Source organism: Sebastes umbrosus, chromosome 16, assembly GCF_015220745.1.
Source record: "Sebastes umbrosus isolate fSebUmb1 chromosome 16, fSebUmb1.pri, whole genome shotgun sequence".
NCBI lineage: Eukaryota > Metazoa > Chordata > Actinopteri > Perciformes > Sebastidae > Sebastes > Sebastes umbrosus.
The window spans coordinates 10,135,462-10,279,640 of record NC_051284.1 but is presented as its reverse complement, the minus strand read 5'-3'; the positions used below and the strand labels follow the sequence as shown (position 1 = coordinate 10,279,640).

Sequence of the window (144,179 nt, the reverse complement as noted above, 5' to 3'; positions counted from 1 at the left end):
GAGCTAAACAAAGTGTAACACAAATATGAACCATTTAAATAGAAGGAAGTATAAAATAGGAGCAGTATATACAGTATTGATAATAAACTGACTATTAACACAATTGCACAAGTGGAAAATGATATTGCATAGTGAGAATTATTAGGTTTTACTTGATATTTCCATATGATGCATGGCAAAAATGAGAGGCTGTGCAAAGGAGTGGTTGCAGAGACTTAAATCTTTACAGAGGGGAGACTATAGTTCATCCTAGTGCCAAGCTCGAATTAGGGGTTTATAAGATAAGATAAGATAAGATAAGATAAGATATTCCTTTTATTAGTCCAGCAAAGGGGATAGTGCAACAAGATGCATCAGCTAACACAGTAAAAAAAATAGCTAAACAAAGTGTAACACGAATATGAACCATTTAAATAGAAGGAAGTATAAAAATAGGAGCAGTATATACAGTATTGATAATAAACTGACTATTAACACAATTGCACAAAATGATATTGCACAGTGAGAATTATTATTAGGTTTTACTTGGTATTTCCATATGATGCATGGCAAAAATGAGAGGCTGTGCAAAGGAGTGGTTGCAGAGACTACATCTTTACAGGGGTGCCTATAGTTCATCCCAGTGCCAAGCTCGAATTAGGGGTTTATAAGATAAGATAAGATATTCCTTTTTTAGTCCCGCAGTGGGGAAATTTGCAGTGTACAGCAGCAAAGGGGATAGTGCAAAAAACAAGATGCATCAGCTAACACAGTAAAAAAAAAAGAGCTAAACAAAGTGTAACAAAATATGAACCATTTAAATAGAAGGAGGTATAAAAATAGGAGCAGTATATACAATATTGACAATAAACAGACTATTAACAAAATTGCACAAAATTATATTGCACAGTGAGATTTATTATTAGGTTTTTACTTGGTATTTTGACATATGATGCATGGCTTCAACTGCTGTTACTGCTTTTTACCCTCCAATGATCATGATCACACTGCTAGCATGGCTGTCACATGCAGTTCTGAGCTGCCCTTTTATGTTTGCTTACACAAAGGGGGTCCCCTACCCCCCCCTTTTTATTTCATAGACAATGGAGCAGTTGGCAGCAAGATGTCACACGTGCCAGACAGTGCAATCGATTCTTTGTTTTGGTCCACTGGTGGGTGTGTGGGGGGGGGGCTGATGCACGATGCACAATCAGCATGGTCCATCCACATCTGTCCAGGGCTAACAACCAATCAGTCCCTATACTGCTGGAAGCTCAGGCTGATGTTTGCCACGACTCTACATTCACATCTGTGGCACAATCTCCCCTCCTGTGACTGTCAACCATTTAATATCACATAATTTCTTCACCAGGGATGCACCGACCCGGCTTTTTCAGTCCCGATACTGATAGCGATACCTGGGCTTTGGGTGTCAGCCGATACCGAGTATCGATCCAATACCAGAGTTTAATTGATTAGGTGTTTTCCTTACTGTGTGAAAGTGACTAGGATCATTGTTTTATGTGTAAAGCTGGGGACACACCAAGCCGCTGTCAAAGAACTAGTGGCGAGGAAGGCCACCCGTTGAGTCGCCTCAAGTCGCCTTTGTCTTGGCCAAAAAGTTGCACTCGAACACACTGCAAAGACGACAGGCGACGGCCAACTACCACGTACGTTTTGCGCTCACGTGGGAGGAAATAACTCTCCACACCAGCAGGTGGCGGTAGTCCGTATTCGTCATTCAAAAAGGGAAACCGGAAGACCGAGGGCGGCAGATATAAAAGCCGTTGTTATGATACGTACATGAAATAAAGCGGCGTTTGTCGACCATTTTCACACCACTCTCACTCTCCACTTAGCTTCATTCCAGAAGGCCATGTTGTTGTGAAAATAGGAACGATCAGATGAGATGAAGATGAAAAATGAGAAGAGCCTTGACTTTACTTGTTTTCTTGCTTTCCTCACTTCCGTTTCTCTTCTCATACACTGAAGCTGAATCGCCAATCAGAGTGAGATTCTCTCACTGACGAGCTCTGCCGGCTCCACCCCCGGCGGGAAAACTTCCAACACGGGCAGACTAGAGCCGGCGGTGCGGGACACACCGAAAAAACTCGGCCGACGGACGCTCACCAACGGCCCCAAACTGGCCGACCGCCGGCTTGGTGTGTCAGGGCCTTTAGGCGTCATCAGGCTTGACTTAAACACTTTCCTAACTTTGTAAACCAAAATGTAATAAATACAAATTTACTGAATTGTTATTTATTATTCAAATAATAAATCATGCACCAGCAACTTGGTAAAAAAATCTTCAACATGCAGGTGTAAACCTTTTCAATACAGCAACAAATTGGCCAAAACTTAAACAGGAATTCAAATACTTGATATAAAGTATATGGTATATAAACATATAGATCGGCCCCATTGTCACCGGTACCTGATCCGTTATTTGAGTCAGTATCAGTGCTTCCCCATTCTTCACCCATATTGCTTATTCATCAGAGCTTCCTGTTTTGTGTCTGTGATCAAGTAACTGTTCGTCTTCCTTTTTTTTTCTGTCTGTTGGGATAATTACAAGTTTAACCGCGTTTCAGTTGGCACCAGTGAACTGCAGAGTCACGAAGAAGAGAGCAACATGTCTCATCTTGTTGTGTTTCTGATTTTCTGTCTTCTCAGCATGAGATGTGTGCAGATGCCATTGTAATTTACACCACGGTATACAAATTCTAGTAATTCTTTTTAATAGCGTTCCTTCTGGCTTGGGTTGTATTTTCTAGATTTAGACAGGTCCATAATTTGAGGCAAAGTTTTGCCACATGTCTCCAGTAAGATTGTCTCCCTGCTTCCTGTGGTTGGTCAAAGCAGCCAGACTTCTCTTTGGCATCCATCAGCACTGCATTCCTTTTTTTCTCCCACTTGCATTGTTTTCACAAAACTGGCTCGTGTCTCTGTAATGATCGCTGCATGTCAACATTTAAAGTAGGCTAACATTAGCACCTGTTTCCCTTGAGTCTGCACGGGCAAGAATGTGTCCTCTATGTCATTTCCTGCATGGTTTCTAAACAGCTCAGTTGCTTGTTGGCAGTCTGCTGAGCTGACAAAATGTTCTTCTGCGCTGAATACATTCAAATAGTTCCCATTTTAAGGAGGGGAGAAATGGTATGTAACATCAACCGTATTTTTAGATCATGAAGGCCCTGTTTTTTTTGTTGCCAATCTGACAAGTGTGGGAGGCAGAAAATCCCTGTCTGCTTTGAAGAGAGACAGTTCCCTCCCACGTGCCTGGTCAAGGAGCTGTCTTCTGTGGCGTTGTCAATATTGAAGCAGCTATACATATCACATATCAGGATGTCAGTGGACACATGCAGATGGCTAATGGGGTGCATATTATTTTTAAACCATTTGGGCTGCATCATTATAACACCCAGATGTGTGATCCAAAGTTGTTGATACTGCGAACGTAGATGGTAGTTGGTGTAGCCGTTGACTAATTTGCATATAGTACATTATTCAGATAGCGTCACCGCAGTGACAGAAGTCTGGGTTGGTGTTAAATTATACATCTGTAGCTATAATTTAAATGGCATAATAGTTAATGACAGACACAGTAGGCCTTTAATTGCCTTTTTACCTGAAGACGGTGTGTGTGGTCCCACTTGGCCGGTTGGTGCTCTGTCCCCTGCACAAAGTCACCCAAAGGGTGCCGGAAATGGTGTAATGGAGATTGCTTCCTGCTGGATTCCTTTATGGAGTTGTAAAGCCCTTGCTGATTTATAGCCCTGTTTAGATCTTCTGTATCTGTAAGCCTCTGTGTGTGTGTGTGTGTGGAGTCACGTATGAATAGTGTGGATAGGAGTGCACAATCATGCTTTCTTTGTCACTGTTTCTCCTAGAGGATAATATTTAATCCTGCTGGGAAATGGATGTTTGACTTTCTCCGCTGACACAGCAGGAAAAATAGGATACTTAAAACATCACAATTGTTATTATCACACCAGTAACTGGCACAGGCTAAGTTGAGCAGTAAATTGCAGTATGATGAATTTGTGAGGCAGTCTATTTTCATCTGTTATTCTCCGCGCTATATTGCATTCAGTTGCCCGTGATTAGAAAAATGCACATCTATTCCCATGTGTTATTATTACAGAGTAAACACTATCTCCCTTTCTGTGTAAACTGCAGAAATCGCTCCAAAAGAGATCTTATAATTAAAAAGAAACACATTTATGGCAGACACAAAATTAGAAGTCTCACTAAGATTGTTTTTTTTTTTTTTTTATTATTATTCAAGGAAATAGACAGAACATCTCTTATTTGACCCATTTCTTTGAAAGACTATGCCATTCTGTGAAGCCAGAAGGGAAGTCTGGGCAGGAAGCACTGTGACTAACCAGTTCACCTTCCTGGTAAGAAATAATTGATGTAATCTCCTTCAGCCATATGTGGAGACATATGGTCAGTGTGCTAGTTCACAGAACTTTAGCTTCATTGTCAGTAAGAGATCTTGGTGACTAAATAAACGCCATCTGAGACTTTTACAGCAAGGGGAAAGCCCACAAATCCCACTAACCATTATGTTATTGGTCATCCAGTGTCCACAGCAATTATAAGTCCTTCCCTTTTTAACATGTTCTGAGCAAGTGGGTTAATAATACTAGATATTACTACAGGCATGGTAAGACCATGACTTCACTGCTCCTAAACCATGAGCAAGACATTGTTGGGCACCTCCAGCAGTAGCCTTCTGTTTCTCTAATTTGTCAGTCAAGCTGTGGAGGTTTATGGATGTCTTTTGGGTGTTTGGTCAAGCTTCCCCTTCCTCCACTCTTGGTGAGCATGTAATTCAGGTAAGACATGCTCTTTTTAAGCACCAAACTCCCCAAAAAAATCTCTTTTGTTCTGCCAGTGGTAGTGAAATCTTATGAAACCTGACATGGGGGGTATTTTTTTTTTGAACGGAATATTCCTTTACCGCTCATCGACCTGTCTTTCTCGCCTCCACCTGTATGTCTGCCACTGCTGCCAAGATTCCAATTTGAAACACGTCTCTGCAATCGAAGCACATACAAAATATTGGAGTAAGGATGCCGAGAAGAGATTTGCGGTGGAGCTGACCTGCACTCACCTCCGAAATCTCAGGGACTCATTACGCAAATCTGCGGGTCCTTTGTGTCAAACTGGTTCAACAAGAAGGATACTCATCAGCCCTTGGGGCGATGTGTGACTAATGGCACGTTTCCACCAGTTCAGTTCGTTACACATTGTAACGGTTATTTTTGCGTTTCCATTAGCAAAAGTTGTGGATGGTACCAATAGAACTACTCCATTTTTGGTACCAAAAAGTTTCAGAGACTTTGTTTCCTGCATTCTGTTGACTTTTAAAGAATGAAAATAACAAAATAATAAGTACACTGCAACAGCATTTTTTGTTAAATAGGCCTACTTTTCATTCTCAGGAAAGAAAACTGAATAATTCACCCCTCTGGTTTAAACTTGTGTGAATCTCTGGTATAAACTAGGCTAATATTCATCAGTTTCCATTCATTCATTCATTTTTTTGGGCCCTGCTTTAGTATTTCTTTCTCTCAGTACTCCATTTCTTTCTCCTTCTCTCACTCACTGAAGGCCCTTTCAGACACAACGTGACAACGGCACCACTGCGCTCTGAAACCTGTTATTTCCAGTGGTTTGCACCACGCCACGACGGCTTTGCTGTGAAGTGCGGCGAGCGCAGCTCAAACCACACCAAGGTGTCGCAAGCAGTTCTCCTCCGCTGGTAAAAGACACGTATTGTCGTCCGGGTGGAAACAGTAGGGCTTATACACGCTGTACAGCGCCAGAAACGGGTCAAGATAACAAAACGGGAAAAAAAAAGGTGTGAAAATTTGGCATTAACGGGAGAAATGTGTGAAAATTGTGACCCTGGGAGGAAACAGGAGAGGGCAATGAAAAAAGGTAAAATTGGGAGCGTTGGCAAGTATGCCAAAAGTGAGTCGAGTCGAGCACATACATATACATATACATATACATATACATATATATATATATACCATTCCCCAGTTTACACTCGCATCCTTATTTGCCATTATCATTTGAGTTGCAGTAGAAAGTAGCTCCTCCTGGTTAGCGTGTCTGTGCACAGGGTGCTTTAAGGATCAGTTTCATAACCCTGCTTCTTGTTGAGAGTACATTCTGGCCTCAGCTGGTCATCATCAGCTGTAATCCCTGACTGGCATGACCACTCACTTCTCCTCCCTCTCCCTCTCCTCCCTTTCCTTCTTTGAGTGGATTTAGCCAATACTGAAAGACACGTGTCTCAATGTTATGACTATAAGTCTCTTATCCTCTGCAAATCCTCTCCGTCACCCAACTGGAATTGTTTTGTACTGTCATCAAATTGATAGCTACACAGTCATGCAACATTTCCTTTATATTATTGGGAATGATAGATATTAAAGAATATCATACGCCTGCTGGTGTAGACAATGAAATAAGAGGAGCGCCCAAGGACGCAGAGAAAAGAGGTCACAGGCTGCTGGACATAAAGGATCCCCTCACTGACTGTTCATCTTACTTACTGTATCGATTACTCCTTTAGTGAACCGGCCCTCTAGTTTATGTCTCTGTGGTCATTTGCATGTAATGTTGTTGGTGTATTTGTGTACGTCACGCAGAGAGGCTTTGACCTGGGTTTCCGATAGTATGTAAAACATTTCCTCTATCCTTTCCACACGAGCTGAAGAACAATAGTACTGGATCAGTCTTTGTACCAGGCGGGGACAGACAATGACAATCGCCCCATGTGTAGTAACACACTTTTTTCCCTTTGACTAACACTCCGTCTTTTCTCTTCTTAACAATGCTCTATCTCAGCCTTTTACCCGTAATGGCGGTGTGTCTTTTTAAGAAGTGGTGATGATGGTGCTTATCTCTGACCTACACTGACATCAGCAGCCCGAACAGAACACAGTGTTACATATACATTCAGTACATAACACAGCTACATGAGCCACAGGAGATAGTCTGCAATAGAGATGTAGGACTTAACTATTTTTTGTGGCATAGTTAGAGGTTGTCCAAGGCTCTCTCTCAACAAGCTCTGTGCTTTGTCTCTGTGTATCCCTGCAGGCATCTTTCCTCATCTGAGTCGGCAGTTTCTAAATTAGCCCAAAGAGTCCTGATGAGAATCTAATAATGCTGGAATAAGTCTTTTTTTTTTTTTGCACGTGTCTTGTTGCTGTGAGATAAGAGGAGGTCATCGCACCACAGGCCCAGGTCAGCTGAGGGCTGAAGATACATGAGCAAAATGTTGCTTTGGTGACTGGTTGCAGTTACACCATATTGGGAACTATTAATCTTTTAGATACTCCTTTTGTTTTCAAAAGGCTGTTAGTGATTTGTCTTATAGCACAAGTGGTAATATTTTGTCAACAAAGTCCATGAAAAGACCAAAACAAACGATGGATCCTACCTGATATATATCTTCTTTCTCTGTGCCATAGACTTTTATATTGTTGTCCAAAAACTATTACAAATACAACAGTGAGTCTTTGCACTGGGTGACATTTTCCTTCATTATGATGAACACAATAGAGTGGTGCAGGGATGATGTATTTTTGAAGGCCAGCCCGGAAGTTAGAATTGCACAGGTTCCCTCAACAAAAGGCCAATGGGATTTTTTCATTAGTTTTTGGATTATTGCAGAAAATAAGCTCTGTGGCAAATAAACGTTTTGTTCCGTAAAATAATCTCCACAAAAGAACACCACTTTTGTGATTTTTGAGGCGTAAATGCAAAGTTGGCATGATTATGTTAAGTAGTTTAATTTAGCCACTTGTTAGCAACCAACTTTTTTAAAACACATAAAGGCTTCAAAATTCACGAGTAGGACATTTACTGACATATTTTATATCGTAGAACAAAACGTTCAGCTTGTGTTAACCAGACTAAATAAAAACATTACATTTTTTCATTTAGGACTCATTCCTGTGCCACTCTATAGTTTATTTTGTGTCAATTCCAAATACACCGTCCTGCTGCTGGAAATACTAGCTCACCAGAAATGTGTATCAATCCGCTGCTGAAAATAGTCCATGACAAATGCACTGTTTGCATGTTTGCTAAAAACTACAGTGCCCAGCTGTCTATGGAAATTCTTAAGACTTTCAGAGATTGTTGGTCTGCTGTCTGCACCGGACCATGACGAGCTTGTCTTTTACATCACATGGTTCCCTCCCATTCCAGTTTAGTTGGGTTGAGAATTGCACATGATTTGCACATGGACACACAAAGCAGCTCCGGAGAGCAGATAACGTTACCTCTGTCCATAGTTAAACACTGATCCTCTGAGAGGACCACATAAGGCAGCCAGAGTACACACCTTTTCCCAATATCCCAGGGTGACGCACATCTCCAACCAAAGCAAGAACTGAGACCCTGTTGTTTGCCAGGTTTCGGTGTTTGTTTCCCTGTGCAAATGTGTTTAAGAACAGAAGCCCCAGTGGAGATGTATTCATTAATCTTGTTGTGAAGTGAAGGTATGCAGATCTGCAGGACTGTGTCCAGCCCAGTGGGCTTCCTCCGGTGTCTGAGAAGTGAACCCAATGTGGAAGTGCCTTAAACTTGCGTTCTTTCTAACAGCCAGCAAGAGGCGACTCCTCTGGTTGCAAAAAGAAGTCTGCTTGTAGAGAAGTCTAGGAGAAAATGAGCCTACTTCTCACTTGATTTATTACCTCAGTAAATATTGTAAACATGAGTTTATGGTCTCAATCGCTAGTTTCAAGTCTTCTTCAATACAGCATGATGTTCATTTAGTAAATTATGGTCCCATTTAGAGTTAAATAGACCATAAAGCAGGAGATGCTTTAGGGCGTGGCGACCTTGTGATTGACAGGTTGCTACCACGGTGTTGTCTGTGCGTTTCATTAGTATTTATTTATTTTTGTGGGCACCCGTAGTTATATAGGTAGGTAGGCAGGTAGGACCAGCATGCACCTGGATGGGCTTATGTTTTTTTTACCAGAACAAGAGAGGCAGCGACATCCTTGTTTTCTTTGTACGTCGTTTGCTTGCTTTTTTGGATAAATAAATCATTAGAAACACAAACATTTTGCACGGACAGTGGACTCTTTTGCCTGCGTAAACCACATGGTGTGTCAGTGGCCCTTTTGGTTTTGGATTTTAACGACAAATTGCCACTACAGAGTGTTTTCAGTTCATGAAAATTAATTATAACATTTTTTTGTCGCCTGAAAATGTCTTATTCAGCGTTTGGTTGTACTCAGCTCCACCCTCACTTCTGGTTGCAAATAACCAAGATGTCGACGGCCAAAAACCCAAACTCAAAACCAATGGGTGACGTCACAGTGGACTACATCCACTTCTTATGTACAGTCTATGGTCCAGCCAGACACAGCCATTCGCAGTTTGGGATCCAGAAGGCTCAGATGATTCTCTCCTCTCATTCTTTCACTGATGCAAATGCAACCCCAACACAGAGAGCTCTCAATGCTCAGAAGCTCTTTTTCAAAGCTCAACAAAGGGGAAAGTGTTGATGCAGCAGCAGGCTCGACTCGTGGAGCCTGCTAGAGCTGTGGAGTGGCGACGGTGCTTTGACTGTTGACCTGAAAGTATTTATTTGTGTTTGTATGTTAAACCAGGCTGGGTCACACTGCTGCTAGTTCCCCTTTTCCCCTTCCCTAGAATCCCCAAATAATCATTCATGACAGTCTCGGCTGAATATATAACTGCTGCAACCTTTCAACACTTACTCATGTACTCACAGCTTCACTGGTATCACTTGTAGGATGATGTCAGTAACAAGGATGTGGAAGGATTTTCCCAGATACTGCTAGAACATTAACTCCTACTGTTGTGATAGTTTATCACCGTGTAGGTCTGACTCACCAGACTCATGTCACCTGCTCAGCTGCCAGGTTTTGGTTGAGAAATGTGTCACTGATTTCGAGGAAGAGTGGGCATTTTCATCTTTAATTTGCCTCCGACTGGGCTTGTATTTAGAGATGCATTTTCAAGCTGAGAAACACCATTAAATGTTGGCTGGATGCAAGCTAGTTCACAGTGATAAAACGACTAAGTTGTCTGGATGGCTCTGTGGTGATTTGTGTTTTTTATGCCAGTATCGCTGCATGCACATCTCCCTCTCTGCCAGCCCCAGAGTATTAACTTCATTATTTAGCCTGCATTCACAGCATAGCGGAGCGCTCCTACTGTTTCCACGGTGATTAAACCGCTGCATCTCCCTAATTGTCCGTTACATTTGTTGTGCGTACTTACGTATGCGAATTTATGATGGGAATGTCGACTGCCTTCATTTGCATATTACTGGTTTTTGACTTTACTTCATGATTATCTCACTTCCCTTTTCTCTTTTATCTGCAGTTTCTTCATTTATGAATGTCTCGCTGCCTCCGCCTGTCTCGTCTCCCTCCCTCCCCCCTCTGACTGTCCGTCTGTCGTCTTCCCTTCTTAAAGCGGAGGCAAGGCCAGGAAGAGCAGATCCTCTCTCCTCATTACTGTCACTGTTCCTGGCTGTTGACAGGGAGAGCGATTGTGATCCTGTCTGACCCTCCCCTGTCCAAATCGCCTGCTTCACTTCCTCCGTTGGCTTTGACCAAAACACCCACCACCACCACATCCACCACCCGTTCTCATGCTCTAATGCTGCACAGGCTCAGCCCTCAAATCCCTTTTGATTATAATTCCCAAGACCTCGGTGCTGTCTTGCCTCTCCAGATCTCTTGTTGCATCAAAAGGGCCCAACTGCCTCTGTAGTTTTAGCTTCATTAAAACTTCATGCAAAGTCCCGGCTTACCCATAGACTCAAATGATCGGATCTTAAAGAAGAAGCTAAGACCTTTTCAAGAGCGTTTTCTGCCACTACAGTCTTGTGTAACCACCAGAGGAGTCTGATGGCCGCGGCCTGGTGTGACACTCGGAGCTCACGCGACAACAGATCTGTCTGGATTTCTGCTCACAGGTTCATTGAACCACACAGCTCCAATGACCTGCCTGCATTTTGGGCACTGTTGGTAGTACACAGTACAGCCTGCAGTAACTGTTAAATACTGGTGTCCTTTTCCACATCAGAGAAATGTCTAGCAAAACATACATACTGTATATGGCGAAGGCCCAGTCTTTAATAATACATCCACCAAGGAGGTTATGTTTTCGGATTGGTTCATTGTTTGTCTATTTTAGGACTACAACTATAATGATTATTTTCATTCTCGAGTTATCTGTTGATTATTTTCTTGATTAATCAAATTAGTTGTTTGGTCTATAAATGTCAGAAAATGGTGAAAAAATATCTATCAGTGTTTCCCAAACAGCCCGAGATGACGTCCTCAAATGTCTTGATTCTTCCATAAGAGGAGTAAAGAAACTAGAAAATCAGAGAATTTTGCCTTTTTCTTTTCTTTAAAAGTTACTCAAACTGATTAATGGATTATCAAAATAGTTGGAGATTAATTTAATAGTTGACAACTAATTGATTTTATTGATTAATCTATGAAGCTCTCGTCTGTTTGTCAGCAGGATTAGGGAAAAACTACTGGCGCGATTTTCAAGAACATTGGTGGAAGAGGCCAAGGAACAACATATAACATTTTGGAAAGGGTCCGAATCACGGGGCGACTGCACAAATAATTTTTCGCTTTCGTCAACATTGCGAGATAGGGCTTGGCCTTGGCGGAGGTCTGCGCTCTGAGTACCCTTCTAGTTCTTTACGTTTTTGCGATTTTTTTTTTATTTTTCATTTTTTTTATTGGTGGTTACAATATTTAAATACCACAGATTTGAAGAACTTGAAATGTGTGTTAAACCTATTGTGGTTACAACATTTAAATACCACAGATTTGAAGAACTTGAAATATGTCTTAAACCTATTGTGACATTCTCATGCAATCTAAAATGCCATCAGACACATTGTCTGCGAAGAAGAAGAAGAAGAAATTGCTTTAATAACCTAGCTCTTATTACAATCGATTACAGTAACATTTGATCCAGAAGTCTGATGTTGGTATATTATTAAACCTTTCTGCTTAAAACACTCTGCTCAGTTGACAGTGTGATATAGATATGTTAAAGGTTTGTAGACTTGCACTACAGTTTAGATGAAGTGAACTGCTGAGCGAGAAAGTAGCTCCATGTATTTTCTTTGTTCCACTCGTCTCCTCCTGACCGAGCCTTGTCGGTGGAGTGTTGAGACTTGTCTGAGGCGTTAGGAGACAGAGGGGATGGGAGCAGGTTTCCATCTGACAGGCAGAGTGGACTTCACTCTGGCTGTGTGATTACAGGCTGATTATGCTTCAATGAGTGGCTGCCAATGGGTTTTGTGTCAATGGTTATGAGTATGACACACAGCTACCCTAACCAGAGCGGTTTATTAATAAACACAGACGAGGAAAATAACTTTTGGAGACTTCCTGATAGTTGCGGACTTCTTGTCTTGGACAGATAGAATTTCTTATGTTTAGAGTGGTTAACATGAAACATAACTTAGGGTTACTATTTTCCCATCTGAGAGCTAAGAAATATAAATCTTAATTTGACCTTCAGACAAACTAATTTGGCAGCAACAAATATTATATTTCGATTCTGAGAGACCAACATCTGTCTTACAAAAGTTATTATGTCTTATGTACCAAATAGGTACGTCACGTGAGGAAATTTTCCCCACCGCCTGATAAACTTGTGACAACACCGGTGTTACCGATTACACCAGACATTTTACAAGAAAAGAAGTGGTCACAACCGGCGCAGTTGTGACCACTTTGTCCTCCGCACGGCATTTCCTCATTAACATAATGGTTCTCTTATAGCATTGGATTTAAATCCGAAATATTGCCAAATAGGTGCTTTTGCTTTTCGCTTTGACACTAAATCCTCCGCCATCGTCTCGTTTGTCAACTCTCTCTCATGAGTGTGAAATCTGACTCCTGCTACTGTGTGCCCTAGACTCCGTACGGAGCCGACACTATCATGTCCTATGTAAGAAAACACTTCCGAGACATTGGTACCACCAGTAAAACACCGAACTGTTTTCTGTTACAAGACCTGTCTCCTAGGGATGATGATGAACCGGCCGATCAACTTGGAAGTGGCTTGCTTGCTGCTGAAAACACATTGTTACAACTTCCAACCAGTCAGCCTTCATCTTCATCATCTACATCATTTTTAAATCTCCCAGCGTGCAGTGTGAATATTATACATATTCATTGTTACCCTGTATGTCCAAGCTTATCTGATGAACTTGTATATGAAGTTTATTTTCTGGTTTTCCCTTAGGCCCGAGTGTTTTTGTTTCACACTAAAGCCCAACAACAGAGCGAAAGCGATTGTCACTGTTCTGTTCGAGGGCTATGATGTAACAAATTCTTTATTTAGACCAGTGTTTCCCTGATGAGATTAGTCTCATCTGAGACTTAATCCAAGGTTGACAGATGCCGTGAGTGGTAAATTCTTATTTGTCAATCCCCCATCATTTGGCGGTCAACCAGCAGATATTTGTTTTGTTCCTGTTCACTGAGTCTTCTTCCATAACACATATTTCTCTCGTCTGGCACGAGCATCTCTGTTGTAGTGTGGTTAATATTTATGTGTTGGTTTTCTGTGTTTTAGAGGTGGTGAGCTGGGCAGCTGTAAAAGGTTTTTACAGAGAATCTGGGTGCAGGCACCAGAACCAGAACAACACCGAATGAACCCCACCGGTTCATTATACACATATACCGTGAAGATAATTGGCTAAACAAACCCTCGCTTGTCTTACACTCACTGATGCAGTTGCTGCCCTCTACCTGCCTCTCCAAAATCCTATCCCCTTCCGCTCAGCAAACATCAGCGCTCCCTCGCCGGCTCTCTCCGGCTTATTTACAGGCAGCGTCACCCAGGCGAGCAGCGCTCACTGACCGGCCACAGCTCCAGCGTAGCCGAGAAGCCTTTTGAAGTTTGCTCTAATCAGCACCGCAGCTGCAGAGAGCTGCTGTGGTGGGGGCTGATGCTGGAGGTGGTGTTGGGTGGGGGGTTGGTTGTGTGAATGCAAATGTGACCAATATGAAAATGGATTATTATTCCATTCAAAGCAGCACTCTGGGTATGTGCACCAGCCTAAAAATAGCTCTGGTTCATCAGTTTTTGAAGAAAGCAAGCTGTTGTTTCATTGCTTTTAAAATGTCACTGTTTTTTTTTGCATAATATTCATAAAGTATTTCAGTCAGGCTGGAGATTCCCCATCACCTGCGTCGTCTAGTCCTACAGTAGCTTCCTCTGGATCTCTTGGGATGGGGGAGGCATTAGTATGGGCAGTTGCTTGCATCTAAGGCTCGCTTCTGATATCTCCGCTGGACCAGCGCAAGCCTGCAGCTGAGTGTGTTATGTGAATGACATCCCTCCTAAGCCTTGAATCATTCAGAGCATTTTCAAAGCGCTTCTTACAGATTGTTGAAATTCAGCGAAGCCTTGCCTTTTGTAAACACTGAAAAATCTATGGACTCTGGTTCACCGTTGCTTTTACAAACCTGAGCTAGCAGCACTAAAGGTTAGAAATGTCACGCCAGCTGAGGTTGAGCTGAGGTTTATCCCCGTCATGTTTGTGTAACTGTCTGCAAATGTCCTAAGTGGCTACGCCTCATAATGGACACTCATAGGACCACTTGGTAACTTGATTTAGGTCGTGAACAGGAGCTAATGATTCCTCGCCGCGGGTTATATTACAGTGAGGGTGTTACTTATCCAGGCACTAATGTAACCGCAGGATCAGCAGAGATCGACAGCCTGATGTGTTCCCCACACTTAGGAGCTCAAAGACCTTGACCTTGGAGTGGGTGTTCACTTCAGACTCACCCATTACTTAAGTATGGGTTCGGTTAGAGCTGCATTTAGACAATTATAAACCCTTCTCTATAACCACTCACAGTTGGCTTGGTTTGGCTGGCGAAGAAAGGAATATTATAGGTTGGCCTCTGCCACAGTTTCCAAGTGGTTCTCTAAAACCATATGGGTTCTTAAGCCAAGTGATAGTGTTCACAAGTTATAAAGGCCTTTAAATAACTTTCACTTACTGGGCTGACTGCTGGCCAGATGAATAGTATCGTGTAGTTCTAACATCTGGAAGTTAGTCTTTTATTTTACATTTGTTTGGTACATTTTTTTAAATGGAAGATAATGTAAACTGGAAATGCTAATCAATAACTATTTCATCATTAAAAGGTAAAGCTATTGAGCGCTAGCAGATTAATACATTTTCATTATCAACTAGAGCTGCAACGATTAATCGATTAGTTGTCAACTATTAAAGTAATCACCAACTATTTTGACAATCAGTTAATCGGTTTGAGTATTTTAACAAAAAGTTAAAATTCTCTTATTCCGGCTTCTTACATGTGAATATGTTCTGGTGTCTTTACTCCTATATGACAGTAAACTGAATATCTTTGAGTTGTGGACAAAACAAGACTTGTGAGGATGTCATGTTTGGCTTTGGAAAACAACATTTTTCACAATTTTATGACATTTTATAGACCAACAACTATTCGATTAATCAAGAAAATAATCGACAGTGAAAATAATTGTTAGTTGCAGCCCAATTATCAATTAATCTGCCGATTGTTTTCAATTGGTATATAAATTATCAGAAAATAGACAAAAATGTCTCTATCACAATTTCTCAGTGTTGGGCACTGGTGTTGACACATTTAAATGTCTTGTTTGGTCTGTCCAAAAAGCCAAAACCCAAAAGTATTCAGTTTACTATCATCTAAGACCAACAAAAACAGCAACTTTCACATTTGAGAAGCTGGAACTGGTGGATTTATTTTTGCATTTTTGCTTAAAAAATTGTGGCCAGTAATTTTCTGTCTATCTCCATAGAAAACTTATTTTTTGGGTTAGCCCAACCCATGACAGAATTATAAAGCACATGAGCAGGACCTTTTTACCATTCATAGCTGCCTGCCTGCACATCTCCTTGGACAAAAACATGGTGGCAGAGACCACGGGATTCTATTTAGATCACCCTGAAGATACTGGGTGACATTAAGACCACCCAGAGTGAGGGCGTGATGTTGTTCATTGTGTTTTCTGATGGAGCTTTTAGAGGAGACAATTGAATCTCTCTTCCCCCTCTCACTGTCACACACACACCTCGTAGTGGCAAGTCCATAAACCCTTTATGAGCTTCAAGGAGAAGTTAGCATGTTTATTGGTGGAGCAAATGGCTGAATACTGAAGAAGCATTTTGTTGTGTGCTTGTGTGAACTTTGACTCTGTTTTCCGCAATTTGAAAGCTGCTGATCTAGTGTGGACTGTCAGCATAATTCTAGCATGGGTTTTAATGATTCGGTGTTGTTTGGAAGGCAGGTCAGTTCACACAAGTTGTTCCTTCCTCTTTCACCGCTCCATCTCTGGAGTGTAGTCCTGTGACCTGGCACCCCCCGGCTATCTTCACACTGATATAATATGAAGAGAAGTACATTGCCTTGAGCAGCTCACCCAGCGATTCCTCTAATAAAAGAAATAAAAAAAAACACAACCTCAGAGTTTCATTCTACAGACAAAATTTACAATATTGAGTCCTGAATAAGTGTCATTGTCTCGTATGCTGGAGGAGATTATCTTTTATGAATGACTTCGCCAGTAGTAGTTGGCAGGATTGTTAATGAGTTCTGGCAAACAGCCAGTCACGAGGGAGCAGTTTTATCTCTTGAACCTGTATTTGACACCTAGTTTAAAACCATGAACATGTGTTTATTCCAAACACCACCACAGATGTCTGATTTTTAGGTTAAATTGCAGATAAGCACCTGTATCCTTTAACCTAACCAAGTCAGCTGTGAAACCGCTGTCAAAAAAGCTGTGAAAAACTCATGTAGCATCAGTGACTATAGCTTCCTCTAAACACTTCCTGCGTCACAATAACTGCCTCTTCTCTTGACTTTAATTGTGAAGCAGCTGCAGCAAGTGTTTTGTACTTAGCCTCAGAGTCCTCAAAGGCCTCTGACCATATGTTTGCTGATTAAAAAGCATCTCTTGCTCATTGTGGGTCAGAATAGCCAGAAAAGCATGCTGACTTGCATACTGCAAAATGGAACCGGATGTAGTAGGACATCCTGGTATCTTTGGCATACTGCATTTGACATACTTTGTATTGGGACATACTTAATCTTTTTCTGGCACACTAAATAGTATGGTAGTATGCGTATCGGAACGTACAGTCTGTTACCGAACCTAAACAAGGATTGCATCTGGAAATAACTTATATCCTTTTTCACTTTTTACATCACAAAACCACTTATTTGATTTACAGTATTAGAAGTTATATTTGTCTCTATTGATGTTATTTTTCATTATTTAACTTTTTCATACATGATAACAAATCTAGATTTTTCTAGAGCTTGATCTGTGCTAACATTGTACACGGCCCTCACATGCTAGTCTACCAGCAAGAGGGTCGCAGGTTAGACCCCGGCTGTGTGGAGTTAACATGTTCTCCCCGTGATAGCGTGGGTTTTATCCGGCTTCCTCCCACAGTCCAAAGACATGCAGGTTAGGTTAATTGTTAACTCTAAATTGCCCGTAGGTGTGAATGTGAACTTGAATGGTTATCTGTTTCTATGTGTAAACCCTGTGATAGTCTCCAGCCCCCCCCGCGGCCCAGAATAGGGTTACAGATAAAGGGTGGGTGGATGGATAGGTTTAGTTGATGACAACTCAAAACGTTTTAGTCCAGTTTTAGTCACCAAAAAGTCATTCGATTTTAGTCAACATATTTTCTCTCTTAGTTTTGTCAGCTATTTTTTTTATATTTAATCTTAGTCCTGTTTAGTCATCACGTTTTATTGAACATTTCTGTCATTTTAGTCAAACTTATTTCACATAAAATTGTATCTAATCATTATCTGATGAAAAACACAGGTTGGATGATTAAGAATGCAGCTTTGCAGTTAGTTTGAATCCTCCTGACTGCGCTCATTAATGATGCGCTGTTCACTTGCACCCACCGGTCCGTTATGAGAGCCAAACCGCCCACCCAACATTTAAAAATATACGTTACTCAACCACCCTAACCCGACCTGACCTGACCCGACCCGCAAACCACCAAATTTATGCATTATAGTAGCACAATTGTCAGGATTGAGGTGTGAGACAAGAAGGACAGAGACGGACTGTGCGCCGCAGCGGTGTGTGTGTGTGTGTGTGTGTGTGTGTGTGTGTGTGTGTTTGAGACAGAGAGAGAGACGGGAAGAGAAGGTGGAAGGTGATGAAAATAAGGAGATTTTGGTAAAGTTTTTATGTTTTTAAACTACATTTTAGTCTCCCCTTTTTTCGTCAAAGATATTGCAAGTTTGATATCGTCTCCGTTTGTGTTTAATGACGTTGGTTTCGTCTCGTCATCTTAGTCATGGAAAAAAAGGTTGTTGACAGAATTAACACTGGAATTAACACAGAGCTACAACTTAGAAGGCTAAATAGATCACCATTTGAACTAACAGTATGCTAACATATTTCTACTGTATTTTAGCCAGTGGAATATACATTCCATTAGAGCCTTCTGCCTAGAGGAATAGCATAAGCATGTGCTCATTACTCACACCCATAATGAGGACATGGTTTGGCTGCTGTTGTACCTAATACAGCTGAGACAATGCTGTGCTGTACTGACACATGTCTGACACAGTATCTCTCAGAGTATCTCTCAGCCTGCCTTACAGAACAAAGCAGCGGGGTTGTTGATGAGCACTGATGCATGTCTCTCATCTGCAGAGCTTCCAGAGAACTGGACGGACACGAGGGAGACCCTCCTTGAGGGCATGGCGTTCCAGCTCAAGTACCTGGGGGTCACGATGGTCGAGCAGCCCAAAGGAGAGGAGCTGTCTGCGGCTGCTGTCAAGAGGATAGTGGCCACGGTGAGAGACAGCACACACCTACACTGTTGCAGCAGGCAAGACACACACACATAACTGGAATAGCTTAAACACTCCAAGTGTTCCAAAATCTCTCGTCAACGCACTCCTGTTCAGAAAACTATTCCAGGAAAATGAGTTTCTCTCAAGCACACATCATATCATCCACACCTCACCACCTCCACCACGTGGAAATCATAATCATCCAGTATTTTTCTGCTGTTTATGACCTGACGGTGAGAAGTGACGGGTTGGCTGCCTACTCTTCCCCCCAAGGCCCGGGCTGACATTTAGAGGAGGATGCAATTAGTTTGGACACTGTTGCTCAGTATATGGCTCAGCCAGCTTTATCATGGTGGAAAGGGCTTAATGTTATTGGATCTGGCAGCTCAGCGGATAATGAAGTTAGCGGCGGCAGAATGGTGGGACTCGGGACACGGTGATGTATGGAGAGGAAGGCAGAGGCTCTGATTGGTCCTAATCTGTTGGCTGCCCTTGGTGCCCCTCTTAAAAGGATGTCAGGCTGCTGAATGGGATGTTTTTTTACGCTTGTCATATTGTGTACTATAAGTGCACTTGGGATGAAGTAATATTTTGTCAGGCCATAGTTGTAAAAGATTAAATTTTCTCTGGATTGGATGTCTATTTTTCTTAAGAATCTTTATTCAAATGTGTTTGTGTGTTTGCTTTGACGATTTCTTTGTTAATTGGCTTATTGCATATACATATTTTCCTACTGTTAATCATGCCAGCAGCTCTGCAATATATGGTTTGAATGTCTCATATCTCTAATGATTTCACATTGATTGGCATCTTTTGACCTACAGTCTGGAATCCATGAAGACTTGATTGGCTCGTCTGATCACAAATTAGCAGCATTTGCATGAATACAAGGTTGACACTTAACTAGATTGATTTTCCTTCCTTATCTCGGTCTCACTTGCATATCCTCTTTTTGTCTTTGTGACCTCTGCCATTTCTTTCTACTTCTCCCCTTCCTTCCAGGCCAAAGCCAGTGGGAAAAAACTCCAGAAAGTCACATTAACGATCTCCCCGCGAGGAATCATCCTTTACGACAGTGCCTCCAACCAGCTGATAGAAAACATCTCCATATACAGGTCAGTCCTCTTCTTTCGACTGTTTGACTCTTTCTACTATTCCTGACTCACAGCACAGTTAATCGAATATTAATCGCGATCACAATTTTGGCTTCCCGCAGTTATATCAACGCGATGAACTGCGATATTGACATCTAAAAATGCGTGCTACGCTCATGGAAAACTCCATAAACCATGCTTCGTGCGTAATAATAAATAATCGTTATCTCAGTATTGATCAAAATAATTGTGACTTATCATTTCGGCCATAATCGTGCAGCCCTACTCAGTCGGGCGAGCCCAGTTATGAAATACTTTCACCCTAAGCTTGTCCTTATCACCCACAATAAAACAATAGTTGGTATTTGCTCTCATCCATCACGGGATGGATGTAAGTGTAAGAGCAGGTGTGATGCTCCAAGGCAGTGTAATGTGTTTCTGTATGTGTGTGTGAGAGAGAAGAGAGTACTCAGTCTCATCCATCTCAACTCTCTTGGGAGCAGTACAACAGCTGTATGTCTGATCTTGACACACACACACACACATACACACACACACCTTCTCTCTAGTAAATGCCTACAGATCTCACTTGCCTGCCACAGCCTGCGCGCTTAAATCTGCCTAACCTCCATTGGCCTCGAGCTTATGATCCAAGCTTGAATCACTTTTCTGAAATTCCACATTTATGAGTCTACATATCAAGGAGAGATGGGACTTTCCATCATTCTTTGCGAGCATGAATAGGCTTATGTTGAATCAGTTCTCCTAAAAGCTGGCAGATTGAGGACAAATTTCAAATGTTGACATTTTTCTAAAGCTGTCTACACTGACCATGTTTCTGGATTTCTAGTGTCACCTTTGGGGATTTTATTTATTTATATATTAGAGAACAGTTTCATTTCTCTTACCTGCTCAATTTTGCATCACTCTTCGTAGAACAACTGCTTCCTGGCCGTGCATCTTAGAATAATCAGGATGGAGTTCATTTCTCAGGCATACAGGATTTATCTATATTAAAAATCTGGGGCTCTACATCGCTGGGCTGTTTTTTTCAAATTTAACCTGTGCAACATTGCACACAAAAATCCATCGAAGGAGGCGGGGAGAGACACAAATGTCTTACACTTGGATACATTTTAAGTAACCCTCTGAGACCCGACATTACTATCTTTCAGAGGCTGTAGCGGGCTCAGTTTTAGAGCTGGAGTGTAGTGACCTCCAGGATAATCACAGCCTCATGAAACTTTACAGCCACTAGAGACCTGGGGCATTTAGAGGATGTATGAATTTCCTAGTTATACTGACAATAAGAGGGTTTCTGAGCAGTTTCCACAACAGAAGTGCTCGCCATCCAATCGGCGAAAAATTATTTTTTTGCAGAAATCTCCAAATGTCAAAAGTTTTTGATACCAAATTACAGCATGGCTTTTTCTATGGTGTTCTTCAAGCTCTTGGTGTCTTAATTTGGTATTTTAGAGGGATTTTGGATCATTTTGATAATTTCTCGAGGGTTAAAAAAGGGTTAAATTTAGCACCAAATCTGTGTAACAAATGGTATCAACCCAAACATTGCTGCAACAATTTATGAGACATATGTCGTGTGAGCCACCAGAACCAAACAGCGCTTCCTTCGTCTGTTTTAGGTTAATGTGTGTATGTTGCTGTAAGCTTTAGTGCATCCAAACACACCGAGATCAAACTGAACAGACATGGTCAACATTAATTTTGATTCACTGACAGTTCGAGCTAACAATTAATCTCATGATAGTTGTTCTGATTCATCGTTTGGTCTATAAAATGTCAGAAAATATGGAAAAACAGTCCCTTTAAATCTTTGTTCAAAAAAGTTTTGTCTTTACCAATAGTCCAGTAGCTGATCCAGTAGATAATCCTCCCATTTTAGAAGGCTGGAACCAGATAATGTTTGGCATTTTTGCTTGAAAAAATTACTTGAATGATTAATTGATCATCAACGTTGCTGATTAATTCTCATTCTGTTGATTAATTGGGCTGATCCAGGGGCCTTCAAATTCTGACAATGTCTCACAGTTAGTTAGCTACATCCTCAGAGATATTATAAAATACGTGTATCCTGTCTGTGTTGATAGATTTGACTGAGTTTCGACTGTGAAAATGTACCTTAACTGCCTCCAAGACCCGTGTCACAGCTGCTGTCGATGCTCCAGCTGCAGCTATGCACCTGTATCTTTCACCTCATGCAACCCCCCAATTTTTTTTTTTGCAAAGCATCTCCAGTAAAACGCTGCACTGATGATGGATTCTCTCATTTGAAGAATATGAGTTAAATACTAAAGCAATTAAAAGGCTGGCCGCGTGAGGTGAGTCCAGCTGTGACCTCAGAATGGAGTGAAGACATAAAGCAGCTGGTTGTGTCTCACACCCCACTGGAGCCTTCCTCCCCGGACATCTGCTGAGAAGATGGATGACCAATAAAAGAAATGAATTTGCCTAGACACCCAATTTCCCTGACGCCCTCCCTCCCAAACATTTGCCCGTAAATTTTGTGTTGTGCAGACTGCAGCTGTGATTCTTAAACTTTTCCTCCCTCGCTTTTATTTATTTATTTATTTATTTATTTATTACATCCACATCTTCTATTCCTTAGTCATTAGTTAACCGAGTGTGTGGCTGTCACACAGTGAAGTTTGAGCAGCTCGAAGGGGAAAGGAAGGACAGATGGCAGACAGTCATTATAGCCCTCCTCCATCGTTTTGGGTCTCCCTCCCCAACTGGCCAGTGTACCCGTCACTTCGGTATTAGGGGGATAACACGATGATCAAATAGTGGAGAAAAGCTATTTGTGGAGCATTACAGCTTAATTTAAATCCCTGCTCTGCACCTGAGACTGACAAGCAAGACTGATACGTCTCTCACATGCGACACAGAAAAACACCTCAGTGCAGTAGATGACCTCCTACACCAGAACGACACAGGAAACCTCTGTCTGCGTGAGTCTTTTCATGCACCTTACAGGAGCCAGGCCCAATCTAAAAGCTGTAATTTAAAGCAGTGTGTCGTGATTGTTAAGCAGGTAGACACAGTGGGAGTGTGATGTAGTAACTTGAAAGAAAGCAGAAAGGAACGTCATCCCTCTGGCGAAACGGCACAGATGTCCTCCGCGCACGTGTTCCATTCAAACACATGACATTGTTCAGCTCGGTACCTGCACACAGCTGGGGTGTGTTGTTTGATCATGTGCAGTGAGATTGTGAGTGCAGCTGGCTTCAAGAATGGCAGGGATTTTTTTTTTTTTTATACAGCAGTTTAGAGAAATGCTAGATTGAACAGTTAGAATCAGATTGCTGGACTAGCTTAAGGGCTTAGTGCAGATGAAGTTGCACGACGGCCCCACTTGATCTGAGATGAGTTTTTATTAAAGCGTGTGCATCTGTGTGTGTTTTTCTTTTCTTCCGCAGAATATCATATTGCACGGCGGACAAGATGCATGACAAAGTGTTCGCCTACATCGTCCAGAGCCAACACAATGAGACTCTGGAGTGTCACGCCTTCCTCTGCACTAAGAGAAAAATGGTATGTAACTGAGTTTGTGCAACTACATGTTCCAATACTGTGAGCCACTGTATGAAAAAGAAAGTTTCACATACTCCCCTTCTGCAAATGGACACAAAGAGTTTGCAACTAACTGAATCCACAATACTACATATAAAGTTTACTGCTCTTTCCATTTGTTATTCCTAAATACAGGAATAATTGAACATTATAGGAAAGGCGCTTATTTGCTTTCTTGCCAAGTGTAGGATGAGAAGATTCATACCACTCACATGTCTGTTACAGCTGCTACAGCCAGCAGTAGGTTAGCTTAGCATACAGACTGGAAACAAGGGGAAAGAGAGTAGACTGGACTCTGTCTGAAGTAAAACAAAAAAATCTGCATGTTTAAAGCTCACTAATTAATTATTCAGAAAGTCACTGCACCTGGCTAAAGAAATATTCTCGCACATAACCCCTTCATAAAACCAGAAGTTGTTGTGTTTACGTGTCATTTTTTATGAACAGAATAAACAGATATAACATGTTGATTAGTATGCTTCGGAGACTCTGATAGGTGGTTTCTCATTTAAAATAAATAGCCATGCTATCTGTTTTAGGGATGTCACAATACCAGAAATTTAGTAGTCGATACCAATACCAGTGAAATTCCAGGATTTCCGATACCCAATTTGATACCATGGTAAAGAACTAAAAGAAAACAATAAATGTCATGTAATTCAACATACACTCTAATTACTAATAACAATTAATTTATTATTAATCCCTGATGATCCGCTTCAAGTTTCTTGCCAAACACTACATTTTTACAAGATTACATTTGAACACATCATGATAATGTTATAATTTACCTTCGCCCAGTAGTCATTTTTACTGAATATAGCCTGAATGTATCATTATATAACGCATTGCAACCTCCGTACGGTAGCTGTTAGCTCCATTATTTAGCCAAGCAGGGCTGTGCTGCCCACCGGCTGCTAACAGCTAATGTTAACAAGCTCTCCTCTTGCTAACACAGATTTGTTGTTCATAGTGTAGCCATATCAGGGACATTTTCTATTGTCTCTGGGACAATGAGACACCGCTAGTCACCTGAGCCCTGATCCCCAGTGCCTACGGTACCAGCGGTACTGTAGAAAAACAAGTACCATCACGTTTTCAGAATTTTGGTATGGACTTGTTACCAAAGTATCAGTTCTCATATTGAGCATATACTCTAGACGTGAAAGTGGTATTGATATTTCCAAGTAATTCTCAGCAAGAAAGCAAATAATCTTGAACTTTTCCTTTAATGCCATTGGTTACATATAAATAGTGAAATAAGGCTGCAGGCTGCAGCTACAAATGTAGGCGACAGATTCTTTAAGGTGCAGGATTCTGCATTCAGGTATTCAGCTGTTGCTCCCGGCAAACCTGTGTAAAGCACTTTATGCAGATGTTGTAAAGAGTCCTCAGAACAACTGCACCGCTACTAGGAGTCAAAGCTTTACTTGTATGCATGCAAATGCCCGAGTATTAAGTCGTGTGAAAGACGAGGAGTGAGAACATGAAGGGCGGGGAGGCTGTCGTCCCTCTCTCTGGCATTCCCTCCATCCCTGGAGGTTTGCAGAACGAGTGAGCCACACCCTCCTTTTCCTTCCTCTTACTAATTTAGTTCTGGCCAAAAGGCCACGTATCCTCCCAGTTATATAAACAACATGTCATGAAGCCCACGGGTTTCTCTTCCTCCTGCTCAAGTAGCCTCTTCTGTTGGTTGTCACTTCCTGTTTTTATCACGGTCATCATAGCTCCTCGAGCTTCCTTGAGTTTCCTGCACGTGGATGAGATGCATAATATAAGCGTTACTCATCTTCCTTTTATTCTCTCACATTATCCCCTCTGTCTCACTCTTGGTCTCTGTGCTTCCCTCCCGACAGGCCCAGGCGGTAACCCTAACGGTGGCTCAGGCTTTCAGAGTGGCGTTTGAATTCTGGCAGGTTGCCAAGGAAGGTACGCATGGTCGCCCCCGACAACTATAGGAGTGTGACGGATGAGTTAAAACATTCCTCTCCTCCCCCACTGTTGTTATTCTCTCTGTTTACTGTATACACACTTTCATCTTCCCTCTTTCCTGCACAATGTGGAAACATAAATTTTCCTGTGTCTCCCTGGTCTTGGCCTTGACACCCTCTAAAGGGGTCATCATGTGAAATAGTGGAGAGCTGCTCGGCTGCTCCTGCCAGTCAATGTTGTCCTTCGCTCACACACACACACACTCGCATACAGCAGAGGAATGTCCTCATTGATTGAACCCCACAGCGGTTAAATCATCGACCAGAGAGACCTGTTTTAGTTTAGCAGCGCCTCTTTATTACAGACAACTCCGTCATGGTTAAAGACTCATTTAGGTATCGACGCGGGGAGGAGGTGTAGAGGAGTTAAGGTTAGCCCGGGGCAGAGGTGGGCCGACTGGAGGTAAATCTTTTCCTTTTACGGGGAGAACAGGACTCAGATGTGTGCGAGCTGGGATTTTCCCTGGATAGATTTGATCTTTTACTGCAAAAATTTTCCTTTTTCTCCTCATTTTTTGTTTTTTCCGTTTTATGTCAAACTTGAAAAGCATTCTTTAAAGGGACTATATGTTAAGTTTTTACAGGTATAAACATTTTTAATGTGTGAACAGGTTGTAACCTAACCTAGAAAATTAGACTTTTTTTCCGGGAAAAGTTAACGGATGCGACGTCATGCGCGCTCGGTAGTGCCTTTACTCTCTTAAGCTCCACCTCAGGGCAAACAGTGTGCAACCATAGCTAACGTTTAGGTTACAAATGGAGTCTGCTAACGCCAACAAACGATCAGTCACGTTCCGTCTCGTGTGTCGCCTCATTGTTTTGACCGATGCTCGCTTGCGTCTACGTAGTGCGAGCACAAGCTTCGAGCAACGGGACGCTGACTGTTGTTGACTTAACGGCCACAAGTGTCCCTGTTAATAAGCAATTTCTGATTCTCACATCCCTTTTAAATAGGCACCTTTTAAATAGTAGACTTCACTGAGGCAGACAGTGCGTGTTCAGGCACCACCGTGGACACAGCGGGCAATCAAAGTGCTGTATAAGGACGGTGTCGCACATTCTTTTGTACAGCTCAGCAAGAACATGCATGTAATTTACTGCATGCATGACTCCAGCGTAAATGAGCAGCTCTTGCCACATAATAGTGGTTGCTGCACCACAACCCCCCCTTCAATCTTCACCATCTTTAACATGTGTTTCCTCGTAGGCGTCCTTTGAATTTTGTGATTCTCCTTTTGTCTGTATTGTTTTGCACCTGGCACCTTGACCCCCCCTGTCGAGTTATTTTCTTTTCCCTCTCCTCCCCCCCGTCACAGCACGCGTCTCTGCTTATTATAAAGGAGGGAGACGGGTGAAGAAGAGGGGGATGGGGGATGAGGAGAGAGAGGGCAAGAGAGCATGAAAGGCGGGGCACAAGGGGGCTGTCGGGGTGGGGAGTGTGTAAAAAGAGAAAGGAAAATGATTGTACGCGCGTGTCAGTGGGAGCTCAACCCCCTGACAGATTCAATGTCAGTGCCATTGATCCTGTCTCAGAGCTTATTTATTCAGTCCTTTAGAGACACACTTGCACTGTATGAGAATTCCAGCAGCCTCTTTTATTTACTCCACATTTCTCCCTCTTCTTCCACTACTGTGGTGTGTGGGAATGCTTTAACGTGGGCACGTTTCCATACCGCGGAGGGATTATTTTTCCCAACATCAAGGCCACGGGTTCCTCGCCTCACGCCTCTTTTATTTGGTTGTTTGTAACTTTGAATATTAAGTCTGCTGCCTCCTCACTGCTACTTTTAATCCCCCACATTTCTTTTTTTAAATTATGTCTTGCTTGCTCTTTTCCTCCTCTCGCCATTCTTCACCTCTCCTCATCTTCTTTTTTCAAATCGGGCCCAATAAGCTGCTAATTTGCCGAGCTGTTTTCTTCTAGTTCAGCACGGTGTCACTGATGATTCAAGGAGAACTGATGCTGAGCTGGTTGGTGGGGTTATGGATGGGAAAGGAAGCATATTTTTTTCAGAAAGAAGTTTTGGTTTTCTCTTGTGGTTGAAAAGAAGAAGAAAGGGAGATAGAGAGATGGGGGAAAAATCCTTTCGAGTCTGTTTCATTAAAGTTACAAGACCCCGGAGGATCAAGGCAGGGAGAAGGGGTATCTGCTGCATGTCTGTCTAGTTTGCTGCCTCTGTTTCTCACAAATTCTCCTCCACCACCCACAGTGGTTCTCCGCAGCCCACCACACATTCCTGACCCACATTCCTCTGTATATTACTGCTCCCGTCTCTGTTCATAAATCTGTGTTCATAGAATATGCACTGTAAACACCACAGCTAGCTTTGAACTCGCATATCTTTAAAGTTGCTTCCTTGTTTAGCATGCTGAAAACGAATGCACTGGAGAGGCAATAGGGGAAGACAGGTGCCCTGGGGAGAGTTTTGTAGCACTGCTATCACTAAGCTACCTGGGCTCATGGGAAATGGGATGGTTTTTTTTTTAGATGATGATGATGAAATCAAAAACACCTCATTGCTATAAGCGCATCTTTGTCAGAGAGAAATGGACATTTAATCTGTAGCCACAGTATGGAAAGCTTGAGTTACAGTGGGTCAGTATCTTGGCCCCCTCGGGGAGTTCACACTTGTTCAGAAGGTCTTGTGTTTTCCTGTTTCAGTTCTTGATTTGTATGAGCATCCGCCTAACTTTCACATCATGGGACATGGTGATATTTTAGTTAGTAGGCAGAGATTGGTCTTTATATGCATTTGAGGGTGGACCGGGCCCGTGTTTATCAAGCGTCTCAGAGCAGGAGATCACTCTTAACTGGCCAAAAATTCACACGGTGGCACATTTTTGTAGGGCTGTCCTCGACCAAAGAAATTCTTAATCGACTAACACTCATACAATTTTTGTCGACTAATCGATTTGTTGATAGACAGACTGAGTTTCTCCACAAAGGATCACACAAAAGCACCGCTTTAAATCTTGTGTTTACCAGAGATGTGTTCATAAGTTTCTTGGAAATAAGTCATTCAGCATGAAAAGACATTAAAAAGGACTAATCAACTAAAGAAATCTTAGTCGACTAAGACCAAAACGACCGATTAATTGACTAAGAGGGGGCAGCTCTACATTTTTGGGTCCTACTTTTAGGACCAGGAGTAAAAGTATTTGATCAATGTTCTTAAAGGAACAGTGTGTAGAATCTGGCGATATCTAGCGGTGAGGTTGCAGATTACAACTTCTCCAACGTGCCAAGCGTGTAGGATTGCTACAGTGGCCGACACGAAAACGCGAATGGCCTTCTCTAGAGTCAGTTGTTGTAAGTTTGGAGTGCTTAGAGTGTGTGTACATGGGCAGTGAGTGGTGAAGTAAGAGAGAGAGAGAGAGCGGCAGCGATGGGAGCAAGTAACGTTATCGACTCCGACCCAAGCAGGAGAAGTTAACAGCGTTTGGTTTGTCCGTTCTGGGCTACTGTAGAAACATGGTGGACTCTGTGGAGAGGACCCGCTACCTATGTAGATATAAATGGCTCATTCTAAGCTAATGAAAACACAACAACTAAAGAATATATACTTTATATTATATTCCATTTCTGCCAATAGATCCCCCAAATTGTTACACACTGGTCCTTTAACTTAGGAAATCACACCTATTTCTGCGCCAGAGGAGTCCTAGCCTGCTAGACGTTGTCGGGAGATGCCATTCTGACAGAGATATTCTGTGAGAGGAGAGATGTTTTGGGAGTGATTGACTGATTGAAAGATTGCTTTGTCAAAAACAGAATAATATTTGAGACTGACTTTGTGGGGGATGCAGAGGAACAAACATGCCGTCCCTGCAGAAACTGATGTCCTCACAATGTTCCTCTTTATCGTAACGAGGAAAATGCAGCCGCACAACAGTGATTATTCTGTCAGAGCCAACAATTTCAGAAGTAGTGAATCAAACTTTGATGGTGCTTATGCACCTCGTAATGCGCACGACAGAGGTGAGAGCTGACTTAACTTAATTACAACAGGTGAAATATTTTTATAGGATCTTATATCATTTTTAGGAAGGCTGTTTCAAATGATAGTGGGGCTATAATATTTGAAAGAAGGGGATCCACCATAACACTGTGATATTGTTACAGTGCATTTCCAAAGACTGTGACATTAAAGAAATAAATGTAGGACGCATAAGTTGACAAGTGTTGTAGTTGAAAAGTGAATTGTACAATAGAAGAGAATATTTCATGTTTTTGTGGAGAGGCTGTATAGATTAGTCTCAAGTGTAGGGATGCACCGACTTTTTCAATCCTGATACCGATAGCGATACCTGGGCTTTGGGTATCGGCCGATACTGAGTACCGATCTGATACCAGTGTTTATAAGCTGTATGCCTCACTGTGTGGAAGAGACTGGGATCATTCTTTTATGTGTAAGACAACATGAGGCTTGACTTAAACATCACTTTCCTAACTTTGTAAAACAAAATGTAACAAATAGAGTGCTCCAAGGATGATGTTTTTTTTTGTAGGCCAACCACGAAGTTAGCATCGCCCTGGTTCCTTTGACAAAAAGCCAATGGGATTTTTCCACTGGGTTTTGGACTTTGCAGAAAATAAGCTCTGTGGTAAACAAACTTTTATGATAATTACACGTTCTCAACAAATGAACACCACTTTTATGATTTTTGACGTGTACATGCAATCGGCAGAATTAAAAAGCTAACGTTAGGCTAGGGGAGTGGGATATTTACTGATATATTTTATATGGTAGAACAAAACATAAAATATCTTCGGCTTGTGTTAACCACAGACCTTATTTCAGCCATTTAACTAAAAACCCATTGACTTTGAGACGAGGGAACTGGAAGTGCTAAAATGCTAACTCATTTCTGGGTTTTAGGACTCATTCCTGTAGCACTCTATAAATATATAGATAACATAACATCAATTTAGTGAATTGTTCTTTATTATTAAAATAATAAATTGAACACCAACAAAAAAAATCTTCAAAGTTAACATGAATTACAATTCAGGTGTAAACCGTTTTAATGCAGCAACAAATTGGTCAAAACCTAAACAGGAATTAAAATTCCAGTCTGTAATGTATAGTATATAAACATAGAATTGAATTTAGTAGATCAACCCCATTGTCACTGATATCCAATGCAGCTGTTTGAGTCAGCATCGGCCCGATATCTGATCCGGTATCGGTGCATCCCTACTCAAGTGTGTTTAGTCCGAGGTTAACTTTCAGTGCAAAGGAGTGATCTAAAATGCTTGAGAAATGAGGGGGCCTGTAAATACTCTAGACTTAGTTTAAGAGAGCAGGAAATGCAATGAAAGGTGTTATCAGCTGCACTTTGTGGAAAAGCTTCTTCCTAGCAGGTGAGAATGTTTGGAGAGAGAGCAGAGCCTGTTATCCATCTGACCCAGATGCCATGCCCACACGATTTAAATGCTGCAGTTACCGTATTAACTGCTGTATGAAGTATGTGTGCTGCAATCTTTGAAGCCCAGGCCCTCTAGGTTTCAGCTGGCAGATGGCTTGAGTAATGGCCTTAACCTTATCTTCCAATTTACTGCTGCTGATTTGTTTACACTCATTATATGCTTGGTTAGCAGCTAGAAAAGTAAACAGTTCCCTTAGTAACTCACCCTGTGGTTACAAGCGCCTGAATCATAGTTCGCTCGTCTTTCACTGACTGCTCTTTTTCTCTTCTTTTTTTTTGTCCTCCTCCTCCACCCTGCACAGAGAAAGAAAAGCGAGTGAAGTCGGGTTCAGACGGAGAAGGAGCCAGCAACTCCCAGTCGGACAGCTCGGCCAGCCTGGGCAGCCTGAAGGGAGGAGGTGAGTCATGTCACCCATCATCACGTCTCTCTTTCTCTCTCTCCCTCGCCCTCTCTGTCACAGTAATCGTAGCCTCCGGGGGGGGGGAAGGAAGAGTATTCAGCCACTTGTCAAAAGGTTGGCTTACATGGAGGCTGCGGGTCAGCTGAAAACAATCTGCAGTTATTCTTTCTCGCTAGCGTCATTACAATGAACAGCAGATGACATTTTGAGGTGATTATGTATGATGATAATTACAATGATGATGGTCGTTTTTAATTTGAAATCCCCTTCGCCGTGTTGTAGCTCCATTAAAAAACAAGTCTCGGTTTACCGATCCCCACGACATTTCATGATAACAGAGCTATATTGTGTCTCACGCTGGAAGCACAATTACAGTCCTGTTTGTACAAAGAGCATGAAAGAGGCTTACATTTTATGTGACCTCTATTGTTCGAAGATTCCAGGACTTGAGACGAGGGTCATGCCTTCTAAACATGATGTTGACATCCAGTGAGCAAGACAACCTTAAGGCATTATTAGTTCCATATATTGTCCACAGCCAAGATACAATGAGATGAGGAGCATCCTGTTGCCTGAGGCACAATGGCTGTTCACTTATTCCCCATAATGCTTTCTCTGCGTTCGTCTGTTTTGTGCGTGCCTTTTTCCTGTCACACTTTATAAGTGGCAGCTGTATTGATCCTCTTGGTACTGGAGGTTTCAGTTCGGGAGAGGCAGACATTTTTTAGCAGGCAGCTCCAACAACATCTGAAAACGTCAGCTTTGTACTGAGCTTGCTTCTCTTGCCACTGCTGGCTCTAGCCCTTTTGGCGCCCTAGGCGAAAATCAGATTTTTAAATTTTCATAAATAACTGTATTTATTATAATATAAATAAACAATTGGTCCCTGATATTGTTGGCTTAAAAGTGTTTAGTCAGTTTCACTACAGCGAGAGTTACAGAGGTGAAAAATGTATTTATTTATTTATTTATTTATTTGTTCATTTGTTACCTCAATGCAGAAAATGAGGAAGGGTGCCAACCAGCCCCCCCCCAGAAGGTGGCGCCCTAGGCGACCACCTATATGGCATATATGGCCTATGGCTTAACCCCCCCGGCCTCTTGCCCAGCCAGATGGCCTCCAGCCAGAGAGAGATCTCTCTTAATCTGCTCACACTTTATTTGGGGCTGTGGGCCTGAATGTGTTTGGCCAACACAGGTTTAAAGGCTGATCCCTTGTGAGAAGACTCAACAAAGTAGGACTTGGAATCCGATTCTGGCAACACAGAGGCTTGGTGTACATTTTGGACTAAAGATTATCCCGCTGACCATTCAGTGGGTCATTTGGCTGCCAGCGGACTGTATTTCTGTAAAGCAAATTGCCGTAATTGCACAGCAGAGTGATGCACGGTAGAAGCTTCTGAGTGCCTTTTAAAACCGGCCGAGCGTTTCCGTCCTGCCAGAGGTTTTCAGCGCCAGCCCTAAAGCAGTGATTGGGGACAGCGGGGCTTTAGAGCTATGAGAAGGTTACATTTATGTACCCTTCACTTTGGCTGATCAAATGGCACGGCACTGTGTCAGAGAGACTCTCGGGATCAGTGCCGTTGTCAGAGGTGAGTCAGCTTTATTTATGAGACATGATACCCTCTGCTCTCTCCCGGCGCCAGGCCCTTTTACAGTGGCTACACAACACAAATGCCACTTCTTCCTGTGTCACCCTGATTGTTCGGGGATTTAGCCTGCTTGATACTGATCATTGTTTCTCAGTCTTCTCCTCTTCTCGGGGTTAAATGTAGGACTAATCTGCTGGTTATTTTCTCAATTAATTGATTAGTCATTTAGTCTATAAAATAAAAAAAAATAGTGAAAAATGCTCTCCATAATTTGCCCGAGTCCAAAGTGACATCTTCACATTGTTTTGTCCGACCAACAGTCCAAAAGTGAAAGATATTTCATTTACTTTCATATAAGGCAACTGATCAAAGTTCAATTTCAATCATGATTTTGGCTTTCAACGATATGTAAACAAGATAATCAACATAAAACGATTATTGTGCTGCATTCGGTTTCGCAATTACACTCTTGTTTTGTCTCGTGTTGTAAATCCAACACTCCGCTATCCTTTACAGCGGTGCACTTTCGCCTGGACCCCATCTCGTTTACCATGCCTAGTGGGTGTGACTTTTTTGCCGTGTCATCCCCATTCATATATATACTGTACAATGTGTTTATGTTTAAATGTTTACTAGAACACAAAATCTTCATAGATCTGGCCCCTTCATTTTGCTCTCAAAGTGCACAAGATTGATGCATTTAACTTGAAACTTAAAATGTAGGCTACAAAATGTACAAAATTTTCTTTCTAAATGTATGATGTTTTCATAGTCAGTGAGTAAAATATGGCAAATATTTGGCATTTTTGCTTGAAAAATTACAGAAACACTTATAACCGGTTATCAAAATAGTTTGGCTGATTCTTTTTTTTTTTATTGATTAATCAACCAATCGTTGTAGCTCTAGTTAAAGGTTCTCTATACAATATCCAGAGCAATATTTTAACATAGCAGCAAACAACTATTCACTGTATAAAGATTTAGAGGAATAATGTCTACCTGAGCAGAGAATGAAGTCACTCTCCCTGTGTGTGCATTGTAATCCGAGCTCCTTTGTGCTTTGTTGACTTGCCAGCGCGTGCATTTTAGTGCATGTGAGCGTGCCCCACTAGCCAGCTCACGTCCGCCACTCTGCACTGTTCTCATACGGCGGTTACAGCTGATACAGGTTAGGTTACAGGTTAACACTGTTAGCTCCGTCAGCACTGTTGCCGTAGTTTTCACTGTTAGCGTCGTTAGCACCGTTAGCTACGATCGGCCAGCTCATCTGTTTCCATGTTGAGAGCCGTAGATATAGATATGCTCCCAATTTCGCATTTAGCACCTTTAATAAATGTCTAAGCTGTTCACTTTGGGATATTACCACCAGATGAGTCTTGATCTCCCCCTCTCTTTCCCCATGAATGACAGCCAATAACTCCTTCTTCATAACAGCAGAATACCCTCAATGCCTTTTGAGCCAGTGTTGACAGAGAGGACAAGTCGAAGGGAATTGCTATTATGCGCTGACTCACTTGTATGTGAGCCTCTCTTTTGAGGGAACATAGAAAATAGGGAAACGGTCATTTGAGGGTTTTAAGTTTCAGCCTAGAAGAGTTGAGTTGTGCTGGCATTAGAAGTGTCATTGAGCTTTCACTGTTCTCTAGGGGACAACATTAGACTAGACAGAAATTAGTGTTGACACACATTATTGACACACATTAATCATCAGGCAAGGCCATTAGAAGCCAATCCCATTACACATCAGTGGTGTCACCATGGTCAGGCGTGCAAGTCAGGGGGTTACTCCATGCTCACTTATCATATGTGACAATCCACAGATGGCTGCATCAGTGAGATACATTAGAGGCTTAATAAGAAAAAATGGACCATAACCAATAGCGAGGCGTCTTAGACTTTGTGCATGCTGTGTACAGTATTATAATCACAGGATCCTATCAAATGGTTAATGGGGAACGCTACGCTCATTTTCAAAATTGGTACATCTTATTCCTATGGTCTAAAACGGTCCAAAATGTTTAGAAACATGAACGACTCTCTCCCAAATCCAAAAGCGAGAGTGCTAAAACTCAAACTTGTGAAGTCATCGGGTATAAAATATGGAGCTGTTCCATAGACAATGAATGGGAGGGATGTTCTAGATGACACTGAGAGCACCCAGGGGAAGGATCTGAGTATATGGCTACATTTTCTGTTTCACTACTGACAACACTACAATAGAATAAAACTCATTTGGGTACAGAATCAGTCCCCCATTCATTGTCTAAGCAGCTCCAGACTTTATACCCGATGACATCACAAGTTACTTACTTCTCTGGTTTCTGGCTTTTAGAGATAGAAGCTCATTTTTCACACATTATTAATTGAACTTTCCTCAGCAGTGGAAATAACATATTGGAATTCTTAATTTGGGCGGTGTTCCCCCTGAGGTTGACGCACAGAAACGTCCTGAACACAGCAAAATAATAAATTCCAGACAGAGGGCAGGGTCACTGCAGATACAGACATCAACACACACTTCTAGTGGGTCATAAGTGATGTTTGAGAGGGAATATTTTATATTTTTTTACATGGTTTTTTAAGGGAAATCCTCCTCATTCTGCCTTTTTAATTTATCAAACGTGTTTGTTTTGTATTACAGAGGTAGCCACAGCAAAACTTCTGGATTTGGCAGAGGGAGCCAACGTGGCGCTGGTCCACTCAGGAACAAAGCAGACCGACTCGGATCCCTTTATGGCGCATAATCGCGCCTCAGAGAACAACAATACTGTATGGGTAAGGACAAGAATCAGGCTGGTCCGTAAGTTTCAGCTGTTCAGGCTTGATAAGAGAAGAGTGAAGAGAAGAATGCCATGCTGGAAAAACTGATTAATTAGTTCCCAGTGATGTACTCTACCTGTTTTATTCAAAGAAGTGGATTCTACAGTTGTACAGCTGCTACACAGAGTCAGACAATAGCCTATTGAACAGAAGGGGGCCTTATCAAATGGCCACATAGCTGGAGAGGGTGTGGGCTGCGAGTAGCCTAGTTTAACCTCCCAAGACCACGTGAGAAAAGTGGCGAGAGGTGACTGTGTACATGTGTGGGCGAATGCATTAACATCTCATGAATAAACACTGTTACTTATCATCTCTTAAGACATTTTATAACCAATGTGTGTATGTTCTGTGTGGCAGGAGTTGGAGGACGGTCTGGACGAAGCTTTCTCAAGGTGAGAACCAGTGTGGATTTGGGTTTTCCCTCAAGGCCCGGCGCTCTGCCAAACAGCCACGCAGGCTGCCGTGCTAGAAATAGCTACCTGCGGTTTGGGCTGCTCTAGCAATAATCGCTGCCTCTCCCTCTGCTCGGTTCACCCCGGTGCGCTCCCACGGGCAGGAGACGGGCTCAGTTTACAGTCCCTGACGCAGCCGCCACCCGCCCTGAGTCGTGCTGCTTTTGTAGGCTCCGTTTACCATCATCTCAGGCCCACATACTGATTTCACATGAGCTCAAAAAAGCCTGTGATTACAGTTGAGTGCGGCTAAGGGACACATTGCTCGGTATTTATATCACAAACCCACAGGAAAGTAACTTATTGTGCGGGGTATTTCTCTTTTGAGTGAGGATAAAGGTCAGGTCTCATAATTTGCAGGTTCATGGTTGACAGGAAATTCCATTGTCTATGCTCTATTGGAATTGCTTAAACTCTTCCTATGCTGTCATCAAACTTATCTGAATGGAGTCCACTGTGATTAACGTTTCAATTTAGTCTGAATCAGCAGCACACTCCGATAAGCCGTGGTGGTCTGCTCTCAGGTCGCACGCCGCAACCGTTTACAGACATTTGTTTCGGACTCATTCAACACTTTATTAGTGCATTTATTTCCTTCGGCCCTGCCTTTCATTCCCTCTGCTAATTGAACAGCGGGCTTCCGATTCTCTCGCTTTCATTTAGTGAAAGGCAGAATGGGCTCCGCGGTCCCTGTAATCAAGCGCTAAGAGGCCATTTTAGCTGCGTTATCAGATGATTATTTGTCTGCACACACTGTAATTACACCCTGACGCCGTTTATCTCCCGCGCTGTGATTTAATGAGGATGCTCCCGGCGTAAGCACAGATGCATCCACGTGTAGATTTCTGTAATTGAAGGAAAGTCAGCGGGCCCGAGGACCACGTTGACGTCCTTGTCCGTCAGAAGAAGCTGATTTTACTGGGTGACGTTGGGGTCAGAGAGGAGGCAATTCAGGACTCTGTGAATGAGAATATTACAGAATGATGGTACCTGATAGTTAGCGTGTGGCACATACAATTTTGCGTGAGGATTGAAATAAGCTCCAGACTAATTGATAGTTGTGGAACATAAACGTGCCTCGAGTAAGCTCCTCCACAATACTGTTTCAGATAAAAAAAACAACAGAGATCTGCGGTCAGAGAGTGTAAGTTATATTAAACTTTAGAAACACATGCATCATATACGGCTACTTTGAAACTGGGAGGGATTGTTTTTTTTTATTCTTTACGCCTACTGACAGATTATGCACTCATAAATTTTTATCAAAGTACTCATTATGTAAACATCACAGGCACCAGGGCCTCCTCTCCCTCCCAATAAAATAGAGATCATGTAACAGGCATCATAAAAAGCAACTGCTCCTTTACTGCAACAACAAAGTTTTAATTCTGAGGTTCAACGAGGCCGTTCTTCACTTTAATTCCTGTTTATTTTTGATGAGCGGTGTTTAAATTCTCTTAGATGAGATGTTTTCTTTCTGTACTTTTGGCTACGAGTTGCAGATAAATTCATGTGTTGAAATCATTTTTATTGCTATTTGAGAGACTGCACTGCCATCTGCTGGCTGTGGAGTGTTGGTCACTGTTAAAGTTAAATGTTAAAGCCTCTCAAAGGGGACATATCATATAAAACTCACCTTTTCAGTGCTTTCCCACATACATTTGGGTATCTGGATCGTCTACCAACCCACAAACTGTGAAATTAATAATAATTAAACCAGGCAGTTTTTTTGTGGGCTGCCTGGATCAGAAATAATGTGATTCAACAAGCCATTCAGATTTGGCTCGCCTTCCCATGTCACATACAGGCACGTTAGAATATATCACCCACAGCTTGAGAACTACCTTTGCAAAGGTGCATCATATTTTTCTCGCAAGCCAGTCAGAACAGACTGGGCTTTTTGGGAGGGTGACTTAAAGGGAAAGGCACTAAAACGGAGCGTTTCAGACAGAGGGTGAATACGGGTATATTCAGACAGACAGTATGAGAAAAATAATGTGGTTTATTTTACTTTTAAAGCATGTGAACATAGTAAAAACCAGTGGGCAACCTCTGGGTCTGAAAAGTGAAGCCAATGTGGAAGTGCCTTAAACTTTCTACTCTTGACTCTTTTAGAGTCAAATAGACCATAAAGCAGGGTACGCTTTAGGGCGGGGCTACCTTGTGATTGACAGGTTGCTACCACGATTTGTCCGTGTTTTCGTCTTACAACTTTAACCCTTTCACAGTTTGTTCTTGAAAGCTAATTATAACCTTTAGGGTCGCCTAAAAATGTCTTATTCAGTGTTTGGTTTACGTCTACTTCTTATATACAGTCTATGGTTTCAGACAGAGGGTGAATACAGGTATATTCAGTCAGACAGTATGACGAAAAAGTATGTGTTTTTTGAACATTAAAACATGTAAACATGTTCTAGTAGAAACCCAAAATACAAGTATGAACCTGGAAATGAGCATTATATGTCCCCTTTAAGTGTCTGTTAATCATAGAGAGGAAAAAGTCAGTTTGATGTGCATGTGTTTTCAGTCTGGCAGTGATTGAGGCAAAACGGTCCCGTTTTCTAATTCCGGTTAACCCCAATGTTATGGCCTCGTGTTAAAGCATAAACAATCGGGCATAAAGTCACACTGTGGCCACATAAATGTATCCACTCACTTTATTATGAGGCTGTTCAGAATAGTTTCATTGTTGGCTGACTTGTGATGTTTCCTTTGCACCCCCAGCCGCAGTCTGGATAGCTTTGAAACCTACTCAGGTAACGATGTCATTCACTGGATCTAGTGATCCTCCACCTCATTCTCCCCCTAGTCAACCCACTATTCAAGCCCGCTCATCTTCCTGGATATCAGTGTTCATCCAGATCGATTAAGACTCATGTAGTTTCACGCTTTCTTTTACCATTAACAAGTCTTGTATGATTATAATTAGAGATACATCAAGGGGGGAAAACTCCTCATTGTCACTCCACAGTTTGATCCATCCCTGAGCTTCATGAGACACGTTTCACTGCCACAGAACCTGATGTAGTGTGTCCACGTCTTCATCACAAGTGTGTTATGTGTCTCCGTCTCACATCCATCAGCTTTTGCTTTGCTCTGTTAGTGCCATGACACCCAATGAGAAATGTCGAGGTGAATGAAAAACACTGCGTGTTCACATGGAGGTCTAACATGTTTGTGTTTAAATAGGCATTTTAGGGTCGGTCTCATATTGGGTTGTCATGATTAGTTCACAAAAGGGGAATTTTATTATTATTTTTATTTTTAAAATCATGATTCTTTTAATTACAAATAGGTTTGCCACTATGTTTATTAGTCATGTTTGTGTCCATACTTTCTGTACACACTGTACTTACCATTGTTCACAAGTTGTTCACAAGCTTTTTAAATGTAATGAATTGTCAATAGTAATAATTAGGGCTGTCAATCGATTATAATATTTAATCGTGATTAATTGCATGATTGTCCATAGTTAAATGGGATTGATCGCAAATTAATCGCACATTTTTTTATCTGTTCAAAATGTACCTTAAAGGGAGATTTGTCATGAATTTAATACTCTTATCAACATGGGAGTGGACAGACATGCTTGCTTAATGCAAATGTATGTATATATTTATTATTGGAAATCAATTAACAACATAAAACAATAACAAATATTGTCCAGAAACCCTCACAGGTACTGCATTTAGCATAAAAACAATATGCTCAAATCATAACATGGCAAACTCAAGCCCAACAGGCAGCAATAGCTGTCAGTGTTTCAGTGTGCTGACTTGGCTGTGACTTTTCCCCAAACTGCATGTGATTATCATAAAGTGTATTGTCTGTAAAAGGGAGACTTTTGGGTACCCATAGAACCCATTTTCATTCACATATCTTGAGGTCAGAGGTCAAGGGACCCCTTTGAGAATGGACATGCCAGTTTTTCCTCGCCAATATTTAGTTTAAGTTTGGAGCGTTATTTAGCCTCCTTCGGAACAAGCTCATATCTAGTACATATTCCTTAGGTTTTTCTAGTTTCATATGATGCGAGTACCTTCACTCTACCTTTAAAACTGAGCTAAAACCTCTGAAAGATCAATTGCGTTAAAGAAATTAGTGGCGTTAAAACGGATATGCGTCAACTTTGACAGCCCTAGTTTGGTCACTTCTCAGGTTTCATCATGACAGTTTCTAATAAGATGTCTGTTTTCCTCTGTTCCTCCAGACTCGCTGAGTCTCGCACTAACCCCCAGGTCCTGGACATTGGGGTAAACCCTCAGGACTTCAACACTGAAGAGTGCCTGTCCTCTGGCAAATGGGACCAAGAGGACACAGACTTCCCCACACAATAAGACACTTTCTAAAGTGAAGCCTCCACCAGGAAGGGAAATAAATGAGGAGAGATGGTGGTTGGAAACTGAAGAAGTGAGGAAAACAAGACATTTGTGACATCCGTAAGGTTTTTCCTCATCTTCTCCCTGCTGCCAAGTCCTCTCCGTGGTTCAGTCTAGTGGCTCTCGGATGCTTCTGCATCCACACGACCAGAGGAGGACAACACGAGCAGGCTGCTCACAGAACAGGCCAAAGCAATACAAACACATTTATCCCTTTTCTATGGAAAAACATGCAGTCATTTAACGTTTGTTACAGTCAGTGTATTATTTCCTTTTTGTGTCTGTTTACCCATTCACTGTTAGTAATGTGTTTGTGGTATGTGCTTGTATACATTGCGTTAAAGAAAGTGTGTGTGAGTGTGTGGGTGTACAGTATATACATGTACAAAGTGAGAGGTATGATATGTTTTGAACGGGTCGTTTACGTGAGGTAAAGGTCAACAAGGGTTCTGTCACATATGTTATTTACATAGAGATGGAGAACTGTAACTGGATTAGAGGGAAAAGTCACTGGTTGAAGGCCACCAGTTCCAGTATTGGACAAAACAATAGAGTTACTACCTATGTGGATTCAACTTTTTGTTGGGTAACAAAAGCTTTAAAAAAATGTGTGTATGCTTTGGTCAAAGAGTGTTTGTGTGAAAAATGGATGAGAACAAAATGACAATCTTATTTTTTTTTTTCTAATGCAAAATCTATTTTTGCACTCAGCATTCATCCACATTCAAAAGCACATATTTAATGTAAGGGAATTTAACGTCAATAAGCATCATTATTCAGGCTTATATGCAGTGCCTCTATTCACTCTTTTCAGTGTTTCATTGTTTTATAACTTTCAATCACAGTGGATTAATTCTTTTAATGGCACCAAGTTTCAAACTAAAGCCAGTCATAATTCTTACTCTGGCTCATGGACAGGACTGGGATGGGAAAGTGGAAGCAAGTCAGAATTGTTTTGTTTTCACTTTAACATGAGTCTTTTTTTAATATTAATCAACCGTGATTCATAGTTGAAAAAGTAAAACATGAAGTCCACGGAGGGTGAATGTGTTTATAGGCACTCTACCACTGTATGTTAAATTATATTGTTGCATTGACTAGTTTACTATATTTTCCGGGAAGGGTTCCCAGTGTTATTTTTGGCATTTGTTTATGTATGAATTTAATTTAATTCATTAATTTACATAAAATTCAATAAAAAAAACAAAAAACAGTGTATGTGTGATATTTATTCCAAAATCTAATTGGTTTTATAAGGCATTATGTCTGTCCATCTGTATGTCCGTAGGTATGTTCCATTCTCATGAAGAGCCTAACTAACAACATTAAACAACAACAAAGCAGTAGACCTTCACTTTAGTGATGTGTGGGTCGCAAACTTTTAAGTGGTTTCTTTTTCTTCTTTAATTAATTCAGGCAGAATGATAGGACGATCCTCTGCGCGCCATGCACACTCCATGCACTGACTGACTGAATGTTGTGTTAATGACGTCAGTGCGAACAATCAGGTGATGAGAGACAAGGATGTACCATCAGGCAGGGAGGGGCGCTGACGATCTACAGGTACAGAACAGGAGGGAGCAGATGAGAAAAAAGAGAGAGAGGAGTGCTGTGCGCGAATAGCAGAAAAGATGAGTGACAGTCGGTGAAGCAGCATGTAAAATTATGGTATTCTGGAAATTATAAGGTTTAGTATAATTATATTGAATAATTTAAGTGATATATGTGCACACACACTAATCATAGGTCAAAACAGCTTAAGCTAAATTTGGCTGAATTATGAAAAGGAAGAAGAGGTAAAATGAAGAGTCGTTTGGGAGCCGAAAGAGCCGACTCTTAGTGAGCTGAGCCAAATGATCTGGCTCACTAAAAAGAGCCGGAACTCCCATCACTAGTACACTTCAGATCAAAGAGTGAACTTGATCAGTGACCTCTATTTAACCAGGTGTGCACGTTCCAGTAGCTAGTACCTGTGCACGTGGCCGAGAGACTGCAGGTGTGTTAGCAGCAGCAGGTAGCTGGTCGGTGTGTTTCTAGAGGTGAGTCTGTTCTAGTGCTGTCACATGTTGGTAGACCAGTAATGATGAATACAGTTGATGCTGGTATCAGTGTAGTTAACTCAAGTTACCGTTTAACTTTTAGTCCTCCCAAGTTATTAGTAATGCTAACGAAGCTAGCTATTAGCATTATCATTAGTGTCTTCAAGCTCTCCTCCCTTCAGGAGTCTCCTTCAATGTTCACTAACAGCTTTTATAAACTGTATCATTATCTGGTTAAGCTACATTTAAAGTGACGTTTATAAACTTCCATCTTCACTAAGAGCAACTTGTTTGTTTCCATCAAAGCGTGTTAGCTTAGCTACATGTTGCTGCTTTAGCTAACGTTAGCTAACTATGAAGTTCATGCTAAGCTAAGGGGGAGCTAGCCTAATGTAGCCGTCTCTGAAATGATTAACTTTGTTCTATAAATAACAACAGTGTCTCTGAATTTAACATTAACTAGTGAGGAAAATACACATTGTGTCCAACTTTTAACATTAGTATTAACTTAACATTAGTAATATAACTGTTAACATTAGTGATATAACTGTTAACATTAGTAATATAACTGTTAACATTAGTGATATAACTGTTAACATTAGTGACAATATATAACTGTTAACATTAGTGATATAACTGTTAACATTAGTAATATAACTGTTAACATTAGTGATAATATATAACTGTTAACATTAGTAATATAACTGTTAACATTAGTGATATAACTGTTAACATTAGTGACAATATATAACTGTTAACATTAGTGATATAACTGTTAACATTAGTGATATAACTGTTAACATTAGTGACAATATATAACTGTTAACATTAGTGATATAACTGTTAACATTAGTAATATAACTGTTAACATTAGTAATGTAACTGTTAACATTAGTGATATAACTGTTAACATTAGTAACATTAGTAATATAACTGTTAACATTAGTGATATAACTGTTAACATTAGTGATATAACTGTTAACATTAGTAACGTTAGTAATATAACTGTTAACATTAGTGATATAACTGTTAACATTAGTAACGTTAGTAATATAACTGTTAACATTAGTGATATAACTGTTAACATTAGTAACGTTAGTAATATAACTGTTAACATTAGTGATATAACTGTTAACATTAGTAACATTAGTAATATAACTGTTAACATTAGTGATATAACTGTTAACATTAGTGATATAACTGTTAACATTAGTGATCATACTGTTAACATTAGTGATATATGTAACATTAGTATATAACTGTTAACATTGTAATAATATATAACTGTTAACATTAGTGATAATATATATAACTGTTAACATTAGTGATATAACTGTTAACATTAGTGATATAAACGGTTAACATTAGTAATATAACTGTTAACATTAGTGATAATATATAACTGTTAACATTAGTATAATATATAACTGTTAACATTAGTGATAACTGTTAACATTAGTATAAACTGTTAACATTAGTGGATATAACTGTTACCATTAGTAATAATATATAACTGTTAACATTAGTAATAATATATAACTGTTAACATTAGTAATAATATATAACTGTTAACATTAGTATAATATATAACTGTTAACATTAGTGATAATATATAACTGTTAACATTAGTGATAATATATAACTGTTAACATTAGTAATAATATATAACTGTTAACATTAGTGATAATATATAACTGTTAACATTAGTGATAATATATAACTGTTAACATTAGTATAATATATAACTGTTAACATAGTAATATATAACTGTTTAACATTAGTGAATAATATATAACTGTTAACATTAGTAATAATATATAACTGTTAACATTAGTTAATATATAACTGTTAACATTAGTAATAATATATACTGTTAACATTAGTGATAATATATAACTGTTAACATTAGTGATAATATATAACTGTTAACATTAGTATAATATAACTGTTAACATTAGTATAATATATAACTGTTAACATTAGTGATATAACTGTTAACATTAGTGATATAACTGTTACATTAGTAATATAACTGTTAACATTAGTATAATTAAACTGTTAACATTAGTATAAATATAACTGTTAACATTAGTGATATAACTGTTAACATTAGTATAATATATAACTGTTAACATTAGTAATAATAACTGTTAACATAGTGATAATAAATATAACTGTTAACATTAGTGATATAACTGTTAACATTAGTGATATAACTGTTAACATTAGTAATATAACTGTTAACATTAGTGATATAACTGTTAACATAGTAATATATATAACTGTTAACATTAGTGATATAACTGTTAACATTAGTATATAACTGTTAACATTAGTGAATATAACTGTTAACATTAGTAATATATATAACTGTTAACATTAGTGATATAACTGTTAACATTAGTGATATAACTGTTAAATTAGTAATAAACTGTTAACATTAGTGATAATATATACTGTTAACATTAGTAATATAACTGTTAACATTAGTGATATAACTTTTAACATTAGTGATATAACTGTAACATTAGTGATATAACTGTTAACATTAGTAATATAACTGTTAACATTAGTAATAAATATGTTAACATTAGTGATATATATATAACTGTTAACATTAGTGATATAACTGTTAACATTATGAATAACTGTTAACATTAGTAATATAACTGTTAACATTAGTGATATAACTGTTAACATTAGTATAATATATAACTGTTAACATTAGTGATATAAACTGTTAACATTAGTAATATAACTGTTAACATTAGTGATATAAACTGTTAACATTAGTAATAATATATAACTGTTAACATTAGTAATAATATATAACTGTTAACATTAGTGATAATATATAACTGTTAACATTAGTAATATATATAACTGTAACATTAGTGATAATATATAAACTGTTAACATTAGTGATAATATATAACTGTTAACATTAGTAATAATATATAACTGTTAACATTAGTGATAATATATAACTGTTAACATTAGTGATAATATATAACTGTTAACATTAGTGATATATATAACTGTTAACATTAGTAATAATATATAACTGTTAACATTAGTAATAATATATACTGTTAACATTAGTATATATATAACTGTTAACATTAGTATAATATATAACTGTTAACATTAGTAATAATATATAACTGTTAACATTAGTAATAATATATAACTGTTAACATTAGTAATAATATATACTGTTAACATTAGTGATATAACTGTTAACATTAGTAATATAACTGTTAACATTAGTGATATAACTGTTAACATTAGTAATATAACTGTTAACATTAGTGATATAACGTTACATTAGTATATAACTAGTAAACATAGTTACATTAGTTAGTAATAACTGTTAACATAGTGATATAACTGTTAACATTAGTAACATAGTTAATATAACTGTTAACATTAGTGATATAACTGTTAACATTGTAGATATAACTGTTAATTAGTAACAGGTTAGTAATATAAACTGGTTAACATTAGTGATATAACTGTTAACATTAGTGATATAACGTGTTAACATTAGTAACGTTAGTAATATACTTTAACTTAGTGATATAACTTATTAGTAGCATTAAGTATATAACTGTTTAACATTAGTGATATAAACTGTTAACATTAGTGAATATATAACTGTTAACATTAGTGATATAACTGTTAACATTAGTATATAACTGTTAAATTAGTGAATATAACTGTTAACATTAGTAATAATATATAACTGTTAACATTAGTAATAATATATACTGTTAACATTAGTGATATAACTGTTAACATTAGTAATATAACTGTTAACATTCATATAACTGTTAACATTAGTAATATATATAACTGTTAACATTAGTATAATATATATAACTGTTAACATTAGTGATAATATATAACTGTTAACATTAGTGATAATATATATAACTGTTAACATTAGTGATATAACTGTTAACATTAGTAATATAACTGTTAACATTAGTAATATAACTGTTAACATTAGTAATATAACTGTTAACATTAGTGATATACTGTTAACATTAGTGATATAACTGTTAACATTAGTAATATAACTGTTAACATTAGTAATATATATAACTGTTAACATTAGTAATATAACTGTTAACATTAGTGATATACTGTTACATTAGTATATAACTGTTAACATTAGTGATATAAACTGTTAAGCATACGTGATCTCAACTGTTAACATTAGTGATATAACTGTTACATTAGTAATAATATATACTGTTAACATTAGTAATAATGTATACCTGTTACATTAGTAATATAACTGTTAACATTAGTAATATAAACTGTTTAACCTATTAGTGATATAACTGGTTGAACATTAGTGATATAACTGTTAACATTAGTGCATATAACTGTTTAACATTAGTAATAATATATATAACTGTTACACATTAGTAAATATAACTGTTAACATAGTGATATAACGTTAACATTAGTGATATAACTGTTAACATTAGTGATAGAACTGTAACCAATCTTAGTAATATAACTGTTGAACATTAGTAATAATATATAACCTGTTAAACATTAGTGATAATATATATACCCTGTTAACATTCGCTGGATAAACTGTTAACATTAGTGATATTCACTGTTAACATTAGTTAATGATAAACTGTTAAATATTGAATTAACTGTTAACATTAGTAATAATATATAACTGTTAACATAGTGATATAACTGTTAACATTAGTAATATAACTGTTAACATTAGTGATATAACTGTTAACATTAGTAATAATATATAACTGTTAACATTAGTATATATATAACTGTTAACATTAGTGATAATATTATAACTGTTAACATAGTATAATATATAACTGTTAACATTAGTGATAATATATAACTGTTAACATTAGTGATAATATATAACTGTTAACATTAGTAATAATATATAACTGTTAACATTAGTGATAATATATAACTGTTAACATTAGTGATAATATATAACTGTTAACATTAGTGATAATATATAACTGTAACATTAGTAATAATATATAACTGTTAACATTAGTAATAATATATAACTGTTAACATTAGTGATAATATATAACTGTTAACATTAGTAAATAATATAACTGTTAACATTAGTAATAATATATAACTGTTAACATTAGTAATAATATATAACTGTTAACATAGTAATAATATATAACTGTAACATTAGTGATAATATATAACTGTTAACATTAGTAATAATATATAACTGTTAACATTAGTAATATATATAACTGTTAACATTAGTGATATAACTGTTAACATTAGTAATATAACTGTTAACATTAGTGATAATATATAACTGTTAACATTAGTGATATAACTGTTAACATTAGTAATAATATAACTGTTAACATTAGTAATAATAACTGTTAACATTAGTGATAATATATATAACTGTTAACATTAGTGATATAACTGTTAACATTAGTAATATAACTGTTAACATTAGTGATATAACTGTTAACATTAGTAATAATATATAACTGTTAACATTAGTGATATAACTGTTAACATTAGTAATATAACTGTTAACATTAGTGATATAACTGTTAACATTAGTAATAATATATAACTGTTAACATTAGTAATAATATATAACTGTTAACATTAGTAATATAACTGTTAACATTAGTGATATAACTGTTAACATTAGTGATATAACTGTTAACATTAGTAACGTTAGTAATATAACTGTTAACATTAGTGATAATATATAACTGTTAACATTAGTGATATAACTGTTAACATTAGTAATATAACTGTTAACATTAGTGATATAACTGTTAACATTAGTAATATAACTGTTAACATTAGTAATAATATATAACTGTTAACATTAGTAATATAACTGTTAACATTAGTAATAATATATAACTGTTAACATTAGTGATATAACTGTTAACATTAGTAATAATATATAACTGTTAACATATAATAATATATAACTGTTAACATTAGTGATATAACTGTTAACATTAGTAATAATATATAACTGTTAACATTAGTGATATAACTGTTAACATTAGTAAGAATATATAACTTAACATTAGTGATAATATATATAACTGTTAACATTAGTGATATAACTGTTAACATTATGATATAACTGTTAACATTAGTAATAACTGTTAACATTAGTGATATAGCTGTTAACATTAGTAATAATATATAACTGTTAACATTAGTGATATAACTGTTAACATTAGTGATATAACTGTTAACATTAGTGATATAACTGTTAACATTAGTAATATAAACTGTTAACATAGTAATAATATATAACTGTTAACATTAGTAATAATATATAACTGTTAACATTAGTGATGTACTGTTAACATTAGTGATATAACTGTTAACATTAGTATAATAATCTGTTAACATTAGTAATAATATATAACTGTTAACATTAGTGATATAACTGTTAACATTAGTAATAACTGTTAACATTAGTGATATAACTGTTAACATTAGTACAATATATAACTGTTAACATTAGTGATATAACTGTTAACATTAGTGATATAACTGTTAACATTAGTGATATAAACTGTTAACATTAGTAATATAACTGTTAACATTAGTAATATATATAACTGTTAACATTAGTAATATAACTGTTAACATTAGTAATAATATATAACTGTTAACATTAGTGATATAACTGTTAACATTAGTGATATAACTGTTAACATTAGTAATATATATCTGTTAACATTAGTAATAATATATAACTGTTAACATTAGTGATATAACTGTTAACATTAACAATATAACTGTTAACATTAGTAATAATATATAACTGTTAACATTAGTGATATAACTGTTAACATTAGTGATATAACTGTAACATTAGTAATATAACACTAACTGTTAGTAATGTTAGATAACATTGGAGCACCTGATGCTGCAGGGAATGCAAATAAATGCAAACGCAGTCCTCAAAAAATTAAGTATTAAAGAAAAAAAATAACGCTCGCCTTAGTTGATTTTTTTTTCGTTTTCTTTTGCCTAAAAGTTACTCTGAAGGTATTTTAACTGATGATCTGATAGTATGTGTTTTTTTCTCTTTTTTCAATAGACCAACAGATATGGATATAAATAGTGATTTCCTCCACAAAAACTATTTTCAGTAGGCCTTCAGCCAACTGCTTGAAACCCCTTTCTGTCCAAAAAAGAAAATCTGAGGATTGCAGTGAGGGGTGTGAGACTCCAGCAAAAAAGCCTTGTAGTCCAAAGGATGTGTCCCCGAACCTTGGGTGTGTCATGGACTACTGCAGCCCCCCCTGCACAAGAGGACTCCGTGTCCCCTTTTGCCATCTCCATGCCTGCTTTGTTAGATGAGGCACAAGCACTTTCTAAAGACACTTTAGACACTTCCTATGAGTCTACATTACCCCTTGATGTAAAGGTAAGCTGTTTCACCAGGAGGTACTGACGGTGTGGTCATGCACACATGCTGTCATGTTTGTTTGCTGAGCTCATTTTGTACAATATAGTGTGCATACTATATTTTCCCACACACAACTTGTGTGCTTTTTCAATCAGCACACCATCAAAGGCGAAACAGAAGCCCCTCCTCTGCCAGAGAAGACTAAACCCACCAAGCCGAGGCCAGATGAGAAAAGAGGTTCTGAGACCGTCATCAGTGTCAGGAGTCAAAGGTACTGTAGTAGTCTGTCACCTCTAGAGGGAGCAGTATGACCATATAAAACACAAGGTGGAAGTTTTTAGACCATGGCTTAATGGTTGTAAGGGCAGCTGTAGCCTGTTCAAGGCGGGACTGTTGTTGCGCTGTTATTTTAACCTCGCTGTTTTTTATGAAAGGTATGAAGACAGAATGGAGGTTCAGAGTGGGGCCTTGTGTTTATCCTTGATAATAGTTTTGCCTTTCTGTGTCATAATTTTCTATGGGCCCATATTTATTGAGCATGGGATTTTTTTCACTGCACTTATAGTTTACTGTGTGAAGTATGAGATGTCATGTATGCCTGAATTTGGTTAAGTATGCTTGTATTGAGATATTGTCTTTTTCAGGCCGGTGATCAAGGACTGTGAGCGTGAGAAGCGGCTCTATGTCAGTTCTGTCACCAGACACATGAAGGAGAATGGAGCAAATCAAGGTAGACTTCCTACTATGGATATTTTCGTAGCAATGCAGTGCTTTGATGCACCACTAATGCAAGATTATATTTACATAAATAAAAAGCACATTTGTGTTTCCTGAAGGGGTCATGACTGAGCTGCAGAACCTAATGACGCATGTGGCTGACCAGTCACACGGCGCTGATGGCAGACAGTGGCAGCATCCCTCTGATTTCACTCGCAGGTACATCATTCTCACTGTGTTTCTTTATAGCGATGAAGAGGTGTGGATTTAAAGTAATCCTGAGGAAGACCTGTTTCAGCTCTGGATCTGTGCTTACTTTTAGGATTTATCAAAGACGGTTTGGGAATGGAAGAAGAATGACCCTCAATCAGTGGCAGTCCAAGAACACAACATACAAGCGCTTTGCCTGGGTATGAAAATGTTTTGAAAGGAGTCTGTTTCCTTAAGATAATAAGAATTCAACATGCTTTGTCCTACTAGCCCTAGTAATAACAGCAATTTTGGTCACTACTCAGGTTTCATCATGACAGTTGTTAATAAGATGTCTGTTTTCCTCTGTTCCTCCAGACTCACTGAGTTTCGAACTAACCCCCAGGTCCTGGACATTGAGGTAAACCCTCAGGACTTCAACACTGAAGAGTGCCTGTCCCCCGGCAAATGGGACCAAGAGGACACAGACTTCCTCACACAATAAGACACTTTCTAAAGTGAAGCCTCCACCAGGAAGGGAAATAAATGAGGAGAGATGGTGGTTCAAAATCTGAGAATTCACAAAACAAGACATTTGTGACAGCCGTAAGGTTTTTCTCATCTTCTCCCTGCGCCCAAGTCCTCTCCGTGGTTCAGTCTAGTGGTTCTCTGATGCTTCTGCATCCACTCGACCAGAGGAGGACAACACGAGCAGGCTGCTCACAGAACAGGCCAAAGCAATACAAACACATTTATCCCTTTTCTATGGAAAAACATGCAGTCATTTAACGTTTGTTACAGTCAGTGTATTACTTCCTTTTTTTGTCTGTTTACCCATTCACTGTTAGTAATGTGTTTGTGGTATGTGCTTATGTACGTTGCGTTAAAGAAAGTGTGTTTGAGTGTGTGGATGTACAGTATATACATGTACCACGAGGCTGTAATTCTAGTTCTTTGTGAACTCTGATGAACTTCTAATCCTAAGTACTTCATGGTACTGTTATCTTTTTTATGTTCTTGCACAAACTTGGAAACAATATTTTAGCAGTCAATGTTTTAGGGAAGTTTGAGTTTGTGTCAATCTGCCAAAAAGCTAAGGTTGCTAGCATTGTGCTGGTGGTGCATCACCATGTGAAAAGTTCATTTTATGGCACATATACATTCAGCATGTTGCATGTGCAAATATCACACAGAAGTCGGTCTGACTGAAAATATTTTAACATTTTACTGTTAATGTTACGTTTTTTGACTTTGTAACAGCACGCACAATCAAGTGTACTCAAACAACCGATAATCAATAGGCCCTTTTCACAGAAGCCATTTCGACATGTCATTGCAGGATAAACACAGGTGTAGTCAATAACATTAATTTTGGCCCTCTTCCATACAGGTGGACCAGGGCCCTGGTATTGTGAATGCTGACTCACTGCAAGGGCTGTGACACTGAATAGAATGGAACCATAATTAATTTGATCAGTTACATCTGTGTTTACCCTCCTATGACATGTCTGAATAGCTGCTGTGAAAAGGACCTATAGATCAAGAAAGTCATTTTTCAAGTAAAATGTGAAATATTCTCTTTTCCATTCTCCAATGTGAGGATTTGCTGTTTTTTCTGTATGATATTTAAAGTTTATACCTTTTGCTTTTGCACTGTAATTGGCAGATTAATTGATAACGTTATAATTGTTAGTAGATCTAGTTGAGCGGATTCATACCTGCATAATGTGTTGCCTAAAGGCAGTGACTATTACAGCGTTTTCTGTTTCAGCTGCCTCAATGGAAATATTTCTTCATCAGTGAAAAAAAAAACTTTTTGGTTTCACTAAACAAAATTAAAACATACTGTGTTCTTCTTTTTATTGTCTGCTATTGAGAGAATATCTGAAATCTTCAGCTCCGTTTGTGCTGGAAGAGCAGCAGCCCTCTAAAGCAGTCCAGCAGGTTTCCCACCACATCTGATCCAGGGCACTCATTGGTTGTTGGTGATCGCAGTGAGGTTTTAAACACATTTTTATATTGATATTTCAATGCTTCGCACAGGGACGAAGGCAACGCAGAGCTTAAGTTGTATTCTTAAACTTCAAATGTGCTGAATTGCTGATATGCTTTTAAACACAAACACAGACAAAACCAACAATACACCAACACAGTGGCCACAAGAACTAAACATCAGACTTGGATCCCTAACACATACATACTAACACATACATATACATAGCACACAATACACTCAAAGAGATGATTGTACACAATCACATACACCGATCAGCCATGACATTAGGAGATGCATTAGGAGGCCAGTGTAATGTACTTTGCCGTCGTCTGCTGGGGGAGCAGCACTGGATCCGGTGACACCAACACACTTAATAAACTGATTAAGAAGGCCGACTCCGTGATTGGCTGCAAACCAGACACTTTTGACATTGTGTTGGAGAGGACGACACTGAATATCCTTATTATCAATCATGGATAATCCTGACCACCCTCTCCACCACCTACTTACTTGACAGACAGCGGAGAGCTTTCTCTGACAGACTGATTCAGCAAGGACTGATACAGTAAATCTTTCCTGCCTAAAGCAATGACTCTCTAAAACCTCACCTCACCTCACCTCACCTCTGTCTAACAGAGAACTCTCAGCTTTATAGTTTCTGTCTCAACCAGACTCCACTCTGTTTTAGTCCTGTAATAATGCACATGTGGAATTTGTACATTGGTTTCACTACCTCATTTAATTTCATATTATAGGAAAAATTGTAACTTGCACACTTTTCTAATTCTAAGTATGTCATTGCACACTTTGCTATTGCATACACCGATCAGCCATAACATTAAGACCACTGAGAGGTGATGTTAATAACATTGACTATCTCGTTACAATGGCACCTGGCAGTGGGCGGGATATATTAGGCAGCAAGTGAACATTTTGAACTTTGAACTTTGTGTTGGAAGCAGAAAATAATGGGGAAGCATAAGGATGTGAGTGACTTTGAAAAGGGCCAAATAGTGATGGCTAGACGACTGGGTTAGAGCATCTCCAACACTGCAGCTCTTGTGGGATGTTCGCAGTCTGCAGTGGTCAGGACCTACCAGAAGTAGTCCAAGGAAGGAAAACCACTCGACCTGCGACAGGGTCAGACCCACGGCTCATTGATGCACTTTGGGGAGTGAAGGCTGGCCCGTGTTGTCTGTATTCCAATAGAAGAGCTACTGTAGTTCAAACTGCTGAAGAAGTTCATGCTGGTTCCGATAGAAAGGTGTCAGAACTCACAGTTCATCGCAGTTTGTTGCATATGGTCAGGGTGCCCATGCTGTCCTAATGTTATGGCTGATCAGTGTATAGTATGTTATTCTATGTTCATTATTTTATATTTTCCAAGCTAGTTGCAGTAGTCTGATATATCCATAGTGTATTCTAATATATTCTTTATATTGTGTACACTATAGATATAATCTCTAGTGTTGATATGTATATTTATTGTATTTTTACTGTTCCTGTACATTGTCTGGAAAACCTGCTGGTGTAACACAAGAATGAATGTGAACACATGGTGAATGAAAAAAGCACATCAAGTTTACAGAAGTAGGCTAAAGCAGTCTCCTGTTTAATTTTCAAAAATAAAAGCAGACAGCCGTACACAAACGTTCATAATAGTTCACTATGGGAGAGAGTGGAAATGAAGTAAAGACCTACTAGATATTAACAGGATAAATGATCCAGTGGGCTGTAGTCGTGCTATCAAATGACACTCACTTTAAACCTATAATTTAGCCCCTTTTATTTCTGCTTGGCACAGGCTATAGACTAATAAGAGAATTAGAAAATTACTTTAAAATTGCCAAACATAATTACTAAAACTGCTCTGTACGTATCAGTGATTTAGACACTGGTTGTGGCCGTTTATAAATTCAGCATGCTCCTGTAGAGGTACGCCTGTGCTTTAACTCTGATTTTTGATGCACGCTGTAGCTTATGTTTGCATTTGAAGAACTGTTCATTCAGTTACGCGTTGCCTGCTGATAAAGTCATTCTCTGCATGCTGGAAGACTTGAATTAGAGAAATCTAAGCCTGTATGTGTAATGTTCAAAAAGATATACACACATATATAGTATACTATATACCCAATTTTAGGACTGTCAATTGAATAAAATATTCAATTGCGATAGATCGCATGATTGTCCGCGATTAATCGCAAATTAATTGCACTTTTTTATCATTTCAAAATGTACCTTAAAGGGAGATTTGTCAAGTATTTAATACTCTTATCAAAATGGGAGTGGGCAAATATGCTTGCCTTATCCAAATGCATGTATATATTTATTATTAGAAATCAATTAACAACACAAAACAATGACAAATATTGTCCAGAAACCCTCACAGGTACTGTATTTAGCATAACAAAATGCTCAAATCATAACATGGCAAACTGCAGCCCAACAGGCAACAACAGCTGTCAGTGTGCTGACTTGACTATGACTTACCCCAAACTGCATGTGATTATCATAAAGTGGGCATGTCTGTAAAGGGCAGACTCGTGGGTACCCATAGAACCCATTTTCATTCACATATCTTGAGGTCAGAGGTCAAAGGGCCCCTTTGAAAATGGCCATGACAGTTTTTCCTTGTCAAAATTTAGTTTGGTTATTTAGCCTCCTTCACGACAAGCTAGTATGACATTAGGTTTTCTAGTTTCATATGATGTCATATCTTCTCTCTAGCTTTAAAACTGAGCCCGCTATAACCTAAGAAATTGCAAGTTGCGTTAATGTGTTAAAGAAATTAGTGACGTTAAAACGAATTTGCAATAACAAGTTATTATCGCGTTAACTTTGACAGCCCTACCCAATTTATATACAAATAATCTTCACTGATGGTTGTATAAAATTATATAAAAATTGATGATCCATCTGCAATTATATTTCATATTACTAAAGCCACAAGTCCTTCTTGTGGGGAAAAACACTTTGTATGTGTTTTATTTTGAAGGTTTGCAGAAGGATGCAGGTTTTCTAAAAGTAACTTGATGCTTCCGCTGCTGGAGCGGCTGGTTTGAGCTGGTTAAAGTCATTGAGGGAAAACTTCGCCGCTGGAAGGATGCACCTCGTTCTCTGCTGCCTATTTTCATGTGAGTAATTTATTGTTTTCAAAGATTAATTGAAACAAAAACCTGTAACCTGCACAGCAAATACTGTAACAAAGACTGGAGAGTTTATCTGCTTACTCAGGACTTCTGACTCTGAAGTTTCATCACTCTGTGTGAGTCAGACGGTGAGAAATAAATTACTCAGCGCATCATATGGAGCTGCACACAATAAACGATATGAAATTATTGTTTTAGAAGGAATGACATTTTTTTTAGCAATGCTTTACTGCTCCATATTAAAAAACTCTGTATTACCTGTTAAGAAAAGGTTTGTGGAGTATTTGTAGTATATTCATACTATGTCAATATTTAATTTTTATCGAGCCTAAAAAATCTGATAAAGTTCTTTCATAATTGCCAGAAATGAGAGAAACTCTTTGTAGATTTGATGTTTTCCTTCTCTGTCAAAGATACCGCATGTATCTAGAGTTGTTTAAAAACACCCCACACATGTGGGCTGATGGAAGTGTCATATTACTTCTGGACTCTTCGCCGGCCGGGTCGCCCTGTAGGGGGAGCGTGGGGGGTTTCCTGATGTGACAGAGAGGGAGGTGGTGACGTCAGGGAGGAAGATCACGTCACTCCCTGCCTTCCTCTGGAGCTCTTCCTATTTTTATTTTTTTTCATTAATTCATATTTTTTTATATTAATTTTTCTCCATTTTTTTTTTAATCCATATTTCATTTTATTTTATTTTGTTATGAAGGAAAAAAAAAATATATATATATATATGTATATATATATATATATATATACATAAAGAAAACCAGAAAAATAAAAAACTCCTCACCTGGCCGGGCGTGGGCCATGCTGCCTCAACACCAACTGGGCTCCTCCTCCATCTCCTCTCTCTTCCCTCCAATGATTGCCTATATGGATAGAAAAGGGCATAAGCCCTGAGCTATCAAACCAGGCTCACGAATTTACAAGCTCTTCCTTAGCTTACAATACCAACAAACTCACCTGTGCCGAGAATGGAAGTTCCAGCATGTAACAAAGAAAATGGAGTTTATTACTGTGTACAGATATTCATAAGCATTCTGTGTGTGTTAGTGGTATAGTCACTAGGGCTGTCAGTCAATTAGAATATTTAATCGCATGATTGTCCATAGTTGATCACGATTAATCTCAAATTAATTGCACATTTTTTATCTGTTCAAAGAAAGATTTGTCAGATATTTAATACTCTTATCAACATGTAGGGTGACAAGAGCCCAACAAACCAAATGTGGGACAAAGAGTATATTTGTGTTATACACTGTGGGACACGTTACCAAGGCTGAGAGGTAGTCTAAAATTTTGATATGATATCTAACTTAAATAATAAACATGTCTATCCTGCCCCTTATCTTGTATCATCTCTATTCTTTGCCCGAATGCATCCATAGATCGGCAGATCTCTTTTTAATCCGCACGTCTTGTGAGACTCACATGAATTGTGTTGCTTCATGTCGTATTCCCCCCGTGTGAAACTTCCACTGGCTTATAAAGACTTATAAGTAGTTTCACAGTCTTTGTTGTAGCTGTTCTTCCATTTCTTTGTGGTATAGTTTCCATCATATTCCGCCTAAATCTGCATAGCTTGTGACTTTGCGGTGACACTCGATTTTCCCCCGTTAGGCATAGCATAAACGGTGAAAGGTCAACCTGCACTTGACCCATGTGTGTGCAGTTTGATTGACAGTGAACACAGCCGCGTGATGACAGCTTTCCCTGCTGTCCTCACAGCCTCACAGATTTAAAAAAAGCGTCTGTCCTGCAGTGGTTTGAGTCTTAAAAACTAGAGCCAATGAAAATGTGGGACATCGTCTCAATATCTGTATAATGAGACTAAAGATGTTTACATCCTCTTTCCCAAAACCAGATCATTTGAGCAGCAGTGTTTGGAAGACTACACTCTGTGCATGTTTGCATTGACAATTTCATAGTTATTTGTACACATAGTGTTCACACTAAGAGCATTTTATAACCAAATCTTGCTTCTGGTGATGTATTTTGTGTTTTTGTCCCCAGGTGCCTTTCTACAACTGTGCAGTGGACGGATCATTGACTGCACTGTCACTCCGTACTCCCAGGACTCTGACCAAACAATCTACAGCATCTCAAACGTGTCTCATGTCTCAGATGTCCAGGCTCCCGACTGCGTCTACTCATGGAGTTTTGTAAGTTAGACAAGCCACAACAGTTTAGCTCAGTGTCTCATATTTCTCACAGCGGACGTTTTGAGATGTCACAGCAAGAAAAGCACAGTTGTAATTAACATCATTATGATTAATGCTATTAGTATTTGTAGTTATATGACTCTCAAATGAATTATAGGTTACTTGCAGTGTGATAGTCGAGCTTGTTTGGATGATTATAACACTGGAACGGATGGTTTTTGATATATGGCTCGTGTGATGGACTCATTTTTTTTTCATTTCTGTATTAACTTTAGAAACATGTGCTTGCAAACCACGAGCAGACCGACCCTGAGCTGGTAGTGAGAAACAGCATCAACGAGCTCATCACCTCAAAATGCTTTGACCGCATAAACTTCACACGACACTGTGGCTTAGAGGTATTACACTTTTACCATGTGAAAACATATTACTGCACACTGGCCATGAGCTCTTTTTATATTAGGGCTGTCAAAGTTAACGCGATAATAGCACGTTAACGCAATTCATTTAAACGCCACTAATTTCTTTAACGCATTATCGCAACTTGCTGGCTCAGTTTTAAAGCTCGAGTGAAGATGCTGGCACCACACCTAGAAAACCTAAAGAATCCATTGGTACCAACCGTGTCATACTAGCTTGTCGCGAAGGAGGCTAAATAATGCTCCAAACTTACGCTAAATTTTGGCGAGGAAAAGCTGTCATGGCCATTTTCAAAGTGGTCCCTTGACCTCTGACCTCAAGATATGTGAATGAATGATATGTGTACCAATGAGTCTCCCCTTTACAGACATGCCCACTTTATGATAATCACATGCAGTTTGGGGCAAGTCATAGTCAAGTCAGCACACTGACACACTGACAGCTGTTGTTGCCTGTTGGGCTGCAGTTTACCATGTTATGATTGGAGCATATTTTTTTTTTTGAAGTTATTTTTTGGGGGCATTTTTTTACCATTTTTTATTGACAGTGGATAGAGTCTTGGAAAGGGGGGAGAGAGAGAGTGGATGCGGAAAGGGCCACAGGCTGGATTTGAACCCGGGTCACCGCGGTCAGGACTGAGGCCTGTTATATGGGCGCCCGCTCTACCAACTGAGCTAACCAGGCGCCCTGAGCATATTTTTTATGCTAAATGCAGTACCTGTGAGGGTTTCTGGACAATATTTGTCATTGTTTTGTTGTTAATTGATTTCCAATAATAAATATATACATATGCATAAAGCAGCGTATTTGTCCACTCCCCTGTTGCAAATTTCCCCACTGTGGGACTAATAAAGAAATATCTTATCCTCTAAAAGTATTAAATAGTTGACAAATCTCCCTTTTAAGGTTCGGATAAAAAAAAAAAAAAGTGCAATAAATTTGCGATTAATCACGATTAAGTATTTTAATCGATTGACAGCCCTACTTTTTATACAAAAATATAAGCATAATACAGTGAAGAACTAGATTTTCTGAATTATGTGAGGTAACCTGTTTTACCCCAAACAGTCAGAGGTACTCGTTACTCATACACAGTTATTTTTCTAACAATAATGATCTCACTGTATTGCCCCTGTGTTTCTTCTCCATAGCTGGAGGGTTACATGGCTTACTGCACGAGTGAGTATCATTTCCTGTCTGTCTGTGAGGGTATTTTAAATGAAGTCTGTTTCCATTGTCATTGTAAACATTTAGTTTTACCATTTACCTTCTGTGTCTGTTTGTCTCATCTAGTTGTACCTTTTATAGTAAGAGTGTTTTCCTTCATTTATTTGGAAGTGAAATGTGTTTCTATTCATCAAATGTTCTGATGCAAGTATGTCTTCTTTTTACAGCAAACTGCACTCTGAATGCCCTCAGTAGGTCTGAGAAACACGAAGGTAGGGAAGAACTAAAAGCCATAAATTATGTGAGTTAATCTTTGTATCAGATATGGGTTATTTCCTAGAGCAGCAGTTTGTCTGTCACTCTCTCACTCTTTGTGTTTTTTGCATTCTAAGTGTGAGTCATTGTTAATATACTGTAAGGTTGTAACGTGTGTCTGTACTTCCTGTTGTGAACAATGATGTGCTTACAATATCACATACTTTTAGCTCAAAGCAGTTTCCATTCACAATTAATAGACAGCAAGTAGTTGTCATCTGAGAAGCTGCATTGGCTTTTTCCTAAAGCAAAGAGTGCCTTTTCAGGCCTCAGGCTGCATTGCTCGTCTTACCTTTTGTAAACATCTGTCGAAAAATAATATTCAATTTTGCATGAATTGAAGTAAGCTAAAAGAAAATGCCATTTTTTTGCGATCATTACGGTATTTGAATGAACTATTGGACATTTGAGGTCAAATAAAAATGTTGTCTGTTGGTATATTAACAGTCTGTTAACTGTCTTTTCTCCTGTCAGAGATTGCTGCTATTGCTGCTATTGTTGTTGTCGTGGTGCTGGTGCTGGTGCTGGTGCTGCTGGTGGTCTGTGCTGGTGTCCTGTACAAATTCAGTGGCAGAATTTCCAGGTATTTTTTTAATCATCAGTAAATAAAATGGCATGCATTGCACTCATCTGGCAAGTTTTAAACAATACTCCATTTTCATCAATAGCTCTAGGCCGGTCAGATGGATTTTCACTTCTATGAAGACGAAGTACGTTGACCCAAACGCAGTTGATCCGGAGGCGGGGGAAAGCGTAGAAAGTCGTCTTTCTTCAGACCTAGAGATGTAAGTCCAGAAGGCCAAAAACATTATTAATCACAACCAAATCCTGTCTAGTGAGTTCACACTACTGCCTTCAGGACGGCGCTATCTGCCGCCTCACAGAAAGACAAACCGCTACTCCAAGTCATTCATTCCTTCTGCCATTACACTGCTGAACGCAGAGTAACTATCATGAATGAACGACAACAAAAAAATGTTTTATTTACTTTGAATGTACAATTATTTTGCACTAACCACATAACGGTTGTCTGTGTTTGAATTAGGTACATTCTTGGAATACAAATTTGCAATGTGCAAATACTCTTGGCATTTTATTCTATTCTAATTATTTTTTATTCCTTTATTCTTTTATCTCGTCTTGTTTTTATTCTTGTATTCATTGTTTTTATTGCGAAGATTTTTAATTTTTAATCTTGTACTTTTATTGTTCTGCACCTCCCCATATGCCACCTACTGTGTTCCCTCTGTCAATGATGATTGTGCAGTATGAATGTGTGTATATGTCTCGGTGGACTGCAGAAACTGAATTGCCCTTCGGGGATAAATAAAGCTCTCTGTATCTGTATCTGTATCTGTAATACATTTCATCAAACTCATCTCTTCATTTGATCTGTTACAGTGGCATCATAATCTCATATTTAGGCCTTTTTCCAGTGTTTCCTACATTCTTTTAGCAGCAGTGTGCTTTCATTACAAGTTATCTCTGTATTTCTGCTGCACTACTATTTACATTCGGCCAAAGTCAGTGTGGTGTGCCTGTTTTTTAGCATTTACAATCTTTTCCCATTGAAATCCATATTCAGCTGTCCGAGTTATGTGTAACAAAGGGTTCGCTTAGCAGCTGAAACATCTATTAGCATAGATTATCAGTTCTTGATTCGGTTCCTACAACCCACATCCACTACTACCAGCATGTAAACATGCCACTGCTGCAAGAAAAAGTCTCAGGGAAACACTTTCATTATATCTATTTTTTGCTTTTATATATTATTCAAGGCTGTACACTTACAGATTATCTATGAATGTAATCAGTTCAGGACAATGTGTACATGAATGTGATTTGGGAAACTATATGTATTGGTATCACTTTGGACTCACATCGCACATTTAATCCGCCACAGCTGTCTCTAGATATATATTTATGACTGGATATGGGAAATTTTATAAGCTAAACTGTCATTTAAAAGAATTCTCACTCGCTAGTTTTGTCCACATATGGCCTTTTTTAATCAGTCTCATTGCTAGTGAGAAATGTTTTAAACATTTTCACCAGCCAGTTTTTCACATCAAGCTGTTATGTTTGATAAAGCAGTATCTCAGCTCACAGTAATTAACAGTGTCACCTTTGATAATAATTGCACCAACCATTGTTGACTATGATGTTTTGGTGCACTGATAAATAGTTCTTGAAGCTGTGGAAGCCGACCAAAGCCCAGTAGCAATGCAGCAACCTCTCCAGGTCCAGTTAGGACCCCCATATTGGTGTTAACGTGAACAAAAGCTGTGGAAGCTAGAGGACTCGTAATGCAGCACCAGGGAGTGCCCTTCATGTGTCCTGTAGCACAGCAACCCCTATTAATGTTTATCTGAAGCTTTAACAAACCTTAGACATTCCATGCACAGAGAAATACCAGCACGTTCTCATTCCCAGGGCGTCAAATACCGACGCTTTGTCACAGCCGTCGGCGCTCGATACCGCCACACGAGGCACCCTTTAGCAGTGGTATAAAATGCACCAGGCTTTCCATTAACTACAATGTAAACCCATCGTGGCAACAGTAAACGCTCAGTGAAAGTGCTGTGTTCGTTTGTGTCCCGTGTTCACAACGTCACATTTCCACTGTACAAACGTAGTATTGTGAGCAGTCTCATGAACACCAATAAGAATCCAACAGCACTTTTCTGACACAAATGGATTTTTGTGTCCTATATCTTAGTATGGTGTTAGTTGTAATTGATTGTTTCACATTCAATTCGTTCTCCCACACCACAGTAAAACATTTTCCCCCCATAAAAAATACCAACAGTAACATTGTCCTGGTTACTCGGGATAATCCACAGCTCTCCATCTGGACAGATTTCAGTTTTCTACCTGTGATCACCGCAGGTTTCATTTACCTCCATTGTATTGGAGTCTCAACTGCAGATACCTCAAGACTTCAGAGAATAAAACCTGAACTATCTGCATGGATGGGTAAATGGGAATATGTTCCTCTGTAATTTATGTGAACTTTAATAAACCCTAGACCTTTTAGAGCAGCAGAAGACCAATTAATATGTTGAGTGTGAGATAGCTTTTTGTTGTTGTGAGAGATTGCACTGCCATCTACTGGATGTATGATGACCTCTGAAATGCCTGTAAAGCCAACATGGTTTGATCATATTTATGACAGTGACAGTGTTTATACAATACATGCTAGTTATGACAGGTCAGAGGATTCAAATACATGTAGAGCTGTGCCTACACAAGCAGTCCTTCCTTGTCTGTAGTATAACATAAATGAATATTGCACTAAATGTTTCGAGTGTCTTTGCATGCACGTTCTTGGATCATGTTGTGAAGTGTCAGGTCACCCACATACATCACAAATATAAGCACATTTTCTCGCTCAGCCAAAGTGGTATCTAGGAAAGCAAGAAACGTTTGGTTCTACTGAGGTTTCATTCTCTGACAGCTCTTTATCAGTTGCTCTTCACATTAATAAACTTTCACATTGACATTGGGACTGTACACATTTTGCACATATTATACAAGAAATCTTCAACATTCACCAAACCTTGACCCTCAACCTGAACCACCTAAATTCAAGTTTGCTTGCTTCAACCCCAAAGTAATATGATACAAACATGCAGAGGATACAATGATTAATACAGAACAGCCAGTACTAGATAACAAAACTATTGGAGTTTTTCATCTTAGTGAGCATAATGGGAAAGACCTGAGGTCTGTCTTCAAGTTATGATAATAAATCTCATAAACATCTCCCATAGGGAAGTACTGGACAATCAGCTACTGACTGCATTTGCAAGACAACTCTTTTATGTTTGGCTTCATAACAGCAGGCACACACAAAAATGTCCTCTCAATCTCATACAGTGCGAAATATTTTTAGATATCTTTCTTTATTCCTCTTAAAAAAGTAAATTTGTGAGCCTGGTTGATAGCTCAGGGCTTTTGCCCTTTTCTATCTATAGGCAATCATTGGAGGCAGCATGGCCCATGCCCGGCCAGTTGAGGAGGTTTTTCTTTATTTATTTTATATATATATATATATATATATATATATATATATATATATATATATATTTTTTTTTTTCTCTTTTCTTTTTCTTTCTTTTCCTCATAACAAAATAAAATAAAATGAAATATGGATAAAACAAAATGGAGAAAAAAAAATAAAATAAAATAATAATAATAAACAAAAAAAACTAAATAAATAAACAAATAAATAAATAAATAAATACATAAATAAAACTTTAAAAAAGCCAACATAACTGGGCAAGATCAATATCATGTGACTGTGTACAGTGTGTGTGCACTTGAGAGGGGTGGGGGTTCACTGGCTGTCAGTCAGGGTGCAAATCAAATTAAGATTAAAATGAATAAAATAAAATAAAGTAAGATACATATAAATAGGTAGATAGATAGACGTAAAGGAATGGTGGCTAAAAACATGATGTTTAACAGGGTGATGGATGAAAAGATGATGTTTTAAAAGAGAATGATGCATACAAAAGGATAGTGTGGTTGTATGTGGTGTGTGGTTGTGTCTTGTTAGTTGTGTCAGATCTGTGATGTCACGTCATATGGTGCCTTCAAATGGGGTCGTGTTTACCGTGTTCACGAGTTGAGCCCATATGAACCTCATGAGGTACTCACGCAAAGTTTCTGAAAACTCCGAGTTCAGGAGTTTCACCTGAAGGCACCATCAGAGTTTTAAACGACAACAAAGCAGTTAACCTTCACTTCAGATCAGAGCGTGAACTTGATCAGAGACCTCTACTCAACCAGGTGTGCACGTTCCAGTAGCTAGTATCTGTGCGCGTGGCCGAGAGACTGCAGGTCGGTGTGTTTCTATAGAGACTGCATGTGTGTTAGACCATTAATGATAAATACAGTTGACTGGTATCAGTGTAGTTAACTGAAGAAACCGTTTACCTTTTAGTCCTCACATTATTACTAATGCTAATGCTAATGCTAGCTAGCATTAGTGCGCGTGAAGTGCTTGTTTATTTAGCATAAGTCACAGGGACATATGTGGTGTATTTGTGAATTATTTGTTTATCTTTAAATGTAGTATGAATTACTGGGTTTGAATAAAGCTTCTCTGTTACCGTTTACCTTTTAGTCCGCCAAATTATTAGTAATGATAACGAAGCTAGCTAGTTAGCATTAGCTAACATTATCTTTAGTGTCTTCCAGCTCTCCTCCCTTCAGGAGTCTCTTCAATGTTCAGCTGTTATAAACTGTATCATTATCTAGTTAAGCTACATTTAAAGTGACGTTTATAAATCAACATCTACACTAAGTGAAACTTGTTTGTTTCCATCATCAAAGCGTGTTAGCTTAGCTACATGTTGCTGCTTTAGCTAACGTTAGCTAACTAGAAGCTCATGCTAAGCTAACGTTAGCTAACCAGAAGCTCATGCTAAGCTAACGTTAGCTAACTATGAAGTTCATGTTAAAATACACATTGTGTTCAACTGTTTACATTAGTAATATAACTGTTAACAACGTTGTCTCTATTTGTGTCAACTTAAATGTTATATTACTAATGTTAACAGTTGAACACGATGTGTATTTTCCTCACTATTTAATGTTAAATTCAGAGACACTGTGTTATTTACTAGAACAAAGTTAAACATTTCAGAGATTAAATAGCTAACTGGTCAGTTCACGGCTACATTAAGCTAGCTCCTTAGCTTAGCATGAACTTCGTAGTTAGCTAACGTTAGCTTGGTATGAACTTCATAGTTAGCTATGAAGTTCATGCTAAGCTAACGTTAGCTTAGCATGAACTTCTAGTTAGCTAACGTTCGCTAAAGCAGCAACATGTAGCTAAGCTAACACGCTTTGATGGAAACAAACAAGTTGCTCTTAGTGAAGATGGAGCTTTATAAATGTCACTTTAAATGTAGCTTAACTACATAATGACTACAGATTATAAAAGCTGTTAGTGAACATTGAAGGAGACTCCTGAAGGGAGGAGAGCTGGAAGACACTAATGATAATGCTAGCTAGCTTCGTTATCATTACTAATAATTTGGTGGACTAAAAGGTAAACGGTAACAGCGAAGCTTTACTCAAACACAGTAATTCAGATTACATTTAAAGATAAACAAATAATTCACAGACACCAGATGTGTCACTGTGATTTACACTAAACAAATGAATATGAAATGATGTCAGACTTTAAGTAACGTTAGTTAGTGAAGATAAACACACCAGTACAGCAGTACATAGTGTGTGTCGAGTCATTACTGATTTAATTTGAATTTAACATTAGCTAGTGAGGAAAATACACATTGTGTCCAACTTTTAACATTAGTAATACAACACTAACTGTTAGTAATGTTAGAGCTAACAGTGGAGCACTTGATGCTGACTCATGATGACATTAATACTATATTCATGAGGAGTCCAACATTTAAGTTGACACATAAATAGAGAGACAACGTCTGGCATCATTTCATATTTCATTTTATTTAGTGTAAATCACCGACACATTTGGTGTCTTTGTGAACTATTTATTTGTTTTTCTTTAAATCCAATATGAATTACTGGGTTTGAGTAAAACATGTACAGATGTACAGCAGTACATGGTGTGTGTCGAGTCATTACTGATTTAAATGCAGTTAGGTTTATGGTTTTGTTTAGTCATTCACTTTTTACTTTTAATGTTACTTATGTAGGATGATAGATCTAATGAACAAAAACATTTTTGTTTATTTTGAAATACTCGATTATGTGCGGAGCCCCTTAAGGGTCACAGCGAGAGATCTATTTAGGGACTATTTTTACATTTCCTCGTAATACTTTTATTTTTACGTTCCTTCTGAGCGATACAGTGTGTGTGTGTATTTCCACCCAGTGCGATGCCATTGTATGGATCATGTATTCACTGTCAGATAGACTTGCATACATTTGCCAGAGGTTATTCTTGCTTCTCTGTGATTGACTCTGAAAAGCTACAACCTGTCAGCAGATGACAGAACACACTACAACATAGATCTGAATATACTCTACTTTATACCCTTGCAATTTTATGTTTTTCAGATGTCCATGCAGTTCTCAGGGTTAGGATTTAGGTAAATTGATATGACTGTTATACTGAACATAGGATAGGATACTAGAGTCTACCAGCTTGTGAATTGATATCAATGTAATTTTATTTTGATCTTTAATCTCACCCTCACTCTGTCCTGGTTTAAAGGTGGACATTGTGTGTTTATTATGAGGTTTATCTTATTTTACAAAATAAAAACATGAGATATTGTAATGCCGGTTGGCCTACTGGTGCGGAAATCAACAAGAATATTATGTCTTTGTGCAAGCTGTACCAATTTGTCAAATCCATAATTCTTCTGGCACATCGGTCAGTTGTAAATAATAAAAGATTGCCTGGAAATAACAGTAGACACCCATATTTGCTAATGTAAACTACATTATTATCAATAATTAAAAACCACCAAGTATAAAAACTGGTGTTGCAAGTCATGTTATTGCATACTCTGTATGTCCTTGGCCTTCTTACAATTTCTAACCATAATGTGAGTTTTTTCTTCAGAGACTTAAGATAACTGCCAGTTCAGCTAAATGTAAATACATAGTTGCTTTTGAGGCCATCCTAACAGAACAGCCATGATTCCACTCAGGGTTTTATATGTGTGCACTTTCACAAATGCATTCGTTTTTTGTTTTTTTTCAAGTAATGGAGTTTGATGTAAATACAAAAACAGAATTGTCTATTCTATTACCTATTACATTGATATCAATTCACAAGACGGTAGACTCTAGTATCCTGTCCTATGTTCAGTATAACGTAGTCATATCAATTTACCGAAATCCTAAAACTGAGAACTGCATGGAAATCTGAAAAACATAAAATTGCAAGGGCATGAAGTAGAGTGTATTCAGATCTATGTTGTAGTATGTTCTGTCATCTGCTGAAAAGAAGAAAAGTATTGCGAGAGAACGCAAAATCTATTGCGAAGGGAACGCAAAACAATGTAAAAGTAAAAAATAATCTCGCTGTGACCCTTAAGGGGTAATTATGCTACTACAGAAGTAAAAATATTTAAATTATCCATAAAAGTACAATATTATATTACTTTGATTTAGCTTCAATCGTTGATTTTCGTTTTTGCTAAATGTTAATCTGAAGGTAGTTAACTGATGATCTGATGTATCTGTTTTTTCTCTTTTTTTTTCAACAGACATGGATAAAAAAGATTCGCCAACAAAATCAATTTTCAGTAGGCTCGATCCAGCCAACTGCCAACTGAAACCCCTGTCTGATTATTCCAGGATGATCACTTGTGAGCAGAAGGCCACTCTCCATCACCAGAGAAATTTTTCCAATCCTTTTAGAAATTTTAAAATTGAGATCGTAAACAATTGTGTTCAAAAAAGAAAATTGGAAGATTCCAATTCAGATGAGGGGTATGAGACTCCAGCAAAAAAGGCTTGTAGTCCAAAGGATGTGTCCCCAGACCTTGGGTGTTTCATGGACTACTGCAGCCCTCCTGCACAAGAGGACTCAGTGTCTCCTTTTGCCTTCTCCGTGCCTGCTTTGTTAGATGAGGCATCTATTAGGAGTGAAATAAAAGGAAGTGTGAGCTCTCAGCTGCACTCGGAGCATGTGGAATGTGGGTCCTCAACAGAACCAGGGCTTAATAAGGAGACTGTACCACACAGTTTGAGGTATGAGAACGTCCTCTTAAATCTCGCACCTGCCTTTGACTGTGATGTTGACAACATCTTGTGCCTCAATCCCTTAGACAAAGTAGAGATCTGCGGAAGTCCAAGTAGCAACACATTTCAAAACAATTTGTGTCCTATTGTAAGTGGGCCAGTGTTGGAGTCTCACAACCCTCCTGTAGAGCACTTAGAAGGTGATGTTGAAGAGACGTGGACTATTGGTTCCCCCGTATTTGAATCATCAATGTTTCAAGTCACTCTTGGTGGAGAAGAAGACACTTTAGACACTTCCTATGAGTCTACATTACCCCTTCAAGTAAAGGTAAGCTGTTTCACCAGGAGGTACTGATGGTGTGGTTATGCACACATGCTGTCATGTTTGTTTGCTGAGCTCATTTTTTACAATATAGTGTGCATACTGTATTTTCACACACACAGCTTGTGTGCTTTTTCAAGGTCAAATCAGTTGTGGTAGTGCCCAATCAGCACACCACCAAAGGTGAAACAGAAGCCCCTCCTCTGCCAGAGAAGACTAAACCCACCGAGCTGAGGCCAGATGAGAAAAGAGGTTCTGCGACTGTCATCAGTGTCAGGAGTCAAAGGTACTGTAGTAGCCTGTCACCTCTAGAGGGAGCAGTATGACCATATAAATCACAAGGTGGAAGTTTTGGCCATGGCTTAATGGTTGTAAGGGCAGATGTAGCCCCTTTTCACACAGCCTGTTCAAAGCGGGACTGTTGTTGCGTTGTTATTCCACCTTGCTGTTTTTTATGAAAGCAGGTCAACAGAATATGCCACATAGAAGTGGTGTACATCATCTGAAAGCTGGGAACATGGAGATTAATTTGAGATGCAGCTCCGCAGTGTCAAATTGTTCTAGTCATAATGAGAATAAACTGTAAAATTGTATAATTGTTGCAGCAATTTTTGGGTTGATACCATTTGTTACACAGATTTGGTGCTAAATTCAACCATTTTTCACCACTCGAGAATTGATAAAAGTGATCAATAATCTCTCCTAAATATCACATTAAGACACCAAGACCTTGAGGAACACTACAGAAAAAAACTTGCTGTGATTTGGTATCAAAAACTTGACATTTGGAGATTTCTGCAAGAATTGCATTTTTTGGTGATTTGATGGCGAGCACTTGTTCTGGAAACTGTTCATTAACTCTCTTATTGTCAATTTACCTAGGAAAGCCATCCATCCTCTGAATGCCTTAGGTCTCTAGATTGTGGTAGTAAAGTTTTCATGAGGCTGTGATTATCCTAGAGGTCAAAACAGGTCATTTTATCCAGTGAGGTCAAGTTTAAAAAAAAAAAATGAAATGATGAAATGGCTACTACGGGGACTAACATCATCACACATGAATGTAATTGGGCTCATTCGATCCACAAAAGTCTCAGCTTTAGTGATTATGTAATTCCAAGACTGTTAAGGGACCCCGGTATCCAAAAATATTCAAACACATTTTTAGAATAGGTGAAAACAACACATTTATACTACATTCCTGTTTTTTGCCCAAAACTGCATGGGATTATCACAAAGTGGGCATGTCTGTACAGGGGAGACTTGTGGATATCCATAGAACCCATTTTCATTCACATATCTTGAGCTGAGAGGTAAAAGGACCCTTTTAAAGATGGCCAGGCCAGTTTTTTGTCGCCAAAATTTAGCCTACAGGATTTTTGGAGCGTTTTTTAGCCTGCTTCCTTTCATATGACATACTGTATGTACTTTCACTCTAACCCTAAAACTGACAGCTACAGCCTCTGAAAGACCGTAAAGTTGGTTGTGATTGCCCGCAATCCTGCGGGTCTCATGGGGTTAAACGTCGCGCCTCTTTTACTCCTGTGATGCCAGGGCGCCATCGGCATTAGGCCGCTATTGTTTGGTTCAGTATGAAAAAAACAAAGCCAGTGTAACGGCGGACCTTCTTTACGACAGTATTGCGGATTCTATGTGTGAAAGGGGCTTGTGTTTATCCTTGATAATAGTTTTGCCTTTCTGTGTCATCATTTTCTATGGGCCCATATTTATTGAGCATGGGTTTGTTTTCACTGCACTTATAGTTTACTGTGTGAAGTATGAGATGTCATGTATGCCTGAATTTGGTTAAGTATGCTTGTATTGAGATATTGTCTTTTTCAGGCCGGTGATCAAGGACTGTGAGCGTGAGAAGCGGCTCTATGTCAGTTCTGTCACCAGACACATGAAGGAGAATGGAGCAAATCAAGGTAGACTTCCTACAATGGATTTTTTTCATAGCAATGCAGTGCTTTGATGCACCACTAATGCGAGATTATATTCACATAAATTAAAAGCACATTCGTGTTTCCTGAAGGGGTCATGACTGAGCTGCAGAACCTAATGACGCATGTGGCTGACCAGACACAAGGCGCTGACGGCAGACAGTGGCAGCATCCCTCTGATTTCACTCGCAGGTACATCATTCTCACTGTTTCTTTATCGTTATGAAGAGGTGTGGATTTAAAGTAATCCTGAGGAAGACCTGTTTCATCTCTGGATCTGTGCCTACTTTTAGGAATTACCAAGGACGGTTTGGGAATGGGACGCCAAGAATGACCCTCAATCAGTGGCAGTCCAAGAACATGACGCACAAGCGCTTTGCCAGGGTACGAAAATGTCCGTTTCCTTAAGATAATAAGAATTCAACATGCTGGAGTCCGTCCTACTAATGTTATACCAGGCACAATTGGGGCCTCATATCGATGTTTGCACTATTGTTCTTTCTTAATTGAATTTGTGATGTTTGTTTTCTTGTTTTGTTTTCTTTCAACTATGCATGTCCCCGTATAAGTAAATTAATGCATGTTTTAAGGGGCTTTGATGTTGTGGAAATTATGTAAGGAATGAGTGTATTATGTATGATTGTATGAGTGTTTCAAGCATGTTAAATGTGTGGTTTGCATTTACTGTTATTTCTCATTATTTATAGCACTTATGATGTAATATATTTTATATGGAGGCCCCGATTAATGCTATCGGTTAAAACAGTTAAAAGAAATGTTAAGTAATTAAAAAGCTGAGAAAAACTCGTCTCTTTGAGTGTTAAAAGCTGGTCCACCTTAAGACAGTCAGAGAGGGAGTTAGAGTACAGGAAGTTGGCTTGGGTCTTGAGCTCGCTTGAGCGGAGGAGTTGTAGCCTCAACGCATTTATTCACCGACAAATAAAATGTACACAAACTGTCTGCTACAGCTACGCTCACAGCTATAATGCCACCGACAGAAACACACACACAAGGTCTGTCGGAAACTCGTTGAAGTTTCGTTTCGCTGCGCTGACAGACCGTATGTGTGTGACTAAGGGGAGCACGAAGCTACCAGCAGAGCTACAGCTGCTAACGTAGCATAAACACACACACTGTTTGTCGTGCTATCGTTAATCCGGGCAGACAGAGTATCGTTACCCTTGGCAGACACACAGCGGACAACCTGCTAAACTAAATGTGCGGTGGAGACTTTTACTGGGAAAGTGGCTGCATGTCCGCGACACAACATGCAGCATCTAAGTTATCTACCTGCTAAGTTAACTCACCCAGACGGTGAACTGGAGACAGTGAACGCAGCATATGCTCCCGTACGGGTGAACTGGGGACTCCGTTGTCTGTTGTGCTCATACACTGCAGCTGGCGCACCGCTGCATGCAAGGCACAATTCTTGTCGGTTAACGCTTAATAATTGGTTAACAAGGTTAAGAACATTTTTAAAAATTAGCATCCCTAAACCATACCCAAAATTGTGATGGAGGATATATTATTTAATTATAACATTTATGATGTAATATACTCTATTTTATATGGGGACACTGGGGAGGCCCCACACGTTGCAAAGTGTTGTCAGGAAGTGATTGTTTATTAAGGTCAGTTCACCCACATCTTAAAAATTCTTTCAACCATACCTAAAATTGTGATGGAGGATATGTGCCCATTAATAGCGTCCTGGCTAATCTGGATAGCCCACAGACCTCTGGACACTTTTAACTACTTTTATTATACCTTTTGGAATACAATAGTTTTCAATGAAACTGTTCACAACAAGGCCTGTGACTTATAACAATCCAGAAACCCCGCCTTTGAGCTCTTCAAAAGTAGTTTCGTGAGCACCACAAAAAACAAAATTCCTTTGTACCTCCCTTTTGAGGTGTCAGCAGAAGTCTCAGTGGTTGACATTTCGAAACCTGACCAATAACCTAAACATGACCACGAGGGGTTACGTGGTAAAATGTTTGTAGTTATTTGTGTAAACTGACCTTTTGAATTGTAGAACAGCAGTGACCACAGCGTACTCTCAGCTGCTCTGTGGTCTCATTAAACCCTGTAAATTTTGTAAGTGCCACAGGCGCTGAGTGGAGAACTCAGCCCCCAGAGTCAGAGCAGGTTCGTGTGTGATGAGTCAGTGCTGCTTATAATGCACTCATATTAAAGCCTAGCCTGTTCAACGCTACAGCTGCCATCCCCTATTAACGTTTGGCGAATAACGCTGCGTCTTTGTCCGCTTTATTCTGAGTCGACTGAGCAGCATTTTTGAGTGCTGTGCGCAGGTACAGGCTGACAGAAGTGACCCCAAGGAGCCCAAATACATGCAACTTATCAGCATACGTCCCATTTGTTGAATAATGCAGGCTGTTAAAGTACTCCTGTCTGTGCAGATAGTGGAGCAGCCTGTCCCTGGCCAGTCATGCAGAAGGTAGAGGTGTGTGGGTGTCAGTGAAGGCCTCGTGACAACATGCTGTGCAGACTGTAGGGCACGTGTGCAGCAGAGCAGCCACAGCAGCACCTCTCTGCTAGTGATGGCGAGCTGAAGCTTCATGAAGCATTGAAGCTTTCCAGCAAATTCTCGAGGCTTCATGTGCACACAAAGCCACCTGGTGCCAGATCACAGGCATAACCATGTGATCTGTGATATACTGTATTTTGCGTCGGTAAAGGCTGTTTGGAATGACTATAAACAATGAAAAAATCTATTACCATGTAATCCATTTATCATTTCAATTCAAACAACTTTATTAATCCCTGTAGGGGCAATCGGTTTGGAGCAGCTTGTACATAAAAACATAGATAAAACACAGTAACACACAACAATATGTAAGCTAAAAATATAAAACAGGGACCTAAAACAATTACTGATGTAGATTAGACTAACTAATAAATTAACAGACTGAATAAGAACAATAGTAGGATCAGTCAAATAGGGGATAAAAGTCTGTAAGAAATACAAAATCTAAGGAGCATTCAATAATCTGATTACAGAGGGGATAAACGATTTAGAATCACGGTTCGTTTTACAAACCTGTTCACCATAACGACGTCCTGACGGCAACAGAAAATTCACATGAAAGCTCATGACCAGAAGATGCTAAAATACATTCAGCCTTACGTAGGATCTGCTGGTTACAAAGGAATTCAAATCTCTCTATTTCACACCAATAGTTTTAGAACAGATTATAACAATACTGTTAAGACTGTTTCTGTCTTTAACTGAGAGGCTGTGAAACCAGAAGTTAAAAGAAAAACAAAGACTCTCAATGAAAGACTGATTAAAAACGACAGAGGATTTACGGGACTGACTAAGAAGGATATCAATATAGTGTCTATTTTCTAGATTTATAATAAAATGGAATTGTTTTGTGAGTAATGTATCTTATGTGTCAATCCTTTGGTCAATAATTGTATTGTAGTGTAATATAATAATCGTAGGAGGGGTAATGTTAGTGTTCTGTGTCACTTCTGGAAAGTGGCATTGGTTTAACCAGGCAGAGGACAATAGCTTCTCAACTGTGTTTGGGCTGAGGCGATTTCTTTATTTGAGACAACTTCTCCTGCCTTAGAAAACACCCTTTCACAAGGCACAGATGAGGCTGGGGTGCACAGAAACCCAACGGCAAGTTTGTATAAATGTGGGTAGATTAATTTTTGTCTCTCCCAGTACTAAAGAGGGTCCTCCAATCTTCCGATATTTGGTTCGGACAGGAACAGCTAGACCTCCACGGTAGCGTCTGCTGTGACATTCTGGGTTCTCCTTGCTTGCATTACACTGTTGTCCAGATGACGCCACAGTTTGTTACCTGAGAAGTACACTTAGACTATGTTAGTGAGTGTAGTAATAATCAAAATTAGCCTCAAAACCAAAAAATAAAAACTACTTTGGGTTACAGGTTGAGCATCCTGTGACGTTGATGGCTGATCCGATGGGGACTCCGGGGTTTGAGCAGACCTAATTATGGCTGCACACTCTGATGTTTGCCTTTTTTGTGGCTTCAGTGCTTGTTGAACTGAAAAATCCTATGGCTTTGAACCTAGGGTCCAGTAGTGTTGCTAGTGACATGATACTCATTGACGGCAAGGTGTGTAGCCTCTCTCTCAGCTGCCTTATCAGATGGTCTCCCATTTCCTTAGCCACTGCAGCTGCCGTGTTTGTGATGTCTTCCTGCACAGTCCTGCATCACCGGAGAAAGTTTTCAAATCCTTTTTAAAAATTTAAAAATTGAAATCGGAAAAACAATTGTCCAAAAAAGAAAATCGGAGGATTCCAGTTCAGATGAGGGGTTATGAAACTCCGTCAAAAAAGGCTTGTAGTCCAAAGTATGTGTCCACGGACCTTGGGTGTGTCATGGTCCTGCACTACCTTTGAGCTGGAAACCTTTTCTTCTGCTGAGAGCTCCACGGTGGCATCATTAGAGGATGACAGCAGAGAAAGGCATCCACCAACAGTGCTGTATTCATCAGAGGTCAGTGAGGGGATGTCAGTTTGTAGTCCGGCTAAAGCCGCCCCCACTGACTCTCTGAGCTCCACCATTTATTAGTATTATCAAAAATTGTATTAAAATCAAAGAACATACCGTAGTGTGCGCTATGCAGATAGTGTGACGGAGCCTCAGTTTTCTGCCACAGGCAATCATATTAGCTGCACCATCAGTAACCAGACATGTAACCTTATTGGTTATTCCCCCATTCCTCCATGAGGGAGGCTTTCACACAAGCTACAGTTTCAGCAGTGTGTGCCTGAGGGAATTTCAGTACTCCTGATAATACAGAATTCAGACTGGTGTTGTCGTCTACAATATGGCAGGTAACTGCCAGGTATGCATCCATGTTGATGGATGTCCACATGTCAGAAGTAAGGCTTACTGCAGCCACCTTTTGCAATTTAGCTTTGGCCTTCTCCTTTGCTCTGGTGTATTTAGCCTCCACCATGGCCTTTTATAGCCTAAAGGAAAGGAAAAAAACAGTGCTTACATGTCAGATTTAATATCAAAATACTCTTTTGCTTTATCCATGCACCCGCACTAGGGATGCTAATTTTGAAAAATGTTCTTAACCGATAACCGACCCTCGTTAACCGATTATTAACCGTTAAGCCCTGCTCTGACTGTGGGGGCTGAGTTCTTCACTCACTAACAAATGTTACAGGGTTTAATGAGACCACCGAGCAGCTGAGAATACGCTGGAGATCACTGCTGTTCTACAATTTTAAAAAGGTCAGTTTACACAAATAACTAAAAACATTTTACCATGTAACCCCTCGTGGTTATGTTTGGAAATGTCAACCGCTGAGACTTCTGCTGACACCTCAAAAGGTACCTCCATTAGGTTCTGCAGCTCAGTCATGACCCCTCCCAAAGGTGTTTAGTTTTTTTGTGGTGCACACAAAATTACTTTTGAGGAGCTCAAAGGCGGGGTTTCTGGATTGTTACAAGTCACAGGCCTTGTTGTGAACAGTTTCATTGAAAATTATTGTATTCCAAAAGGTATAATAAAAGTAGTTAAAAGTGTCCAGAGGTCTGTGGGCTATCCAGATTAGCCAGGACGCTATTAATGGGCACATATCCTCCATCACAATTTCGGGTATGGTTTAGGCATGCTAATTTTGAAAAATGTTCTTATTTGGACACAAAGTCCCTAAATCCCACATCCTCCACTATCATGGAGACTAAGGCTTCATCCAGCTCTTGTTTTCTGGTGGCTGGAAAAAAGAGAATCTATGTAACTACAGTGTCTTGTTACTTTTCTTTCATTTGCATGATTAGCAAAAGTCAACATAGTAAAATTGTGACAGTATATTTGTAATATGTTCAATGACTTACCTTGGCTGGGTCTACCTCCAGTTCCCTCTTTGTTCTCATGCAAGGCACGTTAATGCCTTAGCAAGTGTTATTATTGTAACCCGATTCCTTAGAGCACAATAAACACTTCACCTTTGAATAAAAGAAAAGACAGTGAAAAATAAAGTTTTGATAAGCAAACGTGATGCATCTGTGATAATGTTATATGTAGCGTACCTAAGAAATCAGATCGAAGTGTTCCTTGCTGGCTCTATCCAAGCAACTATCCAAAATCTCAAACTATCCAAACTCGCCTCTATCACAACCACACATTTTGAAGGGATCCCATGGGGTTTATATTGCTGTCCAAATCTCGCGCCAAGATCTGAACCACCTCCTGAACCAGTCACGCGGTATGTCCGGGCAGCGAGGCTTCGGACGTCATTAATGACGTCATTGGTCTAAAACAATACAAACCTCGATACGCGCATCGCGCAAAACTTCCTGGATTACTCGACAAACGCTCCGAAGCTTCGGCACAGCAAGTAACATCACTTACTCTCTCTACACCTTCCAACAATGTTTTTTTGCCCCTCCAGAGTCAGGAGCACAGTCTAAGCAGTGAAGAAGCTGTTTGTGTTTATCTGACATGCCTCACAGTTCTTCTGCAGCTGCGTTGGGTTTTGTCAAAACAAGAGTGCGCCGCTGAAAGACAAAAGACAGAGAAGTCATGCATGTCGGCTACAAAATCTAGTGATGTTACGTGCTGTGCCGAGGCTTCGGAGCGTGTCGAGTAATCCAGGAAGTTTTCTGTGGAGCGTGTATCAAGGCTTGTATCGTTTTAGACCAATGACGTCATTGAAGACGCCCGAAGCCGAAATACAGTTGAGAAATTATTATTCCTGAATAAAAACGAAAAATGTCTCCCATCTATCATTTTAGTTACACAAGCACATTCACTGCTCTGTGCCCGGTTAAACCACTGTTGTATATCTGCCTGTTTTACACTATTTGACCAATTGGTGGTTTCGTGTGGACCCTTTTGCGAACCAATTTGCTGGAGAGCTTCAGTGCTTCATGAAGCTTCATCTTGCCATCACTAACAAAATCCCACCGCCTCATTACGGCTGCTCAGCCAAGCAGTCAAGCCCAACGATTGCACTTGTATTGATGCATACATGCACGTAATCTAATGTGGGACTTGAGTAAGATCCAAGTGATTTGTTGTGTTTTGCTGTTTAAGTGTAATTGATTTCAAACTCATTACAAATTCAAGCACGTTTTCTCACACGAGCTGCTGACTCGACAGTAAATGCAGTCGCCTGAAACCACGGTGTTTGGTCAATTTTTCACGAGGATTAATGTCTTTCTCAGGCAAAACTCCATTCCTCCCCAGTAACAGCAAGATGGCCAATTGTAGGTCTGTGCTGTTTTTGATAGAGAACACTGACAGTTGAAGCCTGAGGTTCACATGTATTATTCACTAAAGAATAAGTCAGTCTTCTTTGGTTGCCTTTAAAAAAATATTTCACCACCCTGACTTTTTTTTGTTCAGAAAGGTTTATGTTTTAGTTTTGAATGTCACCACATAATGCCGGCGGTCACAATTAAGATGAAACCCAGACTTTTGTGGAAAATATTAAGATATTTTTTTCATTTTATTGAAGCATACACAAGTTAGCAATACACCATATTCTTCATAATTGAAGTCGTGTAACCTTGTGCATAATAGTTAAACCATGCTAGCCCTCATTAAGCAATGACTCCTGTACACTTCATACAATTAATATAAATATGATAGCGCTAATAAAGCAGTTCATTTTTCGAAACCATGCTTCTTTGCGGATCTCATTCCTATATTTCAAGAACCCATAATGAAATAGTCCCAACTTCTCTGTAATATCACAATGATGTGTTCAGTTTCCGGCCATGTTTGTAGTCTAATACAAAATACACATTGTGTAAGATGTTTTGAAAATTCCAGTGTCTCTTTACTGCCCTGTTTTGTCGCAAAGTAGTCCATTACTGCTACCAAACATACGTGGTTTTTCAGGCATTGTATCATACATACAGAAGCATGAGGACACGTCACACTGAAGGGAGGTCCTCGGTGTGCTAAGAGTGGTTTGCCACCACAGGGCTCAAGTGGAATGTTGAGTTCTTACAGTCTTCACCATTAGTCGAATGGGATTGAGGAAAAAGATTTTTCATCCGTGGCTGACCGGTGTATTCTCTACATGTTCTAACCAGAAACTAAAATAGTGGCTGGATGTCCTTACAGCTTTAAATAACTTGAATCCAGTTTGATTCTTTAGTAGTAAGAATAGTTAGGTCCATGTATGACCAGGTATGAAATGTGTGGACTCTAATTAGATACCCAGATGTCTTCCACTAATTTACCCAACATGTAAGACCTCTGTGTAGATGTTTAACATTGTCACATGTCTATGTGGTAGCGTCTAGAAGGGAACCAGCAAATTGGGGAAACTCGCGCGAGATGGTTAAGGTTAGGCATTGATCTTGAAAGGTTAAGTTTAGGCATTGATCTTGAATGGTTAAGGTTAGGCATTGACCTCTAATGGTTAAGGTTAGGCAATGGACTCTAATGGTTAAGGTTAGGCATTGATCTTGAATAGTTAAGGTTAGGCATTGACCTCTAATGGTTAAGGTTAGGCAATGGCCTCTAATGGTTAAGGTTAGGCATTGATCTTGAATAGTTAAGGTTAGGCATTGACCTCTAATGGTTAAGGTTAGGCAATGGCCTCTAATGGTTAAGGTTAGGCATTGATCTTGAATGGTTAAGGTTAGGCATTGACCTCTAATGGTTAAGGTTAGGCAATGGCCTCTAATGGTTAAGGTTGGGCATTGATCTTGAATAGTTAAGGTTAGGCATTGATCTTGAATGGTTAAGGTTAGGCATTGACCTTGAATGGTTAAGGTTAGGCATTGACCTCTAATGGTTAAGGTTAGGCAATGGCCTCTAATGGTTATGGTTAGGCATTGACCTCGAATGGTTAAGGTTAGGCATTGACCTCGAATGGTTAAGGTCGGGCATTGACCCTGAATGGTTAAGGTTAGGCATTGACCTAGAATGGTTAAGGTTAGGCATTGACCTCGAATAGTTAAGGTTAGGCATTGACCTCGAATGGTTAAGGTTAGGCATTGGCCTCGAATAGTTAAGGTTAGGCATTGACCTTGAATGGTTAAGGTTAGGCATTGACCTAGAATGGTTAAGGTTAGGCATTGACCTCGAAGGGAACCAGCAAATTGGGGAAACTATGAGATAGTTAAGGTTAGGCATTGACCTCGAATGGTTAAGGTTAGGCATTGACCTTGAATAGTTAAGGTTAGTATAGGTCGTTGGGCAGCGAGTCTCACAAGAGTGATTACGCAATTTGCGGGTTGCCTTCTAGACACAACCAGTCTATGTAAAATTGAATTATATTCCACAGCTGTTTACCATCAAATTGAGGCTGCTGGATTATCATCAGAGCTCGATCAAACACATTGCTTGTATGCAGGAGCTGCAACCCCTAAAGGAATAGTTTGACATTTTGGGAAACACGCGTTATTTGCTTTCGTGCCAAAAGTTGGATGAGAAGATGCTCCCCGTAAGAAAGTAAATAAACATGTTTCCCAAAATGTCAAAGTATTCTTTAACAGTAAATTGGACCTGCCACAAAGTGGATGTATACAAGAGCCCTGCATTTAAATAAGGAATACAATATTTATAGAGGCAACATGTAGTGTACCATAATGTGGACTTGGTGGTGTATTGCATTTTTAGTTTTCAGTTTTTATTCAGTTGTCAAGTCAATTTTATTTAACATCACAAATTTGCCCTAGGGGGCTTTCCAATCTGTACAGCATAAGACACCCTCTGTCCTTAATAGACCCTCAATTCAGATATGAAAAACTTCTTCCTTGCTGAACCTCTGTGACAGCTTTAAAAATAAACCTCTTATGTTGCTAGCTGAAGTTTTACTCATTTAAGCAACAGAAGAGGGGGAAAGTAAAGTTAAAAGAAATGCCTACAGGGGAATGTCATTTAGAAATATATTGTTGGCACACTTAAGACATGGCCTTAGTTCAAAGAAACCATCCAGGGAGACAATCATCATTATCCGTTACTGTGTGGATGGATGCCTATTGATTGGGCTACCGGTGCAGTGTTCCCGGGGAAAAAATGGATTCAACCTTCAGCCGCAGAAGTTTTCTGTGAAGTGCTGATCACTGGGTAATGCAGCAGAAAAACGTTTCGAGGAAGTTTGTCCTGGCAACAGCTAAGCGTTTGTGTTAATCAGTCACATTCTTTCTCCCTTTTCCCCACTTTACTTTAAATCCTGCATGTGACATGAATCAGTGCTCATTGGAGGAGCGCAATCTTCAGCTTTTCCACTCTTATTAAGAGTGGAAGTGGAAGAAAAGGGAGGTGGGGAGCGATAGAAGCCTGCCGTTGCATTAGTCATCATTCTGCCAACTCCGCTCAACCGTAACCTTCATTGCTCTCTCTTAAACCACCTTTTCTGCATCTCTCTCCTCCACTACAGTCAAAGCTATGGGAGTTGTGACCTGTTGTGTTTGTGTGGTGCACACATGTATTTGTCTGAGTTTACAATAAGGATGGAGGATGGAGTCCATGCAGAACAACAGTAACTGATGCGGTCATCATTCTGTCTGTCGATACAGATTTCCAGCCGCTGAAAGGCTTTCAACCATTATGTTTGGATGATTAGTTAAAGTATCCAGCGCTTTTCATCATCAAAAAGCACCCGATTCGACTGAGGCCATTAAATAGGCGTTATCAGTTGCTATAAGCACCATAGACGTGGGTCATTTGGGGCCAACTGTGCCTACTACATTGTAAAAGTGAAAGTGAAACTTAAAAGGAATACGTTCTAACATGTAAAACTGAATGAAACGTCACGTTTTGACCACAAACAAAACTACAACTTCTTTAGGTTTAGGCAAAAAAAAAAAGTTAAGTTTAGGCAATAAAACTACAACTTCTTCTCAACTTCTTTAGGTTTAGGCAAAAAAAAAGTTAAGTTTAGGCAATAAAACCACAACTTCTTTAGGTTTAGGCAAAAAAAAGTTAAGTTTAGGCAATAAAACTACAACTTCTTCAGGTTTAGGCAAAACAAAAAATAAGTTTAGGCAATAAAACTACAACTTCTTTATGTTTAGGCAAAAAAAAAGTTAAGTTTAGCAATAAAACTACAACCTCTTCAGGTTTAGGCAACAAAACTACAACTTCTTCTCAACTTCTTTAGGTTTAGGCAAAAAAAAAGTTAAGTTTAGGCAATAAAACCACAACTTCTTTATGTTTAGGCAAAAAAAAAGTTAAGTTTAGCAATAAAACTACAACTTCTTTGGGTTTAGGCAAAAAAAAAAAAAAGTTTAGGCAATAAAACTACAACTTCTTTATGTTTAGGCAAAAAAAAAGTTAAGTTTAGCAATAAAACTACAACCTCTTCAGGTTTAGGCAACAAAACTACAACTTCTTCTCAACTTCTTTAGGTTTAGGCAAAAAAAAAGTTAAGTTTAGGCAATAAAACCACAACTTCTTTATGTTTAGGCAAAAAAAAGAGTTAAGTTTAGCAATAAAACTACAACTTCTTTAGGTTTAGGCAAAAAAAAGTTAAGTTTAGGCAATAAAACTACAACTTCTTTAGGTTTAGGCAAAAAAAAGTTAAGTTTAGGCAATAAAACTACAACTTCTTTAGGTTTAGGCAAAAAACCCCACTTTTTGGGGTTAAAATAACTACAAACACAATTACACATTGTCGGTTTCACACAAGATGCGAACTCCGGTCTTGTTTCACACTGTCTATACTACAGCAACTGAGTCTATACTACAGCGACTTTTATACCTTGTTTCGGTGATCTACCATGTGAATAGATGATGAAACCTACTACTGGGTGTAGTAGGCCCCTATTGACCCACACCCAAGAGGCTTATAGCGACTGATAACACCTATTTAATAGCCTGACAACAGTCTAATCGGCTGCAAAAAGAGTCTTTTCTTATTGCACATAAACAGTGCAATGGCATAATGTGATAGAAATGCATAACAGTAGAGGAGTGCTATGAAAAAGACTTTTAACAGCAGTGTATTAACCAAAGAAATCACCTACATTTTCACCAGTAGCAGTACCCTTTTACATATACATTTTCCACATTAGTCATATTTCATTAGAGGCTCTCTAAGCTGACGCCACCAAACAAAAATGAAATATAAAATGTATTTACACGTTCAATGCCAACCATTTCTTCCAGATTTTCAAACCGCTCGTCTACATGCCATCTGTAATGTTTACTTTGCACACACATTTAAATATTATGTGAAAGCTTAATGAATATGACACAAATGTAACATACAGGGCCTTCCGTCTCATTAGATAAATCATAAGATACAATTATTTTTAAGGCAGTACTACTGAATCAGCCCTCAAATACACCATTTGCTTTCTTACAACCAGTTCCTTTATGGTATACAGTGCACAGTACCGTATGGCAACAGTTGATCCCCTATTCTTAGTCTCCACAACGTGGAGTTTCAACGCAAATATTGACTTTGATTTGTGGAAAAAAAAGTCTCGATAGAAGCCCTTCTGTCTTAGTGACATCTGTTCAGGATGTCATAAGGAAGTCTCTGGGTTGGATGTTGGGCCCATAAAATGTTTTCCATGCTCTACGTCAGAAGTTTTTACAACAGCGCTGAAAGACTTTTCTCTGAAAGTTCAGGAGAGGGATCACCTCAGGGTTAATTCCCTCGTAATTCGATGTGCAGTTTGTTCATTCTGTCTGAACGTTGCATGCTGGGAGGGCGAGTTTTGGACGAACGGGCTACAGAGTTCGAGTCCTTGCTTCCGTGCGTCACCGAAGGCCGTTATTGCTGATTTAAGGGATCTCTTCAGTGTCTCTACAGAGGACACTTCTCCACAGACATCCATAGAGTTCAGCCCCTTTTTAAAATCCATTAATTAGATGAATGCACTCCCATTATGCTTTGAAATTCATCATCCGCAAAGAGAAAGACACGAGGGAATACTAAAGGGCTCATCCTGGTACGTGGAATGTAACATTTCAGGAATCTATAATAAAAGAAAGAAAGGATGAAAGCAAATGTGACCAAGGTGACACCACACCTGGCCTGTTACGCACTTATAATACTGTATACATGTGTTCAGATGCCTTTCAATATGTCTTATCTGACAAGACTGGGTGATTCGGCTCCGGTGGTGAGCCCGAGTGATCCCTCTAAAGCTGCTCTGGCGTCATCGCAGCACATCTTAGAAATTAGCCAGGTGGAGTCTGAATTCCCTGAGGGGGGAAAAATGAGCTCGCCAGAATAAAAACATTTCCCACAGGACTGCTCTGGTGGCACCTTGTTAAAAGTAAAACTACAGTAGTATGCGTGAATGATCTACAGTGTTTACCTTAGAAAACAGAATATTATGAAGAAGATTAAAAGTACGAGCGACGATTTCGACAAAGTGGATGCATCTCAGAGACACCCAGTAATGGGGAAATGTCTGTGGTTGGTTGTTGATAATGCACTGAAAGACGGTGAGGAGAAAGAGGTGACACAGAGAGAGAGAGAGAGAATGAAAAGGTCTCTGGCTTCATTCATTGGCGTTGGTCCCTGGGGTTGGTTTATCTGCAGTCTCTCCACCGCCGGAGCCATTTGGCCTTAATCTCTGCCGCCCCCATGGTTACAGTAGTTATTGAGCACGGTGCAGCCTCTGAACTCTCGCCACAGTCACTCCGCTACACTCAGACCAGCTCCGGGCCAGGTCCGTGGCCTGACCTCCCCGGTAGTCACGCAGCTTCAGCGGCGGGCCCCGTGCCAAAGGAGAGTAAGTGGCGCCAAGGGGCCCAGAGTCCCGGCCTCATCCTGACAAGCAGATGGGCTTAAAAAGGGGCCCCGCTTGTTTGTGAGAACACAAAGACTTTTGGATAAAGAGAAGACGTCCTGGCAGTCACACCTCGATGATGTTGACAGATGGCATCCTATTGTTGTTGTTGTTGTTCTTGGGGAACTGTGGGAGGAGAGAGGAAGATGACAGGTATGAGAAGGCTGGAGGGCTCACAGGAATCATACAAAAAGCTTCTTCAATGAGCATGAGGATGCCTCTGTACTCGGGATGCTTTATTGATGTTTACAGCAAGAGAGCGCGAAGGGATAAAGATTTGTTTCGACTTATTTTCTGCGCTGGTTTGGAGGCAGGAAATGGATATGGTATGGGGCTCTGTGCATTGACCAAAAAAAGAACTTATTTGAAGCCATGACTTGTGTGTGGTTTGTTATCTGAAGTCATGCACATAATGTTGAAGCAGCGTTTAAAGCCTGAAGGTTCAGATGACACTATGATTGATTGTGCATGAAGTGTCAGTGGAATAAAAAGTCTAGAAGTGGCCGGGACCATTCACCTGCCCGGCGCCGCTGTGGGGGGGAGGCACCCAGTGGGGCGGGGGGGGAGGAGGGGGTGGGTTGGTTATACCTTACTGCGCAACAGCCCCCCCGTCGGATGTTCAGGAGTGCTGCACTCGGAGGAGTTTTTGGCTTTGTCCTTGTTGTTGTTGGGCTCGTTGTCTTTGATTATGTCGTACTGGCGACAGAAGAGAGCGATCACACCTGGGAGGAGAGGCGGGAGAGTTTATTCATGATCAGCCAAACACAAATGAATGGCCCCTGCTTTTGTGTTTTCTGTTATTTTGAGTAAGATCACGTCAGAAAAACTGTGTGAAGGTGTGTGATCCTGGTTCAATAAACAGTTTTGGGCCTCACCTGCCCACATGATAAGAACCACCACGATGATGATGAGCTCCCCCGCCCTCAGCTGGGTGGACTGGCCCACTTCTTCCATCGTCACTTCGTCTGAAGGAGTCAAGGGGTAACATATTAAACTTTTAGTGTAAAGTGGATTATGATTGACTATTCTGTATTATGACCGAAACACAGTAGAGAAATTTGCAATTATTTAAAGGAGCAGTGTGTAACATTTAGGGGGATCTATTGGCAGAAACTCTAGCCCTTTTGGTGCATTAGGCCAGGGGTCAGCAACCTTTACTATCAAAAGAGCCATTTTAGGCAAAAAAATAAATAAAAAAATCTGTCTGGAGCCGCAAAACATTTGAGCATTGTGATGAAGGTAACACAGTTTATAGTCTAAGTATATAGTATATAAGTCTAATGCAGGGAGGGCCAAAGAGCAAATGTACTACAGAGTATTAAGGCCACATTGAGGGAAAAACATCTGAGATTTACAAAATAAAGTCATAATATTACGAGAAAAAAGTTATTACTTTACAAGAAGAAAAGAAGATAACACGTCGTACCTTAGACCTACAACAATGATAAATAAAAATGAAAATATAAACAAAAAACAGTTATTGATTTCCATTTTTAAAAATCCACAGGGAGCCACTGGAGAGGAGCTAAAGAGCCGCAGGTTGCAGACCCCTGCCTTAGGTGAAATTTGGATTTGGAGGGGTTCAACCCCCAAAACCTTAACCCTAGCCCCGTAAAATGCTACACACATCAGACATCACATTGGTTTTAAAGAAATAATATACAACAATTTCCTAAAAAACAATGTATAGACTGATACAAAAATAATCCCTCTCATTCATCACTTATGCCCTACTAGAAGTGTGTGGCGGTGTCTGTTTCTGCAGAGATCCTGCAGCCCTCTGCCTGTATTTTTTCTTTTCTTCTTATTTTGCTTTGCTCGGGACGCTGCTGGGCGTCTGCAAACAGCCTTTGAGCCCCATGTAGGGGTGTAACCACCCAGCCAATAACAGCGTGCAGGATGTGCAGCCCGTTCAGGTGGACAAATGCCGCCGCTTTGTCACGCCCCTCGGCTTGATACCAGAAGGCATAAGCTTTAGGCTATACATCGATGAGGTCCAAGTCCACCTTTAGATGCTATGCGGCCGTCGTATTTGTTTTTAAGTTAAACGTTCTCTTGATGTTGCCAACATGACAGTATTGTCTCAGATGACCTTTCCTCACCTGACATTTGGAAAACATCCCTTTTACACTCAGTGGCCTGTCATAAAGTTTTTGCATCATCGCAGCCTGTAATATTCTGCATTTACGTGTTAGTTGTTTCTTCGTCTTGAAGCAAGTTGTTAAACAGCACAATTATTCAACATATCAGCAAAATTGTTTCCTATGAAATCAGGATTTTCACCGAGGCTAATGACTGACACTTCAAACACGCTGAGCTTGGAGGCAAATAAGTCAGCATCACTGTATTTATGCAGTGCAGCTCTCTTTTATAATAAGTATTGCCAGGTTGCTCTATCACAGAATTAGGACACACACACATCCTGAGCTTGATATAACAGCTTTACATCAACCGTCTCCTCGGAAGGTAAAAACAGTTGACAGATCAGGGTGCTGTAATTAGAGGAGAGCTTTGTAATTTGAATAATTTTAGAATTTGTGACAGGGCTGATATAACATTCAGATATCAAACGGTAATCAACTTCTGACATCCATTTCTTCCTCTTACGGTAATTAAGGAAACTGTACTGTACATTATCGAAGGAGGGGGCTCAGAAAAAAGGGGAAGTTAGGGTTACGTAGTTGTTCTTTTTGCTGAAGTAGCAGTCTGACTTTTGAGAGAGCTGTGCTGCATGCTTTAACTTTTTTTCCATTAGAAATTTACATTTTATTTTAGCCTTCCATTTCAAGACCAATTTAACAAAAATAATGGCTTTAGAGTGCAGAGAGGGTTGTAAAGATGCACTTCAACATAAGCAGTTTGACAATTGGTAATTCCATTTCTAATGGACACATTTGTAGCTATTGTAAAAATGATTATTTTCATGAATATATTATGGTTTAAATGTGATGATAATCATCTTAATGTGTTACTTCTTTTAGAAATTAAAGCTGCTAAGTATGAAATTCAGAGCATTAATATAGCAGCAAACAATTATTTGCATTTTGCTTCAGGGGCTCCAGCCTCGAATGCTTTCTCCAAAGCTCTGAATATTTTAGGTTTTTAATATACCTTCAACTTTGTGTCGTTTCCCCCTCTCTCGTCTCTCTGACTGGACAGCAGCCCAGATTATTACAGCATTTTGATTCAAATGTGTTTGTCAGCCAAACATTTATTCTGTGAACTCTACTCAAGAAGAGTGTAACAAAAATAGGCTTCATGATTACTAATGCTGTTTACGCCAACTCCCTACCCTTCCTATGTTATGTAACTTAAAACCGTAACATCAGACAATTTTTGCCTCTTTTTTGGGGCTTTTTTTTCAGGAGTGAAAATTAGTCATCCTCAACATTTGTTCTGTTATGGTTTCAGAACGATGAAGACCGTTGGGGAAAAATTAGATACAAAATAGGATATGCTCTACAGGGTTTTTTTTCCTTGGCAACTATCATGTTTTTCCCAAATGATCTACAGATTTTAGGCATTCTATTATCTCAAATGGCTTGAAAAATAGTGCATATATAGCTGCCTTAGATGGGGGAAATGTCTCCCCGAGGGAGCATGCCCCCGGACCCACCTACTGTAGGTTTGGGCTTAGCCCCGAATGTTCATAATGTCTGGCTCCGCCACTGTTGGAGTAATACCTGTCTACCTGAGCAGAGAACGAAGTCTCTCCTCCTCTCTGTGTTTTGTAATCCAAGCATTTCTGTGCTTTGTTACGTTGTGTGAGTGCCTGTGAGTCTCTCTGTGGTGCCCACACTGGCCATCTCATGGCTGCCGCTCTGCACTGCGCTCAGACGGAGGTTACAGCTGATAACGCCGTTCTGACCCAACAACGTCGTCACGGAAGCGTAGTGCCCACCCTCTGGTTCCCACCCAAGTTAACACTGTTAGCTCTGTCGGCACTGTTGCCATTGATTGCATTGTTAGCACCGTCAGCTGCAATCTGTCGGCTCAGCTACCGCCACATTGGGAGCTGCGTGGAGGCAATAGAAAAGCTCTGAATTCCGTAATGGTGAAATGAGTTAGTAGCGACTCCGTACTGTACTTTGAGATGTTGGGGGGAGGGTGTTGTATTTTTTTCTAAGTCAATGGGGGCGTCCAAAGAAAGTATTAATAATGTAAGGGAAGAAATATAAGATTCAAGCCTCCTCCACTCTCCAATAACTTTTGTACAGTCCCTTTAGGGGACTAAACTGCAGTCTGCATACAGTTATTAACTGGGACATTACTATCTTGAATTATACGCTATCACCGCTATAAACTGTTTCATAAACAGGCTTACAAACTACTTCATAGTCATATTTTTATTAGATCATCAACTTTGTCCGCTGCACCGGCTATTCATATCTGATCACAAAACCATACTGTCTCATGTCTTGGCCGGGATATCTGCAAACAGCGCGCTTCTTTAACTTTGATTGTATGTTCAATATTTGTAGGAACTATACTCTTACAACTTGCTTATTGTTATAATTTGATTCTTTAACCCCTTGATCATTTTCAGTTATTGCCTTTGCTTCTTTTGTAGTATTACCAGTCAATGTGGAGAGAATGGAGAGTTCACTTCTGTTCGTTTCCCACCCCATCATTAGGGCACCTTGCTCCCACTAATACGGCTTAAAGTCATCCTTTTTTTGCTGTTCCTGAGAGGATAACATTTGTCTCTCTCTGTCTTTGCTTTCCAAGTTCTCAGCGCACATGTAGAGCAAGAGCAGACCCAATTGAACTCTGCTGCTCAGTCATTTAATCCATTTGGGCTTTCATTGATGTACTCTTTTATTTGAGACAGTTGCAATTCAAGACCTACTTTCTTACTCTTGAGATGTTGAACTTGGTGTCACAGCTGCTATTCCCTGAATGTTCTGTGAACGTACCCGTTCAGATCTCAGTCTAGACACTACATCCATAAGGGATACTGGCAGCTAGTCTTCACCTGTCGCCATTATATGTTAAATTACAGGTGCGGCAGAGTAAATGGCAGGGAGCTGAAGCACATTTTGGGCTGCAGCAGGAAAATAAGTGTTGATTTTCAAAAGACTGACGCTGGCAACTGGAACGGCGTAAACACAGCCAGACACACGCATGCGTGAGCAGCTATAGAGATGTATTTTGTGTGCTCACTAATAGGACTGGCTCTGAGAGCGCCCGATGGAGTCAAAAGATCACAGAGGGGTGGAACATGAAGAGAATAGCTGAGGCTTCATCCAGGCCACTGGGGGATCCTTCATACTAGAGCGCGGCGGAGAGAGATAACGCAATGAAAAGAGTTAATCACAGCTCTCAGGATCAATTCTCACCAGCCCCAATTAAATCCCATCATAGTCTTTGAAGTCGTATGACCATCAGGAGGAATATCAAGGAGAGAGAAGCGCGTGTTTTCACGCCGTTTGCAGCAGGAGACGTCTGCGGGTTTCTATCGAACAAAGCAACAGTACGTAGTGACTTTTTCTTGCACTGCTGAGCGTTGTGGAAATCAGTGGCTTGATCTAAAGTTTACCGCAGCGTAGAGAGCGCTGCTGTCCTTTTATTAGATGCAGTATGTGACATTTTGGAGGGCCCAGTGTGGCAGGAACCCCACGCTCCAGTGGATTTTAGCAACAAGCAATTCTGCTGATCGATTGGCCTCTGTTGGCCGGTATTAACTAATCAAAGAACAGCAGCCCAAGGCGCCTGACACTGTTGCCAGCCGGCCTTGCTGGGGCTAACTGGTCAGCTGTAACACCTTTAATGCACGCTGGCCATCTGCCAGACAAGGTTTTATTAATTAACAGCTTTAAAGTTCAATTAAAGGGCGGGTCCATTATGTTTTTTTTTTTTTTTTTTTTAGGTTTTTCTATCATTCTATAGCTTCCCAGTGGTGTTCCTTATGTATTCAAGTTCAAACATAAAAATGTTGGTCAAAGTAAATATGTTTTAGCGTCAAAATGCTATTAGTCCTTCTAAAAAAATGTTCCCACGTGACCTGAATATATGTTTTTCTGCTGCTCCCGTCCACAGCCGCTTTACCTCGCCGTCAGACAGCCCTTTCCAACGGGGAATTGAAGCAGTTATATCGCTCTCTTCAAAGCTACCAGACTATATTGAGAAAAGCAGTAATTTTACCTCGCAGAACGCGGGAGTATACCTACAACCCCATATCAAAAAATACGAACTAATCCTTTCAGTTATTTCCAAACTTAGCACAGCTAACTTTGACTCAGCTAGTGCTTTCCCGTCTTTATGCTGAGTAGGCTTAACACACAGAGATCGATATCCACCCTATCATCTCACTAATAAAAGTGAATAAGTGTATTTCCCAAAATGTTGAGCTATTCCTTTAAGGTGCCAAAGCCATATAGGATTCTTCCTTTGTCTTTTATGTGGCTGCTTGTTCTTCAGTGGCCACAAAAGAAAACCCAGAAGTAGTTTTGTTCCTCCTATGGGATGTAGTAGAGCTGAGGGGATGCTGTCTGGGGAGATATCTCACAGTATTTTGCTGCAGCCCTGTTCTGACATACATATGAAGCTCCTACGTGACAGAAGAAAGTAGAAACTTTTGCTCCATCCTTGTTTTTCAGAGTTTCTCTGTGGGCCAGAGAGAGAATGATCTGAGGGGACCAATGAGCCTTGTTTGCAGTACTTTTTTTCCCCCACGTTTGGGTGTTGAGTCAGGCTGATCTCGTACAACGTTCGTGACTATACCTACGAAAATAATGCACTATATTGGTATGTAATCCACGTAATTGTGAACCAGGAAGTATAAAGAGTGACAAAACGCCATGGTGGAGCTCAGGGTGGGTTGCGTTGGCAAAAAAACATCAGACTTTCACCCAGGAGACTGGTGTTGAAACCAGAAGTTTATTTGTCACGTAGCTTCCGTACTTAAGTTACGCCACTTCCGGAGTTATTTTAACCCAAACCACGATCTTTTCCTAAACTAACTAAGTAGTTTTGTTGCCTAAACATAACCAAGTTGTTTCCTGTGAAGACAGAAGTATATTTTGAAAAGACTAGAGCGAAAACTGACACTTGTGTCACGTGTTGCTGGACATTCATAGGAAAACGCACAAAAAAATGAGGAATAACTTTTTGTTAGATATCATACGAACTGTTGTATCACGATACGTTGGTCTGGTTCGAGTAACTTGTCCAGAGAGAGTGGACATCTGTGTAAAACACACATCATTTGTGTTTGTCTGTCACTCACTGACAGGATTTCTTATTTCCCTGTACCACTGCATCCTCCGTGACTCCTTCCATTATCTGTTCCTCCCCCCTTCTCTTTCTCTGATGCATCGTCTCTTCTTCCTGTTTTGCGACAGGTTGTGCTGTTTTTTCCCCCTCATCTCTCTCGCTTCCTTTGATCTCCTGAAGCTTAGACCTATTGTGAAAGAGGAAATTAGATGAAACATGGAATAATCCTGCATTTCAGGCTCATCCTTCTGCTATTTCCACTGAGATCAGCATGATACGGCAGAACAGAAGGGCTGAGCAGTCGAGCGAGGATGGTGAAAAGCTCCCTTTTCTTCTGGAGACGTTCGCCTGTCATATTGGGACAATGGGCTAACATCTGTACTGAGGGACTCGCTCTCCCACACTCTCTACCAATTATCTGCAGCAAAAGACAAACTCTATTTTTCTCTTTTTGACTCATTTTGTGCCTTTTCAATAACCATTGAACACTTTTGTTGTCATAGATTTGCAGAATGATAAGTAGGTAATGGTATGTGTCCACCTAGTTGGGAAAAAATGGGCAAATCATGCAAAATAAAGCCCTTCAGTATAAAAGCCCAACATATCCTGGTGGATTTAAACAAATCACTGCCTCGCTCTTACGGAAAATGAACATTCGTTTTGACGCTTTTGTTGCGGATCGTGAATTCTAACGACGCTCGATTTTCCACCGAATTACAAAACGTCGACTTGAAGAACATCTGCTCATCTGCCATCAAAAGGTTTCATTGTTCCAACGTCGCTAAGATAATTAAACAGACATCCTTGAGCGGGCGGTGCAAATGAGACAGAGAGGGATGTGTGGAGCTAAACTGTGGAGTTGTTGTTGTTGTACGAGTGAAGGATGATGAATCACAGAGCTGCTCTCTGCGGAGACGTGCTTTGTGAAACGTGTGCATGGTGGGAGATGTGTGGAGGAGTGGGGAAATCTCTTTTGCTTTGCGGCGGAGAGGGACTTTCACTCGCTGTGTGTGTGTGTGTGTGTGTGTGTCCGCAAAGCCTGCCAATATGTGGAAATCTTACATTTTCGTGAAATGAATGAGTGAACTGAGGCAGAGTGCTGTTTCCTCTAACAGCCTCAACAACCTCATTTTAAAAAACCCTCTTGGACGCAGCGATGAGCTGCTCATTTTAAAGGAATAATTCAACATTTTGGGAAATGCGCTGATTTTGACACTACTTTCGTGATGGTCAGCACAAAATCAATTCATATGCAATTCCCGAAATTGTGAACCGGGAAGTATAAAGAGTGGCGATCGGAGGAGGTCGGGGTGGATGGGCAGGTCAAAAAAACACAGGACTTTCACCCAGGAGACCGGCGTTCATGTCCTGTGTGAAAACAGAAGGCAACGTTGATTTATTTGTCACATAACTTCCGCGCTTGAGTTACACCACATCCCAAAATGCGATCTTTTCCTAAACCTAACTAAGTAGTTTTGTTGCCTAAACCTAACCAAGTCGATCTTTTCCTAAACCTCACTAACTAGTTTTATTTTTGAAAGGACTAGAGCGGAAATTGACACATGCGCCACGTGTTGCTGGTTGCATGTTGCATGAAAAATACATTGTTGAAAGTTGTGCTGAGCATCATGAAAAAAAAGAGGAAATTCACGTCTATGTACACAAATCAAATAGATAAAGTTTTGCGACCGTTTCACGAACTGCCGTGAAACTGTGATAAATATGAAGCTACTGCCAGCAGCCGGCTAACTTAGCTTAGCATAAAGACTGGAAGCAGCTAGACTGGGTCTATCTAAGGATGCTTTCACAAGCCATAGTCCGTTTGGCTATTCCGAATCAGAGTGAAATTGATACTTTTGGTTCGCTATCTATTTAGTCTGGTTTGGTTTCACAGTGCACAATTTAAGTGGACCAAACTAAAAAATGATTTGCTGAGGGGCATGTACGAAGGAGTGAATTGATCTTTTTCACAGTGTTTTCACTTTGACTCGGCACTGATCTACTGTGCACATGAATCCCCTCTCCTCCAGTTTATCTCAAATTACTTTACAAACGTCACTATTTTTGTGGTGAAGCAAGAGAGAGAGAGCCTTTAACGACGGGACTCCGACCCAAGCAGGAAAAGTTAACAGAGTTTGGTTTGTCCGTTTTGGGCTACTGTAGAAACACTGTGGTGCAACATGGCGGACTCCGCGGAGAGGGGAACCACTCCCTATGTTGATATAAACGGCTCATTCTAAGGTAATGAAAACACAATGATTCCTATTTTCAGGTGATTATACATTAAAGAAAACGCACTTATTAATATTATATTCCATTTCTTCCAAAAGATCCCCTAAATGTTACACACTGGTCCTTTAAGGAGTGTATCATTTTCCTGTTGCCACTATCCCTCATAAAAAATGAATCACCACTCTCAATATAACTATATCTGTGTCTCTTTGTTCGCCTGAGTGTGTGTTTGTCGTTATGAGACACTGTGCTGTTTATGTCTGTGCACTGAGCCACTGCTCTGTCTTCACTGCTGCTGAAAAACAGCAGGAGAGCGAATCACATCTGCAACATCAAGGGACCGAGCATGTGCATGTACACTGAAGGATGAAATATGAAAGAAAAAAAACACTTTTTGGTTTATCTGGATGCTGTGCAGTTATTGATTCCTGTAACTTCTTTCTCTTGCCGAAACAACACACAGACACCACTACCTGTGCTAATAAGGCCTCGGTGGTGAGAGGAGCATGTCTTCTGTGCTCTGCAATGATTGTATTTATATTCTACATGTCTCTGCTCACAACAGAAGTTCTTTCTGGCTGCACACCCTGGGAGGTATCGAAGTATAGCTCACATGAGAGGTGAGTGTAAATGAGAGGAAGAATAGATGGAGCAGGGATTCAGCCAAAAGCACATCGATTCGCCGCCCCTCACAGCTCCGACTGCCTCCTCTCTGTCTGATGAATGCCTCTCCTCATTTTGGTTTACTGTGCAGTTGTGCTGGGTGCATGCAGGGTGAGGCATGTCAATACACAGTGAAGTATGGACCCCCCTCTGCAGTTTTATTCCCCAATTGTGGTCAACGGGGGCGAGCTTCAGGAGCACTCAGTTGTGAAATTTCATTTCACGCTTTGCGTGTCTATTGATTTTTATTGGTCTTTAGACAAAATCAGTCAAGATATTGTCAAAAGGCCAAGTCCCCTTTGCACTCGCTGTCTTGAAAAGGACAGAAACAGAGTGAGGAAGTGTGCAGTTTTTTTTCTTTAAGTGTGGATATGTTGGATGACTGAGCCAGCGTTGGTTTGTGTGTGTGTGTGTGTGTGTGTTTTACCTTTACTCTTAGAGGCCTGAGTCTCGGCCTCCTTCGGAGTTCGGAAGCGCAGCGGCTCGCTCAGAGGGCTCATCCCAGACATGCTGATGGACTGGACATGCACAATGTAGTCTGTCTCTTCCTCCAAGTCCCATAATGCACAGGAGCGCGTGGTGGTGTTGACTTCCTGGATGAATCGCAGCATGCGCACGTCTTTCTTCTGTCGGAGCATGACACGGGAGAGGATGGTGAAACATTGTTTACAGCAGGAGGACAGATGTTTTGTGTTATGTCATCATGCTCTTACAACAGTGGTGTAGGCCACATTGACTCACTGAGGAGCAGTGGAGAAAAAACAAAAAAAGGGTACCAACCAGCATGTAGACAGTTATGGTTAGGCTTTAGATTCACACAAGACTGACAATTTAGCCGACTGGAGGCTTTCTCAAAAGGCCTTCTGGTGTGACATTGTGGGGAAAAATGATGTTTAGAAATGTTTGGTGCAGGGCCATAAGGTCAGAGAGAAGTCCTCATAGAAATATGATAGGAGTAGAATGGGCATTCCAGTTGGTGTTGAGGCAGCATGACCCATGCCCGGCCAGTTGAGTTTTTTTTTCTTTTTTTTTCTTTCCTTTCCTCATAACAAAATAAAATAAAATGAAATATAGATAAAACTAAATGGAGGGGAAAATAAATAAAAAAATAGAAAATAAAAAATAAAAAATAAAAAATAAAAAATAAAAAATAAAAAATAAAATAAAATAAAATAAAATAAATAAATAAATAAAACTTAAAAAAACACTTTACAGCCCCACTGACGTATGTTCTGTTGTCACCATAACAACTAAGAACAATCGCGATTTTCTTTTGTACTAGTCAAATGACCATGGAAAACAGCCAGTCACAATGCAGTAGAGCAAGACGAGGTCGAACGCCTCATTGTTAAAGCACTAGTTCAACATTTTAGGAAATATGCTTTGTTCTTTTTTTGTTTTCTTGCCGAGAGACAGATGGGAAGACTGATAACAATCTCATGTCTGTATGTTAAATATGAAACTGGAGCCAGGAGTTGGTAAGCTTAGCTTAGCATAAAGACTGAAAGCACCTAGCTGTTTCCCCCTACTTTCGGTCTTTATGCTAGGTTAAGCCAATCGGCTGCAGCTTCATGTTTTCAACTGACATATGCAAGAGTAGCATCGATCCTCTCAGCATTTACTCTGCAAGAAAGCGAATAAGCATGACAAAAAGCATGTTAGTGTTGCAGCAGAACATCCCACATCTCTACTTCCTCTGCACACACACACGTCTGCACCTCTGTGACCCACACCAACCCTGCAGCTGTCCTCCTCAATCACATCACTCCCAACGACTGTGAATGAGTGTGTGTTTGTGTCCATAGAGTCACGCTTGTAAAGTAATGCGATTAATGCCTGTGTGTGTGTTTGAGTTTGTACTGTATGTTAATGTGAGCACGACTGCAGCAAATAATATCACTTTTCCCCCTGCACACAGCTGTCAGTGCCTGCTGTTGTCTGAGAGCTGACAGGCAGTCCGACAGGATCCACCATCATGTGATAATTCCCATAATGCACACCGACTCTGAGCAAGGGAACGACGTGGTAAAGAGAAGTGCACGTGGCAGCAAACAACCAGTGATTAATTCAGTTAGTGTGTTTTTTTTATCCTCCCTGTTGTTGGTCCATTTACATGTATCCAGTGTGAGTTGTGTCTGTACTGTATGTGCGCCGCTCACCTGCTGTGTGATGGCAAAGCCAATAACGGGGTCTCCCTCGGGGATGTCCCATGTCACCACAGCAGAGGTTGCTTTCACCGCTTTGATGGTCACATTGACGGGAGGCGACAAGCTATCTGCAAACACACAGAGAGAGAGAGAGAGAGAGAGAAACAGAAGCTTGTTTTATCTTCTGCGGTATGAAATGAAAAATTGCAGCAATGGCCGCCAGTACAGCAGGAAGCCAAATTCAGTGGTGTGGATAAATGGCTCGGCTGAATCCATTATGTAAGGAGGTCTCTATGAGTATATAGAAACACAAAACAATTCCTCATAGTGTTACGGTGGTTCGGCCCAAGGCTCAGCAGATAGTGAAGTATGTATGATGTGAAAGGATCAATGCAGTGTGCGAGGTGAAACCAGTCTCACCAGTCATGAAGATTTGAAAGGTTGAAATTGAGTAATGAAAACGTTTATTTGAAAACGGTTCGGATTAGCAAATGTTAGATAAACTACAATGGTGAACATTGTGAAGATTATACCTGCTAAGCATGTTGAGTATGTTTCCATGGTTACATTAATTGTCCAAAGCACTGCTCTGTCTAAGTGCAGCCTTTTTTTGGCTGGACCACATAGGGCCAGCCTTACAAACGTAAAGGTCCCTGAGTGATGAAGTTACACGAGATTCAGCAGTGACATAGCCTATTTCTCGCTTAAAAAGTTTTCAGAAGTAGATTTTGGTGGATTGTTTAGATGGAATAACAGAAAGTTTATGAGCAGCAATTTCCTATTTGAAATGGCAAGCAAAAAAACAGGGACCAATCAGATGCATTTCATGATTGGGTACGTCACCACTTAGCCGGCCAGTTGAGTGGATCAGCACGTTCCCTACTGTCCTCGCCGGACCTGGTAGACATGTAGCGCTGGATTTAACATAATAGACATGACCAGTGGCTATTTGTATAACAGTTTAGCCACAAATTCACAGACTGACCATACACGGTCCAGCAATATAATCGTTTTGACCGAGTCTTGTTTCTGAGCGTCAGCGTCTTTTGTCAATTGTTTCCAATGAGGAGAGAGCGTAAATCCCTGCACCCAACGTCTTTTTTTCAGTGTTCCGACTTGAGCGCTTCTAGTTGAAAATCTCTGAACTTCTCAGAAAGGCGCTAGTGTCATCATCACTGTGGGATGAAGAGCTCCCCAGCGCCCTGCCAGCACTATTCTACCAGAAAAATAACACTATATGGACACTCAGCCCAAGTCTTCTAATCTTTTTGACATTCAACACACACCTCTCAGACATTCATAACGTTTCTTTTTGCAGTATTGCATGCATGAATATCTAAAAACAGTTTTAAAAATAATTGCTAGTTTGACCATGGGTGCAAAGTTTCATGAATTTTTGTGCATCCTATAAAGTCTTCAAACATGGATTTGTAAAATGAAAATCAACGCACAAAATCCAAAATAGCTGACTTCCTGTCAGCTTTATCACATTTTGATATATTCTTATAGATGAGAACAATGAACTCGCCAAATTTCATGAACATCAGGGGAACTTTTTGCAACTCTGGCTTGCGTTTGGAGGCGCTATGGAGCCTGCTGGCCACGCCAGAGCCCAATCACTGCACTATGCAATGTTCGCCAGTTCTGAAGCCAGTTTTGGTGAGTTTTGGTGAGTTTTTGTGAGTATTCGTGCATCCTAAGCCCCTCAAAAATGTGATGCTGCAGCAGAAAAATAATAATCTTTACAAAAACAATAGGTTTCCTCGCACTTTGGCCATAAACCAACAAGAGGTCAACCAACCATAACTGTGCCAATGAGAAGAAATGTTTCCGTTTTGCACTCTGGATTTATTTATCTGTATGAGCTTACCTGATGGCTACTGAGATTTCAAACTATTTAAACACCAAACAACTTTGTTGGAGGCTCCATATTCTACACTTGATTTAGTCCGCCCCCAAACCCAAGTGAACATTGCTGCAGTATTTCAAATGTTAGATGGAGCTTTGTAATGCCAGACAAAATGTACAAACAACGATGATGCCAGAATACATTATATATAAATGATATATACAGAAAGAAAATGAATAAATAAAAACTCTTAGCGCATACCAAAATCGTTCTCTCATTAAAACAATACGTTCGTAGCTGAACAGAATGAAAGTCTTTCCACTGACAACAGGAACCCTCATTAAATTGTGCCCACTGACCTGTTTCAATATTTTGAAAGATTTTGTGACGTTCCGAATTAGAATGAAAAATAATATGGTTAAATGGAAACAGAAGGCAGGGTCACAGGCTGCAAGATTTAACAGTAATGATTAAATAATTAAGTGTGAGATTGTGTGCGTGTGCGCATGTGAACTTCGGTGGCCTCGGCTGCTGCCGAATGAGGCTCTCTAATTACTGTACGTGTTGCTCCGGTCTGCTACACACACACACCTAATGGCTACAGTCTCAAATGAGCGTGTGCACCGCAGGTCAGACGATCAAAGTGGCCGCAGCAGAGGAGAACACATCAGTTCGCTTCAAATGAGTGTGAAATGGATTTTTCTTTCACACTGTTTATAATCAATCTCATCTCCTGTATGTTTTTGTTTCTCGTAAAACTCATTTGAAGCGTAAACTGTGTCAGCCATAATGGACTAATAATGGACATCAGTGCCTCGCAGTACAGGTGTAATGATATTGTGTCTCCATATTTTGTGACACAAAAAACTTGATAAAAGAGCTAGAGATGGATCATAATTTCATGTAAATCTAATCAAGTCTACTTTTTGTTTTCAGTTATTTTAATAATAATTAATGCCTGAGGGGCTAATTAAACTTCATTAACACTGAGAACTGTCAGAGGTCTGAACTGCCGCCTGAAAATGCAGATTTTTCTAAAAGAGAGGCCAGAAAATAATCAATCAATCAATGAAATCAGTTGATCTTAAGATGATGAAAAGAGTGTCCAACCAAGTTCAGACATTTGCTTTTTATCTTAAAGAGGTCATATTATGCTAATTTTCAGTTGTATACTTGTATTTTGGGTTTCTACAGATGTTAACATGCTTTAATGTTCACATTTTTTTTATTTTTCTCATACGTCTGTGCTGCAGCAGCTCTTTTCACCCTCTTTGTTTTCACTCTCTAATGTGTTAACCCAAATTCGTTTCAACACCACAAATTTCTTTAACGCATGAACGCACCTTGTGATTTTTAGGTTGTACCGGGCTCAGATTTAAAGCTAGAGCTCATATGAAACTAGAAAAACTAAGGAATCCATTGGTACCAACCGTGTCATACTAGCTTGTCGAGAAGGCGGCAAAATAACGCTCCAAAATTACGCTACATTTTGGCGAGTAGTTGACTAAATAACACTCCAAACTTGGCAAGGAAAAACTGCCATTGCCATTTTCAAAGGCGTCCCTTGTACTCTGACCTCAAGATATGTGAATGAAAACAAGTCTCCCCTTTACAGACATGCCCACTTTATGATAATCACATGAAGTTTGGGGCAAGTCATAGTCAAGTCAGCACACTGACACACTGACAGCTGTTGTTGCCTGTTGGGCTGCAGTTTGCCATGTTATGATTTGAGCATATTTCTATGCTAAATGCAGTACCTGTCATAATATTTGTTAATGTTTTGTGTTGTTAATTGATTTCCAATAATAAATATATACATACATTTGCATAAAGCAGCATATTTGCCCACTCCCATGTTGATAAGAGTATTGAATACTTGACAAATCTCCCTTTAAGGTACATTTTGAACAGATAAAAACAATGTGAGATTAGTGTCCGATTAATAACGATTAACTATGGACAACCATGCGATTAATCGCGATTAAATATTTTAATAGATTGACAGCCCTAATGCAAATGTGTTACTTGGTGACATCACCACGTTACGGAAGAAAAGGCGGGACTTCAAGCAAGGCGTTTCAGGTAGTTCAGCAGTGTTTCTGTGGGGGAGAGTAACTCTTTGGGCTTTGTAACTTTGCAGATCTTTTATATGCACAAAAAAAACTATATAACACACTAAAGGAAAGGGAAAAAGCACAGGGCATAATAGATCCTCTTTAATATTTAATTCAGGACATTCTTTATTATTCAGTTCATGTATTTTAATTTTATATACAGTACAATGCTTATTATTTGTATGCGCTTTGTTTTGTTGCAGAGAGTTAAGGTGAGAAGATATCGACACCACTCTCTATACGCTAAACAGGAGCTCTGCCTCTGCAGGTCAATCAGTCTTTGTATGGATTTAACAAACAAGACTTAACGCGTTAATTATTGAACTTAAGAGGTTCTGTAGGGAGATTTTGTTACCTTTGGACAGAGCCAGGCTTCTTATGAATCACAGAGGCCTTTTGAGATTGATTGGTATTTGTAATGTGAAGCAGAACTGAGAGAGATGAATAAGGACGAGGACAAGTGGTCACTCTTCTTCTGTCTTTAATGGGATATAAATCTAATTCAGCCCACCGGATGCAGTCAATGAGTTATTGAATAGGTTAACGCTCACTTGCCCTTCGACGGGTACAAATCACACAGCTGGTAATTACAGGATGATGGGCCGCTGTAGCACAAACACTGACATACTGTACATCCAGAAACAGCACACCATATCCGAGAGGGCCTCTGTGTTACGTTTTCCCCCGCTTGCTGCTGACGTTTTGATGAATGGCCTGACTAACAGTAGACGACAGGATGGAGAGACCTGCTGCATCTCTTCATCATCAGTGACGAGTCTGATGTTTGAAGTGGCTTTGCTTTTGTTTGCTGTTTCCTGAGGAGTCTGAGGGGCGGGCGTGTTGGGCGAAGGGGGCTGATGGGACTGAAGAATTCACAAATCAAACTCATTATCTCTCGGTTAGTCCTCTCTCGCTGTCTTTCTCTCTCTCGCATGCACTAACGCCGATCTCAAAACACACAGTGATAGTAGCTCCTAATGCCCCTCAGGGAATACATTCATTTTCATTTCTGACACAGGCTGCTGCTTTGTTTGCACGTGCAAAAACTCTCTTCAAAATTGCAAATATCTATGTTGTCTTTCTCCTCTTTCAGCTCTAACAAGGACCGTACCTAAAAGGGCTACTCCACTGATTTACTATTCCACTTCCATAAGGATGGGAGACCTGTGAGAACCACACAACAAAAAAAAATTAGGGCTGTCAATCGATTAAAATATTTAATTGCAAATTAATAACACATTTTTTATCTGTTCAAAATGTACCTTGAAAGGACATTTGTCAAGTATTTAATACTCTTATCAACATGGGAGTGGGTTAATATGCTGCTTTATGCAAATGTATGTATATATTTATTATTGGAAATAAACTGACAACACAAAACAATGACAAATATTGTCCAGAAACCCTCACAGGTACTGCATTTAGCATAAAAAAATATATATATGCTCAAATCATAACATGGCAAACTGCAGCCCAACAGGCAACAACAGCTGTCAGTGTGTCAGTGTGCTGACTTGACTATGACTTGCCCCAAACTGCATGTGATTATCATAAAGTGTGCATGTCTGTAAAGGGGAGACTCGTGGGTACCCATAGAACCCATTTTCATTCACATATCTTGAGGTCAGAGGTCAAGGGACTCCTTTGAAAATGGCCATGCCAGTTTTTCCTCGCCAAACTTTAGTGTAAGTCTGGAGCGTTACTTCGCCTCTTTCTTGATAAGTTTGTGTGACATGGTTGGTACCAATGGATTCTTTAAAGGGACTGTTTGTAACTTCTTACACGTATAAATCAATCCGGGTCAGTGTCCCATGCACGCTCAAGTGTGGCTACGCTGTTCAGACTCAGACTCCAACACAAACTACACGGAAACACCAAGACCGCAAAGTTCTATCTAGTGAAGCCCGTCTGGCAAAACAGTGTTGGCCGCGGTCGCAGGACGCGAGGGAGACCGTAGCTTTGGTCTCCAGGGCCGGAGTCTCTGCTGTACTCTGCTCCTCTGCCTGCCTGCCTGCCTTCACTCAGCTCGCTCCTCCTCACGTGCATGCGCGCACACTCCACACTGCAGAAGACTTCATAGCTCTGAGATTATCTAGTGAATGTACAGTGGACGTTTGTGCAGAAATAAATGCTGCAGCTCCTCCAGACGAACAGAGGTTTTAATTTTTTAATTAACCAATTAACCAATCACAGCCCTCAAACCCACCTCCCTGTTAATGAAGCTGCAAACCTGACTGACTGATCGACGGTACCGTGAGTAGTCTACCCGGTATATATATATAGAGCCTATTGTACATTATGTCTGTTTAATAGTTTAATACAGACGCTGTTATTTCTGATTTCCTGATTTGTTTGATCCGAGGTAAAACCCGGAGTGGAGTTTAGAGTTGTCTTTCTGTTTATGGCTCTTTACTGGACTGGACTGAGCTGTTTTGTGCTGTAGGGAAAGCAAAGCAGATTTTTAACAGAGTGGATTGAACTCTGAGACAATATTGCTTTGCTAGTTGGATTGAATATTCTGCACTTATTGAAAGCCGAATTGAGTTGTGCTGTATTTGTTTTTGCAGTGCTGGTTTTTGATGACATTTGTTTCCTTTCTTTCCTGCTGAGTATTTGCTTTTGATTCTTTTGTATGTTTTGTATGTATTGATTGAGCTATTTGTGTATTGTTTTCACCTCCTGTGTGTGTGTGTGTGTGTGTGTGTGTGTGTGTCATCATGGTAAAATGTGGTCTTTGTAGACTCCTACTGCAGCAGGAACTACCACAGAGGAGGTTGTGAGTACTTTGCCAGGTGTTTATATCTCTGTATGTCTGTCTTTCTGTCTGTGGACAGATTTTGTCACAGTGATAGCGTTGCAACTGTGTACAAAACGTTACAAGTGTAGTTCCACAGACTAGGGCCCGCGCCTTCTCAGTTGCGGGCCCTAGTCTGTGGAACAAACTGCCTCACCACATCAGATCTGCTCCCTCTATGGAGTCTTTCAAAGCACAGCTCAAGACCCACCTCTTGTCTTTGGCTTTTGAATGTACTTGAATTGTGATTACTAATTGGCCTTTTATAATGCTCATTATAACAGTCTTTTTTACTCATGGATTTTATCTTGGTCTCTGTCTGTGGATGTGTGAGATTTTGTTGTCTGGGGGAAAGCCCCCCCCCCCACACACTTTACGCCCCTTGTCCGATTTGGTGTCGCGGCTGGTGTGATCCATCACAAGAGAAACTAAAGTTTCTTTCTTTTTCTTTTTTTTATATATATATATATATATTTTTATTGAGTGAGTAATGGTCTGAATACAATACACGTGTTCCATAATCCTCCTTTCTTCAAGAAATCTAATTTCATAATTTTTACAGTTGTCATCACAGATAACTACACACACACACACACACACGCACGCGCACGTGCAAGGGACAAGATAAAGATGATACAAAGGTTTCCTTCAAACTTTTAGATGCTGGGTGATTTTGCGGCTCCAATCTACAAAGCTTCATAAATTGAGCTCCATTTTTCTGTGAAATAGTTTCTCTTTGTTGCTGTCTTCCCACATTGTCCTTTCAATACTCAAGTCATATTTTAATAATGTTTTCAATTTTTGAAGTGTAGGTGCTTCCTTACTTTTTTGCTTATAAACTAATGACAAAAAAAGATTTTACCATTCAGTTGGTGAAAATTCTACTTTACAGTTACTTTCAATGTTCTCCCAAGTCTTTCTAACTTCATCACAATGCCAAAAAAGGCCTGTATGAGGGAGTCACTCTGAGTGCTACATTATAAACATTTATCTGAGGAGCTGCTGTTGAATTTTGTCTCTACATTAGTATATTCCTGTCATTAATTTATACTGAATTAAACATACATTTTCATTTGTGGTAATTCTACTGTATATGTGAGTTTTAAACATTCCTTCCATTTTATTTTTGCATCTACCGTACCAAGATCTATATTCCATTTATTATATATGTTTTGTTGCAGTTCTTCATTGCTTTCAGCTTTATAAGAATATTTTATGCAGCACTTACTAATCGTCTCTTTTTATCTTATCTTATCATCTCTTTATTCTTTTTTTTAAGAATCAATTGTAAATATTGTAAAAATCAATGTCTTTTAGTTTAAATGTATTCTTTAGTTCCTGAAAGGAAAGTACTGAATTCTGGTTTATAATATCTCTCTAGTCTGGTCTCTAGTTTCTTTCTATTTTATAATTATTAGGCAGACGAGACTCTGACTGCCACCTCTCTTCATTTAAAAGTGTCAAACCAGCTACTGTACCTCACACTTCATGTCTTTTGAATCCTATACTTTGGCACAGAGCTGCTTAATAAAGCCTCTACTGTATATTTCTGATATTGTACTTCCTTAGAGTACTGTCTCTTTGCTCCTCATAATAAAGCAGCCTGCTGCAAAGCCCTTTGAAATTAGAGCTTCCATTCCCGCTGGAGGATCTTAAAATAATGATACCTCATGTTTTCATTGATGTTTGTAACTTTGAATAATGTAGTTGAGTGTCTTTTGTTTTCTCCTTCTTTTTATTGTATGTATTGCTGTCTGCCTGTTGGCAATGTATAAGTGAATTATTGTGTTTTCAAGTCTCTCCTGGAAAACAGACTTTGATCTGTCTGAGACGCTGAGATTAAATAAGACACAAATGATAAAAAAAGATTAGAAGACTACATTTAGATTGCATTGCGTCAAGGTGGGGAGTTAAAAAAACAACATGCCCTTGTTATTTCTTAGCTTTCTGCAAAACAAAGTTAAACCATTTCTCTGAGTGTCCTCACGTCCTACAGCTTCCGGTCACTTTTTGTCTGTCTTTATCCATCTCCCCTCCCCGTATGGCCACGCTGCGCTGAGGGACAACGAGTACGGACGTTGGCCGTGACCGCAGGCCTTAAATATCCACATGACATGAGAGTCAGCTCTAATGAAACACCAGACAGATGTCTTCATAAACTCTCGCTCATCGCGGTGGCACACAGCCTGCCTCACCCTGAGAGACGGGGGTGACTTTGAGCCATGATGGATGTTCCTGGTGTGTGTGTGTCTTTGTTAGCCCAATGATGATCAGAGTGACAGCTAGTTGTCTATCCCATGCTGAGGAGTGTGAAGGGTGACAGCTCCTTAATATCCCCGTTCATTAGAGAACACACCGGGAGTGACTGTATACAGTCAAGGAGAGGAAGAGACACACACACACACACACACACACACACACACACACACACACACACAGTCCTGATCCATGAAGCCTATCATTATTTAATGAATGTACTCCTCATCTCTCTGACCTCAGAAAGACAGGATCACTCCTCCCACACCTCCTCCAGGCCTGCTACCATCACTCCTTCCTAACTTTTCTCAGTTTCTTCTGTGTGTTCACCGCTTTAAGGTAGTGACTTTCTGAGTGGATCTGTAGATGGGGGAAATATTGCAGGTAACATGGGGTGATTGTATATCATAGTGTGCTATAAAGAACAAATAGTTTGTTTGTTTACCAGATGTCTAATTCTCATTTTTAATGCTGATGCTGAAGTTTCCTAATTGGTCTCTATGGAATTAGTTTTCGGGCTGCACGGTGGTGCAGTGGTTAGCACTGGCGCCTCACAGCTAGAGGGTTGCAGGTTCGGATCCAGCTTGGGGCCCTTCTGTGTGGAGTTTGCATGTTCTCCCCGTGTTAGCGTGGGTTTTCTCCGGGTACTCCGGTTTCCTCCCACAGTCCAAAGACATGCAGGTTAGGTTAATTGTGGACTCTAGGTGCGAGCCCTAACAGGATAAGCGGTTATGGATGGAATGAATTAGTTTTCTTTGCAACAATCATCTTGTATAAGGGAGCACATTTACACCTGGTATTAATATGTGATATGTTTCTGGATAACTTATCTGAACAAGATAAAAATGCTAATTCAAGGTGTAAATGCAGGCAGAATGTGAACAGGCAGTCAGACAACATCTGCAGGACGCCCTGTGCTTCTTGACAGCCAGCTCCGCCTCCATACTTTGCATATTGAGATGTAACCACAATGTGGGCAGAATTGAGATAACAAGAACACTTATCAATATGAGGTGTAAATGCAAAGGCCTGATGTCATTATCCAGATTATCTGGAGACTGATTGTATGTTACAGTTTTTCCTCTATCACTTTGGCTCATTCTTTTAAACAGTCTTAAGTTTCTCTAAACTGTAAGTGCAATTGTCACAACTGTTTGATGGGACATCACAACTCTATTGCATTTTTTGCTAAAGGTAGTAACCCAAAACACTTCATTCATGCTTCAAAACCTAGTTTTACCTTGACCTATTATGCTTTTGTGCTTTTTCCCTTTCCTTCAGTGTGTTGTATAGTTTTTTTTTTGTGCATCTAAACGGTCTGCAAAGTTACAAACACCCAAAAGTTACTCTCCCCCACAGAAACACTGCTCCCGACCTGCCTGAAACGCCTTGCTTGAAGTCCCGCCTTTTCTTCCTTAAGGTAGTGATGTCACCAAGTAACGCATTGGCATAATACCTGCGGTTAGTTTGACACGCCGTCAAACAAAGCTAGTTAGAGTGGAGCTGGAGCGGAGTCCGAAGTTTGGTTCAGCTGACCAATCACAACAGTGGGCCAGCTGACCAATCAGAGCAGACTGGGCTTTTTGGGAGAGGGGAGAGGGGAGACGGGATGGGGGGGAGGGTGCTCAAACAGAGCGTTTCAGACACAGTGTGAAAAGAGGTGCTGCACAGCTGGTGTAAGAAAAATAAAGTGTTTTTTGAACATTAAAGCATGTAAACATGTTCTAGAAACCCAAAATACAACTATGCACCTGAAAATAAGCATAATAGGTCCTCTTTAATGTTCATCCAGAGCCTGAGAAAGCATTAACTACAACTGAAATAATAAAGGTATTAAACATCGTGTTTGAAGGTGAGGTGAAAATGCAAAACTCACCTTTGGGCCCCTATAACTTCAGTTCATATTGTCCTTTAGTGATGCATAATCAATTTAAAATGATGCTATTCCGTTTTAAAGGGACTGTTTGTAACTTTAAGAATTGCTTGTTAACAGCGACACCTGTGGCCGTTAAGTTAACGAAAGTCAGCGTCGGGCTCGCGCTTGCTCGCGTTTGCTCGCGCTTACTCGCTGTAAATAGACATGAACGAGCATCGCTCAAAACAGTGAGGCGACACACGTCAGCTAAAACCACAATATCACTCTATATTTCACCTGCTTGGCAGTAATGTTAGCTGACATATGCGAGCGCGCATGGGATCCCGACCCGGTAGATTTATACGTGTAAGAAGTTACAAACAGTCCCTTTCAATAGGCCACAGTTGGAGAAGTAAAATTAGGTGAATGATGGCTGAATTACATGAAGCTGCTTTAGCTTACTGGGACATTTGAACAGAACAAAGCTGTTAGCACCTGTGCTTTTTCTACTATGACGAGTCAAAATGTCTTGCTGTGAAAAAGGCCTATTAGATTGTGTTCTAGGCAAAGTTGCCCAACTGCTGCCTCCACTGTGGATATGAGGAAATCTCTCAAATGTGCAACCACGACCCCAGTCAGCTGCAGCAGTCTGATTCAGTGTGACACCTGAGCAGACAGCAGCGGCTTTGACACTGAGAAATCATGAAAGCTAGCAGGGTGCTGTTCCAGCCTCCATCCATCCGCCCCTGTGGGCAGATATTACTGATTTGTACCACCTTATTACATCTCTGCAATACTTGGAAAATGCAATACTCGGAGTCAGGCTTCTGGGCGGGCTCTGCTCACCGGGATGCTAATGAGTCAGGCTGTAGGCCTGTGAACTAACATGAAAACTGCCTGTTAGCGACGTCATATTCCACCGTTATCTGGCAGTTTTTTAGAAGCAAGCACAGGCCTCGGGTGTTTTTGTTCCTTCAATTTGAATCCCTTTGGGGATCACTCTGCAGCTACTAATTCATGTTTAGCACCTTAAACCACTTTGGCTCATTTCACAGCTAATAGTAAGTAAACAGTCACTTTGTATGGAAGGTGCCATGAGCAGCAGGTGGGAGTGAATATCATGCATCAGAAGGAACACTTTGGCAGGGGGAAGACATAAAACTTTGTGCTGCAGCCATAATGGCTAGGAAGCGCGAGGCCGCAAGGGGGAATTAGCGGCTATAAATTAGCACGTGTTGATTAACGCGGGCGACGTCTCGCGCCGCCGCTAACGACAGCGCCGGGGGAATTACAATCGCTTGCCGCTTGTTTCCCCCGCTAACATGCTATTGAGAGCTCTCAGGGGTTAGCGCGCATACAGCTGGCAGGGACACAAGCTTCCCCCTCATCCATAGTTAATGTGCCATGATAGAGCCATCAGGGTTTTGTGCTGATCTGGAGTTTGCCCTTGCATGTGTCTGAGGAGACCTTGGCACGTGGTTTCACCCCTTGTGTGGATGCACATCCAAGAAGTTGGGAGGATCACAGTATGACTCAAACACGAGGCGTTAATGCGTCTCATTTATAAGCTAAAAAAACAAACACGAGGCGTTAATGCGTCTCATTTATAAGCTAAAAAAACAAACACGAGGCGTTAATGCGTCTCATTTATAAGGGAAAACATCTGGTGAATGATACAGAAGTGCTGTCTAACATGTGTGTGTGTGTGTGTGTGTACGCATCGGAGCCACGCTGTAACGCTGTGTCATGTTTTATAATTGCCCGTAAAGCCTTTTTCATTAGAGACTGCCTACTGTTTCACACCCGTTCCATCTCTTTTCCATATTGAAATGTTACATAAACCACAAAGAGGAGCTCCTCTGTGGATATCCTCTTTTCTTCTTCTTCTACTCCTTTGTCCCTCCGTTTCTGAAGAAATCCACCTCACAGGTTTCCAACGCCTATTTCTTCTGACAGTAATGGACACTTTGTGCTATAAACCTCCCCCTCACGCACACTATCTGTTTTGTCTCTCTTTCTTTTCATCTTATGTCTGTCTCTCCGACGCTCCTCGCTATATTTCCGTACAGCTACACCGGGGCTTTTTGGCAGCTCCTCCATAGCCTGCATGGCGTGTAAAGCTCTTTGCCTGTAAGTGACACTTCAATGGGAATCTGGGTGGAGATGGGTTTGTGAAAAGGGGAGAACGGCCGCCTCGCTGTGACTCACTCATGTGCTATTCTGCTATTGATTAGCCTCATGCTATTCGTACACTGGCTGCTGATCAGCTGGTTTGCAATGTAAGCAGATGGGCAGTTTTGAGGCTAGATTATTGTCTGCCTATAGATTTTAATTTTTGATTCATTTAGGATTTCTTCCTTTAGCGTATGTAAGACCAGTGGACAACTGCCGGGTCTGAAAAGTGAAGCCAATGCAAAAGTTTCTTAAACCTGCATTCTTTCTAATATCCAGCAGGGGGCGACTCCTCTGGTTGCAAAAAGAAGTCTGATTGTATAGAAGTCTATGAGAGAATGAGCCTACTTCTCACTTGATTTATGATCACAGTAAACATGAGTTTATGGTCTCAATCGCTAGTTTCAAGTCTTCTTCAATACAGCATGATATTCATTTAGTAAATTATGGTCCCATTTAGAGTCAAATAGACCATAAATCAGGTTATGCTTTAGGCATTGCCAACCTTGAGACTTCAAAAATAGGAAGGATTTCAAAACCAAAGTAGAGCGTCTGGGGGTCCTCCTCCAGAAAATAATGAGTTTCAGAGACTTTGTTTCCTGCCATCTGGACTTTTAAGGAATGAAAATAACAAAATAATAAGAACACTGCAACAGCTTTTTTTGTTAAATAAGCCTACTTTTGATTTTACTTTTAATTCTCAGGAAAGAAAACTGAATAATTTGCCCCTCTGGTGTGACCTTGTGTGAATCTCTGGTATAAACTAGGCTCCTAATCATCGTTTTCATTCATTCATTGATTAATTTTTTGTCCCTGCTTGCGTATTTCTTTCTTAGTACTCTCCATTTCTCTCTCTTTCTCTCACTCACTGAAAGCCCTTTCAGACACAACGCGACTCATACACGCTGTACAGCGCCAGCAACAGGTTGAGATAACGAAAAGGAAAAAAAGGTGTGAAAAATTGGGAGAAATGCGGGAGAATTGTGACCCCGGAGAGGAAACCTGTGAAGAGGTTAATGAAAAATGGGAGCCTCTTGGGAAAATTGGTAGGGTTGGCAAGTATGGCTTTAGGGCGTGGCTACCTTCTGATTGACAGGCCACTACCACGGCGTTGTCCGGTCTGGGAGTTGTCCGTATTTTCGTCTTACAACTTTAACCCTTTCACAGTACGTGTGTTTTCAGTTCATGAAAGTTAATTGTAACATTTTGGTCGCCTAAAAATTTCTTATTCAGCGTTCAGTTGCACATAGCTCCACCTTCTTGTGTCACTTCTGGTTGCAAAAAACCAAGATAGCGACGGCCATAATGCCGAATTTGAGGCTTCAAAATGGCAGTCCACAAACCAATGGGTGACGTCACGGTAACTACTTCCACTGCTAATATACCGTCTATGTGTAGGAGGCTGTATGTGCGTGTTTTCTGCATGTCGAACAGAGCCTGTGCGTTCTCTGTGGTCCGTTGTTCCCCTGTACATACCTAAGGGTCTTTTTGTCCCTTTTGTAGAGAAATGAGTTATTTACTCATAGGAAATGAATTTTCCAACCCCGCTGGCCACGAGAATGCTGACGAAGAGGAGGGTGGGATTGCAAAACAGAATCTTTCTCCCTCTCTTTCCATCAGATGGACATACACACACACACACAGATGCACTTTTCTCTAATTAAATGTCAAAAGGCAGAGTATGAAAATCAATGCAGCATTGTGTGCAGAGAGAATGCATGCCAGCTAATTCAAAAAAAGGCGAAGGAGTTGCATGAGGTTGATTATTTGACGAGCCCGCTGCTAATGAAATCTCAAATCAGTTGGGACGGGGCTGATGACGCTAACGGAGCCCACAGCTTGATATAAGGATGTGAATATGATATTAGCGCTTGATACATAACTGTCCTCTTTTCTCTGCCTTTCCCTCCAGACTTACTGTAGCTTTTCTTTGTCTGTCTCTGTGGACTCGGGCGCAGCTGGTAAAGTGACGCCTACAGTAGCTGCCTGGGAGGATTGGTGTCACAGGCAGGTGGAGGAGTGGGGGGTGTGTGTGGGGGTGTGTGTGTGTGTGTGTGTGTGTGTGTGTGTGTGTGTGGGGGGGGAATAATACTGTCTCTCTGATTCCTCCGTGTTTCACGCTCTCCTTTTTGCCGCCAGCGTTCTCTCTGTCTCTCTCTGGGTTTGTCTTTTCTCTCCTGTGGCTCTAACGCTTGCACTCTCTCCCTTTTGCATACATTCATCTGCTTTCTCTCTATCCATCTGTGTCTCTCTCTTGCAAGTATTCCCCTGAGAAAAACCCATGCTGTGTGAGTGACTACTGACTGACGATTGAGCTGCCCCCCCACACCCAAAACCAGACAAGCTGATCTGACATTCATACGATGAAAAGCACACACGTTTACACCTTAACATGTGTACTGTCTAAGTGTCTGTCATCTTTACATAGGCTACACATAAGAAATGAATTCAGGCTCGTCTGTGTCAGACACAACTTCTGGAACAGAAGACTAAACTTTTGTAAGAGGAGACAAATGAGCAAATGTGTGTGTGTGTGTGTTGGTGAGGGCGGTGCAGGTAAACTCCTAGGGGGCCCACCTGTGCTGCTGCAGACTGCTGGAATGTAAAATGCACCATCTGGGCCACCACAACCCCCTCATAGGATTTAACTGCCTAGTGGCAAATAAAAACAGTATTTTTATGCTCTGCTGGGCTGCTGAGGAGGAATCCAGGGACCTCAAATGTGCTCACATCTAACTTTGAATCTGATTTATCGATTTCTTCTTTAGAATGTGTGTACATTAAAATCCACCCGTGATCATGCATACCAATGGACCCCCGGTGGTACACAGGTGTAATCATTGGTAGAGTAACTCCCAAATTACAGACACATAAACTAACTCTACTGTCAACCATGTAGCAGACAACGTATCTTCATAAAACAATTCATATATCTTACCAAAAGTTATTGCTAATTTTTCGTGGGTTTTCCTTCAAATGTCCAGCAACACGTTACACACGTGTCAATTTCCGCTTGTTACATGCATACAGTCTTTTCAAAATAAACCCCTGTCTTCACAGGAAACAACTTGGTTAGGTTTAGGCAACAAAACTACTTAGTTAGGTTTAGGAAAATATCGACTTGGTTAAGTTTAGGCAACAAAACTACTTAGTTAGGTTTAGATCACAAAACTACTTAGTTAGGTTTGGGGAAAGATCGACTTGGTTAGGTTTAGGCAACAAAACTACTTAGTTAGGTTTAGGGAAAGATCAACTTGGTTAGGTTTAGGCAACAAAACTACTTAGTTAGGTTTAGGGAAAGATCAACTTGGTTAGGTTTAGGCAACAAAACTACTTAGTTAGGTTTAGGAAAAGATCATGGTTTGGGTTGAAATAACTCCAGAATGGCGTTACTTAAGTACAGAAGTTACGTGATAATTAAATCAATTTTAACTTCTGGTTTCACACAGGTACGAACACCGGTCTCCTCGGCAGAAATCTGGTGTTTTTTGACCCACACATCCACCCCGACCTCCTCCCTACATGCCGTTTGTCGCTCTTTATATTTCCTCGTTCACCATTACATGGATTACATACAAATTGATTTTTTGGGATAGATATCATACAGTGCATTACTTTTCGTAGGTATAACTAAGTGTGTATAAAAAGGTGTATGAGAACAGCCTGACCATGTAAGTATAATAGATCCGCATTAATAATGACATTCAGCAACAATCATTAAATTGATTTAACTACGATGGGAATATGTTCCATTAAACTGTTAAAATAAATCTTGTCTTTTTAACCCTTTTAGATCCAATCCCCCGTCATATTGTGCACTTATCTAACAATACATGCAAAAAGATGACAAATAAAGTACATTTCTTTATATTTTTATATCAAAATCCAATCATTTTTTCTTCCTGTAAAACCAAATATGAAGCGTGCTTCCATAAGCTAGTACCAACCAATAATATCATGACATCCATCCATCAATCATTCTGCAACTTTTAGCAACAAGGGGTGGTGTGTGTGCTGTATAGCTCCATATTGCGCTACATTCTATGCCCACACACTTTTTAGCGGTCCAATTAAATGGGAAGGATGTGATTTAAACCCTTCTCTTAACTGTACACCGCTCAAATATTCTGTGTCACTGGGGGAATACTCACATTACAGAAGCTTAAAATGCTGTTTCACTGGGACTTGAACAAGCAATGTAAAATCAGTCAAATTCGTAATCTATGAATTGCACAATTGTTTTTTTTAACTGTATCTTTACAGTATTTATATATCTTTGGACACGCCACCTGTGAATGTGTTGAATGACACAGCTTGGTTCAGCTCAATTTAATTCATGACTACAGTGATTTTTTCAGCTGCGAAACAATAAGAGTGTGAAAGTCTTCCATTGTAGAGTATATTTAGGGAACTAACAGCCAGAACAGCATTTCAACCTAACCACATTTGTGCATAATAACAGACTGCATAACAATACATGACATTTGACATAAAGCGTCTTGAGATAACTTCTGTTGTGATTTGACGCTATACAAAAATAAATTGATTTGATTTGATTTGATTTGATTTGGACAGAGTGGAGTTGTCGTAGAACACAATGTAAAATACAATAACACAGGCAGGAACACATGTAAAATGAGACTCTTGTTGATAAATCCTTAGCTCCAGTGCATGCTGGGAAGCTTTTATGCATGCCTGCTTTCGAGACGCTGCAGTTTGTTATCTTTAACTGTCCGTCTGTGGTGTTGTTTGTCTTTATCTTTCTCTGTGGCGACTTTTGTCTACAACAAGTAACGCTACATTAACGCTGCTATGACCATCAGAGGGATGATGCTGACCATGTGTGGCACTCTGGGAGCGTTTCTGTATGTAAATGAGCCTTTGCTGTACGTGCAAAGCTGAGTTGAAATTCATCATTATTCATTGTGTATAGGTGAAAGCTCTCGTATTTGATGAATAACAATTTTCTTGATTATATGGACAAATCCCTACGCACACATTTCAAGCTTGTTTTACACATGCTTTGGTGATAAATGAGGCCTCAGGACTTTTACACCTTTTGCATACATCCATGGCATTGATTCCCTCCAAACAGGAGCTCAGACCTCCCCCCCCTCCACCTGCACATATTCAGACATGACACTGGGCAGATGCCAGACTGCGTCAGCAAGCTGCCACGTCAGTCTTTTGGCATCGCCATCTCTTTCTCCCACATGCCCGTTGTCCAGATGATGGCACCAATCTGTCCTCTAACACCTGTTCGATTCCATTTTCAGCTAAAAAAAAGAGCCACGGTTACATGGTTAAAGAAAAGCTTCCAAGTTTAAATGAAAAGCAGGAGAAAAAGATCCAAATCTGAATTATTTTCTTTGTGTTTTTAGCTCCTTCTTTTTGGTCTTAATCCCAGTGTTGCCACCAGATCTGAAAGCTTAAGAACGTAATATGAGACCTTGCTATCAACCACAAGGCCATCGCTCTATTCATCTGAATATGCTAAGCCATTGGCGAGCTCTCAAAGAGGAATTTGAAGAGCCTTGAAGCGAAGAGGCTGACGAGGTGCCGGAGCAAAGAGCAGCAGCAGTAGAGTGTTGATACAAACACTCAGCAGTACTGGCACTTATGTAAGAGGCCTTTTGACAGGACAGCTCTTTTAGTTCAGCTTGTCAGGTGACAATTAAAATGTGACAGGGTGACGGAAAGATGAAAGAAGATTATGTGGGCAGCTTTGACACGGCAAACACAGCAAAGTTTCGGGGAGGACGGACCTCTTAGACATATTTCTTTCTTTTTTTTGTCCTCAATTCTGTGTTCCAGAAATACACCAGCTCTGTCAAGTGAAGCTTATAAATTAGTTCTAGCTTCATCTTTGTAGTCTAAAGCTCTTTCTGTATTAACACAGAGATGCAGCCAAAAAACAAACCAAACCAAACTTATTCAAGTTTGAAGACAGATATCTTTGCAAAAAATAAGGACAAAATCTCTGCATATTAATTAAAAGTATAGCCTTTAATCATATGTTGCATCTTACTTATCTAGAAGCCAAAGATCTTAAAGGGGATCATCAAGCTCATTTTCAGGTTCATACTCTCACTATTTGGGTTTTTTACTAGAACATTTACATGGTCAGCTGTCCCACTCCAGCTCCGCTTTAACTAGCTTTGTTTGTGTTATGTGTTACTTGGTGACATCACCATGTTATGGAAGAAAAGGTGGGGCTTCAATCGAGGCGTTTCAGTCAGTTCAGGAGCAGCGTTTCTGTTGGGGGAGAGTTACTCCCTTTGGTGTGGACTTAGGTGTTTGTAACTTTGAAGACCTTTTACATGCAAAAAAAAACTATATAACACACTCAAGGAATGGGGAAAAAGCACAAAAGCTTAATAGGTCCTCTTTAAGTTGCACCGTCGATAACTGATATTCTTCCTCTGGTTTTAGAGGTTGAATAAAAGCTATTCTGATTTTGTGAGCCGTGTAATTTGGGAAAATTGGAATGACTCATTTTCTTTTGTAGGGTACAAACTATGATGATTTAAGAGTTCATTTTTCATGAAATGGCTCGACAAAACCCTGAAATATTCTGGTGAAAATGAAATTGGTTGTTCGATTTTTATGTGTTTTAGTTTACTAAATTTGTCTCAAAGGCCTGGAAAAAAACCCAGGATGGATTTTTATACAGAGCATGTTTTGTCCGTAATTCATGAATTTTGTTGTAGACCTGAAGGTCAGAAATTCTAATCATTGAAAATTATTAAAATTTGTGTTTCTTTTATTTTTCTACTTTTTGTAGCATTGTTTAAAAAAAAATAATTAATAAGTAGCTCTTTGGATCTGGCTTAAATGATTTTTGGGTGTCTTTGTATGACACAATAATAAAAACTGAATCCATTCATTTTTTGTACAAAAAAAATTCCTGCTGATTGTGTAGCAAAGTAGTAACAAAGAGCTGTCATCACTTGTTTTGCTAGTTAAAATTAAAGAGTGGATGAGATGGACTGGTGTGTGTGTGTGTGTGTCAACTGCAGCTTGCTTGTGTATTTATGTCTTCTTGGAAAATGGTAAAAAATAGCACTGCAAAAATAAAGTCACCAAACTTTAGTATTGTTACATGCAATTGCAACATAATAAAATACATCCCTGCCAAAGCCCCCAAATCTGATGCAAGATATTAGTAAGAAGAGAATGCAGGGACTGTGTGGTACACTGTGATAAGCTCTGGGGGAAAAAGTGCTTTTATAAAGTAGCAAACAAGATTACAAACGTCTAACAATTACAAACAGCTAATTGTGTTCATTGACTACAGGGAAACTAATAATCACATGCACACACACACAATTCTCCTGCCCCCGCGTCTCTTACATGCACACACACACACACACACACACACACACACACACACCTATTCAGAGGGAACAGTAATGATTCCCTCCGATCGGGAGGCTGCCCCAGATACCCGATAGATCTAAAGGACACACATTAGAATGAAATGAGGCAACAGTGTTGCATTCGGAGTATTAAAAATGCACTACAAGACACAGGTGCCCGAGTAAATAGGGGCCTACTATGATGTAAAAGTGAAAGCGAAACTTAAAGGCAACATGTTCTAACATGTAAAACTGAATGAAATGATATGTTTTGAACACACAAAAAAACTTTCTGACTGACAATCCTGGACTTCTGCTTCTGTCATACTTACTATGGTTGCTAGAGGTCTCTCTTGTGTTCTTTTATACCTTCTTTCGGTGATCTATGTGAATAGACAACACATTCTCAATCCCAACTCGTCACATACCGCCGCTTGGTCAGTGCCCCTCGGCATCGGAGACCGACGCACAGGCTACTCCTCTTGCAATACTTTTGGATGGACCGGGGACGGTGTGTCAATATATACGTTCGTTACATGCATAGTGTCCTTTCAAAATTATCTTCCGTTTTCACAGGAAGTTAAGTTTAGGCAACACAACCACTTAGTTAGGGTTAGGAAACTAAGGGTCGTGGTTGACGTTAACTTCACTGACAAGCAACGACTCACATGACTTGCGACTCAAGTGGCTCACAGGACTGACGATACCGACGAGTAAAGTGACTAAAGACTGACGTGACTAAATAAGTCAACGTACAATAACGCCGTGGTTGGGTTTGCATTGGAGTTAGTTGAAAGCCCGGTTTGTCGCATACTGTCGCTAAAGGGTGCCTCTGTGCGTCAATATCCGATACCGAGGGGCGCTGCCAAATTGGCGGTATTTGACGAGTTGGGAGTGAAACCGTGTTGGAATAGATGATAAAACCTATTATTAGGTGAAGTAGGCCCCTATTGACCCACATCTATGGTGCTTATAGTGACCGATAATGCCTATTATTTGTTTCTAACCGTGTACGATAAAGCTAGCGACATCATTGTTTCAGTGTCGGCCCACGAACACGAGCCCTGCATGCTAGTCTGCTCATCCTCCGACACTGATGACAGACTTTGTGTTCAGTGATGATCACTCCTGTCATTTCATGCATGTGATAAAAAACGTCTGTATAGAAGCAATAACATCAGAGAGCCGGAGGCTGTTTCTCTTTTTTTTAATAAATAATGCACTGTGCTGTGTCTACCAAACAATCCTTAAAGCATAAACAAGTATTTATAATGTGTGTTTGAGAAACGGATGTGTATGTGTGTGTGACAAATAGCACAGAGAAGTGTATGAAACCACATTCATTTTGATTTTAGTCTTTTTCTGCATCTCTCTGACTGACTGCTCAGAGATATTGTAGGTCTGTTTGTTGTTTGATGGTAATTTGGTGTCACAGAGGAGACGATGAGTAGATTCTACTCAACAAATTTTGAGGCCTCCAAGTTTTCTCTGTGGATGCTACATTGCTTAGCACTTGACCCATAATATACTGGTACTCACAGATAATTTATCACTTTGCAGGTCGTTGCCAAAATATTCATAGATTTTTGTTTTGTTTTATAGCATAAAAGATAACCTCTGAGCTCTTGAAAGACTCAGATTTCTTCAGTCATTATTATTAGAAGCATCTCTCAAACAAAGAGAACAGCCTGGAGCCTTTCCAGCGCTTGCATCACTGTTCAATTTGTTGATTGATTCATTGTTTTTTTTCAAACTGTTAGGGACCGGGGTAAAATTGCCTGGGAGGATTTATGGCCTCATTTAGATGAATGTGTTAGAGAGGCCATTTACATTTTAAATGGAAACATTACCTTTCCTTTCCTCGGATCAACTGACTGTTTATGAGTCACTCTAACTGCAAACACAGTAAAGACGTCACCGTATATAGTTTACATTTTATGGTGCCGTGGCGAGCGCCCACTCACTCCTGCCAGTCCATCTCTCCGCCTCCACATTGATTTGGCCTGCTTTTCCTGGCGGAGGTGTCTGACTGAGTCTTAAAATAAACTGGAATCGACTTGAATTGTGAATCCACAAGTAATGCAGTTATGATTCAGCCTGCGAGTTTCTGAATTGGTTTCATAAACATTTGGACATAAATTATTCTTGATCTTGAAAGAGCAGCTGACAAATCAATCTAAACAAAAGGCCCGAGATAAAGCAAATGAAGTTTGTTGCCATGGTAGATGGTCATAGCTCCATCCAGCACTTTAAGGACTTCTCGACCATCAGAAAAAAGGGGACTGGAGCACACTAATTGGTTTGCAGCCAGACCAACGTTTTGACACTCCTGGGTCTTAATCCAGCGCAAGGCATTTAGCGTGCAATAAGAACGTCTTTCTTGCTTTTGGCCTATCATTTACGGCATGTAGTTTGTACTGACTGCAATGTAAATGCATGTACGTAAATATGCCACGCTCGGAGCTAGTGACGTAGAATAAAAAAGCGTAAAAGAGTTGAATCTACCATATTCTTGCTGGTTTCTCCAATATTACCTACCCAAGCTTTAAGGCAAATGCATATATAGTCAACCTAGAGTAGGTGTTTGTACGGTTGTCATTTCACAGCTGGTTGGACAGGATTTGAATTCAATTATAACGAACTGTAAGGATTTGTTCATATGTGCAATTTTATATCATTATGTATGATTACAGCTATGTTATACTGTGTAATCAAGCATTCATTAACTGTGAATTAATCAGTTATGGGTATTTCATAGGAGGGGTAACAAATACATTAAAGGTACAGTGCGTAGGATCTGGTGGCATCTAGTGGTGAGGTTGCAGATTGCAACCATCGGAATACCTCTTCGCTCACTCCTCCCTTTCCAAGACTGTGGTAATGCCGTTCGCCTCGCTCAGAAGCCATCCTTACCATAATAACGCTACTTTAGGACAGATGGTGGCTGGCGGTACCATGGTTTTACACTCTGCGGCTCACGTTTCACAAGCGTGTTGGAGGACTACGGTGGCCTTCAGGTGATGTAAAAATGCAATAGGCTCTCTCTAGAGCCAGTGTTTGGTTTGTCCATTTTGGACTACTCCAGAAACATGGCGGAGCAACATAGCGGACTCCGAGAAGAGGACCTGCTCCCTATGTAGATACGAAGGACTCATTCTAAGCTAACAAAAACACAGCGATTCTTAGTTTCGGATGATTATACACTAATGAAAACATAGTTATGAATATTATATTATGATATATATGCTAATAGATCCCCCTAAATGTTACACACTGTTCCTTTAATAAACACTTACAAATGGATATCACAAAGCAAGCGAAGCTCACAATTACATTAAAGTGTGTCACAGTGTGTTATGAACCATTTATGAAGTGTTAAATACAGGCAGCTAAAAGAAAGTGTTGCCAATGAAAAGATAAGAGGTGCAGAAAATGCTTTTACACCTTTTTAAAACATCTAAAAACATGAAAAACGCCTTGCATTTTTAAAACAAATAGTCTATATTCTTCTCTAGTGCTGCTCGATATAGCGGACAATCAAAAAATAGCAACGTGCCAATGCCAGCGTCCATTACAGACATCCCACCAGTAGAAATGCCAAGGGGGCTACATTGGGTGAGCGTGTGTGTGTGTGTTTTTGTGTGTGTGTGTGTGCAAGAGAGAAGAGCAGCTCAGTGATCCATCGTCAGTGGGAAGGTTGAGGAGTGGGAGGATGCCGAGAGAACCAGAGGTGCATTTCGACGGCAGGAGTGAAGTGTGGCACTCCATCGCAGTGAGTGGTCACAGTGTGAGTGTGTACTGTAAAAAAAAGCATGTTTTATAGATGCACTCGTACAGTATATACTGTATGTCGACACACACACACACACACACACACAGAGAGTCAGACACAGCACGCATCAGTGGCGTTTCCATGGATCTGTGTGAGAGGACTCCTCAGTAATCCAATCATGTGTTTTCCAATGGGCCAGCGGCAGTTCATTATAGTCACATTTTGGGATTCAAAAAATGTCTAGTAATGATCAGCAGCCAACACCTAAACACCTATACTGTATATGATAGAGTAGTCTCGATTTCACACTCCCAGACAGTGTTAATACACAGGTCAATATTGAGCTCTCTGGTACCTGTCTGAAATGAAATTCAAAGGTCAGCAGAGACACACACACACACACACACACAGACACAGACACACACACACACACACACACACACACACACTGCTTTGCTGTGAGAAACAGACAATAATATTAATAGAGCTTGTTACAGGTCATTTCAGCCCCATTAATCTTAATAAATCCAACATGACAAATGATTCACATGATAAATCACATGTGAATTGTCCAAATCATTCCTCAGATGACAACACAGGAAATGCCTCCAGCAGCCCTCCTCTCCACAAAAAACACCAGACTAGACGCAACGTCTCCCAACAAACACCGGTTCAAATATCTCTAAGAAGCCTGCACAATAATAATAATCCAGCTCCCAGCTCCATGTCATGTTGCCTCTAATGCAACAACCCATCCAGATCTCTAGATCTACCACTCTGTGATGAAACATCCCACCTTCTGATTGCACATAAACACAAACTTACCCGCCGTGACTCGAGAGACGCAGAGACAGCCGAGGACGAGCAGCAGCAGGCACAGAAATCTCTCCATCTTTCTACCGCTCCTTGGACGACGTGCGGTCCCATTTACTCTGCTGCTGCTGCTGCTGCTGCTGCGTTAACCGACGAACTGGTGCGCCGTCGCTGTTGCTGCTGCTGCTCGACATTCACGTCAGTTCATGCGTATCGTCTCGACTGAGGAATGGAAAAAAAAAAAGGTGGACAGCGACCGGCGGCTTTTTCAGCACCTCGGACAGCGACACCACCTCATTCAACAGCCTCGACGGTCCACCAGTGAGCCACCGGTAACCACCCAGTGAGCCATCACCATCCACTGCTCTGGAGGCTGTTCATATGCGTCGTTGGTGCTCCAAACTGTGCTCCAAAAACCCTCCCAGATCCACTTCTGCTGGTGATGCTGGTGCTGATGCTGGAGGTGGTGATGCTGGAGCTGATGCTGGAGGTGGTGATGCTGGAGGTGGTGCTGAAGCTGATGCTGGAGGTGGTGATGCTGGAGGTGGTGCTCAGTGCTCAGCGCCGCTCAGGCTGCTGCAGACAGATTGAAACGTGCTGCCTTTGTATATGAGCTGTCTGGACTGTCACACTGACTCCTGCAGGGCTTTTTCACTGAGACAGGGAGGCTGCAAGACAACCCGGCTAAATAATTCACAACATATATAAGTCAGTAAATGTTGGATTATATATATGAAACTTTTAAGGATTTTCTATACTTACAAGCCTGTTCATATACTTTCCCCTCCATATATTCCACATTATCCATCCAAACAATATAGCAGCCAGTCCAGCTGATCAAATGCAAACTTGCCACAAAAAAACACCCCTTCCTTTGATCGGCTACATCCTCTCTCTCATCCTCCTGCTGCTCTACACACTTGGTGAGCCGTGTATACTCTGAATTATTGCTGCCCACTCCTTCGATTAAATATGCATACACTGGCCCACGCAAAAAAGTCTCTGTGGCTCTGCTTTCCACCGCTTTTTCCCACTTCCAAAACAAACACGGGCTCTTGACTCCACCACTGAGTTGGTTGACCTCCATCCCCACCTATTCCATTCCTGCTCACATTGTTTCCTATCGTAGAGAAGTTGATAAAGAAGTCTGCATACAGTACCTGGTGGTTTTCCCTGCAACGCGCTGTGCACTTGGAGCTTTCCGGGATATTATGTGCTTGTGTGTGTGTGTGTGTGTGGGGTGTGTGTGTGGGGTGTGTAGGGAGGAGTGTGTAGGGAGGAGTGTCAGTCAGTCCTGGATCAGGAGACCCGCACTGTCCCCTAGCTGTGTCCCCAAGAAGTGTTTTCCTCACCCCACTGTGTACCTCGATTCATAGCCTGCTGCCTCTGACGTGCTTCAGAGGAACAGTAGTGGTGTAGTTGCTGGTGGTGCTGGTGGTGGTGATGCTGGTGGTGGTGGAGGGGTTATTGTGCTGTGTTTTTTTTGCATGCTTCACTCTCCTCTAGGCTGCTCTCCCCAACTATGTGTGTGTGAATGTGTGTGTGTGTGTGTGTGTGTGTGAGAAAGAGTTTGTCCTGTACTAAACACCTCTATTGCCACTATAATGTGTCCACGAGCAGCAACACATCCTTTACTTGAGTTACAGTAGTTGGCAAATCATGTCCCAAATAAAAGTCCTGCACTGGAAAAGCATCAGCAAATACTAGTATCAAAAGTACTTAATGCATAAAAATGCCCCCTTTGAGTGTAAAACTTCGATATATTATTTGGTCACTATTGCTGACATATTTATGCATTATTGTTAGGGATGCACCAATCTGACTTTTCCAGTCCCGATAGTGATACCTGGGCTTTGGGTATCGGCCGATACCGAGTACCGATCCAATACCAGTGTTTTATTAATATGTATGTATGTATGTCTCACTGTGTGAAAGTGACTGGGATCATTCTTTTATGTGTAAGGCAACATCAGGCTTGACTTAAACATTGCTTTTCTAACTTTGTAAAACAAAATGTAACAAATAAATAGATATAAATTTACTGAATTGTTATTTATTATTAGAATAATAAATCGTGCACCAACAATTTGGCAAAAAAAAAAATCTTAAAAATGAACAGGAAGTAAACCTTTTTTTAATGCAGAAACACATTGGTTAAAAATTAAACAGGAATTAATATTCCAGTATATAATGTATAAAGTATATAAACATAGAATTGAATTTAATAGATCGGCCCTATTGTCACCGATCCCCGATCCAGCTATTTGAGTCAGTATCAGCCCGATATCCGATCTGGTATCGGTGAAACCCTAATTATTGTTAGTCAAGGTAGAGTCGCTTTTAACAGTGATTTTAATCTGTACCACTGGATCATATTTTCTCCCAATCACCATATGTATTATGTGTAAAATCTTTGTAAAGACGTTAAATAAATGTAGAGGAGTAAAAAGTATTTTCACTTGAAATGTGGAGGAATAAAGTGGCAGTTTCTCTAACATATAAAGACACAAACACACTTAATCCTTGTTTGTGATCTGCATGATTACTAAAGGACTCACCAGTGCAGAGCTGGAGAACACTGATACAAGATATGTCCAAATGAGAGTAAAGGAACATCTGTTAAAAGAGGTGTGGTGCCAAGTCTCCCCCGGTCGCTGCTCCTTTAGCCCCAAACTATAACTGGTCTGGACATCCTTTGTCCTCTCCCTCTTTTATGCTCGGCTCTCTTGGCTTCACGCCACGCTGCCTTTTGTCCTGAACTGAACCGAAGAGCTGGAAATGGAGATAAAGTAGTGAAACAACAAAGACTTGCTGTAACCTTTCAAGCCTACGCCGCCGTGTCGGCCCCCCTGCAGGTTCGTCTGGTCCAACGAACCAGGCCGTCCTGCACTGAACCATCTGAGATCTCACTCATACTGATATCTAACTTTATCATGTATTTCCCTTATCTGAATCTTGTTTGAATCCTCCTGTGGTGAGTTGTTGCTCACGCATTCCCACCTGATATATGAGATGCTTGCCTTTACTTTTGTAAAAACTTGCAAAATCTCTGTCGTAACTGTTTTAATGTTTACAACTGGTCTGATCGTCTCATGTTTCTTACCCTATCTGAATTTACCACGTTCACAGATCTCAGCTATTAACTTGGTGAGTTAAATGTTAATGTAACTGTTCACGCTGCGTGCCAAGGTTACAAAAATAAGACCCAAGTTAACCGGAATGATCCTTTAAAATGGGTTTCTTTAACTCAGAATTTTACAGGCAATAGAAAGTGATTTGGGGACAGAGAAGTGCCATTATTCATTGTAACAGCAGCAGCTTTCTGTCCACAGCTTCACAAAGAATCCCCTTTTATGATCTTTTGTCCCTTCAGTCCTTTTTGTATCTTTATGTTTTAAAGAAACACAAAGGGAGTTTTATCTGAGATCTTTAGGGTAGAAGATGGAACTAAAATGCAGGACCTGACTCATTGTAGGCTACAATATTCACAGAAAAGAACAGGAAAACCAAACTTGACAAACCTTATGTGTATTAAGGATGGCATCCAACAAGCTGAAATGTGAAGGAACAAATCTCCAGTGACTAAATATGGAGGGACTAACTGTCAAGTGATGCATGAAGATCACCCAGGATGTAATGCATGTACTGTAATTCCTGTTCTTATTTCAGTTTATTTCAGCGACACTGTGAGTCAATAGGTGCAGCTCAAGTGTCAAATCACAGCGCTGAGGAACATGACAGAATGCTGTGTTTGATGTTCAGGAGTGTGATTTTGGCTCTGGGGCAAGAGAGGTGAGGTGAGTACTGAGCACCTCTGTTTGGTCAGAAAGCAGCTGACTGACTGGAGAGCTGATGGATGGATGGTTAGATGAAAGAAATACTGAGTGAGAGAAAAATTGCAATTGTTTCTTATTCCCACTTGATTGACTTTGTCTTTGTAGTGGAGATTTAATTAAATTGATGAAAGCCAGACAACTGGTTATACAGGGAGCACTGTATTGTGATGAACTATAGGGGTGTATGCTATAAAGAAATGGGGCAGGAGGAGCGTTTCTATGATGGATGAAGAAAATAATTTGAGTTTGTACATAAACAGAATCTCTGTCCTAACATAAAACGTGCTGTTTCTGTAGGCAGCCTCCTAATTAACAAGGTTATTGTGTCAGACTGCTAGCATTGTGTTTATTAAACCACTGGAGGGCTCTGACAGAGTCAGTGCTTTAATTTATATAATGATACGGCCAATGTTTCCTGTTGTGTGGTTTCTAGTGTGGAAACATGACAAAAATACTGGACTAGAAAATGAGATCATTATCAGTAATGTTTTCTTCACAGATAAAATGTACTGCAGTTGAGTCTGTTTCATGGTAGCCACTGCAAACATGCAACAAATATTAAAGGCAAAGTGTACAGCATTTAGGGGGATCTATTGGCAGAAATGGAATATAATATTGATAAGTATTTTTTTTTTAGTGTATAATCACCTGAAACTAAGAATCATTGAGTTTTTGTTACCTTAGAATGAGCCTTTTATATCTACAGTACATACGGAGCGGGTCCTCTTCATCGGTCATGTCTAGAAGGTAACCCACAAGTTGCAAAACTTTCGGCAGATGTTTAGAGGTTAGGCATTGACCTCGAATGGTTAAGGTTTGGATAGGTCATCGGGCAGCCAGCCTCACGAGAGTTTTTGCACGTTTTCGCAACTTTTGGTTTACCCCTATGGACACGACCATCTTCACGGAGCTGGCAGCCGTGTTTCTACAGTAGCCCAGAATGGACAGGCCAAACACTGGCTCTAGATAGCGCCATTTGCGGTTTCACGTTTTTGCATCGGCCACCGTAGTTCAATTTGCAATCTCCTAGTTGCAATCTGCAACCTCACCACTAGATGCCGCCAAATTATACTAATAATATATAAAATGTATATGTAAGGGATAATGTACAGCTAGCCAGTCACTGTTGCGAAATAAACCCTGACAGGGAGATGCGGTTCGTGGAGGGGTCTTGCATCCCCCTTAAGGGGTTTATTTCACAAAAATAACCTTATTACACGACTACTTACTTAAGAAAATTAATTATTTGACACAAAAATGGTCCTCCAGAGTCAGACATCAGAACTGCGTCCTTAGCAACGGTCTGTTATACATAGCAGCGGTCTGCTAAAAAGAAATAACAGACCATAGAACGCTGTGATTGACCAATCAGAATCAAGTATTCAACAAAGCTGCGTAATCAGAATATATATAACTGATTTTCAACTATTTTCCTGCTCTTTAATCTCAGCCCACAGCAAACTCAAGCTTTTTAAATTTACTGCAATAAAAGTTCAGCATCAGCAAACACGTCCTTCTTCCATCACATCAATACAAAACACAAAACATTAAAATATGACCCTATTAAGACATGATGATGGCTGAAACAGCTACATTTTACAATTGATGAGTGTTGAAGGATTTTCTGTTTGGATATAGATTTCCGTTGTTTTCCAAAAAACAGTTTTCCGACTCTCCATTCATAAATTTGCATTCATAAATATGATCCTTGATCCCCTGGTAAATTAAACTGAAAGACCCTCTGCGGACAAGGCGTTAATTGGCCCTTGTTCTTTCAGCATACAAACTTTGTGTTGGAAATCACAGGTTAGCATCAACAAGGTGTTTCCAATTCAGAAACACCAACATGATTTCCTGACTGATATTCCTAGAAAATATGCTGCAGAGTAGAGTATCACACACACGGCTAAGGCAAATTGACTTCATTCATTTTAAGCCCCAGCAGCACAAAGACAGCCCACTGAATTGTCAACAGTTTCCACACCGGGGGGAACTCTCAGGGATCTCTCAAAGTCCTGGGCCAACAGAATGTTAATGGTCTTTAAATTCAGCACTCAGCAAACACATAAAGGACTCAGCCCAAGCGAGTAATTTGCTTCTGGAAATTGGCCTCACTGATACTTTACAGTCTTCTACATTAAACGCAGATCAAGCAGAAAATCTGCAATAAATCTGATGTCTTTATGGACATTCGAGTTCATCTATGTTCCTGTGAGCTTCAGCCCAACGGAGGGAGACGTTGTTTATCTCGGTGTGTTTGTGTTTGGTCAGGGAAAAGGATCTGTACGGTCCCTGTCATCATTTTTCCAAAGGGGAAGCGGGGGGCCATGAAGTGGAACATTAGTCCAAAGTTACAGAGGTTACACTCAGCTCTTTGAAGTGTCCCTCCTGCCAACGCTGACTTTAGGAAGCTCTGCTGCCTCCCCTGCTTATATAACGACAGACAGGCCTGGGCCACACCTGACAGGTTGGTGATGTGTTGACACACTGAAGGCAAGAGCAAAGAGTGAGAATTGATTTGGTGAAGCACTCATGGTAATTAGATGTTTCTAACCATCTGTTAGTGAGCACTTAGCGTGCTCATTAGCTCAAAGCTTTTTTTTTTCACTCCTCAATAAAACTCTTTATAGAATAAAACTCTGTTCAATCTTGTGAACAAAATGGCCCAGTACAGACTAAAGAGAATTAAGGTCAGGGAGATATTGTGAGACCCCTGGCATTTACTGGGTGTAAGTAGGCCTACAGTGTTTAACAACAACTTTATATGCAAAGATTAACTCAGTCAACACTTTATGTCATTATATATAAGTCCAAGTCCATTTAGATGAGGCCTCTCAGTGTATGTGCCCTCTCAAAGTAGTACTATGATGTTGGGGTGACTGTGATAAAAGCAAATGCAGATTGTGATTACATGGAAAAAGTCAACTTTTTTTTTACTTAGATTTTATGCACATGGTGGTGTGTTCTTTATACTATGACAGTCCAGTACAGTTCCTAAAATTAGTTTTTAAAAATCACAATATACATTATCTTCTTGCTTACGGTATCGCAATATATTGAACCGAGCCCCTGTATACGTATCTTCTCGCCAGATTCTTGCCAATACACAGCCCTAAAGTCCTGTCTGCAGCACAGGAGGAGAAGCATTTTTAATTTACAGTTTGTTTGGAATAAATATAAATCGCAGTTTACTTTATAAAAATCTGTTTACTGTATATAAATCACAGTTTAGTGTATATAGCCCACAAAGCTGAACAGATGAGGATAAACGCAACAACGTGAAATATTCAACCTCAAAATCCAAAGAATAGACATCATGACAAATGCGATGCAGAATATGTTGATGATAAATATTGGGGAAAAATGATGGATTGGATCTAAAATTGTATCTTAAAGTGTTCCCATCCAGCCTGAGAATACTACCAGGATACCCCAAGAGGAGCTGGAGGACGTGGCTAAAAAAAAAATTGGATATTATGCTTATTCTGCTGTCACCACGACAAAATGATGAGGTGGTTGTTCAAAAGGTCAGCAGATAACCTCAATCTTGCCTCTATAATGGTCCATAAATCCATTTTCAGTTGATATAAACTATAAAATCCGATGTATATTGCAGCCCGGGGAGCATTAGTCCATGGTTGTTTGAGACAATTCAGACATTTTGTTATGCATTTAATTTGAAATAGCTGAGGCATGAAGCTGAGCCATTATCACTAATAGTCACAAAGAGCTCCATCTGACCAAGCACTACGGCCACAGAGGATTATAAAAAAAAAAGTCAAGACTCCAAAACAGTTGCTAAAATCCACATCCTGATATAGCATTTCCTCTTAAACACAGAAGGAAGCAGCAACTAGAACACCTCGGCATGAATATTTTACACGCACCAATATTTCCTGACGCGACACTGGAGCTTACCGGGACTTTTCTGCCTTTCAAAATTAGTTTGGATTATGAGCTCTGGCAGGTCGCTCAGAGGTGAAGACCAGGACCAGGAGGGGATTTTTTATTTTTAGAGATTGGGGTGGGGTGGAAGCGAGGGATGGATGAAGCAGAAAGCGAGGGGGACAGCAGTCTTTGTTCCTGTGTCGGCTTGATAGGATTGGGACTCCGGCCCGGAGAGAGGAGACACAAACACAAACACTGAGCTGTGACGGCAGGGGAAGGTGTGATTAAACTGGAAGAGAAGAATGATAATTCATGGAATAAGTTTTAAAAAAAACTTTTCTCTCCCCCCTTTTTAAGTCTTAGTTTGAAGATTTTGATTGGCAGCCACCGTTGACACGTTAAGGAGGAGCGAATGCGTTCACACGTGGAGCAACTGTAGCTCCTGGATGATTGAGTTCCTGCTCATAATCCCATTACAGCGCCGCAGATTCAGAGTTCATTTGTAGCTTTGTGGGAAGACACACTCCCGTCTGAAAATGGGGGTAAATCTGAACTGGCAGCAGCTCACTGACTCAAAGCTTCTTATGGCAGAACACGGAAGATGAAGCTTTTAAACTGACCGAAAATTAAACAAAATGAATTTCAACGGTATAGCAGAGAGCACAGCCGCCTCTGACAGGCGAAAAAGTAAGCGTCTTTCTCTGACAATGTGCCGTCTCCTGAGGAAAATTACTCTTGTTTTGTTGCTTTAGTAAGTTTGACTATTTGATGAGGGGCAATTTTGTCTGTCAACACGCTTTGTGGAGACGTGGGACAGCACACACGCCTGTTGGATTATACAACAGCAGAAGCTGGCAGTGACAGATTATAGTGCACTTTGTCAGGTTTTTCTTATTTTTGACTTTGTCAGGTTGTTTTGATGGCAAGTTATCAAGCTATTTGGCTGCATTTATTGGTCGTGAGTACCCTGCCCTGTGGCCCTATAGTACAGGATGTACATGTGTGTGTGTGCATGTGTGATTGTTCAGTTGACCATTCATTCACAGAGGAAAAGTAACACAATTTAATTTGTATATATCCCATGAAATCAATTCGTATGTAATCCACATAATTGTGAACCACGAAGTATAAAGAGCGACAAACGCTGCGTAGGGAGGAGGTCGGGTGGATGAGTGGGTCAAAAAGCATTGGACTTTCGCCCAGGAGACCAGTGTTCGTACCACGTATGAAACCAGAAATCAACGTTGATTTTTCTTGTCACATAACTTCCGTACTTAAATAACGCCACTTCCGGTATTATTTTAACCCAAACTTTTCCTAAACTTAAAGGTCCCATATTGTAAAAAGTGAGATTTTCATGTATTTTATATTACAAAGCAGGTTTAAGGGCTCTATGAATACTGTTAAACTATCAAAACACTCAATATATGGAGCAATACACACAGGCCGTATTCAGAAATTGTGCGTTTGAAACAAGCCGTTAGGATTTCTGTACATTTGTGATGTCACAAATGTACAATATTTAGACCATTACACGGTTTTAAACATAAACATTCTAAATGTGCACCAGTTTATTTCCTGTTGCAGTATATGTAAATAACATCAGCTGACAGGAAGTAAACATGGACCCAAGCTGTTGCCTAGCAACGCAATTCCGTTGAAATGCACTAAAACGGAGCATTTCAGACAGAGGGTAAATCCAGGTATATTCAAGCAGACAGTGTGAGGAAAATAAAGTTTTTTTTTTAACATTACAGCATGTAAACATGTTCTAGCAGAAACACAAAATATAAGTATGAACCTGAAAATTAGCACGATATGGGACCTTTAACTAAGTAGTTTTGTTGCCTCAACCTAACAAAGTTGTTTCCTGTGAAGACGGAAGTTTATTTATTGTACTACTTGTATTGTTGTATAACTTGTATTATTTATTGTAAGCATGTAACGAGCGGAAATTGACACGGGTTGCTGAACATTCGTAGGAAAATGCACAAAAAATTAGGAATCATTTTTTGTAGATAACATACAAATCGTATGAGGATACGTTGATTCGTTTAACGCCCTCTCCTGCACTGTGTCATTATATCTAGGCTTGGCAATAGTAACTAAGGGAGGTGTGAAGTTGGGACCGATATCGACAGTTGCAAATAACCATCTAACAATCTGTTCATTTAACAGTCATACAGTATAATAAAACATTTTGTGATAAAAATGTCTAAAGGTATTTTTACAGTTGGAACAATAAACTTCATCGAGGATAACAAAAGTAAATATTACAGTTAATTTTGAGCAATAAATGCCAATTTAATTTAATTGCCAATGCCAATATATTTTCACAAACAGTATTGTCCTGCCAACACATGGATTTGGCTCTCATTGTGCTGAAAGTGTGCATGCACTTGCTATTGCAGTTTTTGTTACTGTGCTTGTTTTAGCTTTCCTGCACCAGCTGCTGTGTGAACGGCTGAAGGAGGGCGAAGGCCAGAAGATTGTAAATCACTGAACGGCAGACCTGACTTCCCTCTCTAAAGCAAAGAGACCGTATCCAGCTCTCTCTGGGACAGATAAAAGAAGTCGGGTCAGGGATGCAATTACAGTCATCTGCTTCCTCCCTCCTCTCCACCCTCCTCCCTGTCTCCTCTACATCCTCTGTGTTTGACTGAGTCTGAGGACTTGCAGGCTCATTAATGACATTCAGTCTCTCCCCTTGACCACAAGAACATCTTATCTCTCTGACCTTTGTTTGGGTTTCTTTTTTAGTTCTCTCTTTCATCATCTTTTGCTTTTTGGCACTGCTTTATCTATTCATTTCCAGCCTATCTACACTTTTTTTTGTTTTGTAAACTGTTTTAAATGGCTTTCTGATACCATCTCGCACTCTTTAAGCGTTTGCCTATATGAGACGGCGAGATTTAGAGCAGGTCTGCGGGTCAGGGCTGTTCAAGCAGGCAATAAGTCCGTCCGCCCGAATAATGAGCGCCATGAATCAACCGGTGAACGAGGCAGCTATTTGGATTCAGCACGGCCGGTCAGCACTTCTGCTTTTAACTAACCCTACGAGTGCACCATAAAAGTATAGAGGAGGCTGTTTGTGTTGAGAATAAGTGTCACGGGCGCCTGGCTCTCAGGTTAGCTCGAGCTGAGCGATTTGATTTGGTGGAATGGTTACAGTGGAGAGGGAGCGTTTCTTCCCTTGGTGGGATTTAATTGGCCGCGTTTTGCATCACGGAGCCCAATTGCATAGCTGTTTTTATGAGAGTCTGTTGGGATAAAGCTCTCTGACTCCTGCTGCAGCGCCCATTCATCAAGACTGTAATCTTTACTTTAATGGGGAGGAGTTAATGTTTACTTTGTGAAGTGAAGGAAATGACCTGCCTGCTGTGCATTAGAAAGAAAAAAGTAGTTCCTCTTTTTATGTGGAGTGGTGGGTGTGCTCTGAACGTTTTATTGATTTGAACTACACCGTGAGCCCAGATGAGTGAAAGCACTGTCTTAATACGCAGAGATGCTTTTATTCACCTTTTTTTTTTTTACAGGTCTTAGGAGTAGAACTTTGCAGAGTGCTCAAATTACAGTAATAGAAGTTCCTTTAAATGATCATTAGAAGAGCAGAACGAAATAGAGCAGCTTAGGTAACTCTCTGTGGGCGTGCCAGCACTGAACTCTCTGATTCATAGCCCAATAAAGTGAAACCTCTCCCTTTTTTCAGTCGGCCAAACGATGTTCTGCTTAACATCCAAACAAAAATCTGCATTTGCAAATCCCCCCCCCCCCCTAGTGTTCATCAAGGCTGCATCGAACGTTTCTAAAAGCTCAAAGTATGCACAGATCATCTGAGATGAAACGGCAGCGATTGATTGAGAGAAATCCCCTAAGCTGCTCCTGCATCTGGTTTCTGCCACTTCGACTCTTGATCTGCAATGTCATTGAAGTTCAAGCGCTCCAAGAAAGCACTCAGGGAAACTACTGCGGCTACTGGAGAAAAAAAAGAAAGGGGAAAAAAAAAAAGGCTGACATCACCTTCCTGCTGTTTGATGAATATTCATAAAGCAGGAGGAGGAGTGGTGAAGTAGGTGTTATTTGTGTGCATGAGAGAGTCTGTGTATACAGGGAAAAGAAGAGGACGTGATGAAAGTGCTCATTTAACAAGCTTCTCAGTGGTTTGTGACAGGAGAGAGGTCACCGCATCCTCCTTGGCACTGATGGGACTGACGTCACTGACCCTCCCTCTGACACACACACACACACACACACACGCACACACACACACGCACACACACACACACACACACACACACACACACACACACGCACACACACACACACACACACACACACACACACACACACACACACGCACACACACACACGCACACACACGCACACACACACACACACACACACACACACACACACACACACACACACACACACACACACACACGCACACACACACACACACACACACACACACACACACACGAATGAACTTGGTTGTCATCCGAAAGTGAAGTGAAGTGTAATAGTTGGTTTTGGCTACCCTTTCTATCATTATGACATTGTACTCACTGTGATATCGCCAAAAAGACGTCCTATGGGGCAAGAAACACGGGGAGTCAGATGATTAGACAAAGTTTACAAACCACTGTCAGAGAAAATGAAACCAAACAGTTAAATTATGACCCAAACTGTCTGTGACAATTTACATCACGTGTCAAACCTAACCCCTTACAAAAAAGAAGTTTATTCAAGTAGGTTATTAGTATACTTCTTTTAAAACTTAAATTAACAGAGTATGCTTTCAGATTACTTTTTATGTACTTATCAGAGATGAACTTAACAAAATGATACTTGGCTTATACTGACAAGCATACAGAAAAGTGTAAGTAGACTTGGCTAGTAAACTTACAAGCAGTAAAAAACAAAACTACGTTTACTGAGTATTATTTAAAGTGTACTTTCATAAACTAAAAAGTGGGCTACAAGTATTCACTAACCGTTTACCTATAAGTTCACTTGTAGTATAGTTCATATTATAGTTGCAGTACAAAATACAACTTGGATGTAAACTAGTTGTGTACTCAAAGTTTACTACTCTTACATTTAAAGTATACTTTTATAAACCCATAAAATGGGCCAATTTAGTCCCAAGAAGTATTGAAGTAGTACACTTACAAGTATACTACTAGTGCATTGATATTAGTATACTTATATTTAGTATATATTATAAAGTATATTTGGAATTATAATTGAACTATACTTAAGTTTACATCATACAATAAACTTAAAGCTATAGCTAACACAGACCACACCATTGAGTTGTCATATTCAGGCCTGTGAAATTGGTTGTTGTAAGTTGGCTATATGGTTCTTGTAAAAATGTAATAAGAATGCATTATTTTACTCGACTAAATGCGAGGCAACTTGTTGTTGACTTTTTTTAGGGTTTTATGTTGACTAAATTGTATGTGAGAAGGCTACATGGGACATGCAACACTATAATCAAAGACATTTTATTTTTCGTGAAATTGAGTTTGAAAAAGAAAGAAATTAGTTCAACTTTTACCTACCATATTCTCCATAGTTGTGCGTTAGGGCTGTCAAAATGTATTACAAATTCTTCAAGCTACCATTCAAATGCGGATCCAATTTAAATATTCCATCTTAAATCATCTGAATTCAAAATAAACAGTGATTAAATGAAACAGGCTGTGCCCTCCCTACAGTCCTGCTGGGCTGATGCTAAAATGCATTCTCTATCTAGCCCATTGTATGCCCTGTTAACCTCCTTAGTGAACGAGGCTACTATGTTTTCTTTGCTAAAGCAAAATGGAAAACAAGCGATCCATCCTAAAGGGATCATCATGACACCATACTGTCTGCGAGTAAAGTGTGGAAGCTTTTTTCCACTTTGGAAAACTTGTGAATGAGGTAAGGCTGTTTGCTGACGATGTAAACTGCAACTGTCTTAAAGTGTTATCTTGTCAGTCAAGTGTGGCAGAAAAAGGCACCACGAATCAACAATACAACATTGATTCCACAACCTGGATTAGCCCATGTGGTTTGCATTCAAATTAAATAAAACAAACTAAACATTAGTTCTAATTTGGTTTGAGCTTGATTTTTAAAAAAAGGGACAGATAGATAGATAGATAGATAGATAGATAAATAGATAGATAGATTCTTTATTCCAAGGAATTTGTTGCCAGTCTGTACAGAGCCTCACGTAAATATATATACTAGGTACATAAATACATTATACACCACAACATAACTACATGAAAGACATCAGATTGCCCATATCCACATTTATACACACATACCTATACACATAACATCTACAGACAGGACAGTTACCTGTGTGTTTTGTTAAGTGATGCCATGGCAGAAGGTACAAAACTCCTGCCATAGTCTTTTTTTTAATTTAATTTAATTTGATTTAACCTTTATTTAACCAGGTAGTACTCATTGAGATTAAGAATCTCTTTTGCAAGAGAGACCTGGCCAAGACTTTAGGCGAACTGGTGGGAGTCCAATTGTGGTTTGACAATTGGAAGGATGACGTTAAGTGCCAGAAGGGGTGGGGTTTCTATAACAGCCCTGTTGTGCTTGTATTCCTTAAATTTGAGATGCTTTCACCCTAAGTTCTACCTCCAAAGTGGTTTAGATAATGAGGATAAACTGTTGGCATGTTTACAACCTGCTGACCGCTTGAATTTCTTCTGAACTGTTGTAGCAATGTGCCCTGCAATTAACTCTGTGAGTAAAATACAATTACTACTGATACACACACATACACATTAGAAGCTGAGGATTAGCAGTGAAGACTGGGGGGCTCACACAAGAGGAATAAAGACAATTGTTAGCAACAGGAGAATAGAAATGCACCCTCCATGCTGCACTGTAAGCAGTCCAACTAAGCTTGTGTGGGCGGACTCACTGGCTTGAAGAACACAATTACTGACATACAACAGCACTCATTTACCTCCTGAAGTAGTGCTGTTGTCGGCTGTTGAGTCCTGTAGTCAAAATCATGCTTTGTCTTCCTGCTGACCTCACGTGCTTCCTAAAAAACTCAAACGCTGCAAGGATGCTGCTGCAGCAGCTGTGTTCTGCTGGCCACCCTTTCCACGCTGTCTGCCTTTTCACTTCATCTGCACTTCTTTTTCATCTCAGACATTAATGCTCTGAGCGATTGCATCATTTAGCCTCCACACACATGCTTGCACACACAGACATCATCTAGCTTCTATTGTTGCTTACTTTCGTGCATTCCTACTCAAATGGATGTACTGTACATGTGCAAACTTGGATGCAAAACGTGAGTTTAACATTACTTACCAGGCTTAAAGTTGTCATATTTTCAATTTGCTTTATTTAGGGCTGTTGTGAAGGGCGCGTTAACGCAAATTCATTTTAATGCCACTAATTTCTTTAAGGCTTTAACACAATCAATCTTTTGGAGGATGTAGCGGACTCCGTTTTAAAGCTAGAGTGAAGGTACTAGAAACTAGAAAAACCTAAGGAATCCATTGGTACCAACCATGTCATACTAGCTTGTTGAGAAGGAGGCGAAATAATGCTCCAAACTTACGCTAAATTTTGGTGAGGAAAAACTGGCATGGCCGATTTCAAAGGGCTCCCTTGACCTTTGACCTCAAGATATGTGAAAATGGGTTCTATGGGTACCCAGGAGTCTCCTCTTTACAGACATGCCCACTTTATGATAATCACATGCAGTTTGGGGGCAAGTCATAGTCAAGTCAGCACACTGACACACTGACAGCTGTTGTTGCCTGTTGGGCTGCAGTTTGCCATGTTATGATTTGAGCATATTTTTATGCTAAATGCAGTACATGTGAGGGTTTCTGGACAATATTTGGCATTGTTTTGTGTTTTTAATTGCTTTCCAATAATAAATATATACATACATTTGCATAAAGCAGCATATTTACCCACTCCCATGTTGATAAGAGTATTAAGTACCTGACAAATATTCATTTAAGGTACATTTTGAACAGATAAAAAAATTTGCAATTAATTTGCGATTAATCACGATTAACTATGGACAATCATGCGATTAAATATTTAATCAATTAACAGCCCTAACTTTATTTTTTCACCAATTTCCTTGCAACCCGCAAAATGAATTCTACATTTTAGAGATTAAAGACACTAAAAACCAACATCCTTTGCAGACACACACAGGACACAAATAAAAATTCACCGTTCACAGAAAAGGAGCTGGAAGAGCAACCTCTAACTACCTGTTTGCCATTTCTCTCTGTATTGTATCCATGGCAGGTCAGTAAAGTGAGTCCATCTACACATCCCTCCCCTCCTCACTCTGGCAGTAGCCTCCCCGTCATCCTTCCCACCTGTCACTCAGCAACTCTCTCAATTAAATGGACTGCTAAGCACCGGTGTTTATCTCCGAGGAGAGATTTCCGTCAAGGCGAGGGCCGGCCGAGACACACACATTTCTGTGTTTGTCTGGCTGGTTGGATCATATGTTTTTGTATTTGTCTATTAGTCGCACAGGAACAGCAAACCTGGCTTACAAGCCTTACAGTGACACTGATCTTTTCACGGCTGTCTAACCATGGAACAATCCCATCCTGTGTGGGCTCGCCCTGTTTAGGCAGACATGAAGGGAAAAAAAATCTGATTTGTGCCATCAGAACTTTGTGAAATCAACCAAACGGCTGATCTGAGGCACGCTGTTGATGTCTGATGACATGCCTTGGATGGCTTCCCCCGGAGCGATTTGAACATGATTTATCTCTTGATATCACCGCCTCTGTCTTTCATCTTCGTTTCCTCTCCTTCCTTCTGTTGCATACACCAGCGTGTTTGTCTATAGTAGAGAGGGAGGAGCATTTGGGTACTAAAAGGAAACCAGCCCACTGGGGAGCTGCGGCGGGCAAAGCACCAATGCTCACTTCAGAGTGTGATTTGAACGCTGACCTCAAATCGAAAAGCTCCCTCCCTCCAAACGCCCCCACGGTCCAACCTCTGATGAAACAGGTCACTTTCACACACCTACACTCTTTAACACCCTGTTGTTCATCCTTCATTGAACGCACAGCGGTGGTAGTAGTAGTAGTAGTAGTAGTAGTAGTGTGAGCTTTTCATATGGAAATGTTTTGCCAACAGAATCTGATTTCAGGGAGAACGTTTAAAAAAATAGACCAGAAAATATTTCGACTTTGAATAGATGTTTGAAATGACAGACTGCAGCAGTGCAGTGAATTGATGTGATAGTTGTAGTTTATTGGGGCTGTCCTGAATACCATTTTTTGGGCTTCGAAGCTTTGATGAGAAATATTCAAAGGTATTTGAAGCTTCGAGGCATGGTGCAGCACGCTGACATGTTCTACTGTCTGAGAATAACTAATAATAATTCATGTTGAATATGAATAACGAATACTGTTGTGGGATTATTCCTTATTTCATTGGGTATTTTGGGATTTATACATTATTATTGCACACTTATATATAAAGAAAAACAACAAAAAATAAAGCATTTGAATAGTGAGTTGGAGGTCGATTGGCAACGGTTGTTGTGAATGTTTTGAAAAGCAACTAAGCGTGGTCGGAACTGCGTCGCATGAGAAAACTTCACTCGATTTGTGAAAGATAGATTGTGTTGTGTTGCATTATTTTATAAGACGTTCCTGATATCAGCTCCAAATAGTTTCCCAAGCTGTTTGAAGTATCTTTATCGTGCTGTAATGGCATTTTGTGTTACCACTGAACCGAGCCACCTCCCACATCAGAGGCTTTGCTGGAGAAATAACATGATGTTCATGACAGGAAGACCACCAACTAATTTCAGTATTGTGATGATGATGATGATGTGGATGTGCCGACAGGAAAAGAAACTCTTTAGATGTGAAATGTTTCGATGCTGGTCTGACAGATTGAAAGAGAATGAACTTATATGACCAAAATGTCTGTCATAAACGTCTTTGGTCAGCAAAAAGATGTTGCCATTCATCATAATGAGTCATTTGATTATTCACGAGAAGTCCTACTTTTAATGTTAATTAACAGGAAATAACTTCCAGGGCCAATTAATCATATGCAATCACAGAATTGATCTTTCATCATGACTTTGTCAGTTCTTCTCTTTTACATCCTGCCCCACTTATTATCTGTTATTATAATTGTGACTGTTTTTCACATTTACAACAGAACACCATTTAATGAAGTTCCCTACCTCTTCCTCAAAACCACCCAACGATGAGTTGTCAGGCTGTAGGAGCCCCACCAACTAAGGGCTGTATCATCTGCATACTTAAAAATGGTGCGTGTGGAGACTGAAGCTCGACACTCATTGGTATACAGTGTATACAGTAAGACACTGTGAGGTTGTTCAGGGTGTTCATCTATACTGTTGTTCTTTATCAGCATCCTCCACCGCTCTGGCTGGTGGTCTGCACTGTGAGGCCAAACATGTAAACACTTTCTCCTGCTGCACTGTAAACTCAAATCATCCTCTCTTTGTATCTCTCTCTCCCTCCGTTAGTCTCTTTCTATCCTTTTCTTTCTCCCTCATTGCCTCTGTGCCTCCCAGGTTATTCCTATTAGACATTATTCAGCATGGGGCTGACAAAGACCTGCCTGCTGCATGCTGATACAGCCACACACTCTGATGTTACGCCATGTGCTCGAACAATAAATTCTCTTTATATTTAGAATGGTAAAACGTGTGTGTGTCTGTGTGTGTGTGTGTGTGTGTGTGTGTGTGTGTGCGTGTGTGTGTGTGTGTGTGTTTGTGGAGGGGGGGGGGGGGAAACCGAGAAAGACAGAAAAAAACTGAAGCATTAACAATTGAATAATTTCCTTTGCTTGGCTAGAGAACAAAGGAGTAAAGGAGTTTCAGTGGACAATGGAACCTAAAACACAGATTTTGATTCTCCAAAAAGGAGGATAGCAGTGCATTCGGAGAGAAGACAGACGAAGGGCTGCAGACAGTGATGGATGCACACAGACGGTGGGCGACAGTGAAAAATGAGAGGATGGGAATTGTTCTTGAAAGTCACACACAGGCTTATACTGATGAAGGCAGCTGTGAAGCGAGGGATGAACAAAAAGAGGGACAGAGAGGGGTGTGTAAGATGAACCGGACTAGTCGGGTCAATGAAGTGAGTTTCACACCGTGCATCCTAGCCATAAGTGTATGGAGACGTATGTGAACAAACACGACCTGCATACAGCTTTATCAGCGCTGAAAGGACTCATGACACATGCAGTGGAATGACTACGCAGTTAGCAATATGTGGTGAAGAGAAAAAGGGAGGGCGTTGTGCTATTTGGTTGTGAACAAGTAAAGAATACAAAAGACAAGAAGATGGTTATTCATGAGTGTGATGCAGAGTAATCAAATCCAGTTTGATCAAAGTGTTTAAACAAGCTCAAATGGATTTTTAAGTTCTGTTCGATTTACTCAGGGAAGTGGGAGAGAAGAGAGACATTTTCATATCAGATGAAAAATATCACATCATTTGCCAGATGTGCATAGCAGAGCACCTTGATGCTTGTGATGTCATTGTGAGTGGTTTCTGGGAGGAAGAGAGACAGGAATGTTTCACTGTTTGTGTTGCCTTAATTAGACTTCATCGGTGATCCTTCTGATACGTGTGTGTAAATGAAACCAAACTAAAGTGCAATAAAGGCGAACATTAAAGAGGTCCTATTATGCTAATTTTCAGCAGCATACTTGTATTTGGGGTTTCTACTATACTACTACTATTTACATACTTTTAATGCTCAAAAACGCTTTATTTTTCTCAAACCGTCTGTGCTGCATGACCCCTGTCTGAAATGCTCTGTTTGAACTCCTTATGCTATCATGCTGATGATTAGCAGGCCAAATATTTACCATGTTCACCATCTTAATTTAGCATCTCACTGTAGCATACTAATGTTTCTCAACTAGCACTGAGAACAAAGAACGGCCGAGGATGATGGGCATGTCAGTAGTTTTACAGGTATTAAGCTATAAACTAAAGGTTATAAAACCATTTGACAAATTGAACTTTTGACTTGGAGAATCAGAGGAACACCAAAGTTATTGCGATTCAGTCTAAGTGGAACATAGTGAGGGTCTGAAAAATGAAGTCAATGCTGAAGTGCCTTAAACTTGCATTCTTTCTAACAGCCAGCAAGGGGCGACTCATCTGGTTGCAAAAAGAAGTCTGATTGTATAGAAGTCAATAAGAAAATGAGCCTACTTCTCTCTTCATTTATTACCTCAGTAAACATTTTAAACATGAGTTTATGGTCTCAATCGCTAGTTTCAAGTCTTCGTCAATACAGCATGATGTTCATTTAGTAAATTATGGTCCCATTTAGAATCAAATAGACCATAAAGCAGGGGATGCTTTAGGGCGTGGCTACCTTGTGATTGAGAGGTTGCTACCGCAACGTTATCCGGTCTGGGAGTTGTCCGTGTTTTTGTCTTAGAACTTTAAACGTTTCACAGTGTGTTTTCATTTCATTAAAGTTAATTGTAACATTTTTGTTGACCAAAATGTCTTATTCAGCGTTAGTTTGTACTTAGTTCCACCCTTGTGTCCCTTATGGTTGCAAAAAACCAAGATGGCGACGGCCAAAATGCCGAACTTTAGGCTTCAAAACGGCAGTCCACAAACCAATGGGTGACATCACGGTGACTATGTCCACTTCTTATATCCAGTCTATGGGGGGGAATGAATGTCTGTACCAAATTACATGGCAATCCATCCAATAGTTATACACATTTCACCCAAAACCTCAAATGTCAACCTCATGGTGGCACTAGAGCAAAAAAATCAGGGGATCAAAGTCATCAATCATAACCAAAGTCATTAGAATTCATCCTATGGGGACGGTGCCTGTCTGTACAACATTGTGTGTCAATCCATTCAGATGTTGAGATATTTGAATGAATAAGTGAAAACTTTGATCTGCTGGTGGCACTAGATGAAAAGGTTAAGGGATCACAAAATTCTTTAGGATTCATCCTTTGGGCTCTATAGATATCCGTACCAAATTGTATGGCAATCAATCCAATAATGGTCACCATCCCCATGAATGGAGCTTCAATGTGACTGTGACTCATTTGACATGTGTCCAACAAAGGCACCCATGTGATAATAATGGCAAAATGTTGGAGTTCTACATTAATATGTAGTTTGTCTAAAATGAAAATGAAGGATTTTTTTCTTTCACACCACATTATGAAATATGTATGTTGAGGGAAATTAGAGGGGAAACAAATGCATTTTCACAGTAAGATTATGTCTGGGCTCCCATGTGAGACACATAAATATTTGAGCATGTACACATGTACGTGCAATGAAGCATAGATTTATGGATTTGGGCAGGGGAGATAAAAATATACAGAAAGCCAGTGAGAAGCCAGCTTCAGCACCACATTCAAATTACCTGCAACGCATATGGTTATTCTCAGGCCAGACAGGCCGTAGACACATAGAAACATCACATATAACACAACCTCTTGAGAAGAGAGAAGTAAAGGAAGTTTGCCACTATCTGCAGAAATCTAAAATAACTTTAAACCAGTGTGATAGAATGCAGTTCCCCCCAACATGTATTTCACTGATTGGAGTTTCTCTTTGGCGGTGGGCCTTTTAATCTAAATACCTGCAGCACCAATATATTCAAACCCTGTTAGTGCTATAAACATACTTCTCTGCACGCCCCCTCTACATTTGGTGAAGAAATGTCGTTCAGAAATATGCAAATAAGTGCTGAAGCAATTAAGAAAGTGAGGTATCTCAGTTTGATCAGATCGATCGGAGCACAGATGAAGTACTTCTTATTTAATGTGTCCGAGCTCAATGAAGTACTCATTAGCAGGTGATGGATAACAAGCGCTGCTTCCTAACCGTCACAAAGCACATCTCCGTCTAATATGAGTCATAAACAACGTACAGTGCGGATATGACATCCATCAGGAAGGCGATCAATCTGTCATTCACTCGAACCCACTGAGGAGGACTAAAAGGCACATTGCTGAAATAGTGTGCGTGGCTGTCAACCTGTCAACGTCACCGCTAGAATATACTGTGGTGCGCTCTGACTACTGTGTGAATGATGAGGAACACAATCACAAAGTGGGATTTGGCAGCCGTGCGAGGGTAGCCCTGCTTGACCTCCTTTTCCCGGCTCTTTAGCTGAAAGAGAGCGCTGGCGGCCACTTAGAGGGCCACTACTGTAATTGAACTGAGTGAAGGCCACAGCCAAGAAGTACTTGTCTGGGGCTGGAA

The 144,179-nt window shown here is 40.1% G+C and overlaps 3 protein-coding genes and 1 long non-coding RNA gene across 7 annotated transcripts in view; 2 read left to right on the top strand and 2 right to left on the bottom strand.

Annotated features, from left to right (window-relative positions):
• ldlrap1b (low density lipoprotein receptor adaptor protein 1b) overlaps positions 1 to 41,861 on the top strand; it is a 42,995-nt gene extending 1,134 nt beyond the window's left edge. Inside the window, exons 2-10 of one of the 2 annotated variants that reach the window (XM_037746307.1) lie at positions 18,757 to 18,899; positions 19,902 to 20,014; positions 23,431 to 23,545; positions 25,441 to 25,513; positions 31,308 to 31,403; positions 35,640 to 35,773; positions 36,176 to 36,210; positions 38,995 to 39,026; positions 40,481 to 41,861. In XM_037746307.1, the coding sequence (XP_037602235.1) occupies positions 18,757 to 18,899; positions 19,902 to 20,014; positions 23,431 to 23,545; positions 25,441 to 25,513; positions 31,308 to 31,403; positions 35,640 to 35,773; positions 36,176 to 36,210; positions 38,995 to 39,026; positions 40,481 to 40,527 (788 nt within the window). In that variant the 3' untranslated portion in view covers positions 40,528 to 41,861. The remainder of the gene's footprint in view (positions 1 to 18,756; positions 18,900 to 19,901; positions 20,015 to 23,430; positions 23,546 to 25,440; positions 25,514 to 31,307; positions 31,404 to 35,639; positions 35,774 to 36,175; positions 36,211 to 38,994; positions 39,027 to 40,480) is intronic. The other variant, XM_037746306.1, reaches the window with a different exon arrangement.
• LOC119474331 lies at positions 24,796 to 31,382 on the bottom strand. The gene is made up of 2 exons (XR_005203559.1): positions 31,211 to 31,382; positions 24,796 to 25,334 (listed from the first exon to the last, which is right to left on the bottom strand). It is a non-coding gene; the product is annotated as an uncharacterized LOC119474331 (long non-coding RNA).
• A 23,066-nt stretch (positions 41,862 to 64,927) lies between the features above and the next one.
• On the top strand, positions 64,928 to 72,004 carry LOC119474605 (S100P-binding protein-like). Of its 2 annotated transcripts, XM_037746714.1 has the most exons (7): positions 64,928 to 65,086; positions 68,461 to 68,947; positions 69,092 to 69,266; positions 69,401 to 69,546; positions 71,100 to 71,185; positions 71,293 to 71,392; positions 71,494 to 72,004. In XM_037746714.1, exons 2-7 carry the CDS (start codon positions 68,463 to 68,465, stop codon positions 71,606 to 71,608), a joined length of 1,107 nt encoding a protein of 368 aa, XP_037602642.1. In that variant the 5' UTR covers positions 64,928 to 65,086; positions 68,461 to 68,462; the 3' UTR covers positions 71,609 to 72,004. The 2 variants fall into 2 exon arrangements, with proteins under 2 accessions (XP_037602642.1, XP_037602640.1); XM_037746712.1 differs by having other exon boundaries at positions 68,461 to 69,266.
• Positions 72,005 to 83,099: 11,095 nt separating this feature from the next.
• Positions 83,100 to 122,615, bottom strand: fndc5a (fibronectin type III domain containing 5a). 2 transcript variants are annotated; one of them, XR_005203683.1, is made up of 6 exons: positions 122,189 to 122,615; positions 97,203 to 97,318; positions 95,471 to 95,669; positions 85,809 to 85,898; positions 85,451 to 85,655; positions 83,100 to 85,059 (listed from the first exon to the last, which is right to left on the bottom strand). XR_005203683.1 is itself a non-coding variant. In XM_037747274.1 (6 exons), exons 1-6 carry the CDS (start codon positions 122,253 to 122,255, stop codon positions 85,000 to 85,002), a joined length of 666 nt encoding a protein of 221 aa, XP_037603202.1. In that variant the 5' UTR covers positions 122,256 to 122,615; the 3' UTR covers positions 83,100 to 84,999. The 2 variants fall into 2 exon arrangements, 1 of the variants encoding a protein (XP_037603202.1); XM_037747274.1 differs by having other exon boundaries at positions 85,522 to 85,655.
• Positions 122,616 to 144,179: the final 21,564 nt, after the last annotated feature.

What these genes read in the sequence shown, in the direction of transcription:
- fndc5a (XM_037747274.1), bottom strand. Translation starts at nt 122,255, where the DNA reads ATGGAGAGATTTCTGTGCCTGCTGCTGCTCGTCCTCGGCTGTCTCTGC. An exon ending in CGTCTCTCGAGTCACGGCGG is followed by an intron (nt 97,319 to 122,188) that starts GTAAGTTTGTGT and finishes GTGTGTTTGCAG; the next exon opens with ATAGCTTGTCGCCTCCCGTC. An exon ending in GGTTCTTATCATGTGGGCAG is followed by an intron (nt 85,656 to 85,808) that starts GTGAGGCCCAAA and finishes CTCTCCTCCCAG; the next exon opens with GTGTGATCGCTCTCTTCTGT.
- LOC119474605 (XM_037746712.1), top strand. Translation starts at nt 68,463, where the DNA reads ATGGATAAAAAAGATTCGCCAACAAAATCAATTTTCAGTAGGCTCGAT. An exon ending in ATCAGTGTCAGGAGTCAAAG is followed by an intron (nt 69,547 to 71,099) that starts GTACTGTAGTAG and finishes TGTCTTTTTCAG; the next exon opens with GCCGGTGATCAAGGACTGTG. An exon ending in GGAGAATGGAGCAAATCAAG is followed by an intron (nt 71,186 to 71,292) that starts GTAGACTTCCTA and finishes TGTTTCCTGAAG; the next exon opens with GGGTCATGACTGAGCTGCAG.